The sequence below is a fragment of the Pelodiscus sinensis genome, unplaced genomic scaffold (genome assembly GCF_049634645.1).
Source record: "Pelodiscus sinensis isolate JC-2024 unplaced genomic scaffold, ASM4963464v1 ctg37, whole genome shotgun sequence".
Taxonomy (NCBI): Eukaryota; Metazoa; Chordata; order Testudines; family Trionychidae; genus Pelodiscus; species Pelodiscus sinensis.
Window position 1 is genome coordinate 1,469,968 of NW_027465869.1, and position 144,179 is coordinate 1,614,146.

Genomic DNA, 144,179 nt, shown 5'->3' on the forward strand with positions numbered 1-144,179 from the left:
ACGAGCCCTTTAAAAAGCTGTAGCCACGCTGGACAGCTGCCAGTAGTGGCAAAGCTGTGAGCTCTTTTCTATGCTTTTAATTGAAAGCCTCAGCCACGGAGAACTCTGAGGGTGGGCTAGTCCACAACACCGCCCCTTCTGCCTCAGGCTCCGCCCCTTCTGTGGGTGGAGCCGGCCTATGACCCCATACCAAAATCCATTAAGTGGCCCCCTTCTGAAAATTATCGCCCAGCCCTGTCACAGAATCATAGAAAAGTCTGAGTGGAAGGGACCATGATAGGTCCAGTGTTTCGCAAACTTTTTTTATAATGTACCCCCTTTAAAAAAAAATTTGTAAGTACCCCCAGTACCTACAGTTTTCAGACACACACAATTTATTTCTACCGTTGCAACACATTTGTTTAAACAACTGCATCGTAGCCGGGCGGGCGATGGCATTTTTGGGTGTAAAAGGTACAAAAAGAATAAAGCGCTGTCAAACTGAAAACAAAAATTCAGTTTTCTCCAAATTTCAGTTGTGTTGACGTGTCCCCCAGACATCTCTTGAGTACCTTTAAGGGGACTCGTACCACTGGTCGAGAAGCACTGATCTAGTCCACCCCTGCACCGAGACAGGACCAAGCATGTTTGTCTCACCTCTTGGCTCCTAGGACACGGCTTGAACTAACGCACTTGGAAAGACATTATCGTATATACGTCCAAAGTGCTTCGTCTCAGTGTATTACCATAAAATCTAACTGACCAAACTCTGACCTTTCATTTCCCTGTCACTTGGCCAGCTACAGCCTCACAAGCCTTCGGCATCGATCTCAAAGCCTTCGTCACGCTTTTACACAGCTGTGCTGACACGCTTGTGAGCCAGGCACACTTGTGCGACACGTCCCAAAGCACTTGCTCCAGGGCATTACATCGCACTTGCCTGCCTTTGATGGACAGGGAAAGGGAGACCTGAAAGGCCTCTCCAAGGTCACCAGTGCGAGAGTGAGCGCAGAATTGAGGAGCAAGGGTCTAACACACAACTCTGTGCCTTAGTCACTAGGTGGCATTAGATTAGAACCCGGGAGTTCTTACACCCAACCCCCTGCCCCCTCCACTAGGCCATGCTGCTGGCCTCCCGCCTCTCCCCCAGGGCTTGGAGACAGACGGGAGGCTGGAGCCAGCCTGCGCAGAAGGGGCTGTAACGCTTACAGCTCGTTCATGACACTGCCCCTGCGCAGCCCCTCTCAGATCCACACTCGGAACCCACAAGAAACACCCCAAGAGCGGAGATGAAACCGCCACTCACCTGCAGCCCAGCTTCCAGGAAGGGCAAAGCAAAAGCGGAGCTCGCGGATTCCAGCCCAGCCTGGCACCTGCTTCCTGAACTTTGGCCCCTTTCCTCCAAGATAGCAGGAGGCTGCTCTGGGCCTTTTGTGCCCACGACGGGGCAGAAAAGCAAACTCAGCTGTTGGTTCCATCTTGCGGGCAGAGCCCCGGCAGACAGTGGCAGGCGGGGGTATCGACTGACCCTCCAACCCAGGATATTCCCCCCACACCTGGATTCGCTTCCTAGTCATCCCCATCTCCCTGCACGATCCTTGTTTCTCATCCCGCCGGTCCGAGAAATTGTCAGAGCAGGTTGATCCCGACCTTGCCAAGGGCTTAGGTTACATCACAAGGCTTTGCCGCCACAGCTGGCTTGGCTTGGGTGTGTGGCAAAAGCCCCCCCCCCCGCCCCCCCCCCGCTGGCACAGCTATTCTTGCAAAGCCGCCAGGGCAAATGGCAACTCTGCCGAAAAGCATCTGCTGGCTTTAAGCTCCCTGCGAGCTGTTCTCATCGCTCAGCCATCACCACCACTGCCCTGCCTCTGTCCTGCTCCTCATCCCCGCCCCCACTCCTATCCCCTGCTCTCCTCCATCTCCTCCCCCTTCCCTTCTCCTGCCCCTCCCCATTTCCACCTGCCCTGCCCATCCCCGTCCTCTCCCTCCCCCCGTCTGTCCCCCTCTTATGTGAGGGCTTTGCTGGAAACGCCCCCCCCCCCAAGCCAGGGAGATCTCCCCTCCGGGAACAATTCAGCCCCCCCCATCTCGCTCCCTCCACTCCACAGTATTTCCTCCATTCCCCACAGTTGAAAATTGAGCTCCCCCGTCCCCTCAGGTGACAGTCAGGCTCCCCCATATGCAGCTGCCTAGGTAGGCACCTCCGCAGCCAGAGCCTGCCCCTGGCGCCCACGTCCCCTCCCCGACTGCCTGTCCCAGGCGACCACCTGAACCTGCGTCCCCCATTCCCTCAGATCACAGCTCCCTCCCTGACCCTGCACCCCCCGACACCCCTCCCCCAGGCCAGACTCCTCTCTGGCACCCGCACCCCCTCCCCCAAACCCTCTGCTCCCCCTTCACCCAGGTCACAGCTCCCTCCCTGACCCTGCACCCCCCCGACACCCCTCCCCCAGGCCAGACTCCTCTCTGGCACCCGCACCCCCTCCCCCAAACCTTCTGCTCCCCCTTCACCCAGGTCACAGCTCCCTCCCTGACCCTGCACCCCTCTAGAGCCCCTCCCCCAGGCCAGAGTCCTCTCCTGCGCCCATACCCCCTCCTGGACCCTGCACCCCTATCCACCGCCCCAGATCATACCCCCCCCCCTGCACCCAGGCTCCACCCCTAAGCTCCCTTCTGCACCCAACCGCCCCGTCCCAGACCCCAAAGCCCTCGGTAGAAATGTGGCCCTTGATCAGTTGCCAAAATGGCCCCCCCATTACAAATTATTGACCAAGCCTGATCCAAATGTTTTTTGAAACATTGTTTAATGAGAATGTAAATACAATTCAATACAATTGGGAGGGTTGGGGGGAGGGGGACGCAGCTGCTGGCTCCTCAGCTCTTGCTGCTCTCACTGGGTGTCTTCCTGCTGCAAGGGAAGCAGAATCCGTCACATTCATCCCTGGGGACTCAGGGGAACTGGCCCCCCAGCATTTCCACCCTCCTCCCCCCTGCTCTCTGGTCACCCCCCGTCAGGCCCGCAGGGTGAGCTCCTGACCCCCCCCCCCCCCCAAGAGCTCCTGACACCTCGGCCCCCTCCCGCCTCCTAGGACAGTTTCTGTGTTCAGAGCCTCCCCCACCCCCAGGGACGCTCGCAGGGGCAGGAGGGATTCTGCCAGCAGGGACGTGGGGTGGGGGCAGCCTGAGGAAAGGGGCGGGGGACTCCCTGAGGGGATGGGAAGGAGACCCTGGCCCTGCCCCACTCTCCTGATCTGCTCCGGCTGCTCACCATGTATTCCAGGAGCTGATGGGCCTGCCCATGCAGGGCGTGGGCCAGGACCAGCCCGGCCTGGCTGGGGCGCCGCAGGGGGGAGCGGGCAGCGAGCAGAGCCTTGTCCAAAAAGCAGTTCTCCTGCTCTGCTGTGAAGAGCTGCCCAAAGACCTGGAATCAAGAGCACAGGAGGTTTCAGCTGACGGCCCAGAGCCCGGCCCCAACTCCTGGGGCTAAAACAGCTTCCTCCTCCCCCAAACTCCCTTCCAGACCCTGCACCCAGACGCTCTCCTCACCCGGCACCCCAACCCCTGCCCCAGGTCACAGCTTCCTCCTGCCCCCAAGACCCTCCTACCCCCACGAGGGCCCCAGCCAGCCCCACCCCCGAGCCCTGCCCTGCCCTGGCAGCGCGTCCTTACCTCTCCCACCCGCACGCTGTTGCTGTGAGCCAGGACCCATCTTTCTTTGTAGTAGTGTCTGCACCACAGGTCCTCTGCCTGGTGGATGTTGAGGCCTGCAAGAGACACAACAGGGTCATTCTGCTGGCAGGTCTGAGCCCTTCCCCTCCCACGGGTCCCTGCAGGCATCCCTGGGCAAATGGAGGGGCACAGGGGGCAGAAGGGGAACACAGAGGGACGCATCCCCCCTTGGGCCAGTCTGGGGGAAAAGGGCTGGGTCCCCTCCCCCCGCCGCCGGCACCCTCAGGGTGTCCCTGGGGCCCAGGTCCCGGCTGGGTTCCTTACCCCTGTGGTGCAGGAGGAGTTGATACAGGCTGTGCACCCCCTCCCGGGCCAGCCGGCTGACGTCTTCGGATGGGTCCGAAATAAAAAGGCCCAGCTGGGCCACGTGGTGACCCATCCTCGGCCAGTCGGCGGAGTTCTGAGGGGAGAGAAGAGGGGGGGTCCCTCAGCATCCTGGGGCTGCACGTCCCATGCAAACGGCCGCCGAGGCGGGTCTGAGCTCGGGGGACGGACAGAGACACCTCCCGGGGCGGGGTGGGGCCGGCCTTGCGAGGAGACAACCCTGAGCAATGGCCCCGACTGAAGGGTCACTCCGGGGGTGGAACAAGGGGATCCACTGACGGCCACTCCCCAGTCCCCAGGCCCAGTCCCTCAAGAGCCCCCCTGAAGGGCCCAGGGTCGCCCCTCCCCGGGGAAAGGAGAACGCGGCCCATTCCCGGCCCATTCCCGGCCCTGCCTCTGCCTCCCGGGGACGCTCCCAGCCCCGCGCCCTGCAGCCCCAGACCCCCCGGCTCCGAGGTCACTTACGTCAAACCCCGGGAGGGTGGTGGCGACTCCCAGCAGGGCCGTGGTGCTGCCAAGGGCCCTGGCTCGCTCCTGGGGCAGGCGGGACTCCAGCCACGGGCTCAGGTGCTAGGGGGGAAAGAGGCAGGTCAGGACCCGTAGGGAGGTGCCGGTTCTGGGCAGAGCCTGGGGCTCCTCTCGGACTGTGCCCCCCCCAGCCACTGACACTGCTCCTCTCTCGGCCCCCCCCCCCCCGAGGAAGCAGGGACAATGGCCCCGTCCCCCCCACGGGGCTCACCTCCATTATGAGCTGCAGCCGGGCGGTGTCTGGGGACTCGGCGAGGAGGCTCGCCAGTAGGGCCTGGAGGTCGTAGGGAAGGGCCCGGATGAACTGCTGCAAGACAAGGGGGAGCCCTGGGTCAGAGGGGGGTTGGGGGATCCAGGCCACCCGCTGGCTCCGGGGTCCAGCCTAGAGCAGGGTCTGAGCCGCCTCGCAGAGCAGGGAGGAGCCCAGGCTGGGCATGGAAGGGACGGGCCCCCCGGGAGAGCAACGGGAACCCTGGAGGGAAGGATCCAAACCTGCAGCTTCTTCCCTCCCTCTGCCCCCCCCCCCCCCTCTCTGGAGCTCCAGCCCAGCCCGGGAGCAGGGCCCGGAGGGACGTACCTGTGTGTGGATGGGCTCCTGCTGCCAGTCCCCAGACACTGTCTGTCCCACGGCCGCCGTCAGCAGGGGGCTCAGGAGCTGGGCCTGTAGGGGAGGCTGCAAGGTGCTGGCAGGAGAGAGGGGCAGAGGCTGTTAATTCAGCAGCAGGAGACAGAGACTTTCCCACTCCCTGGCCAGGGGATCTGCTCTGGGGGGAGTCGGCGGGGGGGGGGGGGGGTCGGTACCTGAGGCTGCAGGCGGCGTTGAGGCAGTCGGCCAAGACCAGCGGGGGGGGCGAGTCCTCCATGATCTCCTGTGAGACCCAAGGAGACAAAGGGGCGTGTGAGGCTGGGCCCCCAAGAGACGCTCACGCGGCCAGCGCCCCCACCCAGCAGGATCCAACCCCACTGCCTCCCGCTGCCCTGTAGCCCCCCTGCCCGACACAGGGCCCCTCCCAGCACCCCCCTCCCAAACCGGGACCAGCTCAGTCCTTGTCCCCAGGCCGTCTCCTGCCCCTCCCTGCCCTGGTTACCAGCCTCTGAACCTCCTCATCCCTGCTCCCCAGGCGCATCCCCAGCAGCCCGCTCGGCTCCCTTCCAGCCCCCCATGGCCCGGGGAGACCCCTCCCTGTCCCGAATCCCCCTTCCTGTCCGGCACCCCACACCTGCCCCATTTCTGTGTCCCTCCCTCCTCCAGCATCCCCACCCACCCTCCCCATGTCCACCTCCAGCCCTCCTGGCTCCACCCATCCCGTTTCCAGCACCCCCACCCGCCGCCATGGCCCAGGCAGACCCCTGTCCACCCCACGTATCCCCTTCCCTTTTCCCGGCTGCCGCGACTCGCTTACAATGATCCTGGCCATCATGGTGTCCTTGCAGCAGCGCGGCGCCAGGGTGTCCTCGCCCCTTTGGAGGGCGGCGAGGCAGGCGAGGAGGATGGCCAAGAGGAACCGCTGCAGGGCGGCTGGGCTCTGCACCCCAGAGAGAGTCTGTGAGCCTGGGGCCTGCCTGCCCCCCACGGACAGCTGCAGGGCTCAGGTCTCCCAGGAGTGGAGGTGGGAGCTGCTGGTTGTCCAAGCACCCACACTCCCCCCCCAACTGCTGCCTCAGGCTTGTGGGGGCCCAGCTGGTGCATGACAAGAGCCCCCAGCTTGGGGGGTCCAGGTCATGCAGGAGAAGGGGCCCCAGGGGGATCCCCAGGGACAAGCCCCTCCCGGAGGGGGGGACGTGCTGGGAAGGGGCCGGACAATCTCGGGTCCCCCCCGTGTGGAGAAGGTTCCTACCGTGTCCCGGGTGTGGAGCTGCTCTTCGATGTCATAGATGGCCCCTTCCTCCACCCGGGAGTCCACCCGCTCCTGGCAGAGCTCCGCCGAGGCGCAGGGGGGCTCTGTGCGGGAGGGAAGGGACCAGGGTGACTCCAGCGGCCAGCAGGGGTCACGCGCCCCCATGTCAGGGACCCAGGGCAGGTTGGGCCCCACACGCCCCTCGCAGGGACCCATCCCCCTGCCACCCTCACATCTGCCAACGCCCTCAGCAGAGCCCCACCAGGAACAAGAGAGCCAAGCAGCCCCCGCCCCCATCCATTGCCCTGGCTGCGGGGCAGACACTGGGGCTGCCCCTCCCCGCCCCCCCCCCCCCCTCGGGTACTGGGTGAGCCCCTGGGCCCAGCGTGTTCACGGCCCCTCACCTGGGTCTGAGCGGCTGCAGGAGGTGGCCCGGCTGCAGCTGGAGGCCCAAGCGCTGCTGCTGACGGACCTGGACCCACAGCTGCAGGGGCTGGTGCGGGGAGCGACGGGCTGGGGGCTCCCGGAGACTGGCAGGTCCCCGGGGGCCGGGCAGGGCGATGCCCCCTGGTGGTAATGGGGGCTGGGCTCCCGGGGCAGGTGTTTCTCTCCACAGAGGAGGCCCCGGAGCCACCCTACCCGGCTCCCCCGCTGGGCTGGGTCCCGCCTGCCCAGCTGCCTCTGGAGCCAGGTCCGGGGGGGCCTGGCCGGTGGGCGAGTCGCCCCGAGCTGGTGGGATCCAGCTTCCCCGCCCGCGGGGACGGAGAAGCTGCTCCCCACCGGCCCTGGGGCCATCTTCAGGGCTTTCTTGAACCACAGCCGAAAACGTTTGGCCATGCTGGAAATGAGGGGAGCAAAGGGGAGCTTGGGGCGCAGCCTGATGAACGAAATCCAGGGGTTCCAGCTCCCCAGAGCGACTGCCCCCAGCCCCCAAATGGCCCCTTGCTTATCGGTTCGGTCTTGCACAGGCACTGCAAGGACCTGAGGGTATGTCTACACTACCCCGCTAGTTCGAACTAGGAGGGTAATGTAGGCATACCGCACTTGCAAATGAAGCCCGGGATTTGAATTTCCCGGGCTTCATTTGCATAAGCGGGGAGCCGCCATTTTTAAAACCCCGCTCGTTCGAACCCCGTGCAGCGCGGCTACGCGGGGCACGAACTAGGTAGTTCGAACTAGGCTTCCTAGTTCAAACTACCGTTACTCCTCATTCCACGAGTCTCCTGCCCATCAACAGCCCCTTCTTGGCCAATCAGGGGAGAATCTAAGGTGTGGGGGGTGGAGCGTTCTCCCCAAAGACACCGGCATAGACTTGTTCCAGCCCCACCTCCCCAGTCCCCACAATGGGGGCTGCATCCCCCACCCCACGGCTCCTGCAAACCACCCCCCGTCCTTCAGCTAGTCTGTTGGGTCCCAAGCTGGGGGAGGCAGCAAGGGAAGGTCACAGAGGAGGCAAGAACAGAGCAGAAATGTGGGGGGATGGAGGAAAAGGGAAACCAACCAGGAGAAAGCCCCAGTGGCGCTAAGGACGCAGCCCAGGTGAGGAATCACCTTCTGGCCCTTGACCGAGGGCTGGGCCTGCCTGGAACCCAGCCGGCCCCGGGCGGGATCCAACCCCTGGGGGCTCTTACCTTCGTCACAAAGGTGTCGGGATGTGGAACTCACAGAACGCGAAGGAACCGTGAGGAGGAGACGCACCAGAGCTAAAGCAACCGGGGGTCTCCAAAGTCCCCTGGGCCCGCCCCCCGCTTTTATCAGCCTGAGATGTGGGTCCCTCTGTGAGGTCACCACCTCCCCACCTGCCCTTTGCCTTATATGCTGAGGGCTGCCCAAAGCCCCTGTGAGGTCACCGCCCCCCCCTCACCCTGCCAGGCAAATGTCCTGCCTCTGGCCACCCCCCTGGGAAGTTTGAGCCATTACTAGGGGTCCCTCCCCCTCCCTCATAGGCTGCTCCCTGCCCTACACTGCAGGCTTCTTGCACGAGAGCTGTTTCACGCCGGAGTTCTTGCGCAAAAGGTCTCGTGCAAGAGTGCCTCCACCCTGCCATAGGCTTTTGCACAAGAGCGTCCATGGCAGTGTGAACGCTCTCTTGTGCAAGAAAGCTCTGATGGTCATTTTAGCCATAAAAGTGTCTTGCTCAAGAAGCCCCTGGTGCCCGTCCACGCTGCCTTCTTGCACAACAGCTCTTGCACAAAGGGGGCTTAGTCATCGTCGGGAGAGGAATAACTCCTGTGCAAGGAGCCCTGTTCTCTGATGCTTTACTGCAAATTTACTTCTGCAAGAACACACGTAGAGTGTAGACGCGCCACAAGTTTTTTCGCAAGAACACACAAAAACAAGCCATGTGGATGTTTTCTTTTTAGGCAAAAGCCCCTTTTTGCACAAGATCGGTCGGCCTTTTTGCAGGCATAGGGATCTTGTGGGAAAAGGGGGTTTTTTGCACAAAAAGTAAACATCCACATGGCTTGGTTTTGCGCACAAACCCCGAGCACAAAAACGGATCGGCAGAAAATATGCAAATGACATTGCGTGTCATAGAGTCCCTCGTTAGCATATTTGTTGCCAAAAAAACTCGTTGTGTAGACGTAGCCTAGGAGAGAAGCGATCTCAGACACAAAGCCCTTCAGTAAGAGGGCATAGCCCTGGGGCGTGGTAGGAGACGTACGGCAGACATGGGAGGTCACTCTCCTAGCTATTTGGCACGGAGGAGGCCTCAGCTGGAGCACTGTGTCCAGATCTCAGGGCCATGCTTTAGGAGAGAGAGTCCAGAGGGGAACTATGAAAAGGGATTAGGGACGTTAGATATTCACTGAGTAGTCAATTAACCTCATGATTTCTTATCGGTTACTTGACTTTTCGATAGTCCCCAGGGGCCAGCTGTCTCAGTCCTGGCTCGCGCTGGGTCCGGGACCTACCCCCTCTGTGGCTCTGCATTTACAGTGTGTTAGGAGCCAGGCAGGAGGCAGCCTCTGCACCAGGTCCAGAAGCTCAGACCCAGCCCCCAGGCAAGGGCTGCTGCCAGCTTGTGCTGCTGCCTCTGATACAGAGGCAGCAGTACGGAGTGCCAGGAGGGAACTGGTCTAAAAAGCACCTCCCCTTGCGACCTGGCTGCCTGTCATCCCACGCTGCTGCCTCCGTTTTTGGCGAGAGAGAGCCGCCTGTCTTGAGACACCGGTGGGGAGTCGGATTTTCAAAAGGCAGGTCTCTGTCCTTTGTGAGCCTTCCAAAGCGCTTCGGTGGGGGGAGGGGGCAGGAAGGCGGACGACACTCAGGAATTGTAGCACCCAAATCCACGGAGTGTTTCGCCAGCACCTCCTGCAACAGAGCCCAATCCCTGACAGGCTTTTAGGCAAGATAGATCATTTGAAAAAATGACAGACACAGGGTTTTCCGTCACCGCTCTCCCTTTCTTTTATTTCCCTGGGCTAACTGGCTTGTTCCTCTTTGGCTAAGGATGGAAGGGTATGTCTACACTACAATGTTAGTTCGAACTAACGGACGTTAGTTCGAACTAACATTCATAGCCGCTACACTAGCGCTCCGCTAGTTCGAATTTGAATCGAACTAGCGGAGCGCTTAGTTCGAACTAGGAAAACCTCATTTTACGAGGCTTAAGCCTAGTTCGAACTTACTAGTTCGAATTAAGGGCTGTGTAGCCCCTTAATTCGAACGAGTGGGAGGCTAGCCCTCCCCAGGTTTCCCTGGTGGCCACTCTGGCCAACACCAGGGAAACTCTATGCCCCCCTCCCGGCCCCGGCCCCCTTAAAGGGGCACGGGCTGGCTACGGTGCCCGTGCCAGGTGCAAGCCTGCTAGCACCCAGCCAGCAGACCCTGCACCTGGCACGGCACAGAGCCACCCACCCGATGTCCCCCAGCCCAGGCCCTCTTCCCGGGACCAGGCTGGCGGCTCCCGGAAGCTTGCCCTGGACCGCAAGAGGCGGGTACATTCCTGGGCTAGTGCGGACATCGTGGACCTCGTCCACGATCTTCGCACTAGGCACAGGAAAGTGGCCATCTAGGGCAGGAGAGCTGCCAGCCTGGCCACCCAGGAGCAGGTTTGCATGAAAATCAAGGGGGTCCACTGAGACCCCCGACCCTGAGCCCTGAGCTTACAATGGCCGTCCTGGGTCAGACCAAAGGTCCATCTAGCCCAGTAGCCTGTCTGCCGACAGCGGCCAACCCTAGGGACCGTGGAGGGGATGGACCGAAGACAGTGACCAAGCCATTTGTCTCGTGCCATCCCTCTCCAGCCTTGCACAAACTTTGGGCAGGGACACCACTCCTACCCCCTGGCTAAGACTACTCCATGGACCCAACCTCCATGACTTGATCTCACTTCCCTTTAAACTCTGTTCTAGTTGTAGCCTTCACAGCCTCCTGCAGCAAGGAGTTCCACTGGTTAACTATTTGCTTTGTGAAGAACAACTTTCTCTTACTAGTTTCAAGCCTGCTACCCAGTCCTTTCCTTTGGTGTCCTCTAGTCCTTCTTTATGGGAACTCATGAAGAACTTTTCTGAATGCACCCTCTCCACCCAACCCCTGCTTTTAGAGACCTCTAGCCTGTCCCCCCTCCGTCTCCTCTTTTCTAAGCTGAACAGTCCCAGTCTCTGTAGCCTCTCTTCATCTGGGACCTGTTCCCAACCCCTGATCATGTTAGTTGCCCTCCCCTCTCCCAGCCTTAATCTTCCCCTCTCCCACCTCCTTTTCCCAGTCTCCCCCAGTTTTGTTCAATAAAGACAGAGTCAATGTTGGAAGAAACGTTATCTTTATTTTGTACATCAATAAGAAGGGGGGCTAGGGAAGGGTAAGTGGAAGGAGGTGAGGGAGGAATGGGGTACAAGCCCCCGATGGGGAGGACTGGGCTGGCTCTGCAGGCTTCTGGGGGTGGAAGCTCTCCTGCAGCCCCCCGATTGCCCCCTCTCCCCAGATGGCAGCCTGCGGCAAGTGCAGCCGGGCTGATGGCTGAGTGGTGTGATGTGCCCAGTGTGGGTACTCCGGGCACTCCAAGCCAGGACTGGTTTTCAAGCGGGGCACCCCTTAGAACTGTCTGTCCGGGGTGGGGGTCGGGACCCTTTAAGCGCAGCCCTCGGCTAGCCTGAGACTGCATCTCCACGCTCTAAGTCCTCCTCTGATGCCCTGCTGGCACTGCTTCCGGCCATCCTTAAGCCCTGTTCAGAGTCCACTCAATGTGGACTTGCTAGTTCGAATTAGCAAAACTAGTTTTTAGTTCTAGACGCGTTAGTTCGAATTAGCTTAGTTCGAACTAGCGCTGTAGTGTAGACATACCCGAAGAGAGGAGCCAGCAGGGGTAGAATGAATTGTGTACCAGGTCCTGGAAACAAGAGCATCTCCTCCAGATCACCCATCCACACCTGAACTGTTTAAAAGCTTGGCTGCCAATAAAGACACCTTAGCTCAGCAAATGCCAAGCCAGGCACCTGTGTTTGGACACGAGGGGTGCACAGGGATGTGAGAACCAGGAAGGCTGATCTGTGAATTCACCCCCAACCGTCCCAGTACAAGACAGACGCCTGCGCCAACCAGCAGGGGTCACTGCTCCTCCGGTTTGGCTTGGACAAAGGTGCCCATCTGTTTGGTGTTCGCGTCTCGGAGCTGCGCCAGCTGCCTCTGGCCACGGCGGAGCAGATACTCGATGTGCATCACGTCGGCCCGGGGGATGCTGGCGTTCTTCCGGAACTCGGCCTGGATGCGAGGCAGGAATCCCGGCTTCTCCCGGCCGGTGCGCAGGAACTGCCTGTATAGGCTCAGGACGTGCTTCTGCAGCTTGCTCTGCCGGGCCATGGTGCGCCTGGGGAGCCCTCCCAGGCCACGGGGGGGCCAGCGCCACGAGGCAGGGGCTGGAAGTGAACAGAGGCGGAGATGTTAGAGCAGCATCTCATTCCCAGACGCGCCTGTGCAGGCATTTCCATGCACTTTTCACCCCCACCTGCTTGGGTTACCAGATGGTTTAAAAAAAATACCGAACAGCAGGGGCCGGGGGGGGGGGGGGGGGGCGGGACTGGCTGGAAGAGAGGGGGTGGGGGGGAACCGGCCGCCGGGAAGCAGGGCTGGCTGGGAGGGGGCTGGAGGGAGCGGGGCTGGCCGGGGGGCAACCAGCCGTCGGGAAGCGGGTCTAGTTGGGTTGAGGACCAAGAGGTGGGGGAACCGGCCGGCAGCGCTGCAGAGATGAACCAGAGCCTGGGTCGGATTCATCTTTGGTGGGCCCTGGCTCCTAGACCATAGACACACTCCCCCCCCCCCACCCCCCCGGAGGCCCTAGGGAAAATGGCACCCCGGCCCTGTGGACATGGTGCCCTCTCTGTTTCCCTTGCCCCGTAGGCACTAAGCTCCACTCCTGCCGCCCAACTCCTACAAGGCCCGACGGATTTCTCTGTGGCCCCCGACCCAAAAAAGGATCCCCCCAGCCCTGTGTTAGGGGATACGAGGGAGTCTGGCTGGGACGTAAGTGCAAATAACTCTGCTCTTAGCAGCTCTGAACCGATGGGCTCTGCCCTGTGCCCCAACCAAGAACCCTAACATAAGAACGGCAGTACTGGGTAGCCTGTCTGCTGACAGTGGCCAGCACCAGGTGCCCCAAAGAGGGTTGACCAAAGACAATGATCAAGCGATTTGTCTCCTGCCATCCTTCTCCAGCCTTCCACAAACAGAGGCCAGGGACACTATTTCTATCTCCTGGCTAATGGCCTTTTATGGACCTAACCTCCGTGAAATTATCTAGCTTCTCTTTAAATCCTGTTATAGTTCTAGCCTTCACAGTCTCCTCTGGCAAGGAGTTCCACAGGTTGACTACACCCTGTGTGAAGAAGAACTTTCTTTTATTAGTTTTAAACCTGCTACCCATTAACTTCATTTGGTGTCCTCTAGTTCTTCTATTATGGGAACTAATAAATCACTTTTCTTGATTCACCCTCTCCACACCACTCATGTTTTTATAGACCTCTATCATATCCCCCCTCAGTCTCCTCTTTTCTAAACTGAAAAGTCCCATCGCTTTAACCTCTCCTCATATGGGACTCGTTCCAAACCCCTAATCATGTTAGTTGCCCTTTTCTGAACCCTTTCCAAGGCCAAAATATCTTTTTTGAGGTGAGAAGACCACATCTGTACACAGTATTCAAGATGTGGGCGTACCATAGTTTTATACAGGGGCACCCTGAGTTACCAAACCACATGACACTGCCCATTAAAAACCCACCAGGACTTACCCAGCATTTATATGCAGAGGTCCCGCACCAGCAGCAATCTGCACTGGACAGGAAACCATCCGCCCAGCACGCGCGGGAAATCACAGGAACCCAGCCTGGACGGTCCGATGCCCCAGCCCTGACAGAAGAAAATCAAGGTGTGCTTGAAGTGCCACGCCCACCATCCCTTGGTCCTCTGGGGCATTCGGCACATCCTGCTGGGTGAAAGGGCCGGTCACAGCTCCAGGGTCTGTCACACTTCAGGGCCTTTGGCAGCTCCTATTCACCGGGGTCAGGCAGATAATCGCCCCGAGCTTTCCCAGCACTTTTCAGCATCAGCTCTCAAAGGGGGGCAGCGTGACCCCCATGGGAGCAGGGGAATGTCAAAGAAGGAATGGGGCGGGGCAGGGGAGGCAGCCAATGGCTTCTCCTAATGCAGTGGTCCCCAACCATTTGAGGTTGCCGGGCGCCAAGGGGCGTGGCCGTTTGCCCGCAGGGCGCCCTGGATCGGAGCCCCCCATTGCGCACCCGGGGGCGGGGCCCCCCCATAGACACATTCCCAGGGCCGCCCCCCCCCCCCACAAGTACCGCATGCCCAGGGCCGGGCCTCCCACCAAGCACCGCGTGCCCGGGGCCGGCGCACCCTGCAAGCGCCACGCGCCCGGGGCCGGCACTAGCGCTGGCACTCTCCCCCCCCCAAGCACCGCGCGCCCGGGGCCGGCGCTCTCCAAGCGCTGTGCGCCCAGGGCTGGCGCACCCTGCAAGTGCCGCACGCCCGGAGCCTGCGCTCCCCCCATGCGCCACGTGGCCATAGCGCGGGCAGCCAATCTGCGGCGCCCCCGGGGCCGGCGCTCACCGTGCACCATGCGCCCGGGGCCAGCTCCGGCACCGCACATGCGCCACGTGCCCGGGGCCAGGCCAGCCCTGAGCACTTGGCGGGTGCATACAAATGCGGGCACCGTGTTGGGGACCACTGTCCTAATGTTAGCAGTGGGGACACCAAGTTCGGAAGTGAATGGTTAACCAGTAAGCCGGTTATGGTTAACCAGAGGGGGCTGGAGCAGCCCTCCACCAGCCATAGGCAGAGGGCACTCTGGCACGCCACGGGTAGGGTTGCTCAGCAGTCACAGCAGTGTGCCAAGGGGGTAGGTGTGTGGGCTGCTCCAAGCCCATCTTTAACACGTCCTACGTGTCCCATTTAATCGGTTAACTGGTTCAACATATTGTTTAACTGGTTAGCTAATTAAATGAGATTTTACATCCCTGGCACCAAGGTGGCTAAAAGTAGGGTTGAATTGGGACTAGAAATTCCAGGATTTTGACTTTTTTTTCCTGATCACACACAGTTCTGCAAATAAATTCACGTTTTGTTTAGATTTTGACTTTTTTTAAATGTAGTACGGTGGATTACGGAAGATAAACCTTAAAGAGACCAAACAAAGAGTCATTTCAGGAATGGAAAACTACATTTTAATGTTCTGAAATGGTGGAGTTTTCCCCTTCCAAACAAAAGGTCACTAAAATCAGCATTTTCCAATGGAAAAACATCCCCTCAGAAAACTTCCTTCCAGCTCTAGTTAAAACGGACGTATTTTGAAGTGTATAATCAACCTCTGGAACTCACTGCAAAAGGATATTAATGATGGTGAAGGAAAGGGGAGGGAATCATAGAATCATAGAGCTGGAAGAGACCTCAGAAGGTCATCAAATCCAGCCCCCTGCTCTAGGCAGGACCAATCCCAACTAAATCAACCCGGCCAGGGCTTTGTCAAGCTGAGACTTAAACACCCGCTGTGTACAGCCTGTCTGATCCCTTCTGGGGAAGCATGGGTGGGAAGAAAGAATTAGACAGGGTAAAACAAACCCGTAGGTCTTGGTTGACTTCGTCCTGCTTCAGGGCAGGGCGCTAAACTTGGGGACTACTCTAGTCAGACCAACATTTCAATCAATCTTGTCAAGAAACAGGCAAAAAAAAACCCCCAACCCAAACCAGGGAGAAACACGTTCCTTGGTTTGTAAACACAGACACAGAGAACAGCTCCTTCCGTTAGGGGGGGTGGGAATAAAGAAAATAATCCCTCGCCCCCTCCCCTTCCTATTTGGTCCTAAAGGATTGTAGCCCTTCTGCTGGATAGGCCTGGCAGGAACCAGTGCTGGGTTCAATATCTTGGGGTCAATCTCACAAAGAACCGGCTCGAGCCCCCACCCAGTGATCTGGGAAATTCACGCACCCCTGGGCGCCTCTGAGAGGCAATGCTTCCCCACTCGCAAGCACTGAGTCTGAGTGTAGGAAAAGAACATTTAATGAAACAGAGGAAGACTTCATACGGCATTAGCTTGGGGAAAACACCACAAATAGAGTTCATAACCCAAACATGAGCCCCCACCCCGGCCAAGATTCGCCCCAAGTCCACCGACTCCCCAAAAGTCTCTGTCCCCACAAGTCTCTGTGCCACCCAGAGTCCCAAAGTTCACCCGCAGGGTTTCACCTCCCAACCTGGGTAGAGATGGGGGTGGGGAGATAGATAGGGGGCACCTTATACGAAACTCCGCTATGCTTCACCCGCTGTCTCGTCCCACACCTCTGGACGCTCCGCTGGGCACCTGTCGCCGCTTCTCGCCTGCTGCCGCTCCATACCACTGGTCGCCGCTCCTCGCCTGCCGCCGCTCCATGCCACACCGCTAATGGCTGCTCCTCGCCTGCCGCCGCGCCACGCCATGCCGCTAATGGCCGCTCCTCGTCCACCATCACACCACACCACACCGCTGATGGCTGCTCTTCGCCTGCCGCCGCGCCACGCCGCTAGTCGCCGCTCCTCGCCTGCTGCCACTCTACTGGCTGCAGTAGGTCTGGCTCTCAGCCAAACCAGTGATTTCAGCTCAGTGATTTCAACTCTCAGCCAAACCAGTGATTTCAGCTCTCAACTGAATCCAGCTTTCACTGGACTAGCAAACAAAAAGACTCCTCAGGGAGTCTGCTTTAGATCTGTCCTTAAAACAAAGGGGGAAAGGTGCAGGCTGGGCCAGTCTTACAGCTCACACCTGGTAGGTGTGAAGCAGGCTAACTCAAGTCCTTTAACCCTTTCCCCCAGCTCTGTTCACTCAACTCTGGAAGGGGGGAGGCTTGTTCTTCCGAGACCTCTTACCATGATGGTGGTGTCTCTCCTGCAAGCACTGGTGGCATGTTTGACAGTTCCCACATTTAGGGGTAGCATGATTAGTGACCCCCACAACAGTCCCAAATTATATACAATTCTCCACATTCCATTCCAACACTGACCCTCCATCAGCCCTGGCTGAATGGGATTTCCATAGCCACACCTTGGATTCTCTCCTGAGCAGTATTTACATGTCAACAGTTAACAGTTAATTACCTTGTAGAGCTAAACAACTGTAGTGGGCACACCCACCCCTCCTTTCAGCTGGCTGACAGCAAGCAGCAGTGCAGCCCCTGCTTACAGACAAAAGGTCCTAGAAAGTCTCCAGGAATGCTAGAGAAGCAGGAAGCGAGTTGACAAGAGGCCAGGAAAGAAAATGGAAACAGAATTTGGGGTTTTGAATTGGAAGCAGTGATGTGCCTGTTGTGTGATCATGCCTGGAAGATGTGAATTAAGCCAGGAACCTGGGCAAGCAGAATCCAGCGACTTTCTTGGCTAGGGAAAGACTAAATCTTGGAACAAGAGAGATGTGAGTAGAACAGGGAATTTTTAGTCAGACGCTACTAGGTTATTTTCTTTATTTTTTTAGTTTGTTGGACTTCTTTTTGCTAAGCACATGTAACTATCCCCCTTTACCCTAGAACTCTTCAAACTGAATCCCAGGGAAGCGATTTTCTGTGTTTTAATCTTTCTTTTTTCAGTTTCTTTGTAACACCTAGCAACCAAGTAGATACGCTGGAGGGCAGGGATAGGGTCCAGAGTGACCTAGACAGATTAGAGGATTGGGCCAAAAGAAATCTGATGAGGTTCAACAAGGACAAGTGCAGAGTCCTGCACTTGGGATGGAAGAATCCCGAGCATAGTTCAGGCTGGGGACCGACTGGCTAAGTAGCAGTTCAGCAGAAAAGGACCTGGGGGTTACAGTGGATGAGAAGCTGGATATGAGTCAACAGTGTGACCTTGTAGCCAAGAAACCTAATGGCATATTAGGGGGCATTAGGAGGAGCATTGCCAGCAGATCCAGAGAAGTGATTATTCCCCTTCATTCGGCTCTGGTGAGGCCACATCTGGCGTATTGTGTCCAGTTCTGGGGCCCCCACTATAGAAAGGATGTGGACGCATTGGAGAGGGTCCAGCGGAGGGCGACCAAAAGGATTAGGGGGCTGGAGCGCATGACCTATGAGGAGAGACTGAGGGATTTGGGTTTGTTTAGTCTGCAGAAGAGAAGAGCGAGGGGGGTTTGATAGCAGCCTTCAACTTCCTGAAGGGAGGTTCCAAAGAGGATGGAGAGAGGCTGTTCACAGTAGTGACGGATGGCAGAACAAGGAGAAATGGTCTCAAGTTACAATGGGGAAGGTCTAGGTTGGATATTAGGAAAAACTATTTCACTAGGAGGGTAGGGAAACACTGAGATGGGTTCCCTAGGGAGGTGGTGGAATCTGCATCCCTAGAGGTTTTTAAGTCTTGGCTTGACAAAGCCCTGGATGGGTTGATTTAGTTGGGATAGGTCCTGCCTTGGGCAGGGGCTGGACTTGATGACTCCTGAGGTCTCTTCCAGCTCTATGGTTCTATGATTCTAAGTAATGTTTCACCAAGTGTATTTGTTTTGTTAATAGACGTCACATTTTTAAAACCATGATCTGATTCCTGCATCCTAGAGGGCGGAAGGTTCTGTATGCACGTGCCTAAGACAGCAAGCCATACTTCTAGGAGAAATTACAGGTTTTCAAGCTCTCTCTGGAGGGAGTGTCAAGGACAAGGAAGGTACCCCACGGGAGGGAATTCTGAAATGCGCCTGTCTGGTTCTCAAAGGGGTTTGTGCATTTGGATGATGGCAGCAACACCAACACAAGCCTCCAGTGGCAGGGTATTTTAAAGTCTCTTGTGGGCCCCCACCTTCTGCACTTGGAGTGCCAGAGTGGGAAACAGCCTTGACATGACCTCTCTCCAATTTATCAACATCCATCTGGAATTCTGGTCACCAGAGCTGGGCACAGAACTCCAGCAGCAGAAGTTCAAGTGCCGAATAAAGAGGCTAAGTCGGTTCCCCACTCTGGCACTTGGAGTGCAGAAGGTGTGGGCCCAAAAGAGACCTTAAAATACCGTGTCTCTATGGGCTTCTGCTTCAAAACTCCCCAAGGTCACAGATTCCCTGAGCTTAGGAGGGTTGCTGCCTCTACCCAAGTGGAAAAAAACTTTTTCTTCTTGAACGCAGGAAGAAGTCACTTGGGAACGTATTCCAGAAGGGTACCCCAAACTCTTTTACACAAGAGCCAAAAGAAATCTGATGAGGTTCAACAAGGACAAGTGCGGAGTCCTGCACTTGGGACAGAAGAATCCCAAGCATTGTTACAGGCCTGGGACCAACCAGCTAAGTAGTAGTTCTGCAGAAAAGGACCTGGGGGTTACAGTGGATGAGAAGCTGGATATGAGTCAACAGTGTGCCCTTGTAGCCAAGAAGGCTAATGGCATATTAGGTTGCATTAGGAGGAGCATTGCCAGCAGATCCAGAGATGTCATTATTCCCTTTTATTTAGCACTTGGAAAGAAAAAAAGAAAAATGAAAACAAACTGTAATTTCTGATAGCTGTCCTCTTAGTCTTAGGCAGGTATACACAGACCTCCTATTACTTTCCAGGATACAAAATCAGATCATAGCCTTAAAATAGGTGATTATATTAAGAAAACAAAAAGGTATTCATTTGTAAAGCTGACTTGGCTGCTAGGAGTTATAGCGCAACTGAGAAAAGAACAGATTAAAACACAGACAATTGCATCCCTGGGATTCAGTTTAAAGTTATAGTGGGGAGAGGAGGGGATATGGATTTAGCACAGAGGAGTTTAACCAAACAACAAAACAAAAAAATAACCTGATCGCATCTAAATAAACATTCTCTATCTACTCAAGGATCCACACTTCCAAGGTCCAGTCCAATTCTAGGCCCAGGTATTCTTTTTTTTAGGCATGATGTCCCTGCCCAGTTCAATTCATCCCCCCCCCCTCATCCCCTTCCGCAGCTCCAGGATTAAACTCACAAAGAAAAACAGCAGACAGATTCCCTTTTAATGCAGATCTGAACTTTTTCTTCTCACTGGTGCTCCTGGCTCCCTGCCAACACTTTCTAGCTAGCTAGGTTTAACCCTTTAGTCACTGAATACTGGGATGTTCAGAAAAGAACAGTGGGCCTCCCATCCATCACAGAAGCGAGACAACCTCTTTACTCCTGCTCAAGCGTTTCCTGTTTATACATCCCAGAATTACAATAGCTTTTTAAGCCCCAACGCCACAATGGGAGCTCATGTTCTGCTGATTACCCACCATGACCTCTACATCTCTTTTCCCCGCCCTGCAAGTCTGGCCCACAGAACCATGGGAAGTGGCATAGGCTAGCCTGGGCCAGGGCAAAGGAACACGTGGGCCTTTCTCTTCTCCATCTCTCCCTCTGCATTGCACAGCAGGGCGCAGGAGTGCCAGGGGGCTCTGTGGACGCTGTTTGGCTTAATGCCAGCGAAAGCAGGGTCTACAGGAGTACTTACGGGCTCCTAGTGTTAAGAGCTGTGATGTGGTTGCCTCAGCAGCGTGGCTCAGTGCTTCTGTTCTTGGAGCTCTGGTGTTATCAGTGGTCAGTGCAGGTAACGCAGCCTGCTCCTGCTGCAGATCTCGCTGTTATGCACAAAGACCGACCACAGACACCGTCTGGTGACAGAGGCACTTGGCCAGGTTTATAGCCGTGTAGTCACAGATCTAGTGCCCTGGATTTGCGGTTACGCGTGCACCAACTCATGAGTGCCCCAGGACGAGGAGCAATTCAGTCAGTAAGTCTCTGTTGTCCCTTCGGCCATGCAAAGGGGGTAAGGCCAGGCACCCCAATATTTATAGCCTAAAATAAACTTGTCTGGTTTCGGACATTTGTTTGCTCCCTCCCCTTGTACCTAGTACCTTGAACCGAAAAATATTAGCGGAGACACTGTTGAGCATCCACTGCGGATGCGCTCGGTGAGGCTAATCTTCGTGTTTTACCTCATCCCCGTTGCAGGGTTCCAGACCAAGGAGGATATCTACTGCCTCGCTTTAGCGAAGGCCCTGTACACTGTGCCCACGCCAGTGACTGCTGGGTTTTATGCACCATGGGGACATTGCAAAAACCTGCTCTTACACAAAATCAAGGGTGAGTACTGCCCCGGGGAACGTAAGACGGGGAAGGAACCTTGTGGGGATGGGGATTAGTGGATGACAACCATCTCCAAAGAGCCAGAGCCACCCGTACTCATTTGCCGATTATGCAATCGCATAGGGGACCTGAAAATTTGGAGCAGCACTGGGTTTTCATGTCCACTCCACCCACCTGCCTCTTCCTATCCATGGTCTGTGGCTCTGCTTCCTCCAGCAGCAGAAGTTCTAGAAGATCTAGTTAATTTACAAGTGACAAAGTCTGCTCGAGCTACTGGCAGAACATCGACGACATAGTAATGAAGCCATTTAACAGGCATTTGCCAACCTCTGCTAAATGTTTGCTGAATTTACTGTGAGAGTCGACAGGACCTTAGTTTAAAATGTGTTTGTTTATTAGTGTGTGGATGAGGGTTATAAATCACATCGCTAAAAATTCAACATCCATCTGGGCTGCTGTTGGGCAGATGGGCACCAGTTTAATAGAACGGCGTAGGATCCCATCAATCCTAAGGATGGCTTTGCCAAGAGCTACCCATTCTTGATTGCTTCCCAGAAGGGAGGGATTGTGAAGCTGGAAGACCCTTCAGGAGGAGAGATTTAAGGCACTGCCAGGTACCTAACATATCTTCCTCTTTTATCTCAGAGAACATGGAAAACGAATCGAAGAAGAAAGACCAGGAGGAATTTCAGCGGACGCAGAAGATGCAGCGTGACAACACTGGCCGGGATCTACTCAAGCTCCTGTTACTCATGATCTTCTACCGCCCGGTCCTGACGGAGCAGCAGAAGTGGAGAAGGAACGTGAAACACGTCTTCATCCATTTCAGCGCCTGGGAGTATGCGGGCTGCGACCAGCTCTGGGCAGGCCTCATTACCACACTGTGTGACGGCATCGAAAGCCACTTTGGTCTCCTACCCATGAGCATTTACAGGACCATAGACAGGAAATGTAGCATCATCGAAAGACCAGGGGATCAGGAATGGGTTAGCAAGAAGTTCCTCTTCCTCCCGCTGTGGGTGGCTGTGATCCTTTTGATCATGGTAGCTATTGGGGTGGGTGGTCTCCTCCTAGTGTTTGGGATCCCCATCGGGGATGCCTCGGGAGACGCCATAGCTGTCGTGGAAGGCATTGGGGTGACGGCTGTCAGCGTCTCTGCAGCAGCTGCCATACGGCTCACTATCACAGTGGTACGAAACATTATCGTCACCCAGAAGAGCCAGCTGGAGAGACAGATGAACCAGACGGCTCTCAGCGCACAGCTGGGCTTCATGAGCTGCGTGAAAAGCGAAGTCAGGACAATCACTGGGGGTACGTCTACACTACAGCGCTAGTTCGAACTAACTTAGTTCGAATTAGTTAATTCGAACTAAGCTAGTTCGAACTAGCGCATCTAGAACTAAAAACTAGTTCGAACTAGCGTTTTGCTAGTTCGAACTAGCGCGTCCACACTGATTGGACGCAGGGGGGCATTTAAGGGCAGCTGAAACCGGTTCTGGCAGGGCATCAGGTCAGCAGTTGCTTTGTGTGGCTGCTGTCTGAGGCTATCTGAGGCTCGTGCTTAAAGGGACCCCCCTGGACAGCCGGTTCTCAGCTTTTCCTGCTTGCTTGCCAACCTCGCCGAGGGACAGGAAAGCGTCGGTCTCTGTGCCCGTCTGTGTCGGTGCTTCCCTTCGGGGGGGACCGCCGCAGGTGGCAACATGGAACCACGGCTCGCCCTGCACCTTCTGGTGCACTTTCTGGACTTGCTGCTGCAAGCCTGCCAGCAATGGCTCGAGGCTGCCTGGCACCACCTGGGGAACGTCAGCCCCCTGCCTCTCCGCCTGGCTGCCCTGGGGGCCGTGGAGGAGCCGTGGCGGCGCCCCGGCACCGGCGTGCCCCGCCGCATCTGGCGTCTGGACACCAGCAGCGACTGGTGGGACCGCATCGTCCTGGAGCGCTGGGACGACCGACAGTGGACCCAGAACTTTAGGATGAGGAGGGACACCTTCCTGGAGCTCTGCGAGTGGCTCGCCCCTGCCCTGCAAAGAAGGGACACTCGCATGAGGCCCGCCATCCCCCTCAAGAAGCGGGTGGCCATCGCCCTCTGGAAGCTCTCCACGCCGGACAGCTACCGATCCGTCGGGAACCAGTTCGGCGTGGGGAGATCCACTGTCGGAGCAGTGCTCATGCAGGTACGGCGCTCGTCGGCCACCGAGCCGGGGGGGAGGGGGGCTGCGAGGAGGGGATGGGCCGCCCCAGGTACAAAGGGGGGGGGCGGGAGGAGGCGAAAGCGCCCCGCACCGGAGGGGTCAGGCTGTCCCGGCCGTACTACACGCCGCCAGGGGGGTTGCTTCCGGGAGTGGGGCCCGGGGCACTGCCAGGGCACGCACGCTCCCAGCCACCCGGGCGCCCCACTGATTGACGCTTTGCTGTGTCTCTCTCCGCAGGTGGTCAAGGCCATCAACCGGGTGCTGCTCCGCAGGGTGGTCCGCCTCGCCGACCCGGATGCCGTCATCCGGGGATTCGGCGCCCTCGGCTTCCCCAACTGCGGGGGGGCCATCGACGGGACGCACATCCCCATCCGTGCCCCGGAACACCAGGCGTCCCGGTACGTGAACCGCAAGGGGTACTTCTCCGTCATCCTGCAGGCCGTGTGTGACCACCGGGGACAGTTCACGGACATAAATGTGGGCTGGTCCGGCAAAGCACACGACGCATGGGTGTACCGGAACTCCTCCGTGTGCCAGCGGCTGCAGGACGGGACCTTCTTCCCCGACCGCCACATCAGGGTCGGGGACGTGGACATGCCCGTCTGCCTGGTGGGGGATGCCGCCTACCCACTGCAGCCGTGGCTCATGAAGCCCTACACGGGGCACCTCAATCCCTCCCGCCAGGCCTTCAATAACAGGCTGAGCAGGGCCCGCATCGTGGTGGAGGGGGCCTTCGGGCGACTGAAAGCCCGCTTTCGATGCCTCCTCACCCGTCTGGACCTGGCCGAGCACAACATCCCTCCCGTGGTGGCGGCATGTTGTGTGCTCCACAATTTGTGTGAGCGGAAGGGGGAGGCTTTCCTGCCAGCCTGGATGGCTGAGGCTGACCGCATGGCTGGACACTACGGTCAGCCCCGCACCGCCGCCGTCCGGGAAGCCCAGCGGGGGGCCATCCGGATCCGGGAAGCCCTGCGGGAGAGCTTCCAGGTGGAGGAGGAGGAGGACTGACCTCTCCCTGCATGCCCCACCGGGGCCTTCTTCCACCCTACCCCCCCCTTCCCCTTTCCCCTCCCTACCTACTGTCAAATAAAGACACCTGTTTTTCCAACAAAAACGTCTGTTTATTTCACAGAACTGGGGTGGGGGAGGGAGGAATGAAGGTGGGAGAAGGGAGGGGGAAACCTGGGACGAGGGAGCTGGAAGGGGAGGGGAGGGAAGGGAGGAAGGGAAAGGAAAGCTCAGGGGTGGGAATCCGGCTGCCTCTCCCGTCTCGGCACACTGCGGGTCCGGGGGCGTCGGTGGGGAATGGTTGTGGAGGGGGGGGCAGAGAGGACAGGGGGTGTGGAGGAAGCAGGAGCGGAAGCAGGAGGAGCAGGGGGAGCAGGGGGAGCAAGAGGGGGAGAAAGAGGGGGAGCAGGGGGAGCAAGAGGGGGAGCAAGAGGGGGAGCAGGGGGAGGAGGAAACGGGAAGCGGTCCAGCAGGCTCTGGAGGTGGCCTCGCAGGGCACGGCCCTGCTCCTCCAGGGCCTCCAGACTCCTCTGGCGCAGCCTGAGGTCCTCCTGGACCCAGTGGTCCTGGAGACGGAGCTGTCGGTCCAGGAACCGGAGATGCCGCCTCTGGTAGTCCTCCTGGTTCCTGGCTGACCTGGTTGCCCGGGCGCGGGCGGCTGCTGCAGGCGGTGTGGTGCGCCCTGCAGGCCCCGGTGCTGCAGCTGTGGTGCAAGAAGACCAGCGGTCAATGACCCCAGGGGCCCAGGTGTGTGAAACCCAGCTCCCCTCTGCAAGGCCAGGGCCCCTGCAGGATCCCCAGCTGCTGCTCCGTGGTGGGCAAGGCCCAGGCGCACGGTCCCGGGGCTCCCTCTCGCCCCAGCCCCCCGTACACATAAGGGGAACACGAGGGTACTCACAGGTGGACGCCTCCCCGGCCTCTGATGATGCAGGCGAGCGGCTCTGTGGGGTGCCTCGGGGGTCCCGGGTCCTGGGAAGGCTGGCGGCAGGCTCCTGGCTCTCAGAGCCCTCTTCCTCCTCCTCGGTGTCCAGGAGCGGTCCCTCTGCCCCGGGGTCAATCACGTCCCGGGGGGCAGGGACGGCATGAGGCCCCAGGATGCGGTCCAGGGCATGGAAGTGGGGGCAGGCCTCCGGGTCAGCCCCTGGCAGGCAGGCCCGGGAGTAGGACTGCCGCAAGTCCTTAATTTTGCAGCGCACCTGCTCCCGGCTGCGCTGGTGGCCCCTGGCGGCCAGACTGGCAGCCATACATCCATAGACGGCCGCGTTCCGGTGGCTAGTGCGGAGATCGTGGACATTGGAGGCTTCCCCCCAAACCTCGATGAGGTCCACGATCTCCGCACTTGACCAGGCAGGCGCCCGCCTTTTGCGCCCCCGGGCAGGCTCCCGGGAGCCGCCAGGCTGGTCGTGGGGAGCAGTGGAGGGCTGGGAACCCTCGGATGGCTGGCTCATCCTGTGGCAGGTGCAGGCTGTGCAGGCACGGGTGCTTGCAGCCTTGCAACTGGCACAAGGTGAGTAGCCAGCCCGTGGCCCTTTAAGGGCTCCAGGGCCGGGAGGGGGGCAATAGAGTTTCCCTGGTGTTGGCCAGAGTGGCCACCAGGGAAACCTGGGAAGCCTTAGCCTCCCACTAGTTCGAACTAAAGGGCTACACAGCCCTTAGTTCGAACTAGCTAGTTTGAACTAGGCGTTAGTCCTCGTAAAATGAGGTTTACCTAGTTCGAACTAAGCGCTCCGTTAGTTCGAATTAAGTTCGAACTAACGGACCGCTAGTGTAGCGCCTAGGAAAGTTAGTTCGAACTAACGTCCGTTAGTTCGAACTAACTTTCTAGTGTAGACATACCCTGGGTTCCTGCAGTACATGGAGATCTTCCAGCGGCGGAAGCTGCGGGTAGTGCTGGAGATCACCCACTTGGATACATGCAGCCCTGACAAGGTGGTGGGCGTCCTTGATGCCATGAACATCCTCCTCTCAGACGATGACGCCCCTTTCATCTCCATCCTGGCTGTTGACTCCAGCATCATTGTCGACTGCGTGGAAAGCTCCAAGTATATGAGAGGTATGGCCAACAACGGCTACGAGTTCTTAAACCGCATCGTCACCCTGCCCTTCTCTGTCCCTCGGATGGACTGCGACACCAAGCGGAGGCTGATCAGGAATATCATCGCGCGCAAGGAGCAGCTAGAGGCAGAGGTCGGCTTCCGGCAGGATGGCAAGATGGAAGCCAGCTCTGACTTCCTCAACATCTCTCGCTACCATTCGGCCAACCACGATGCCCAGAATCCAGTTGCAGAGGACAGCCAGATACCTCTCATGGTTGGAACCCCAGCGCTGGGAACCGGCAGCTGCGGGAAAGGTATCCGAGCCAAAGACCTCATTCAAGATGCTTTCGACTACCTCCTGGATGACGCCTTGAAGGAATTCATGACAGACAACGTGGTGCAGATGCGGCGCATCGTGAACACCGTCACCATCACCATCAGGCTGCTGGCGAGTAACATCCCCAAGGATGAAGTGTGTCCGAAGAAGGTGGTGGAATGGGTGCTCCTTGCCAACCAGTGGCCGTGCCGTCTGAGCTGGCTCTTGCAGTGCATCGAGGATGAGGAGCAGAGGAGTCGAATGGGCAGCTGCCATGGAAGCCCGCTCCGCCCCGACATGTCTCTGTGGGAGGTCTACGAGAAGTACATGGAAGAGCTGGACATGCTGAAAGGCCAGATGGAAAAGCTGCTGGAACTGGACCAGGATCCCGAGCTGTTCCACACTTTCCTGTGCGGCAGGTTTCGGGTGGAGAAGGCCCTCTTCTACCTCCCCTTCACGGTCAATTTGGACCCATCCCTGAAAAGACAGATGGAGCTGCAACGTGGCAGCCACAGACTGAAACGGACAAAGAAATTCGACAAGCTCAGCGCCTGCACTCTGCTGGGTATGACGGTGGAGGATGTCTGCCGAGAGGTGGGTCACCCTTGGGTTTCCTTCCTTCGAGCAGGGCCAGCTGTCGATAGAATGTCCATGCCTCTTCATCGCAAGAAGCATGTCATTCATGTGACAGCAGCTGCCCACAGATGATGGCTACAGGCAGAGCCATCTTTGCAAATTGTGGGGCCCTGAATAATTGAGGGCCCTTCTGCAGGATTGCCTGGGCCTTTTCCCCTCATGCAGCTTCTGCTGGAGGTCTGGTCGTTCCTACTACCTCCCTACCCCAAGCAGGGCTCAGGAACTAGAGCAGAGTTGCAGATCCTCTCTGCTTGCTAGCTTGCTGCTGCTGCTGATTTGAACCCCGTAGCAGATTTGAACCTAGGCCCTCTAGGAGTGTGTCTAAACTACATGGCTCCGTCGACGGAGCCATGTAGATGAGGCTGATTGGCAGAGGGAAATGAAGCTGCGATTTAAATAATCGTGGCTTCATTTAAATTTAAATGGCTGCTGCGCTCTGCCGACCAGCTGATGATCAGCTGTTTGTCGGCAGATCGGGGCAGTCTGGACGCTTCCCCGTCGACGTGAAAGCCCTTTGTCCACCTCCCCGGTAAACCTCATCCCACGAGGCATCAGGGGGAGGTCGACAAAGGGCTTTCATGTCGACGGGAGCGTCCACACTGCCCCGATCTGCCGACAAACAGCTGATCATCAGCTGGTCGGCAGAGCGCGGCAGCCATTTAAATTTAAATGAAGCCGCGATTATTTAAATCGCGGCTTCATTTCCCTCTGCCGATCAGCCTCATCTACATGGCTCCATCGATGGAGCCATGTAGTTTAGACACACCCCTAGAGGCCTCGACAGCTGGAGCCATGAAGGCAGCTGGCTCCCAGCTTAGGATGTAGAGCTCCCTTGTTCTTATCTCTGGCTGTAAGAGGTCCAATTGCCACACGAAGGGACAGTGAACCACACACACTAGGCGTGTGGATTACACTGCCAGCTGAGAGGAGCACGTGGGGGAGGGCGAAGGGAAAAGCCCTGCAGCAGACAGGACAGAGCGTCCCCAGAGACGAACCGGCAGAGGCATATCCTCAGACATACAAGAACACATGGCTGCTGCATTGGGGAACTCAAAAATTTGGTGCCCAAATTTTCCGGTGCCCTATGCAGCTACATATTTCCCATGGGCCTAGGGACAGCCCTGACTACGGGCCCCAGAGCTGGGAGAAAACTGTCCCACATAACTGGTGCATAACTGGAGGGAGAGGAGCGAGAACTAGTGGGGGTAGGATGTTGAGGGGAACAGGCGGTGTGGGATGGGGGCTTTCGGGGAAGGCACAGTGTGGGTTTGAGGCCTCAGGAGTAGGGGGGGCACATGAGGGGGAATGGGCAGAGTGAGGATGAGGGGGAAAGGGTGATGTAGGGGGCAAGGCCACAGTCCGGGTTCTGCTAGTTCCCCCACTTTCTGCTGCTCCTGACTCTTGGTTTGCACAAAACATTTCTTCTTGGAACAACTCGGTTCCTTGGAGCTCTTTCCTCCAACCCCGAAGCCATTGGCTGGCTCTCCCCGCGTTCATCCTTTACGCTCTGAAGTGACTGGTCGGTTTTAAGACTGGGAGACCCGTAGCTGTCTGTTATGCACTCCAGAGAGAAGAGAGGCAAAAACATAAATACTCTTGCTGGAGGCCTGCAGCGTAATACCCCTTATCCAGAATAACACACAAGAACCCTGAGGCTATGTCTACACTGCTAGCATTTGCCTGCAGAGAGCATGCTAATGAGTGCCAAGAAGTTGCTAACGAGTGCTTCATTAGCATACTCTCTGCCTGCAAAGGCCCGCAGTGTAGATATAGCCTTAGGTCGAGAGGCCCAACTCCACCCCCGTCAGGCTGACTGCATGCTTCCCTCCAGCCTACAAGCAGGGTCAGGAAACCTTCCCTCTTCATTTCAACACACCCCTCCAGTGGTCCCTGCATTGCTAGCTTTTGCCTGCAGAGAGCATGCTATTTCCCCTGCCGTGCCAACTTGCTCAGCGGTGCCCCTAGCAGAATCCAAGCACACGGCAGTGGGGTGTGCCGGGTACCATACCTGGCCCCACAGCCGGCCGGCCCGCCTTGTTTGCTAGAATCTGAGCAAGCCCAGACAGGTTCCTCTCGGGAGCTATAGCGGACCCTTCCTAAAAACGTGTTTGGCGACCTGTTCAGTAGATGCACGGCACTAACGGGTGCTCCCACTTCTCTTCCAGATGGACACAATCGGCTTGAAGGAGGAAAACGTCCCGCTGTACAAACAGAGGCTCAGGGACCATAATCTCAACGGGCGCGCGCTGGTCTACAGTGACAGCACTGAAATCAAAGAGGCCCTGCACATGAGTCTTGGCGAATGGACCCTCTTTAGCATCCATTTCCTTGGAGTGTTTCCCCCGGCGAATTTGGCCTCTTCTGTGGTGTCCCCCGTCCCGTTCCACGTCAGGCCAGAGGCTCTGAAGAACATGGTTGCCTTAAGAGAGACTGTGGCGAGAGGGAGCAAGCTCTCTCTGAACAGCTCCAGGGAAGATCTTTGGGAAAAGAGATAACTCGTGTCTGTGAGAAACTGTAAAGTTACTTTCACGGCCGCCTGTACAAAACCAGAAGCAAGATCGGGGCTTTCGCCCACAGTGTACCTCCCTGCGTCTCCAGTGACATCGCACGGATGAATCATAGAATCCTAGAGTTGGAAAAGACCTCAGGAGTCATCAAGTCCAGCCCCCTGCCCAAGGCAGGACCAATCCCAACTCAATCATCCCAGCCAGGGCTTTGTCAAACGGAGACTTAAACACCTCTAGGGATGGAGATTCCACCACCTCCCTAGGGAACCCAGCCCAGTGCTTCCCCACCCTCCTAGGGAAATAGTTTTTCTTAATATCCAACCTAGACCTCCCCCGCTGTAACCTGAGACCACTGTTCCGTGTTCTGCCATCCCTCACTACTGAGAACAGCCTCTCTCCATCCTCTTTGGAACCTCCCTTCAGGAAGTTGAAGGCTGCTATCAAATCCCCCCTCACTCTTTGCTTCTGCAGGCTAAACAAACCCAAATCCCCCAGTTTCTCCTCATAGGTCATGTGCTCCATACCCCGAATCATTTTGGTCAAGCTCCCCTGGACCCCCTCCAATGCGTCCCCATCCTTCCTGTAGTTGGGGGCCCAGAACTGGACACAATACTCCAGATGTGGCCTCACCAGAGCCGAATAAAGGGGAATAATCACTTCTCTGGATCTGCAGGCAATGCTCCTCCTAATGCCCCCTAATATGCCATTAGCCTTCTTGGCTACAAGGCCACCCTGTTGACTCATCTCCGGCTTCTCATCCACTGGAATCCCCAGGTCCTTTTCTGCTGAACTGCTGCTTAGCCAGTCGGTCCCCAGCCTGTAACAATGCTTGAAGCAATCAGATGACAAGAGAAGAATTAAGGATCCGGGGGGGGGAGGAGGGGGAGACTGTACTGGGTCTGAGGGATTTGGGGCACATTCATGTCAACGGGGCTGGTGACAGACGTTGTCGGGCCCTGGGTAATGTATGGGAGGGGGTCGGCTCAAGACCCCCTCAAAGGGGCAAGGCTCTAGACCCCCTCAAAGGGGCAAAGCTAAAGGTAGGAGGGGCAAGGCGAGGGCCAATCAGGCCTTAGCGCCACCCACCTTGCACCAGACAGAGCTCTAGGATTGATTTCATTTGCCCGGGTCTCTGGCAGTGGCGGCTGCCATAATAGTCGATACAGTGACCCAGAGGCCTGGACCCTTTTAAATCATCAGCTCCCGAGACAACTGCCCCCTTTGCCTCTCCCCCTCCCCATCCGTGGCCCCTGTCTGTGGGGCTTCAGACCCTGGTGGTCAAAGTATTTTGGTCTGGTTAGTACAGCAGGGGACAGGGAGTTGGGACATACGGGTCCTATTCCTAGCGCTGCCACTGGCTTGCTGTGTTTTTGAACAAGCTGCTCCTCCTTTTTGGGACTCAGTTGCCTCTGTAGTAAGTTGCGGGTTGGTAACATAAAATCAGCAGGCCCGAATAAAGGCCGGTAACATAAAAACAGCAACAGGCCTGAAATCTAGGAAGCAAGACTTTGGCTCAGTGGAACCGCAGGCAGGAAAGAGAAATAGTATAAGCCAGATCAAGCATAAAGGTCCAGGCACAGGTACCAAGCACATTTATAGAATCCTATAAATGGAAGAGACCTCAGGAGTCAACAAAGAATCCTCATTAAAAAAAAAAATTGTTTGGTGTTCCTCGGTCTTAAAAAGTTTAAGAAACACTCGTCTAGACAGTACTGGGTCCTGCCATGAGGGCAGGGGACTGGACTCGACCTCTCGAGGTCCCTTCCTGCCGGCTACATGTGGCAATGAAACGGTAACTCGAACTAAGTCCTTAGTTCGAATTAACTGTTACATCTCATTCTATAGCCGCGCGGCAGTTACTTCGGGCTAGTGGAATTTCAAAATGGCGACCGGACGGGAACATGCAAATAAAGCCTGGGCTATTTAAATCCCGGGCTTCATTTACAACTCCGGTTGCCTGCTTTGCCTACCTAGCTCAAATTAACGAGCTAATGTAGACATACCCTTATTGACTAATTGAGTAGTCGATGGAAATTCCACCAACTACTGGATTAGCTGATTAAGCGCAATTTAACATCCCTCGGTTGAGCTACCACATATGTTTTAGAAAGACATCCAATCTTTATGGCTTGTGTGTAGTTCAACGCATTAAATTCCAAGCAGGTTGCTGAAGTTTCTTTTTTTCATCATGATTGGCAATTTGACCAGCCTTATACAGTAATGGATCTTTACCATTCCTCTGATTTCTTTTGTTCCCGATATATTTAAACATTTCCTAATTATCCTTTATGTTACTGGTTATAGATTTTTTCCCCCAATTTTAGCTTCTCCTATCAACTGTTTGCTTTTTCATAACTCGCATCCTCCCTTTTTTCCCATTTGCTTTATATTTTTTTCTTGTGGTGTTTATGACAAAAACTAAAACATAGGACATAAACTTTGAGTCCTATTTATAGTACTTTAGGTTGGTTTAATGGAAAAATGGGTTGATACAGAGTAAATTGGAGTTCAAAATAACCCTTTCTCGGGCAATTTTTCTCTCGAAAGCCTCACCTTTTTCAGCCTCCTTCCACTAACTTCTGATTTTAAATGTCTGGATTGTTAGACATGTGCTCAGGAAACCTTACCTGTCACTAAACATAGATTTTGTTTGTGTTCATTATAGATATGAATGGAGCTAGTTAATCCCTGTTGTAAGATTCCAGTGGAGCCAAAGAAAGTAAACAAGTAACTAATTTGGGTCAATCTTTCTACTTGACAGTCCCTAGGAATCTACCGTTTCAACATTTCCTGGGAACAGAAACACAAGTTAGAACAGTGATAGAAATGTAGCCGTGTTAGTCTGGTGTAGCTGAAACGAAATACAGGACTATGTAGCACTTTAAAGACTAACAAGATGGTTTATTAGATGATGAGCTTTCGTGGGCCAGACCCACTTCCTCAGATCAAATAGTGGATCTGAGGAAGTGGGTCTGGCCCACGAAAGCTCATCATCTAATAAATCATCTTGTTAGTCTTTAAAGTGCTACACAGTCCTGTATTTTGTTACAAGTTAAAACACTCATTAATTTTGGCTTCATTCAGCTTTCCCTTCGAACAAATTAAAAACATAGTTGATAAGTGGCAAAGTTGGTGCATGGGAGTGAAGGACACGTTAGCTCATTATGCCTACACAGGGGGATGTCACACTGGTCTGACCAGTTCCAAGGACAGTTGGGCTGCCATAGAAAGGGATGCAGAGCTGCTCTTCAGGAGCTCCATGGATTAGACCTATACTGCTGTTGAAGGAATTGGGGCTCTCAAATAAAAGAAGTCCCTTGCCTTAGAATCATAGAATCCCAGGGCTGGAAGAGACCTCAGGAGTCATCGAGTGCAGCCCCCTGCCCAAAAGCAGGACCAATCCCAACTCAATCATCCCAACCAGGTCTGTGTCAAACCAGGACTTAAAAACCTCTAGGGATGGAGATTCCACCATCTCCCTAGTTAGCCCATTCCAGTGCTTCCCCATTCTCTTAGGGAAAGAGTTTTTCCTAATATCCAACCTACACCTCCCCCACTGCACCTTGAGACCATCACTCCTCGTTCTGCCATCGTCACCACTGTGAACAGCCTCTCTCCATCCTCTTTGGAACCTCCCTTCAGATAGTTAAAGGCTGCTATCAAATCCCCCGTCATTCTTCTGCAGACTAAACAAGCCCAACTCCCTCAGCCTCTCCTAAGTCATGTGCTCCAGCCTCCTAATAATTTTTGTTGCCCTCCACTGGACCCTCTCCAATGCGTCCACATCCTTCCTGTAGTGGGGGGCCCAGAACTGGACACAATACTCCAGACGTGGCCTCACCACATCCCAATAAAGGGGAATAATCACTTCCCTAGATCTGCTGGCAATGTTCCTCCTAATGCACCCTAATATGCCATTAGCCTTCTTGGCTACAAGGGCACACTGTTGACTCATCTCCAGCTTCTCATCCACTGTAACCCCCAGGTCCTTTTCTGCAGAACTGCTACTTAGCCAGTCGGTCCCAGCCTATAACAATTCTTGGGATTCTTCCATTCAAGTGCAGGACTCTGCACTTGTCCTTGTTGAACCTCATCAGATTTCTTTTGGCCCAATCCTCCAATATGTCTTGGACACTCTGCACCATATACCCTACCGTCCAATGTATCTACCTTTCCCCCTAGCTTAGTGACATAGGCAAACTTGCTGAGGGTGCAATCCATCCCCTCATCCAGTCATTAATAAAGATGTTGAACAAAACCGACCGTAGAACCGGTCTTTGAGGTACTCTGCTTGAAACTGACCGCCAGGCCGACATCGAGCTGTTGATCACTACCCATTGAGCCCAACAGTCTAGCCCGATTTCTATCCATCTTACAGTCCATTAATCCAATCCATACTTCCTTAACTTGCTGGCAAGAATAAGTCCAGGTATATCACATCCACTGAATTCCCCATGTCCACAGAGCCAGTTACCTCGTCATAGAAAGCAATCAGGTTGGTCAAGCATGACTTGCCCTTGGTGAATCCATGCTGACTGCTCCTGATCCCTTTCCTTATTCTAAGTGCTTCAAAATGGATTCCTTGAGGATCCCCTCCCTGATTTTTCCGGGGAGTGATGTGAGGCTGACCGGTCTGTAGTTCTGTGGATTGTCCTAAGGAACATCTTGGTACCATTTACCTCCCACAAATAAAGTACATACCGACCTATGTTCAGGACCAGGTCAAAGTTGACAGCATAACAGATAGTAAGTTGACAGTATGAAGACTAGGAAGTAAGCCCCCTTCTGCAAGGTAAGGGACGGTAACCAGGTAACAGGGGGTAGCAACCTGATACATCAGGAATGTATAAAAGTTCACCTCAAATGGTGTTCACCAGCTGACTGTGTGGGGGCACTGGATGGTGCTCAGTGGGTGTTAGGACATTGCCACGGCTTCCATAAAGTGTAGCGGCGCAGCGCTGAGTCTGTTCGCTGGCAACTATTATTGCATGTTGTTACGCAAAAAATCTGCTTGGGCGATTTCGAATCTTATCTGGTTTGTGGTCTCTGGGGACTCTGGGCACGGAGACCACATCCAGCGATAGTGACTCGGCTCTGCAACTTTAGCGAAGAGCCAGGTGGCTTGTACCTCATGCAGTAGAGAAGGCTCCAGACTTACAAACCAGGTAACAGAACTTTTGCGTTCTCCTCCAGCAGCAGGCGCTCCGACACAGCTGGACTGAGTACAACACCTGCAAATAACCCAGTTAGTTAATGCAAGCATAAAGAGAGGCAGCCTGGCCAGATGTAACCATTCATTAACTTCCAGGCCAGAGAGGGCCATTGTGATCTTCAGTCTAGCCTGGCATCCTATGAGGTGCACACAGGCCCTTCTCTTCCACTTGTTTAAACAGAGGCACCCTGGGGCACCTTAAAGACTAACACGTGTATTTGGGCATCCGCTTCCAGGGGTAAAAAACACTTGCACCTGCTTTTCCTCCGCAACAGCTGATGCCCAAATAAATCTTCAAGGTGTCACAGGACTCCTTGTTAGTAATGACTGTTGGGGTTGCCCCCTAAGGCTATGTCTACACTGCAGGCTTTTTGCACAAGAACAGCTGTTCTTGCGCAAAAACTTGCAGAGTGTCTACACTGCGTGCGTGTTTTTGCACAAGTATTACAGTACAGCATCAGCAAACAGGGCTTCTTCCGGAAGAGTTATTCCTCTCCCCACGAGGAATAAGCCCTCTTGCACAAGAGCTCTTCCAGAAGGCGGCAGTGTAGACAGGCAACATGAATTATTGCGCAAAAAACCCCTACGGCTAAAATGGCCATCAGAGCTTTCTTGTGCAAGAGAGTGTCGACACTGCCATGGATGCTCTTGTGCAAAAGCACATCTCTTCTGCAAAAGCACATGGCAGTGTGGACGCGCTCGTATGGAAGACCTTTTGCACAAGAACTCTTCTGCAAAACAGTTCTTGTGCAAGAAGCCTGCAGTGTAGACAGAGCCCACGAGTTTCAGAGGGGTAGCTGAGTGAGTCTGTAACAGGAAAAACTTAAAACACAACATATAGTCACCTTAAAGATTAACAAACCGTGTCAATGGGATCATGAGCTTTCCTGGGCATAGCCCACTTCTTCAGACGACTGGAGTGTTGTATGTCCAGAACCAAAATGAACAGGGGAGGAAAAAATGGGAGGGGCGAAAAAAGGAGGCAGGGGGTATGTAAATATCAAAGGGAAAACCCAGCTGGTATGTAACAGGCAGCACTGATAAGAGTTGTTGGGAATTTCCCAGGAACCGATCGGGGTTTCTTAGGAACAAGTTTAAAAAGGGGTGAGAATCGGGGTGAACTGGGTGGATGCCTGGGTGAGGGTTGGGTCGAACAACGCAGGGAGGGAAAAGCAGGAGCGTGGGGCGTGAGGGCAGGTGAGCGCTGCGGTGAAAGCCACGTGCGCAGGCCGGGCCGGGCCCCTCTCTCCTCCAGCTGACTTGCAACTTCCACTGCCGGCCCACGTGGCCCTCGAAGGGCGGAGCTTCCCCTTTCCTGCGCCCGCCCCTGGGGCCCTCCAGCCAATGGGAAGCGAGGGCTAATGTTACTGGTGTTTCAACATTCGGAGCCGGCTGGCACAGCTGCTGCCGCGGGCCCTGGAGCTGCGAGCAGGCAGGAGGCGGAGGTGAGGGGCGGGGGGCGGTGACTCCTGGCCCCCCAGCGCAGGGGGGTCCAGGTCCAGGTCTGTCCGGGGTTACCAGGCCGCGCGCTCCCCTCGCTCTTGGAGGCGACGCTGGTGCCAGTGTCTGCTTCAATGCGACCCTACAATAACAAGCCCCAATCGGCCGAGTCGCTGCTTGTTTCACCTCGTGTCCCCCTGCGCTGCAGAAATCCTGCCTGTGCTGGGCCAGCCCCGAGACACGGGGTTCCCCCTGGATTGTAAGCAAGCTGCCCCCTTCTCCCCCATGCTCCCCATTCCCTGAGTATTAGTCCTGCCCCCGCAGCCTGCACAAATCTTCATCCTTTAGGACCAAATAGGAAGGGGAGGGGGCGAGGGATTATTTTCTTTATTCCCACCCCCCCTAACGGAAGGAGCTGTTCTCTGTGTCTGTGTTTACAAACCAAAGAACGTGTTTCTCCCTGCTTTGGGTTGGGGTTTTTTTTTTGCCTGTTTCTTGACAAGATTGATTGAAATGTTGGTCTGACTAGAGCAGTCCCCAAGTTTAGCGCCCTGCCCTGAAGCAGGACGAAGTCAACCAAGACCTACGGGTTTGTCTAACCCTGTCTAATTCTTTCTTCCCACCCATGCTTCCCCAGAAAGGATCAGACAGGCTGTACACAGCGGGTGTTTAAGTCTCAGCTTGACAAAGCCCTGGCCGGGTTGATTTAGTTGGGATTGGTCCTGCCTAGAGCAGGGGGCTGGATTTGATGACCTTCTGAGGTCTTTTCCAGCTCTATGATTCTCTGATTCCCTCCCCTTTCCTTCGCCATCATTAATATCCTTTTGCAGTGAGTTCCAGAGGTTGATTATACACTTCAAAATACGTCCGTTTTAACTAGAGCTGGAAGGAAGTTTTCAGAGGGGGTGTTTTTCCATTGGAAAACACTGATTTTAGTGACCTTTTGTTTGGAAGGGGAAAACTCCACCATTTCAGAACATTAAAATGTAGTTTTCCATTCCTGAAATGACTCTTTGTTCTCTTTAAAGTTTATCTTCCGTAATCCACCGTAATACATTTAAAAATAGTTAAAATCTAAACAAAATGTAAATTTATTTGCAGAACTGTGTGAGATCAGAAAAAAAAGTCAAAATCCTGGAATTTCTAGTCCCAGTTCAACCCTACTTTTAGCCACCTTGGTGCCAGGGATGTAAAATCTCATTTAATTAGCTAACCAGTTAAACAATATGTTGAACCAGTTAACCGATTAAATGGGACACGTAGAACGTGTTAAAGATGGACTTGGAGCAGCCCCAACACCTACCCCCGTGGCACACTGCTGTGACTGCTGAGCAACCCTACCCGTGGTGTGCCAGAGTGCCCTGTGCCTATGGCTGGTGGAGGGCTGCTCCAGCCCCCACTGGTTAACCATAACCGGCTTACTGGTTAACCATTCACTTCCGAACTTGGTGTCCCCACTGCTAACATTAGGACAGTGGTCCCCAACACGGTGCCCGCATTTGTATGCGCCCGCCAATTGCTCAGGGCTGGCCTGGTCCCAGGCACGTGGCGCATGTGCGGTGCCGGAGCTGGCCCCGGGCGCATGGTGCACGGTGAGCGCCGGCCCCGGGGGCGCCGCAGATTGGCTGCCCGCGCTTTGGCCACGTAGTGCATGGGGGGAGCGCAGGCCCCGGGCGCGCGGCACTTGCAGGGTGCGCCAGCCCTGGGCGCACAGCGCTTGGAGAGCGCCGGCCCTGGGCGCGCGGTGCTTGGGGGGGGGCCCGGCCCTGGGCGTGCGGTGCTTGTGGGGGGGGGGGCGGCCCTGGGAATGTGGCTATGGGGGGGCCCCGCCCGGCAATGTGGCTATGGGGGGGTCCCCGCCCCCAGGTGCACAATGGGGGTCCCCGCGCCAGGGCGCCCTGCGGGCAAACAGCCACACCCCTTGGCGCTGGGAAACCTCAAATGGTTGGGGACCACTGAATTAGGAGAAGCCATTAGCTGCCTCCCCTGCCCCGCCCCATTCCTTCTTTTACATTCCCCTGCTCCCATGGGGGTCACGCTGCCCCCCTTTGAGAGCTGATGCTGAAAAGTGCTGGGAAAGCTCGGGGCGATTATCTGCCTGACCCCGGTGAATAGGAGCTGCCAAAGGCCCTGAAGTGTGACAGACCCTGGAGCTGTGACCGGCCCTTTCACCCAGCAGGATGTGCCGAATGCCCCAGAGGTCCAAGGGATGGTGGGCGTGGCACTTCAAGCACACCTTGATTTTCTTCTGTCAGGGCTGGGGCATCGGACTAGGACTATAACAGGATTTAAAGAGAAGCTAGATAATTTCACGGAGGTTAGGTCCATAAAAGGCCATTAGCCAGGAGATAGAAATAGTGTCCCTGGCCTCTGTTTGTGGAAGGCTGGAGAAGGATGGCAGGAGACAAATCGCTTGATCATTGTCTTTGGTCAACCCTCTTTGGGGCACCTGGTGCTGGCCACTGTCAGCAGACAGGCTACCCAGTACTGCCGTTCTTATGTTAGGGTTCTTGGTTGGGGCACAGGGCAGAGCCCATCGGTTCAGAGCTGCTAAGAGCAGAGTTATTTGCACTTACGTCCCAGCCAGACTCCCTCGTATCCCCTAACACAGGGCTGGGGGGATCCTTTTTTGGGTCGGGGGCCACAGAGAAATCCGTCGGGCCTTGTAGGAGTTGGGCGGCAGGAGTGGAGCTTAGTGCCTACGGGGCCAAGGGAAACAGAGAGGGCACCATGTCCACAGGGCCGGGGTGCCATTTTCCCTAGGGCCTCCGGGGGGGTGGGGGGGGGAGTGTGTCTATGGTCTAGGAGCCAGGGCCCACCAAAGATGAATCCGACCCAGGCTCTGGTACATCTCTGCAGCGCTGCCGGCCAGTTCCCCCACCTGTTGGTCCTCAACCCAACTAGACCCGCTTCCTGACGGCTGGTTGCCCCCCGGCCAGCCCCGCTCCCTCCAGCCCCCTCCCAGCCAGCCCTGCTTCCCGGCGGCCGGTTCCCCCCCACCCCCTCTCTTCCAGCCAGTCCCGCCCCCCCCCCCCCCCCCCCGGCCCCTGCTGTTCGGTATTTTTTTTAAACCATCTGGTAACCCTAGCAGGTGGGGGTGAAAAGTGCATGGAAATGCCTGCACAGGCGCGTCTGGGAATGAGATGCTGCTCTAACATCTCCGCCTCTGTTCACTTCCAGCCCCTGCCTCGTGGCGCTGGCCCCCCCGTGGCCCGGGAGGGCTCCCCAGGCGCACCATGGCCCGGCATAGCAAGCTGCAGAAGCACGTCCTGAGCCTATACAGGCAGTTCCTGCGCACCGGCCAGGAGAAGCCGGGATTCCTGCCTCGCATCCAGGCTGAGTTCCGGAAGAACACCAGCATCCCCCGGGCCGACGTGATGCACATCGAGTATCTGCTCCGCCGTGGCCAGAGGCAGCTGGCGCAGCTCCGAGACGCGAACACCAAACAGATGGGCACCTTTGTCCAAGCCAAACCCGAGGAGCAGTGACCCCTGCTGGTTGGCGCAAGCGTCTGTCTTGTACTGGGACGGTTGGGGGGTGAATTCACAGATCAGCCTTCCTGGTTCTCACATCCCTGTGCACCCCTCGTGTCCAAACACAGGTGCCTGGCTTGGCATTTGCTGAGCTAAGGTGTCTTTATTGGCAGCCAAGCTTTTAAACAGTTCAGGTGTGGATGGGTGATCTGGAGGAGATGCTCTTGTTTCCAGGACCTGGTACACAATTCATTCTACCCCTGCTGGCTCCTCTCTTCGGGTATGTCTACACTACAGCGCTAGTTCGAACTAAGCTAATTCGAACTAACACGTCTAGAACTAAAAACTAGTTTTGCTAATTCGAACTAGCAAGTCCACATTGAGTGGACTCTGAACAGGGCTTAAGGATGGCCGGAAGCAGTGCCAGCAGAGCATCAGAGGAGGACTTAGAGCGTGGAGATGCAGTCTCAGGCTAGCCGAGGGCTGCGCTTAAAGGGTCCCGACCCCCACCCCGGACAGACAGTTCTAAGGGGTGCCCCGCTTGAAAACCAGTCCTGGCTTGGAGTGCCCGGAGTACCCACACTGGGCACATCACACCACTCAGCCATCAGCCCGGCTGCACTTGCCGCAGGCTGCCATCTGGGGAGAGGGGGCAATCGGGGGGCTGCAGGAGAGCTTCCACCCCCAGAAGCCTGCAGAGCCAGCCCAGTCCTCCCCATCGGGGGCTCGTACCCCATTCCTCCCTCACCTCCTTCCACTTACCCTTCCCTAGCCCCCCTTCTTATTGATGTACAAAATAAAGATAACGTTTCTTCCAACATTGACTCTGTCTTTATTGAACAAAACTGGGGGAGACTGGGAAAAGGAGGTGGGAGAGGGGAAGATTAAGGCTGGGAGAGGGGAGGGCAACTAACATGATAAGGGGTTGGGAACAGGTCCCAAATGAAGAGAGGCTACAGAGACTGGGACTGTTCAGCTTAGAAAAGAGGAGACGGAGGGGGGACAGGCTAGAGGTCTCTAAAAGCAGGGGTTGGGTGGAGAGGGTGCATTCAGAAAAGTTCTTCCTGAGTTCCCATAAAGAAGGACTAGAGGACACCAAAGGAAAGGACTGGGTAGGAGGCTTGAAACTAGTAAGAGAAAGTTGTTCTTCTTGACAAAGCAAATAGTTAACCGGTGGAACTCCTTGCTGCAGGAGGCTGTGAAGGCTACAACTAGAACAGAGTTGAAAGGGGAGTGAGATCAAGTCATGGAGGTTGGGTCCATGGAGTAGTCTTAGCCAGGGGGTAGGAATGGTGTCCCTGCCCAAAGTTTGTGCAAGGCTGGAGAGGGATGGCACGAGACAAATGGCTTGGTCACTGTCTTTGGTCCATCCCCTCCACGGTCCCTAGGGTTGGCCGCTGTCGGCAGACAGGCTACTGGGCTAGATGGACCTTTGGTCTGACCCAGGACGGCCATTGTAAGCTCAGGGCTCAGGGTCGGGGGTCTCAGTGGACCCCCTTGATTTTCATGCAAACCTGCTCCTGGGTGGCCAGGATGGCAGCTCTCCTGCCCTAGACGGCCACTTTCCTGTGCCTAGTGCGGAGATCGTGGACGAGGTCCACGATGTCCGCACTAGCCCAGGAATGTACCCGCCTCTTGCGGTCCCGGGCAAGCTTCCGGGAGCCGCCAGCCTGGTCCCGGGAAGAGGGGGTGGGCTGGGGGACATCGGGTGGGTGGCTCTGTGCCGTGCCAGGTGCAGGGTCTGCTGGCTGGGTGCTGGCAGGCTTGCACCTGGCACGGGCACCGTAGCCAGCCCGTGCCCCTTTAAGGGGTCCGGGGCCGGGAGGGGGGCATAGAGTTTCCCTGGTGTTGGCCAGAGTGGCCACCAGGGAAACTTGGGGAGGGCTAGCCTCCCACTCGTTCGAATTAAGGGGCTACACAGCCCTTAATTCGAACTAGTAAGTTCGAACTAGGCTTAAGCCTCGTAAAATGAGGTTTTACTAGTTCGAACTAAGCGCTCCGCTAGTTCGATTCAAATTCGAACTAGCGGAGCGCTAGTGTAGCGGCTATGAATGTTAGTTCGAACTAACGTCCGTTAGTTCGAACTAACATTGTAGTGTAGACATACCCTTCCATCCTTAGCCAAAGAGGAACAAGCCAGTTAGCCCAGGGAAATAAAAGAAAGGGAGAGCGGTGACGGAAAACCCTGTGTCTGTCATTTTTTCAAATGATCTATCTTGCCTAAAAGCCTGTCAGGGATTGGGCTCTGTTGCAGGAGGTGCTGGCGAAACACTCCGTGGATTTGGGTGCTACAATTCCTGAGTGTCGTCCGCCTTCCTGCCCCCTCCCCCCACCGAAGCGCTTTGGAAGGCTCACAAAGGACAGAGACCTGCCTTTTGAAAATCCGACTCCCCACCGGTGTCTCAAGACAGGCGGCTCTCTCTCGCCAAAAACGGAGGCAGCAGCGTGGGATGACAGGCAGCCAGGTCGCAAGGGGAGGTGCTTTTTAGACCAGTTCCCTCCTGGCACTCCGTACTGCTGCCTCTGTATCAGAGGCAGCAGCACAAGCTGGCAGCAGCCCTTGCCTGGGGGCTGGGTCTGAGCTTCTGGACCTGGTGCAAACTGGAACTGAGCGAGGCTGCCTGCCTGCCTGGCTCCTAACACACTGTAAATGCAGAGCCGCAGAGGGGGTAGGTCCCGGACCCAGCGCGAGCCAGGACTGAGACAGCTGGCCCCTGGGGACTATCGAAAAGTCAAGTAACCGATAAGAAATCATGAGGTTAATTGACTACTCAGTGAATATCTAACGTCCCTAATCCCTTTTCATAGTTCCCCTCTGGACTCTCTCTCCTAAAGCATGGCCCTGAGATCTGGACACAGTGCTCCAGCTGAGGCCTCCTCCGTGCCAAATAGCTAGGAGAGTGACCTCCCATGTCTGCCGTACGTCTCCTACCACGCCCCAGGGCTATGCCCTCTTACTGAAGGGCTTTGTGTCTGAGATCGCTTCTCTCCTAGGCTACGTCTACACAACGAGTTTTTTTGGCAACAAATATGCTAACGAGGGACTCTATGACACGCAATGTCATTTGCATATTTTCTGCCGATCCGTTTTTGTGCTCGGGGTTTGTGCGCAAAACCAAGCCGTGTGGATGTTTACTTTTTGTGCAAAAAACCCCCTTTTCCCACAAGATCCCTATGCCTGCAAAAAGGCCGACCGATCTTGTGCAAAAAGGGGCTTTTGCCTAAAAAGAAAACATCCACATGGCTTGTTTTTGCGTGTTCTTGCGAAAAAACTTGTGGCGCGTCTACACTCTACGTGTGTTCTTGCAGAAGTAAATTTGCAGTAAAGCATCAGAGAACAGGGCTCCTTGCACAGGAGTTATTCCTCTCCCGACGATGACTAAGCCCCCTTTGTGCAAGAGCTGTTGTGCAAGAAGGCAGCGTGGACGGGCACCAGGGGCTTCTTGAGCAAGACACTTTTATGGCTAAAATGACCATCAGAGCTTTCTTGCACAAGAGAGCGTTCACACTGCCATGGACGCTCTTCTGCAAAAGCCTATGGCAGGGTGGAGGCACTCTTGCATGAGACCTTTTGCGCAAGAACTCCGGCATGAAACAGCTCTCGTGCAAGAAGCCTGCAGTGTAGGGCAGGGAGCAGCCTATGAGGGAGGGGGAGGGACCCCTAGTAATGGCTCAAACTTCCCAGGGGGGTGGCCAGAGGCAGGACATTTGCCTGGCAGGGTGGGGGGGGGGGGGGCGGTGACCTCACAGGGGCTTTGGGCAGCCCTCAGCATATAAGGCAAAGGGCAGGTGGGGAGGTGATGACCTCACAGAGGGACCCACATCTCAGGCTGATAAAAGCGGGGGGCGGGCCCAGGGGACTTTGGAGACCCCCGGTTGCTTTAGCTCTGGTGCGTCTCCTCCTCACGGTTCCTTCGCGTTCTGTGAGTTCCACATCCCGACACCTTTGTGACGAAGGTAAGAGCCCCCAGGGGTTGGATCCCGCCCGGGGCCGGCTGGGTTCCAGGCAGGCCCAGCCCTCGGTCAAGGGCCAGAAGGTGATTCCTCACCTGGGCTGCGTCCTTAGCGCCACTGGGGCTTTCTCCTGGTTGGTTTCCCTTTTCCTCCATCCCCCCACATTTCTGCTCTGTTCTTGCCTCCTCTGTGACCTTCCCTTGCTGCCTCCCCCAGCTTGGGACCCAACAGACTAGCTGAAGGACGGGGGGTGGTTTGCAGGAGCCGTGGGGTGGGGGATGCAGCCCCCATTGTGGGGACTGGGGAGGTGGGGCTGGAACAAGTCTATGCCGGTGTCTTTGGGGAGAACGCTCCACCCCCCACACCTTAGATTCTCCCCTGATTGGCCAAGAAGGGGCTGTTGATGGGCAGGAGACTCGTGGAATGAGGAGTAACGGTAGTTTGAACTAGGAAGCCTAGTTCGAACTACCTAGTTCGTGCCCCGCGTAGCCGCGCTGCACGGGGTTCGAACGAGCGGGGTTTTAAAAATGGCGGCTCCCCGCTTATGCAAATGAAGCCCGGGAAATTCAAATCCCGGGCTTCATTTGCAAGTGCGGTATGCCTACATTACCCTCCTAGTTCGAACTAGCGGGGTAGTGTAGACATACCCTCAGGTCCTTGCAGTGCCTGTGCAAGACCGAACCGATAAGCAAGGGGCCATTTGGGGGCTGGGGGCAGTCGCTCTGGGGAGCTGGAACCCCTGGATTTCGCTCTGCAGGCTGCGCCCCAAGCTCCCCTTTGCTCCCCTCATTTGCAGCATGGCCAAACGTTTTCGGCTGTGGTTCAAGAAAGCCCTGAAGATGGCCCCAGGGCCGGTGGGGAGCAGCTTCTCCGTCCCCGCGGGCGGGGAAGCTGGATCCCACCAGCTCGGGGCGACTCGCCCACCGGCCAGGCCCCCCCGGACCTGGCTCCAGAGGCGGCTGGGCAGGCGGGACCCAGCCCAGCGGGGGAGCCGGGTAGGGTGGCTCCGGGGCCTCCTCTGTGGAGAGAAACACCTGCCCCGGGAGCCCAGCCCCCATTACCACCAGGGGGCATCGCCCTGCCCGGCCCCCGGGGACCTGCCAGTCTCCGGGAGCCCCCAGCCCGTCGCTCCCCGCACCAGCCCCTGCAGCTGTGGGTCCAGGTCCGTCAGCAGCAGCGCCTGGGCCTCCAGCTGCAGCCGGGCCACCTCCTGCAGCCGCTCAGACCCAGGTGAGGGGCCGTGAACACGCTGGGCCCAGGGGCTCACCCAGTACCCCGGGGGGGCAGCCCCAGTGTCTGCCCCGCAGCCAGGGTAATGGATGGGGGCGGGGGCTGCTTGGCTCTCTTGTTCCTGGTGGGGGCTCTGCTGAGGGCGTTGGCAGATGTGAGGGTGGAAGGGGGATGGGTCCCTGCGAGGGGTGTGTGGGGCCCAACCTGCCCTGGGTCCCTGACATGGGGGCGCGTGACCCCTGCTGGCCGCTGGAGTCACCCTGGTCCCTTCCCTCCCGCACAGAGCCCCCCTGCGCCTCGGCGGAGCTCTGCCAGGAGCGGGTGGACTCCCGGGTGGAGGAAGGGGCCATCTATGACATCGAAGAGCAGCTCCACACCCGGGACACGGTAGGAACCTTCTCCACACGGGGGGGACCCGAGATTGTCCGGCCCCTTCCCAGCACGTCCCCCCCCCCTCAGGGAGGGGCTTGTCCCTGGGGATCCCCCTGGGGCCCCTTCTCCTGCATGGCCTGGCCCCCCCAAGCTGGGGGCTCTTGTCATGCACCAGCTGGGCCCCCACAAGCCTGAGGCAGCAGTTGGGGGGGGAGTGCGGGTGCTTGGACAACCAGCAGCTCCCACCTCCACTCCTGGGAGACCTGAGCCCTGCAGCTGTCCGTGGGGGGCAGGCAGGCCCCAGGCTCACAGACTCTCTCTGGGGTGCAGAGCCCAGCCGCCCTGCAGCGGTTCCTCTTGGCCATCCCCCTCGCCTGCCTCGCCGCCCTCCAAAGGGGCGAGGACACCCTGGCGCCGCGCTGCTGCAAGGACACCATGATGGCCAGGATCGTTGTAAGCGAGTCGCGGCAGCCGGGAGGAGGGGAGGGGATACGTGGGGTGGACAGGGGTCTGCCTGGGCCATGGCGGCGGGTGGGGGTGCTGGAAACGGGATGGGTGGAGCCAGGAGGGCTGGAGGTGGACATGGGGAGGGTGGGTGGGGATGCTGGAGGAGGGAGGGACACAGAAATGGGGTAGGTCTGGGGTGCCGGACAGGAAGGGGGATTCGGGACAGGGAGGGGTCTCCCCGGGCCATGGGGGGCTGGAAGGGAGCCGAGCGGGCTGCTGGGGATGCGCCTGGGGAGCAGGGATGAGGAGGTTCAGAGGCTGGTAACCAGGGCAGGGAGGGGCAGGAGACGGCCTGGGGACAAGGATTGAGCTGGTCCCGGTTTGGGAGGGGGGTGCTGGGAGGGGCCCTGTGTCGGGCAGGGGGGCTACAGGGCAGCGGGAGGCAGTGGGGTTGGATCCTGCTGGGTGGGGGCGCTGGCCGCGTGAGCGTCTCTTGGGGGCCCAGCCTCACACGCCCCTTTTTCCCCTTGGGTCTCCCAGGAGATCATGGAGGACTCGCCCCCCCCGCTGGTCTTGGCCGACTGCCTCAACGCCGCCTGCAGCCTCAGGTACCGACCCCCCCCCCCCCCGCCGACTCCCCCCAGAGCAGATCCCCTGGCCAGGGAGTGGGAAAGTCTCTGTTTCCTGCTGCTGAATTAACAGTCTCGGCCCCTCTCTCCTGCCAGCACCTTGCAGCCTCCCCTGCGGGCCCAGCTCCTGAGCCCCCTGCTGACGGCGGCCGTGGGACAGACAGTGTCTGGGGACTGGCAGCAGGAGCCCATCCACACTCAGGTACGTCCCTCCGGGCCCTGCTCCCGGGCTGGGCTGGAGCTCCAGAGAGGAGGGGGGGGGCAGAGGGAGGGAAGAAGCTGCAGGTTTGGATCCTTCCCTCCAGGATTCCCGTTGCTCTCCCGGGGGGCCCGTCCCTTCCATGCCCAGCCTGGGCTCCTCCCTGCTCTGCGAGGCGGCTCAGACCCTGCTCAAGGCTGCACCCCGGAGCCAGCGGGTGGCCTGGATCCCCCAACCCCCCTCTGACCCAGGGCTCCCCCTTGTCTTGCAGCAGTTCATCCGGGCCCTTCCCTACGACCTCCAGGCCCTACTGGCGAGCCTCCTCGCCGAGTCCCCAGACACCGCCCGGCTGCAGCTCATAATGGAGGTGAGCCCCGTGGGGGGGACGGGGCCATTGTCCCTGCTTCCTCGGGGGGGGGCCGAGAGAGGAGCAGTGTCAGTGGCTCGGGGGGGCACAGTCCGAGAGGAGCCCCAGGCTCTGCCCAGAACCGGCGCCTCCCTACGGGTCCTGACCTGCCTCTTTCCCCCCCAGCACCTGAGCCCGTGGCTGGAGTCCCGCCTGCCCCAGGAGCGAGCCAGGGCCCTTGGCAGCACCACGGCCCTGCTGGGAGTCGCCACCACCCTCCCGGGGTTTGACGTAAGTGACCTCGGAGCCGGGGGGTCTGGGGCTGCAGGGCGCGGGGCTGGGAGCGTCCCCGGGAGGCAGAGGCAGGGCCGGGAATGGGCCGGGAATGGGCCGCGTTCTCCTTTCCCCGGGGAGGGGCGACCCTGGGCCCTTCAGGGGGGCTCTTGAGGGACTGGGCCTGGGGACTGGGGAGTGGCCATCAGTGGATCCCCTTGTTCCACCCCCGGAGTGACCCTTCAGTCGGGGCCATTGCTCTGGGTTGTCTCCTCGCAAGGCCGGCCCCGCCTCGCCCCGGGAGGTGTCTCTGTCCGTCCCCCGAGCTCAGACCCGCCTCGGCGGCCGTTTGCATGGGACGTGCAGCCCCAGGATGCTGAGGGACCCCCCCTCTTCTCTCCCCTCAGAACTCCGCCGACTGGCCGAGGATGGGTCACCACGTGGCCCAGCTGGGCCTTTTTATTTCGGACCCATCCGAAGACGTCAGCCGGCTGGCCCGGGAGGGGGTGCACAGCCTGTATCAACTCCTCCTGCACCACAGGGGTAAGGAACCCAGCCGGGACCTGGGCCCCAGGGACACCCTGAGGGTGCCGGCGGCGGGGGGAGGGGACCCAGCCCTTTTCCCCCAGACTGGCCCAAGGGGGGATGCGTCCCTCTGTGTTCCCCTTCTGCCCCCTGTGCCCCTCCATTTGCCCAGGGATGCCTGCAGGGACCCGTGGGAGGGGAAGGGCTCAGACCTGCCAGCAGAATGACCCTGTTGTGTCTCTTGCAGGCCTCAACATCCACCAGGCAGAGGACCTGTGGTGCAGACACTACTACAAAGAAAGATGGGTCCTGGCTCACAGCAACAGCGTGCGGGTGGGAGAGGTAAGGACGCGCTGCCAGGGCAGGGCAGGGCTCGGGGGTGGGGCTGGCTGGGGCCCTCGTGGGGGTAGGAGGGTCTTGGGGGCAGGAGGAAGCTGTGACCTGGGGCAGGGGTTGGGGTGCCGGGTGAGGAGAGCGTCTGGGTGCAGGGTCTGGAAGGGAGTTTGGGGGAGGAGGAAGCTGTTTTAGCCCCAGGAGTTGGGGCCGGGCTCTGGGCCGTCAGCTGAAACCTCCTGTGCTCTTGATTTCAGGTCTTTGGGCAGCTCTTCACAGCAGAGCAGGAGAACTGCTTTTTGGACAAGGCTCTGCTCGCTGCCCGCTCCCCCCTGCGGCGCCCCAGCCAGGCCGGGCTGGTCCTGGCCCACGCCCTGCATGGGCAGGCCCATCAGCTCCTGGAATACATGGTGAGCAGCCGGAGCAGATCAGGAGAGTGGGGCAGGGCCAGGGTCTCCTTCCCATCCCCTCAGGGAGTCCCCCGCCCCTTTCCTCAGGCTGCCCCCACCCCACGTCCCTGCTGGCAGAATCCCTCCTGCCCCTGCGAGCGTCCCTGGGGGTGGGGGAGGCTCTGAACACAGAAACTGTCCTAGGAGGCGGGAGGGGGCCGAGGTGTCAGGAGCTCTGGGGGGGGGGGTCAGGAGCTCACCCTGCGGGCCTGACGGGGGGTGACCAGAGAGCAGGGGGGAGGAGGGTGGAAATGCTGGGGGGCCAGTTCCCCTGAGTCCCCAGGGATGAATGTGACGGATTCTGCTTCCCTTGCAGCAGGAAGACACCCAGTGAGAGCAGCAAGAGCTGAGGAGCCAGCAGCTGCGTCCCCCTCCCCCCAACCCTCCCAATTGTATTGAATTGTATTTACATTCTCATTAAACAATGTTTCAAAAAACATTTGGATCAGGCTTGGTCAATAATTTGTAATGGGGGGGCCATTTTGGCAACTGATCAAGGGCCACATTTCTACCGACGGCTTTGGGGTCTGGGACGGGGTGGTTGGGTGCAGAAGGGAGCTTAGGGGTGGAGCCTGGGTGCAGGGGGGGGGTATGATCTGGGGCGGTGGATAGGGGTGCAGGGTCCAGGAGGGGGTATGGGCGCAGGAGAGGACTCTGGCCTGGGGGAGGGGCTCTAGAGGGGTGCAGGGTCAGGGAGGGAGCTGTGACCTGGGTGAAGGGGGAGCAGAAGGTTTGGGGGAGGGGGTGCGGGTGCCAGAGAGGAGTCTGGCCTGGGGGAGGGGTGTCGGGGGGGTGCAGGGTCAGGGAGGGAGCTGTGACCTGGGTGAAGGGGGAGCAGAGGGTTTGGGGGAGGGGGTGCGGGTGCCAGAGAGGAGTCTGGCCTGGGGGAGGGGTGTCGGGGGGTGCAGGGTCAGGGAGGGAGCTGTGATCTGAGGGAATGGGGGACGCAGGTTCAGGTGGTCGCCTGGGACAGGCAGTCGGGGAGGGGACGTGGGCGCCAGGGGCAGGCTCTGGCTGCGGAGGTGCCTACCTAGGCAGCTGCGTATGGGGGAGCCCGACTGTCACCTGAGGGGATGGGGGAGCTCAATTTTCAACTGTGGGGAATGGAGGAAATACTGTGGAGTGGAGGGAGCGAGATGGGGGGGGCTGAATTGTTCCCGGAGGGGAGATCTCCCTGGCTTGGGGGGGGGGGTGCGTTTCCAGCAAAGCCCTCACATAAGAGGGGGACAGACGGGGGGAGGGAGAGGACGGGGATGGGCAGGGCAGGTGGAAATGGGGAGGGGCAGGAGAAGGGAAGGGGGAGGAGATGGAGGAGAGCAGGGGATAGGAGTGGGGGCGGGGATGAGGAGCAGGACAGAGGCAGGGCAGTGGTGGTGATGGCTGGCGGCTTTGCCAGAATAGCTGTGCCGGGCGGGGGGGGGCTTTTGCTACACACCCAAGCCAAGCCAGCTGTGGCGGCAAAGCCTTGTGATGTAACCTAAGCCCTTGGCAAGGTCGGGATCAACCTGCTCTGACAATTTCTCGGACCGGCGGGATGAGAAACAAGGATCGTGCAGGGAGATGGGGATGACTAGGAAGCGAATCCAGGTGTGGGGGGAATATCCTGGGTTGGAGGGTCAGTCGATACCCCCGCCTGCCACTGTCTGCCGGGGCTCTGCCCGCAAGATGGAACCAACAGCTGAGTTTGCTTTTCTGCCCCGTCGTGGGCACAAAAGGCCCAGAGCAGCCTCCTGCTATCTTGGAGGAAAGGGGCCAAAGTTCAGGAAGCAGGAGCCAGGCTGGGCTGGAATCCGCGAGCGCCGCTTTTGCTTTGCCCTTCCTGGAAGCTGGGCTGCAGGTGAGTGGCGGTTTCATCTCTGCTCTTGGGGTGTTTCTTGTGGGTTCCGAGTGTGGATCTGAGAGGGGCTGCGCAGGGGCAGTGTCATGAACGTGCTGTAAGCGTTACAGCCCCTTCTGCGCAGGCTGGCTCCAGCCTCCCGTCTGTCTCCAAGCCCTGGGGGAGAGGCGGGAGGCCAGCAGCATGGCCTAGTGGAGGGGGCAGGGGGTTGGGTGTAAGAATTCCCGGGTTCTAATCTAATGCCACCTAGTGACTAAGGCACAGAGTTGTGTGTTAGACCCTTGCTCCTCAATTCTGCGCTCACTCTCGCGCTGGTGACCTTGGAGAGGCCTTTCAGGTCTCCCTTTCCCTGTCCATCAAAGGCAGGCAAGTGCGATGTAATGCCCTGGAGCAAGTGCTTTGGGACGTGTCGCACAAGTGTGCCTGGCTCACAAGCGTGTCAGCACAGGTGTGTAAAAGCGTGACGAAGGCTTTGAGATCGATGCCGAAGGCGTGTGAGGCTGTAGCTGGCCAAGTGACAGGGAAATGAAAGGTCAGAGTTTGGTCAGTTAGATTTTATGGTAATACACTGAGATGAAGCACTTTGGGCGTATAAACGATAATGTCTTTCCAAGTGCGTTAGTTCAAGCCGTGTCCTAGGAGCCAAGAGGTGAGACAAACATGCTTGGTCCTGTCTCGGTGCAGGGGTGGACTAGATCAGTGCTTCTCGACCAGTGGTACGAGTCCCCTTAAAGGTACTCAAGAGATGTCTGGGGGACACGTCAACACAACTGAAATTTGGAGAAAACTGAATTTTAGTTTTCAGTTTGACAGCGCTTTATTCTTTTTGTACCTTTTACACCCAAAAATGCCATCGCCCGCCCGGCTACGATGCAGTTGTTTAAACAAATGTGTTGCAACGGTAGAAAAAAATTGTGTGTGTCTGAAAACTGTAGGTACTGGGGGTACTTACACATTTTTTTTTAAAGGGGGTACATTATAAAAAAAGTTTGCGAAACACTGGACCTATCATGGTCCCTTCCACTCAGACTTTTCTATGATTCTGTGACAGGGCTGGGCGATAATTTTCAGAAGGGGGCCACTTAATGGATTTTGGTATGGGGTCATAGGCCGGCTCCACCCACAGAAGGGGCGGAGCCTGAGGCAGAAGGGGCGGTGTTGTGGACTAGCCCACCCTCAGAGTTCTCCGCGGCTGAGGCTTTCAATTAAAAGCACAGAAAAGAGCTCACAGCTTTGCCACTACTGGCAGCTGTCCAGCGTGGCTGCAGCTTTTTAAAGGGCTCGTGGCTCCTGCCCCTGCGGTAACCATGAGCCGTGAATCATTTAAAATCAGATCCTGCTGCCTGAGTCACCACTTAGAATTCGGCGGCATGGGCAGCAGGATCTAAACACAAAGTGGCCAGATCACAGTGTTAGGTGGGTTGCATCTTACCCAGCCCTGTTCTCTGAGCTGGTTTCGAAACCTCCGTGTCCTCCTTATGGTCTGACAGCTGCAGATTTACTGCCTGTCTCTCCTCTCATGGCCCAGCCTAGCCGCAGTTAATGGACTAACTCAGGTTAGCATCACCTGCCCTGTCTTGGTGACTCTTCACAGCTGAACGGCCTATAAGGCATCGTGCTGGTCTTCTGATCTCTTGGTGACTCCTCTGCCTTCTGTTTATTTCTTTCTCCCTAGCTGGCCGATCGAGTCAAACCCTGTCAGTGCGTGAAGGCCCCAGGAATTACGAGTGCGATGGTCTCCCATGCCCAAGGTAATCGGCTGGCTAGTAATGGATGGGCTGCTTGGTTATCAGGTTAGGCTGCACAAGCCAGGTCTATGGGACCCTATGGCCAGCTGGCACCTGGTTCACAGGGAGGCAGCTGTACTAATCTGAAAATGGCTGGAGGACACCACCATCATTAGGCTCCAGAGTTACAGCACTCACTCTTCTTGGAGCTACTTGTCCGAGGCAGGCAGCACAGCTTAGCAGCTCATTGGGACGTCTTCTTTTTAGTTGTGAGATCTGGGCACTTTAGAATGGCTATAGCAATTGAAAGCAAAGGCGCACAGCTATAGGCATGGGGGTTTCCAGCTTTATTCACCTAGGTGGCTGATTCCAGGAAGCAAGGGTGTGTGTGTGGAGGGGGAGGAGGGAGGCCTGAACAGAGGGTTCCCTGGCCCCTCTGCTTCCATGGCTGTGCAACTGCCACCAGGTGGATTAGAACCTGGGACTTTTGGAGCTTAGGGCAGGAGCTGCTATAGCTTGAGTTATAAGTCAGTTGCCTCTCAGCATAGGCTGAAGAGCTCCCTTGTAATAATTGCTTGCTGGACGTGGTCTCAGTGCCACTCCATAGGATAGTGACCCACATCAGGTGGGTGGGTTACAGCTGCAGGCCTGCTCCCAGCATGCGGATCTGCTCTCTGGGCGGCGTCTATAACTCTGTGGCTGCAGCCCTGCTCCCAGGACTGGATCTGCTCTCTGCCCATAGGCGTGCGCAGCACATTTCATTAGGGTGTGCACCCAAAGAATGTTTTTAAATGTACTCTTTGACCCCCTTGACCCCCGTTAGCCATGCCCCTGACCCCCATTAGCCACGCCCCCTGACCCCCATTACCAAGCCTCTGGAGGTAACACTTTCAGGGCAATATGGACACATGACCAGAAATAAAAGGTGTCATGTGACCTCCCCCCCCCCCCCAAGGACTTTTCCCACCATCCACTTACCAATAGGGATTAGTTTGGCCCTCACCAAACCCCCCTCATGCAACGATCCTGCAATTGCATTAACCCATGTGTGTGACATTAACTCGGGGGGTGGAGAGGCTGGGGGAAGTGTTCCCTCTAAGAGTTTCCTCCCATGAGCACAATACATTTTGTGTTGTGCACCAGTACTGAGTTTGTGGCTTGTTTGGATGTGTCAGTGTGGCACCCAAGTTATTCATAAATATCTTATGAACCACTTACCTTTCCCCTCTGCTGCCCTGTCTCCTTCCCTTCCTCCATCAGCTCCCCTGGTGCCTGCTGCCCCCCAATCCCTCACCCACCTCTGCTGTCCTGACTCCTGCCCTTCTCACTGCCCTCGGCCTTCCCGAGACCTGCCCCCTCCAGCAGCCTTTCTCTCCCCCCCCTGTGCCCACTCCTCCAGTAGCCCCACTCTGACCATGTGAGCTACCCCTCCTCATCCCCTTTCCTAACACCTCCCTCTACACACCTGCCCTGCGTCTCTCCTCTGCTGCTGGTCCCTCCCCTGCAGGTGTCTGCCCTTCTGCTTCACCCCCCGGACTCCCTGGCACCTGCACCTTCCCTTACCCTTGCACCCTCTTGGTGCCTCCCCCTTCCCTCACTGCCCCTACCCACTTTGCCCACCCCCTCACCACCCTCTGCCCCCATTCCCCTCATGCCCCTGTGCCTTTACACGTGCCTTGCTCCATCTCTGCCTTCCTCATGCCCTCCCCTTCTTTCAAGCCTTTTCCCAGCACCTCCTCTTCTCCCCTCTAGCCCCCAAAGCCCTTCCCCTCTCCTCTCCTAGCATCATCCTGTCCCCCCCCCCCCACTGACACCTCCCCTCCTGTCCTTTTCCTCATTGTCTCCACTTGGCCCCCTGGCATTTGTCTGTCTCCTACACCCTGTCCCTTAGTGCCTTCCCCTTTCATCTCCTGACCTGCCACAAACCCCCACCCCGCAGACTCAGGTTCCCAAAGTTCTGGCAGTCCCCATCACTTGGTGCCTGCGCTGGGTCTGACTCGTAGGGTTGCGAGGTAGACCCTCCCCCCAAAAAACGGACACACTTGATCCAGGGGAGGGAGGAAGAGGGACTGGCTGGCCTCCCCTTCTCCCTCCCCGAGGCCAGCCCTGCTCCCCAGCTCAGTGCGGGCCCCTGCTCTCTCCTTATCTCAGTCCCACTCTGCCAACCCTGGCTCCCTCCTGGCTCCCTGCTCTGCCAGTCAGGCTGAACTGGGACTTTAGCCTCTCCCCGTTGTTCCTGGGGACTGTCAGTCTCAGGATCTTGATCTCTCATTTCCCCTGCCTTTCACTGAGTTTCAGTAAGGAGCTAGCAGCAATAATGCCTCTACTTTTTCCCCCACTCCTGTGCGGAATACATTTTGTTATGTGCACCAAGGCATGCACGGATGTGCACTGTTACGTCACGTGGAGTTTCACAGCATGGGAAGAAATCAGTGGAAATACAGAGAGCTTGAGTAGTTGCAAGTGTCCATTTTATTGCATAGCACGGAGCTAGCTAGAAAAAACCCAAACCAGCTGGGCTGACCCTCAGTGACCTAACGCAGTTACTATAACAACAAGATCTATGTCTACACCCAGTACACCACATGCACCACCACTAGAAACACATGCTACCGGCTAGCAAACTGGGCAACATTTGAATGTCTCCTGGCTGGCCGCCCAAGAGCTCAGCTTGCAGGGAACACTGGCTAACCGTCCCCTTCCACCTGGAGAAGGGAGAGACAGGAAAGCAGCAACAGAGCATCTGCCTGGGGGAAGCCCGAATCCCATGCAGGAGTGGAGCCCTGTTCCTTGTTCCAGGCCCTTGCTAGAGTCCCCTCCCGTAGCTGCAGCTATGGCCGGCAGTTTTAAAAGCGGACTTACGCTGGCCCTGCAACCCGAGCGACTCTGTCAGTGGGTGCTTATCACTCCATCACCTCGAGCTGTTTAACCAGCTTGTTTAACCAAGGAGGGAGGGAAAGGGAAACCTTTGGCCATTTGAGGGTTGCGTGCCAATGGAGGGAAAGGGGATGGATAAAAAGGGGCTGAGCACACGGTACTGCCTCTTTTTAAACCCAGGCCCAAAGATGTCCTGGAATTCTGGGCCACTGGCCTGAAGGAGATGGTCAAACTGCCTGGCAGCTGGACTTTTGGAGTCTTGTTATTCCTGGGCTCCTGGTAGCGATGGCTCCCATTCCAGGGGATTCCTGCCAGGTAGTTTACCTCAGACAGCAGCTTTTATTCCCCCGTGTCACTTCTCCCAGTATCTGAGACTTTGGTCATGGGGATCAAGCATTTAACATGATTCCAAGAGGAACCGGATGGTTCATCTAGCGAGCCAGGCTCACCGATATTTGAGTAGTTAATAAAAATCCCTAGTTGCTGTGTGTAGGTCTAAAAAGGGAAGGTTAGTATCATTAGTCTTATTTTACAGACAGGGAATAACCTCTCCAACCTGTGGGAGAGGCAGGAATAGAACCCAGGTTTCCTGATACCACAGTCAGGGCTTTGTTACCAGGCTACATCCTGTACTAGAAAGGATGGGCCTGAAGCATGGGCCTGGTGTAAGGCCTGAGGCCTGAACCAAAGTAAGCAAGAGTTAGCTGAAGAGAAACAGGCAGGTCGTGTCAAAAGCAGACGGTTGCCTGAAAGTCTTGGGACTTAACCCTAACTGTCTTGCCTGGAAAGGTTGAAACCATAGACAAAAGGTCCTAGAAAGTCTCCAGGAATGCTAGAGAAGCAGGAAGCGAGTTGACAGGAGGCCAGGAAAGAAAATGGAAACAGAATTTGGGGTTTTGAATTGGAAGCAGTGATGTGCCTGTTGTGTGATCATGCCTGGAAGATGTGAATTAAGCCAGGAACCTGGGCAAGCAGAATCCAGCGACTTTCTTGGCTAGGGAAAGACTAAATCTTGGAACAAGAGAGATGTGAGTAGAACAGGGAATTTTTAGTCAGACGCTACTAGGTTATTTTCTTTATTTTTTTAGTTTGTTGGACTTCTTTTTGCTAAGCACATGTAACTATCCCCCTTTACCCTAGAACTCTTCAAACTGAATCCCAGGGAAGCGATTTTCTGTGTTTTAATCTTTCTTTTTTCAGTTTCTTTGTAACACCTAGCAACCAAGTAGATACGCTGGAGGGCAGTAGATATGCTGGAGGGCAGGGATAGGGTCCAGAGTGACCTAGACAGATTAGAGGATTGGGCCAAAAGAAATCTGATGAGGTTCAACAAGGACAAGTGCAGAGTCCTGCACTTGGGATGGAAGAATCCCGAGCATAGTTCAGGCTGGGGACCGACTGGCTAAGTAGCAGTTCAGCAGAAAAGGACCTGGGGGTTACAGTGGATGAGAAGCTGGATATGAGTCAACAGTGTGCCCTTGTAGCCAAGAAACCTAATGGCATATTAGGGTGCATTAGGAGGAGCATTGCCAGCAGATCCAGAGAAGTGATTATTCCCCTTCATTCGGCTCTGGTGAGGCCACATCTGGCGTATTGTGTCCAGTTCTGGGGCCCCCACTATAGAAAGGATGTGGATGCATTGGAGAGGGTCCAGCGGAGGGCGACCAAAATGATTAGGGGGCTGGAGCGCATGACCTATGAGGAGAGACTGAGGGATTTGGGTTTGTTTAGTCTGCAGAAGAGAAGAGCGAGGGGGGTTTGATAGCAGCCTTCAACTTCCTGAAGGGAGGTTCCAAAGAGGATGGAGAGAGGCTGTTCACAGTAGTGACGGATGGCAGAACAAGGAGCAATGGTCTCAAGTTACAATGGGGAAGGTCTAGGTTGGATATTAGGAAAAACTATTTCACTAGGAGGGTAGGGAAACACTGAGATGGGTTCCCTAGGGAGGTGGTGGAATCTGCATCCCTAGAGGTTTTTAAGTCTTGGCTTGACAAAGCCCTGGATGGGTTGATTTAGTTGGGATAGGTCCTGCCTTGGGCAGGGGCTGGACTTGATGACTCCTGAGGTCTCTTCCAGCTCTATGGTTCTATGATTCTAAGTAATGTTTCACCAAGTGTATTTGTTTTGTTAATAGACGTCACATTTTTAAAACCATGATCTGATTCCTGCATCCTAGAGGGCGGAAGGTTCTGTATGCACGTGCCTAAGACAGCAAGCCATACTTCTAGGAGAAATTACAGGTTTTCAAGCTCTCTCTGGAGGGAGTGTCAAGGACAAGGAAGGTACCCCACAGGAGGGAATTCTGAAATGCGCCTGTCTGGTTCTCAAAGGGGTTTGTGCATATGGATGATGGCAGCAACACCAACACAAGCCTCCAGTGGCAGGGTATTTTAAAGTCTCTTGTGGGCCCCCACCTTCTGCACTTGGAGTGCCAGAGTGGGAAACAGCCTTGACATGACCCCTCTCCAATTTATCAACATCCATCTGGAATTCTGGTCACCAGAGCTGGGCACAGAACTCCAGCAGCAGAAGTTCAAGTGCCGAATAAAGAGGCTAAGTCGGTTCCCCACTCTGGCACTTGGAGTGCAGAAGGTGTGGGCCCAAAAGAGACCTTAAAATACCGTGTCTCTATGGGCTTCTGCTTCAAAACTCCCCAAGGTCACAGATTCCCTGAGCTTAGGAGGGTTGCTGCCTCTACCCAAGTGGAAAAAATCTTTTTCTTCTTGAACGCAGGAAGAAGTCAATTGGGAACGTATTCCAGAAGGGTACCCCAAACTCTTTTACACAAGAGCCAAAAGAAATCTGATGAGGTTCAACAAGGACAAGTGCGGAGTCCTGCACTTGGGACAAAAGAATCCCAAGCATTGTTACAGGCCTGGGACCAACCAGCTAAGTAGTAGTTCTGCAGAAAAGGACCTGGGGGTTACAGTGGATGAGAAGCTGGATATGAGTCAACAGTGTGCCCTTGTAGCCAAGAAGGCTAATGGCATATTAGGGGGCATTAGGAGGAGCACTGCCAGCAGATCCAGAGATGTGATTATTCCCCTTTATTTAGCACTTGGAAAGAAAAAAAGAAAAATGAAAACAAACTGTAATTTCTGATAGCTGTCCTCTTAGTCTTAGGCAGGTATACACAGACCTCCTATTACTTTCCAGGATACAAAATCAGATCATAGCCTTAAAATAGGTGATTATATTAAGAAAACAAAAAGGTATTCATTTGTAAAGCTGACTTGGCTGCTAGGAGTTATAGCGCAACTGAGAAAAGAACAGATTAAAACACAGACAATTGCATCCCTGGGATTCAGTTTAAAGTTATAGTGGGGAGAGGAGGGGATATGGATTTAGCACAGAGGAGTTTAACCAAACAACAAAACAAAAAAATAACCTGATCGCATCTAAATAAACATTCTCTATCTACTCAAGTATCCACACTTCCAAGGTCCAGTCCAATTCTAGGCCCAGGTATTCTTTTTTTTAGGCATGATGTCCCTGCCCAGTTCAATTCATCCCCCCCCTCATCCCCTTCCGCAGCTCCAGGATTAAACTCACAAAGAAAAACAGCAGACAGATTCCCTTTTAATGCAGATCTGAACTCTTTCTTCTCACTGGTGCTCCTGGCTCCCTGCCAACACTTTCTAGCTAGCTAGGTTTAACCCTTTAGTCACTGAATACTGGGATGTTCAGAAAAGAACAGTGGGCCTCCCATCCATCACAGAAGCGAGACAACCTCTTTACTCCTGCTCAAGCGTTTCCTGTTTATACATCCCAGAATTACAATAGCTTTTTAAGCCCCAACGCCACAATGGGAGCTCATGTTCTGCTGATTACCCACCATGACCTCTACATCTCTTTTCCCCGCCCTGCAAGTCTGGCCCACAGAACCATGGGAAGTGGCATAGGCTAGCCTGGGCCAGGGCAAAGGAACACGTGGGCCTTTCTCTTCTCCATCTCTCCCTCTGCATTGCACAGCAGGGCGCAGGAGTGCCAGGGGGCTCTGTGGACGCTGTTTGGCTTAATGCCAGCGAAAGCAGGGTCTACAGGAGTACTTACGGGCTCCTAGTGTTAAGAGCTGTGATGTGGTTGCCTCAGCAGCGTGGCTCAGTGCTTCTGTTCTTGGAGCTCTGGTGTTATCAGTGGTCAGTGCAGGTAACGCAGCCTGCTCCTGCTGCAGATCTCGCTGTTATGCACAAAGACCGACCACAGACACCGTCTGGTGACAGAGGCACTTGGCCAGGTTTATAGCTGTGTAGTCACAGATCTAGTGCCCTGGATTTGCGGTTACGCGTGCACCAACTCAAGTGCTCCAGGATGAGGAGCAATTCAGTCAGTAAGTCTCTGTTGTCCCTTCGGCCATGCAAAGGGGGTAAGGCCAGGCACCCCAATATTTATAGCCTAAAATAAACTTGTCTGGTTTCGGACATTTGTTTGCTCCCTCCCCTTGTACCTAGTACCTTGAACCGAAAAATATTAGAGGAGACACTGTTGAGCATCCACTGCGGATGCGCTCGGTGAGGCTAATCTTCGTGTTTTACCTCATCCCCGTTGCAGGGTTCCAGACCAAGGAGGATATCTACTGCCTCGCTTTAGCGAAGGCCCTGTACACTGTGCCCACGCCAGTGACTGCTGGGTTTTATGCACCATGGGGACATTGCAAAAACCTGCTCTTACACAAAATCAAGGGTGAGTACTGCCCCGGGGAACGTAAGACGGGGAAGGAACCTTGTGGGGATGGGGATTAGTGGATGACAACCATCTCCAAAGAGCCAGAGCCACCCGTACTCATTTGCCGATTATGCAATCGCATAGGGGACCTGAAAATTTGGAGCAGCACTGGGTTTTCATGTCCACTCCACCCACCTGCCTCTTCCTATCCATGGTCTGTGGCTCTGCTTCCTCCAGCAGCAGAAGTTCTAGAAGATCTAGTTAATTTACAAGTGACAAAGTCTGCTCGAGCTACTGGCAGAACATCGACGACATAGTAATGAAGCCATTTAACAGGCATTTGCCAACCTCTGCTAAATGTTTGCTGAATTTACTGTGAGAGTCGACAGGACCTTAGTTTAAAATGTGTTTGTTTATTAGTGTGTGGATGAGGGTTATAAAATCACATCGCTAAAAATTCAACATCCATCTGGGCTGCTGTTGGGCAGATGGGCACCAGTTTAATAGAACGGTGTAGGATCCCATCAATCCTAAGGATGGCTTTGCCAAGAGCTACCCATTCTTGATTGCTTCCCAGAAGGGAGGGATTGTGAAGCTGGAAGACCCTTCAGGAGGAGAGATTTAAGGCACTGCCAGGTACCTAACATATCTTCCTCTTTTATCTCAGAGAACATGGAAAACGAATCGAAGAAGAAAGACCAGGAGGAATTTCAGCGGACGCAGAAGATGCAGCGTGACAACACTGGCCGGGATCTACTCAAGCTCCTGTTACTCATGATCTTCTACCGGCCGGTCCTGACGGAGCAGCAGAAGTGGAGAAGGAACGTGAAACACGTCTTCATCCATTTCAGCGCCTGGGAGTACGCGGGCTGCGACCAGCTCTGGGCAGGCCTCATTACCACACTGTGCGACGGCATCGAAAGCCACTTTGGTCTCCTACCCATGAGCATTTACAGGACCATAGACAGGAAATGTAGCATCATCGAAAGACCAGGGGATCAGGAATGGGTTAGCAAGAAGTTCCTCTTCCTCCCGCTGTGGGTGGCTGTGATCCTTTTGATCATGGTAGCTATTGGGGTGGGTGGTCTCCTCCTAGTGTTTGGGATCCCCATCGGGGATGCCTCGGGAGACGCCATAGCTGTCGTGGAAGGCATTGGGGTGACGGCTGTCAGCGTCTCTGCAGCAGCTGCCATACGGCTCACTATCACAGTGGTACGAAACATTATCATCACCCAGAAGAGCCAGCTGGAGAGACAGATGAACCAGACGGCTCTCAGCGTACAGCTGGGCTTCATGAGCTGCGTGAAAAGCGAAGTCAGGACAATCACTGGGTTCCTGCAGTACATGGAGATCTTCCAGCGGCGGAAGCTGCGGGTGGTGCTGGAGATCACCCACTTGGATACATGCAGCCCTGACAAGGTGGTGGGCGTCCTTGATGCCATGAACATCCTCCTCTCAGACAATGACGCCCCTTTCATCTCCATCCTGGCTGTTGACTCCAGCATCATTGTCGACTGCGTGGAAAGCTCCAAGTATATGAGAGGTATGGCCAACAACGGCTACGAGTTCTTAAACCGCATCGTCACCCTGCCCTTCTCTGTCCCTCGGATGGACTGCGACACCAAGCGGAGGCTGATCAGGAATATCATCGCGCGCCAGGAGCAGCTAGAGGCAGAGGTCGGCTTCCGGCAGGATGGCAAGATGGAAGCCAGCTCTGACTTCCTCAACATCTCTCGCTACCATTCGGCCAACCACGATGCCCAGAATCCAGTTGCAGAGGACAGCCAGATACCTCTCATGGTTGGAACCCCAGCGCTGGGAACCGGCAGCTGCGGGAAAGGTATCCGAGCCAAAGACCTCATTCAAGATGCTTTCGACTACCTCCTGGATGACGCCTTGAAGGAATTCATGACAGACAACGTGGTGCAGATGCGGCGCATCGTGAACACCGTCACCATCACCATCAGGCTGCTGGCGAGTAACATCCCCAAGGATGAAGTGTGTCCGAAGAAGGTGGTGGAATGGGTGCTCCTTGCCAACCAGTGGCCGTGCCGTCTGAGCTGGCTCTTGCAGTGCATCGAGAATGAGGAGCAGAGGAGCCGAATGGCCAGCTGCCATGGAAGCCCGCTCTGCCCCGACATGTCTCTGTGGGAGGTCTACGAGAAGTACATGGAAGAGCTGGACATGCTGAAAGGCCAGATGGAAAAGCTGCTGGAACTGGACCAGGATCCCGAGCTGTTCCACACTTTCCTGTGCGGCAGGTTTCGGGTGGAGGAGGCCCACTTCTACCTCCCCTTCACGGTCAATTTGGACCCATCCCTGAAAAGACAGATGGAGCTGCAACGTGGCAGCCACAGACTGAAACGGACAAAGAAATTCGACAAGCTCAGCGCCTGCACTCTGCTGGGTATGACGGTGGAGGATGTCTGCCGAGAGGTGGGTCACCCTTGGGTTTCCTTCCTTCGAGCAGGGCCAGCTGTCGATAGAATGTCCATGCCTCTTCATCGCAAGAAGCATGTCATTCATGTGACAGCAGCTGCCCACAGATGATGGCTACAGGCAGAGCCATCTTTGCAAATCGTGGGGCCCTGAATAATTGAGGGCCCTTCTGCAGGATTGCCTGGGCCTTTTCCCCTCATGCAGCTTCTGCTGGAGGTCTGGTCGTTCCTACTACCTCCCTACCCCAAGCAGGGCTCAGGAACTAGAGCAGAGTTGCAGATCCTCTCTGCTTGCTAGCTTGCTGCTGCTGCTGATTTGAACCCCGTAGCAGATTTGAACCTAGGCCCTCTAGGAGTGTGTCTAAACTACATGGCTCCGTCGACGGAGCCATGTAGATGAGGCTGATTGGCAGAGGGAAATGAAGCCGCGATTTAAATAATTGCGGCTTCATTTAAATTTAAATGGCTGCCGCGCTCTGCCGACCAGCTGATGATCAGCTGTTTGTCGGCAGATCGGGGCAGTCTGGACGCTTCCCCGTCGACGTGAAAGCCCTTTGTCGACCTCCCCGGTAAACCTCATCCCACGAGGCATCAGGGGGAGGTCGACAAAGGGCTTTCATGTCGACGGGAGCGTCCACACTGCCCCGATCTGCCGACAAACAGCTGATCATCAGCTGGTCGGCAGAGCGCGGCAGCCATTTAAATTTAAATGAAGCCGCGATTATTTAAATCGCGGCTTCATTTCCCTCTGCCGATCAGCCTCATCTACATGGCTCCATCGATGGAGCCATGTAGTTTAGACACACCCCTAGAGGCCTCGACAGCTGGAGCCATGAAGGCAGCTGGCTCCCAGCTTAGGATGTAGAGCTCCCTTGTTCTTATCTCTGGCTGTAAGAGGTCCAATTGCCACACGAAGGGACAGTGAACCACACACACTAGGTGTGTGGATTACACTGCCAGCTGAGAGGAGCACGTGGGGGAGGGCGAAGGGAAAAGCCCTGCAGCAGACAGGACACAGCGTCCCCAGAGACGAACCGGCAGAGGCATATCCTCAGACATACAAGAACACATGGCTGCTGCATTGGGGATCTCAAAAATTTGGTGCCCAAATTTTCCGGTGCCCTATGCAGCTACATATTTCCCATGGGCCTAGGGACAGCCCTGACTACGGGCCCCAGAGCTGAGAGAAAACTGTCCCACATAACTGGTGCATAACTGGAGGGAGAGGAGCGAGAACTAGTGGGGGTAGGATGTTGAGGGGAACAGGCGGTGTGGGATGGGGGCTTTCGGGGAAGGCACAGTGTGGGTTTGAGGCCTCAGGAGTAGGGGGGGCACATGAGGGGGAATGGGCAGAGTGAGGATGAGGGGGAAAGGGTGATGTAGGGGGCAAGGCCACAGTCCGGGCTCTGCTAGTTCCCCCACTTTCTGCTGCTCCTGACTCTTGGTTTGCACAAAAAATTTCTTCTTGGAACAACTCGGTTCCTTGGAGCTCTTTCCTCCAACCCCGAAGCCATTGGCTGGCTCTCCCCGGGTTCATCCTTTACGCTCTGAAATGACTTTGGTCGGTTTTAAGACTGGGAGACCCGTAGCTGTCTGTTATGCACTCCAGAGAGAAGAGAGGCAAAAACATAAATACTCTTGCTGGAGGCCTGCAGTGTAATACCCCTTATCCAGAATAACACACAAGAACCCTGAGGCTATGTCTACACTGCTAGCTTTTGCCTGCAGAGAGCATGCTAGGGTGTGTCTAGACTACATGCCTCCGTCGACGGAGCCATGTAGATTAGACAGATCGGCAGAGGGAAATGAAGCCGCGATTAAAATAATCGCGGCTTCATTTAAATTTAAATGGCTGCCCTGCTCTGCCGATCAGCTGTTTGTCGGCAGATCGGGGCAGTCTGGACGTTCCCCTGTCGACAGAAAACCCTTTTGTCGACCGCCCCGTTATGCCTCGTGGGATGAGGTTTACCGGGGCGGTCGACAAAAGGGTTTTCTGTCGACAGGGGAACATCCAGACTGCCCCGATCTGCCGACAAACAGCTGATCGGCAGAGCAGGGCAGCCATTTAAATTTAAATGAAGCCGCGATTATTTTAATCGTGGCTTCATTTCCCTCTGCTGATCTGTCTAATCTACATGCCTCCGTCGACGGAGGCATGTAGTCCAGACACACCCCTAATGAAGCACAAGAAGTTGTTAACGAGTGCTTCATTAGCATACTCTCTGCCTGCAAAGGCCCGCAGTGTAGATATAGCCTTAGGTCGAGAGGCCCAACTCCACCCCCGTCAGGCTGACTGCATGCTTCCCTCCAGCCTACAAGCAGGGTCAGGAAACCTTCCCTCTTCATTTCAACACACCCCTCCAGTGGTCCCTGCATTGCTAGCTTTTGCCTGCAGAGAGCATGCTATTTCCCCTGCCGTGCCAACTTGCTCAGCGGTGCCCCTAGCAGAATCCAAGCACACGGCAGTGGGGTGTGCAGGGTACCATACCTGGCCCCACAGCCGGCCGGCCCGCCTTGTTTGCTAGAATCTGAGCAAGCCCAGACAGGTTCCTCTCGGGAGCTATAGCGGACCCTTCCTAAAAACGTGTTTGGCGACCTGTTCAGTAGATGCACGGCACTAACGGGTGCTCCCACTTCTCTTCCAGATGGACACAATCGGCTTGAAGGAGGAAAACGTCCCGCTGTACAAACAGAGGCTCAGGGACCATAATCTCAACGGGCGCGCGCTGGTCTACAGTGACAACACTGAAATCAAAGAGGCCCTGCACATGAGTCTTGGCGAATGGACCCTCTTTAGCATCCATTTCCTTGGAGTGTTTCCCCCGGCGAATTTGGCCTCTTCTGTGGTGTCCCCCGTCCCGTTCCACGTCAGGCCAGAGGCTCTGAAGAACATGGTTGCCTTAAGAGAGACTGTGGCGAGAGGGAGCAAGCTCTCTCTGAACAGCTCCAGGGAAGATCTTTGGGAAAAGAGATAACTCTGAATCCTGAACACAGAGGTGAAAGTGCCCTGGTGCGCAGCTCCAGCAAGAACTGCAGAGACCTGGGCTGCAACAGGACAGTACCTGTGAGAAACTGTAAAGTTACTTTCACGGCCGCCTGTACAAAACCAGAAGCAAGATCGGGGCTTTCGCCCACAGTGTACCTCCCTGCGTCTCCAGTGACATCGCACGGATGAATCATAGAATCCTAGAGTTGGAAAAGACCTCAGGAGTCATCAAGTCCAGCCCCCTGCCCAAGGCAGGACCAATCCCAACTCAATCATCCCAGCCAGGGCTTTGTCAAACCGAGACTTAAAAACCTCTAGGGATGGAGATTCCACCACCTCCCTAGGGAACCCAGCCCAGCGCTTCCCCACCCTCCTAGGGAAATAGTTTTTCTTAATATCCAACCTAGACCTCCCCCGCTGTAACCTGAGACCACTGTTCCGTGTTCTGCCATCCCTCACTACTGAGAACAGCCTCTCTCCATCCTCTTTGGAACCTCCCTTCAGGAAGTTGAAGGCTGCTATCAAATCCCCCCTCACTCTTTGCTTCTGCAGGCTAAACAAACCCAAATCCCCCAGTTTCTCCTCATAGGTCATGTGCTCCAGACCCCGAATCATTTTGGTCAAGCTCCCCTGGACCCCCTCCAATTCGTCCCCATCCTTCCTGTAGTTGGGGGCCCAGAACTGGACACAATACTCCAGATGTGGCCTCACCAGAGCCGAATAAAGGGGAATAATCACTTCTTTGGATCTGCAGGCAATGCTCCTCCTAATGCCCCCTAATATGCCATTAGCCTTCTTGGCTACAAGGCCACCCTGTTGACTCATCTCCGGCTTCTCATCCACTGGAATCCCCAGGTCCTTTTCTGCTGAACTGCTGCTTAGCCAGTCGGTCCCCAGCCTGTAACAATGCTTGAAGCAATCAGATGACAAGAGAAGAATTAAGGATCCGGGGGGGGAAGGAGGGGGGGACTGTACTGGGTCTGAGGGATTTGGGGCACATTCATGTCAACGGGGCTGGTGACAGACGTTGTCGGGCCCTGGGTAATGTATGGGAGGGGGTCGGCTCAAGACCCCCTCAAAGGGGCAAGGCTCTAGACCCCCTCAAAGGGGCAAAGCTAAAGGTAGGAGGGGCAAGGCGAGGGCCAATCAGGCCTTAGCGCCACCCACCTTGCACCAGACAGAGCTCTAGGACTGATTTCATTTGCCCGGGTCTCTGGCAGTGGCGGCTGCCATAATAGTCGATACAGTGACCCAGAGGCCTGGACCCTTTTAAATCATCAGCTCCCGAGACAACTGCCCCCTTTGCCTCTCCCCCTCCCCATCCGTGGCCCCTGTCTGTGGGGCTTCAGACCCTGGTGGTCAAAGTTGTGAAAGTAGAAAGAATTATACTGTAAGAAAAAGATGAATTGTGCTGTAATAATTGAATAAGTTGAAGGAATTCTGTTTGTCTTTTTAAGAGAAAGAAGAAAAGTATGTTAATGTTGATTGTAGGTATGCAGATCAAGGTGCTAGCCAATTTGGGCCTGAGTTTAACAGGAAAAGGAACATTAAGTGTTAGACAGGAAACAATTCCAGATAATCAGGGAGATATAGCCAGGAGATTGCTGTGTGCTTAATATTGAAATGAAGATACTTAACCACACTAATAATGTGAAGTTTTGCCACATCCTTTGATCTTGTTAACTTGGCCTTTTGACTGTATAAAATCAAGGGGTTTGAACCTTGTATGGCACTCACATTTTCTCCATGCATTTTAGCAAAGCTTTGCTGAAATAAACAGAGCAGTCTGCCAAATCTGTGAGTCCTGTCTGACTTTGACAATTTGGAGGTTCCACCGAGATGGCAACCGTCTTCGCTGAGGCTGTGTGATCCCTGACTGTTTTGCAGGATGACCGTGGTAGCCGGCACCTGGGCATTTGGCCCGAGCGGTCCTCCACCAGAACGGAAAGGTGCACAACCACAGCGAAGTCTACGCCATCGAACCTGTTGGTTCCTGCTCTGTTCTGGTAGGGATCCCGGGATCTAACATCAGGACTCTGGTCAGGTAATTATTTTGTCCGGACTGAGGACTGTCTTGTCTCTGTGTCTATCCGTCTTCCCTGTGGTGTGAGTGAGTCTGGGAGCCATCCCTGTCCAGGGACTGGCCGACCAAGGGGCTCCTGTCCCCACGGTCTGTGTGACTGGAATCTGCACAATCGCAGCCGCACCGCACCTTGGATAAAATCCTTGGAGTGAACGCAAGGGCGATTGAGGCAGTAGCCTGTGGGCTTCTTTTGTGTGTTGCACTGGGCACCGCTCTGACGAACCCGAATTTCCTCCTTGTGTAATTGGTGTATGAAGTCCTCCTGTATGGGTAACTAGACGTCTAAGCAGGGATAGTTCCCTAAAGGGACCCTGGCTCAGTTTATATATTTTAGAAAGGGTCCGGACTCCTGTAAATTTCTGGAAAAATGATCTAGATTGACTCTGGGGGGATCCCAAAACTCAGTGGCCACTGTTAGGATCTTGGAACAAAGACCAAGTGGACGTCTTAAAAGACAAACTTGGCCTTCCCAAAAACTAAATTGGCTAGAGGAGAGGTAGATTGCTTCATGCAGTGGTGGGACGAGGCAAATCTTAAATGAACTGAATCGAAGCTCGCCTCCCTTAAAAATTCTAATTATAAGAAAAAGCTTTATTGGAAACCTCCTCTCCCACCACCAGATCGAGCGCTTCCCTTTACCCCGTCCTCCAAGAAGACTCAGACCGGTCCTACTTGAAGCTATAAACCCTTGGCCCACACGGAGCTCCACTCCATTTTAAAAGGTTTTCCAAAGCCCCAGGAAAACCCTACCAAATTTGCAGAGAAATTTTGCTAGTGTGCAATGCCTATGAACCCTCTGAAGCAGACCTCCTGCAACTGTGTAAGCTACTTATAACCCCGTAAACAGCAACAAAGAAAAAAAAAAAAAACCCGGGCAACTATCACACAGACTGACTGATGGTTTTTTTTGTTTGTTTGGTTTTTTGGGGGGGGGGTTTGGGGTACAGCAACCAGGTAAAAATGGACAGGGCGCCCTGGCGCATGCGTTTGTTAATAGCCTCTTATCTGCTATTAGCAGTATGTTAAAGCAAATAAGTGTTGGATGGGAGGCCAAGACCATGGACAAATTGCAAGCAGTGGCAGAGCATTGCCACTGCACTCTAAAAGGAAAGAGAAGCAGTCCTCACAAAAGTTGATAGCTCTGCAAATACAGCATTATTCAGGGCAGGGCAGACAGTACTGGGAACGGGGAGGGTACCAAGAATGGGGATAAGGTCGGAGAAGGGGTTGTGGCACCGGGTTTTTGGGATTTAGAGGTTTCAGCTCCGGTCATATCCACCCTGTGGGAACAAGGCATTATTGTCCCCTATTCCAGCCCCTGTAACACTCCTATCCTCCCAGTTCGAAAAGCTGATGGTAAATCATGGCGGTTTGTTCAGGATCGTCAAGCTATTAACTGCATTGTTGTACCCACCTTTCCTGTAATCCCTAACCCAGCAACCAATCTGGCTTCTATCCTGCCAGATGCAACTCATTTTACTGTTGTTGATTTGTGTTCTGCTTTCTTTTCTGTCCCGGTTCACCCTAAGTTCCAGTATCTTTTTGCCTTTTCTTACAAGGAGCAGCAGTATGCTTCCCAAGGGGTACACAGAAAGCCCGTCTTACTTTTCCCAAGCATTAGCCAAAGACCTTGTTGACCTGGTCTTCCCCTCTGGGTCCACATTGGTCCAATGTGTAAATGATCTTCTCCTCTGTTCCCCTTCATTATCTGCCTCAGAAACTGACTCTTTAGTGCTTCTCACTGCCCCCCCCCCCCCCACCTTAGGGTTACCTGACTACTGTAAGCCTTTACCCTTTTCTGCCACGAGCAATCTGGTTGTGCACTTGGGGTTCTTACTCAGGAGCATGGTGGCAAAAATCGTCCAGTAGCTTATTTCTCTGCCACCTTGGATCCTGTTGCCCAAGGTCTACCCCCCTGTCTGCGTGCTGTGGCTGCCGCGGCACGCCTAATTGAAATGTCTGAGTCCCTTGTCCTCCGCTCTCCTGTTTCTCTCATGGTCCCTCACTCTATAGATACTCTCCTGCTACAATGTAATACAGCTCACCTTTCCTCCGCCCGCCTCACTTTTACTGCTTTCGGCTTCGCATATCACCATAAAGTGCTGTTCTCAGTTGAACCCTGCCACTCTCCTTCCTCTGGCTAATGACGGTGAACCCCACGACTGCCTTGCAAGTGTCTCTGCTGTCACCGTCTCATGCCCCGACCTTTCTGATGTCCCTCTCTCTAACTCCGACCTTGTGTTATTCACTGACGGTTCCTGCTTTAGAGATAGCCAAGGTCGTCTCCTCGCAGGATACGCTGTGGTATCACTCTCTGAAACCCTAGAAGCTGCGCCTTTCCCTTCTGTCACCTCAGCACAAGTCGCTGAACTAGTTGCCCTAACCCGCACTTGCTTTCTGGCTGAGGGACGCTCCGCCACCATTTACACTGATTCTCGATATGCTTTTGGGGTTGTACATGACTTTGGCACCCTCTGGCAAGCTCGGGGTTTCCTTACCTCTGCTGGTACCCCTATCAAGAATGGCCCCTACATTGCTGCTCTCCTGTATGCACTCCCATCTGCATTAGCTATTGTTAAGTGCCCTGGTCACTCCACAGCAGATACTGATGTTGCTAAGGGTAATGCTGCCATAGAACCTTCCCCAGGTGCGTTTCTCGGTTCCCTTTCTGTTTCTGTACCACCGCAGTCCCTTTCTAAAGTCACCCTGCTCCAAGACTCTGCCTCAGAAACAGAAAAAGACTCCTGGGTCGCCCGGGGTTGCTCTCTACACCCTGATTCCCTTTGGCGCCCCCTTATTGGTGCCTTTGTGGCCCCCTTTTCGCTCTACCCAGCTCTGGCCGCCCTGCTACACGGCGTTTCGCATGTCGGAAAGGAGGGTATGATCTCTGCTGTAACTAAGGCAGAATGGTGGGCCCCCCATTTCAGCTCTTTTGCAGCTCACCACTGTGCCGCCTGTACCACTTGCCAAAGCTACAATGTTGGCAAACCTGTAAAGGTAGCTCAAGGGTTCTGGGGCCTGCCCCAAGCACTGTTCTTGCATTGGCAGCTTGATTTTGTACAAATGCCTGTGTGTCAACTATATGAATTTATTTGGGTTATGGTATGCTTATTTTCGGGTTGGATTGAAGTCTTTCCTTGTCGCAAAGCTGATTCGCTGTCTGTTGCCAAATGTTTGTTAAATCATATTATGCCTGCCAAAGAAACTCCTGCCACTCTGTCCAATGACCGGGGTACACGTTTTACTGAACAACTTGTTCAGCACCTGGATCGTGTGTTACATGTCACACACCTGCTGCACTGTCCCTACCATCCCAAAGACATAAACTAAGTCCTTTTGAAATTGTTTATGTGAACAATGGCTACCATTACTCCAGTCTCAGACTTGAACTTGACTCACAGTACACTCCTTCAGTACTGCAAGGGACTAATGCAAGCTGTAAGTCACTTCCATTCACAGGTTCGAGCCGCCTGGCCGACGGAACCCACCTCGGATGCCTGCCACACTCTCGAGACAGGTGATTGGGTCTACGTACGACACCACCAACGAAAACACGCCATGGAACCCCGGTGGAAGGGCCTGCATCAGGTGCTGCTCACTGCCCAGACGGCTGTTAAGTTATCCGGCATCGCAGCATGGATACAGGCTTCGCAGTGTAAGAAGGCACCATCCCCAGCGGACCAATCATCACCTCAGGACCATGCAGAGTCAATTTTGACTCCAGAAGAAGACGTAGAGGAACAGCCTGCAATACCTTACAACCTACGTTTGCGTAAGGATTGCCTGAAGCAGATGAGGACCAAAAGCAAGGCCCAAGAAGAAGCAGTAGTGAGCCTAGCGCCTGCTGCCTGGTGGACATAAAACCGTAACTGCGGTTCCCTCAGTGGAGGTTGTCAGAACCAAAAGGGTCTTGCCTCCAACATGTGCCTCTGGTGGGGCCTGTTCCTCGGCCACTGGTGTCTTAAGATCTGGGGAATCCACAATGACAATGACAATTCTTTTATCCACCAGCAAGTATGGATCGCTCAGACCCTTAATATCTCTAATTGCTGGGTCTGCAGCCACATTCCATCCCACTTACAAGCTGGTTCCTGTCTTGGCAATCCCACTTAATTCCCCAGGCCTCACCCGTTTAACAAGACATGGAACAGTAATGACACTTGGGAAGCAGTGGGAATAATTGTGGGAATAAATGTATCTAAACGGATAAGTGTGGAGGAGAAAAAAGGTCACTGGTGTTTGGTGTGTAATGGGACGGGGCTGAATCTGGGGAGGAGCAGTTGTCTCCAGCATATTGTAACATCAGTACAATCTTTAATGCCATGCAAATAACACCACTCCCCGTAAGGAGAATCACCGTGTGCCCTTCGGGGGATATTACTCCTCCTTTGTAGACACCTATATGGCAAAGGGGTGCAACCGACCCTTCCCGGCTTTGATAGGGCATCATTGGGTCTGTGGAACAAAGGCCTATACCACATTACCAGTTAACTGGTCAGGTATCTGTTATCCCGCCCAACTCTTCCCACAATTCCGAGTGTTAGAGTCCTTCCCATGAGAACGCCTCCGTAATTTTAGGCAAAAAAGAAGGGACTTGTCGGATGCCCAATGGTATGTGAATCACATAAGCCCTTTAACTTGGGAAGAGGCTATTGGTGGTTCCTTTGACCCACTTGGGGGAGTAATACATCATGCAAAAAGGCTTCTGAGGTTACAAACAGTAGTTAAAATCATGGAAAATGAAACTGGAAAAAGTTTAAGGGCCCTGGCCAAAGAAACAGGAGCGATCAGACAAGTGGTCCTCCAAAACCGTCAGGCATTGGATATAGTGCTGGCAGCAAAAGGAGGGACCTGTGCTCTCATTGGCAAAGAATGTTGTGTATATATACCAGACAACACCAATGATATAATAGATCGCGCTAGCTACTTAAAAAAGATTGCATACCTTTCCAACGAAGAGCCAAGTTCCCTGTGAAAATGGCTAAGTAACTTGTCCAATTTCTCTGGCATAGGAAACTGGTTGTTTCAGGAAGCCCTGACTATCCTATTTGGAATCTTAATAATTTTTGTATGTGTTCAGTTAATCTCCTGTTGTATCCAAAACTGTGCAAGACATGTCACAGACATGTCCCCTCACCAGAGTGCTAATCTGATGCTTTTAAATATCACTAATGAACAAAAAGACAAAGAACGGTTAATGCAAGGAACCCAGTAATTGTTGGTCATAGGCGAGGCTTGACCAAAAGGAGGGATTGTGAAAGTAGAAAGAATTATACTGTAGGAGAAAGATGAATTGTACTGTAATAATTGAATAAGTTGAAGGAATTCTGTTTGTCTTTTAAGAGGAAGAAGAAAAGTATGTTAATGTTGATTGTAGGTATGCAGATCAAGGTGCTAGCCAATTTGGGCCTGAGTTTAACAGGAAGAGAAACATTAGGTGTTAGACAGAAAGCAATTCTAGATAATCAGGGAGATATAGCCAGGAGATTGCTGTGTGCTTGATATTGAAATGAAGATACTTAACCACACTAATAATGTGAAGTTTTGCCACACCCTTTGATCTTGTTAACTTGGCCTTTTGACTGTATAAAATCAAGGGGTTTGAACCTTGTATGGTACTCACATTTTCTGAATGCATTTTAGCAAAGCTTTGCTGAAATAAACAGAGCAGTCTGCCAAATCTGTGAGTCCTGTCTGACTTTGACACTTCCCAGGGTGCCCTGGTGGCCACTCCAGCCTCAACCAAGATCACTCCTCTCCTTCCTCCCTCCCCGGAGCCTTTAGGGGTTGACTCTGGCCACAGTGTCTGTGCCAGTTCCAAGCCTGCCAGGCCAGAGCCAGCAGTCACTACCCCTGATCCAGTGGCCCCAAAACATGAGCCAGCAAAGACTGGCAGCCAGCCCTCCACCACTCGCCAGGAGCAGTCTGCCAGCTCCCAGGAGCCTGACAGGGGCTGGAGAAGGCGGGCACCTTCCTGGTCCAGGGTGGAGATCATGGACCTTATTCAGGTTTGGGGGGATTGCCCCCAATGTCCATGATCTCTGCACTAGAGAGAGGAATGCGGCCGTCAATGGCAGGATAGCTGCCAGCGTGGCACTAAAGGCCACATGTGAACCCAGGAGCAAGTTTGCATGAAAATCAAGTTGGTCTGGAGAGCCCCCCAACCCTGAGCCTTGACCTTCCCCTCCCCTTTCTTCCCCTTGCTTCCTCCCCCCAAGTTTTCCCCCTTCCCTCTCCCCCCCCCCTCTCTTCTCCTCTCTCCCGCCTCCTTTCCCCAGTCTCACCAGAGTTTCATTCTCCCCCCTCTCCCCCGGGGTTTTGTTAAATAAAGATAGTTTGTGTTCATGAAAATACGTGTATTTTATTTGACATCAGGAAGGGGGCTTAGGGAGAGGTAAGTGGAAGGACGTGAGGGAGGAATGAGGCACAAGCCCCCAGTGGGGCAGACCAGAGAGGCTCTGAGGGCTCCTCAGGATGGAAGCTCTCCCGCAGGGCCTCCTGGATACTGACAGCCCCCTGATGGACCTCTCAGATGGCAGCCTGCAGAAAGTTCAGACAGGTCCGCAGCAACGCGTCCACGAAAAGCACCAGAGTGCCCAGGGGCAGCTCTGGCTTCACGTTGCAGAGTGCTGTGATGTCCCGAGTGAAGGCAACCAGAGCACACAGAGACAAAATGGTTTCCTGTCCCTCATGGAGGTAGGCAAGCAAGCAGGGAAACCTGAGAACTGGCTGTCCAAGGGGGTGCCTTTAAGCACAGGCCTCAGACAGCCTCAGGCAGCAGCCACACAAAGTAACTCCTGACCTGATGCCCTGCCGGACCTGATTCTGTCCGGCCTTAAATGCGATTCACCGTCCACTCAGTGTGGACGCGCTATTTCGAAATAGCAAAACGCTATTTCAAAATGCATTTTGTGTGTAGACGCGCTATTTCGAAATAAGATATTTTGAAATAATGCTGTAGTGTAGACATACTCTGAAAGAAGAAATCAGGCCCCTGAGTAATTGAAACAGATACTTCAAAGAGTTTAATTGGAAACATGTGCACAGTAAATACAAACACTATATTATTTACAGGGGAGGGTTATTTACAGGTGACTGTTTGTGAGACACAGCATGGCCAGCACCTGAGAAATAAACTTAAAGAGTCATCAGCATTTGTACAATGCCCCTTAATAAATATAATAATATGGGTTGGGATTAAGCTGCTGGATATGGAATGGAAAACAATCTCCAAAACAGGAAACACCACAAGATTAGGGGAACTCCTATTACCTAATATAGTGAATGATCAGAAAGTGTCAATTCAACAGGGGAAAACACTGATCCCCTTCCCATATTCAGCCATCACAGGAAGATTCTCTCCCCATTGAGAACCACAGACAATGATATCCCAGACCCCCTCAGCCTTTTACCCTCCTTTGCTAACTGTTGTCTGGTGACTCCTCATAGGCCCAGAACCCAGGAGGGCAAGAGTAAAGTGCTGAGAGAGACTAGAAACCTAACTATTCAGGAAACTTTTTCTATGAGGTGGAGGATCATAGCCTCTAAATTTGGAGGACGAATGATATCTGCTGAGTACCTTCTTTGAAGGGCAGAGTGTTCTGAACTCCCAATATCATCAGAGGGAGTTTGAGGACACTCAGCAACTTATGAGACTGGACAATACAAGCACAGTTAAAGGCCCTGGATATCTAAAGGAAATCACCAAAATCCACAGTTAGATGCTTAAATGCCAATTAAAGCCACCCTTAGTGAATTCCCCCGGCATGTGGAATCCCCTAAGTAGTATAAGGGCCCTACCATCAATCAAACGTTAGCCCTGCCCCCTGATCCCGGAAGTCCCGCCCCCTGACCGCCAGAATTCCCTTCTCCCCTGTCACCAGAAGTCCGGCCACTGGATGGTAGTACATCCGGGTCAAGAGGGACAGCTGACCGGGTGTCATGTGACCCCCGTTAGGCCCGTCCCCTGTCACCGGAAGTCCTGCCTTTGGGGGTAATACATCCGGGGTCAAGAGGGGCAGGTGACCGGAAGTAAGGAGTGTCATGTGACCCCTCTAAGGACTCGCCCCGCCTCCCTCAACCAATCAGGAAGGGTTTTTCCCCTGTAGGACCGCCCCGCGAACCGCTTTAACCAAGCGGGGGGGCAGTTCTGGGACCGGATGACCCGCCCCGCAGTGGGTTGTGTGACCCCTCTAAGAACTTGCCCCGCCTCCCTCCACCAATCAGGAGGGGGTTTTTCCCTGTAGGACCGCCCCGCGAACCCCTTTGACCAATCGGGGGGCAGTTTTGGGACCGGATGACCCACCCAGCAGTGGGTTGTGACACCCCTCTAAGAACTCGCCCTGCCTCCCTCTACCAATCAGGAGGGGTTTTTTCCCTGTAGGACCACCCCACAAATCGCTTTGACCAATCCGGGGAGTGCAGTTCCGGGACCCGTTGACCAGACCGAAGACGGGTCGTGTGACCCCTCTAAGAGCTTCCCGTGACACCCTTTGCCAATCAGAGCATAGCACTTCCCCGTAAGTTCTAGCGCCACACAAAAGAGGCCATCTTGTTCCAAGAGCGCGTGTTTCAGAGAGCGTGCAAACGCTGAGCGGAAACATGGCTTCTTTCACCAACTTTGTTTTGGTGCCGAGAAGAAAGCGCTACATCAGCGACAGTTCCGAGGAGGAAGGAGAAGTTGAAGGGAGCCCTTTGACCCACCCGCTGATGGATACACCAATATCTGACACCGAAACCCAACCGCTCACGATGCAGCCAGACAAGCTAGATAGCCTGGAGGAAGAAGGTGCCCATGGCTCCCAGGAGTCGGACAAGACGCATGGAAAAGAAGCCAAATAGGTAAATGAAAGATCGAAGTTGGGGCATCATGGGGTTAGGAATCCGGGATTTTGTAAACTTTAAAAAAAAAATGACCAGAGCGTCTTACATTATTTCTTTCTGGCAATCTTTTGACAGCTTGACGATGCCTTTCTAGCTGACCGTCAGACCCAGGACAGCATTGCATCGGACGAGGAAGACGAACCGGGCCCACCTTGTTTTTGCTCAACACCGATACAAAGCATTGAAGAGAACGCCTAGGATGACGGCCATGAAGAATTCAGGAGGTGGCTGTGCATTGACCTAGTTGAGCCAGTGCCACATCATAAGCGTAAAAAAGTTATGCGCTCTATTGTACGCATTAGTGTTTATACCGTCCTTAGTCACTGTCTTAGGGAAAAGCTTTTTGAGGACTGTGAGGGTTGTGTCATAAATGCGCCAGCCCAGTGGTACCATGACTGTTTGACTTGGACTCCAGAGGGTATAAACTGCAAGCTCCAGGGCCTATGTGCTGAACTGTGTTTGGAAATCTTATTAAATACTGTTATTGCCGTAGGTCCGTGGTCCCCAACACGTTGCCCACGGGCGCTATGGCGCCCGCAGGGGCATTTGCATGCACCCGCCAGGTGCTCGGGGCTGACCTGGCCCTGGGCACATAGCGCGTGGCGCTTGCACGGGGGGGCGCGCCGGCCCCGGGCGCGCGGCGCTTGGCAGGGGGAGTGCCGGCCTCGGGCGCGCGGCGCTTGGCGGGGGGAGCGCCGGCTCCGGCTCCGGCCCCGGGCGCGTGGCGCTTGCGGGGGGAGCGCCGGCCCCGGGCGCGCGGCGCTTGGCGGAGATGAGCATTACTATGGGGTTCTGGATGTGAAAAAGTTGTTCGGAGCGAAAAATTATTGTGAGTTTTGCCACACAGTATACAGTCATGACCACTCTTGCAGGTATTGTTGCCGCCTCTGCTTGAGCGGAACGTGCTCAGACAGCGTGGGCGTGCCGCTGCGGTGTCCTAGCTGTATCTTGGAACAAGATGGCCTCTTTTGTGTGGCGCTAGAACTTATGGGGAAATGCTATGCTCTGATTGACAGAGGGTGTCACGGGAAGCTCTTAGAGGGGTCACACGACCAGCTTCCGGTCTGGTCAACGGGTCCCAGAACTGCACCCCCCGAATGGTCAAAGCGATTTGTGGGGCGGTCCTACAGGGAAAAAAACCCTCCTGATTGGTAGAGGGAGGCAGGGTGAGTTCTTAGAGGGGTCACACGACCCACTTCTGGGTGGGTCATCCGTTCCCGGAACTGCCCCCCGATTGGTCAAAGCAGTTCACGAGGCGGTCCTACAGGGAAAAAACTCCTCCTGATTGGTGGAGGGAGGCGGGTTGAGTTCTTAGAGGGGTCACACGACCCACTTCTGGGCGGGTCATCCGTTCCCGGAACTGCCCTCCGATTGGTCAAAGCGGTTCGCGGGGCGTTCCTACGGGGAAAGCCCTTCCTGATTGGTAGAGGGAGGAGGGGCAAGTCCTTAGAGGGGTCACATGACACCCCTTACTTCCGGTCACCTGCCCCTCTTTACCCCGGATGTATTACCCCCAAGGGCGGGACTTCCGGTGACAGGGGACGGGCCTAACCGGGGTCACATGACATCCTTTTTTACTTCCGGTCACCTGTCCCTCTCGACCCGGATGTACTACCCTCCAGGGGCGGGACTGCCAGTGACAAGGGAGAAGGGACTTCCGGGGAGTCGGGGGGGGGGGACTTCCAGGGTCAGGGGGCGGGGCTAATGTTTGATTGATGGTAGGGCCCTTATACTACTCCCCTACCCCATAGACAGCTAGCAGATATAGCGTTCAGTCTAGCTTCCCACCCAAGTATATGATGTGCAAGCTGGAAACAGAAGCAGGAGCTCTTTCTTCTATTTGTCTGTGCTTCATTCCCCGAGCACTCATCCAGGTCAGATGTCTCTTAGGACCTGAGTTGCCACCAGCTGGACAATGGGACTTGGGTCATTCTGTAGGACCTGGAGAGCTGGAATTACAGAGAATATGACTCACTTTTCATATAGTCACCTATGCCTGCAGTAGCTGGAGATTTAGTACCAGTGAGTACCAAGCTCCAGAAGCTCTCTGTACAAACAAAGCTTTAGGTTCCTCCATTGGGATCCTTCCAAGCTCCAAACTGAGATGGAGGAGGGGGGAGAGGGGAGACCCTGACCCTACCAGAAACTCATCCAATTGGAAGGTGCTCCATTGACTCAATAGCTTCTGATTTTAAGTTATTTTACATCTCCTGACAGAAATAAATCTGATGGTGTGGAGTTTGGGGTAGCAAAAAGTGGCTCCCAGGGAGCCGATGGAGCCCAAAGAGTGGATCACACAGGTTGGGAAGAGGCATTGCCAGGGTACCCAGGAGATGCACTGACTTATATCACACTGGCTGCAGTTTCCTCCAGGTACGTCTACACCGCAAAGTTAATTCAAAATAACAGCTGTTCTTTTGAATTCACTTTAATAGCATCTATACATGCAAACCGCTATTTCGAAATTAATTCGAAATAGCAGAGCGCTTAATTCAAATTTGGTAAACCTCATTCTACGAGGAGTAACACCAAATTTGAAATAGCTATTTCAAATTAAGTGCTGTGTAGACAATTAATTCAAAATAGGGGGCCTCCAGCCCGTCCCAGGGAGCCCTGGTGGCCACTCTGGGCACAACCAGGAAAACTTCCTCTCCTCTCCCCCTGGCCCCAGAGCCATTAAAGGGATAGACCCTGGCCCGTGCCAGATCCAAGCCTACCAGCCAAGAGCCAGCAGTGGCCACCGGGGCCCCTGAGCCAGTAGCCACAAAACGTGAGCCAGCAAGGCACTGGCAGCCAACCCTCCACTGCTCCTCAGGAGCAGTCTGCCAGCACCCAGGAGCCTGACAGGGGCTGGAGAAGGCGGGTGCCTTCCTGGTCCAGGGTGGAGATCATGGACCTTATTCAGGTTTGGGAGGGATGCCCCAGCATCCATGATCTCCGCACTAGACAGAGGAACACGGCCGTCAATGGCAGGATAGCTGCCAGCCTGGCCACCAAAGGCCACATGCGAACCCAGGAGCAGGTTTGCATGACAATCAAGTTGGTGCGGTGAGACCCCCAACCTTGGGCCCTGATCTTCCCTTCCCCCTTCTTCCCTTTGCTTCTCCCTTCCAACTTCTTCCTCCCAGGTTTCACCCTCCCCTCTCCCACCCACTCTATTCCTCTCTCCCACCTCCTTTTCCCAGTCTCCCCAGAGGTTCACCCTGTTGTTCAATAAACCCAGTTTCTATTTTTGAACATACATGTCTTTTATTTGACATCAGGAAGGGAGGCTAGGGAGGAGTAAGTAGATGGACGTGAGGGAGGAATGGGGCACGAGCCCCCGGTGGGGAGGACCGGGGTGGCTCTGAGGGCTCCTCGGGGTGGACACTCTCCTGCAGGGCCTCCTGGATCCTGACAGCCCCCTGATGGACTCCCCGGACGGTAGCCTGCAGCAAGTGCAGCTGGGCTGATGGCAACAACCCTACGAGACGCACCGGTGTGCCCAGGGGCAGCTCTGGCTCCATGTGGCCGAGTGCTGTGGTGTCCCGAGTGCAGGCACTCAGGGCACTCCAAGACAGGACTGCTTTGCTCTCCCTCATCGGGGTAGACAAGCGAGCGGGGAACCCTGAGAACTGTCTGTTCGGGGTGGGGGTAGGGTCCCGTGAAGCACCGAGCTCAGTTAGCCTGAGGCAGCAGCCCCACACACTATGTCCTAACCTGATGCCCTGCCAGCACTGGTTCCGGCCAGCCTGAACTTCGGTTCAGGGTCCACTCAGTGTGGACGCGCTATTTCAAAATAACAAAATGCTATTTTGAAATAGGTTTTGTGTATAGATGCATAATTCGAATTAGCTTAATTCAAATTAACTATTTCGAATTAAGTTAACTTGAATTAACGCTGTAGTGTAGACGTACCTCTTTCAGAGCAGACTAAAGCTGAATCTGTCCTTTGATGTGTGGCTGATGCACTTCACACCTGTGGTATCAGTTACTGCTTGCTTGTCAGCTAAATTTCTTTATAACTCACTAATGAATAGGATTTCACCTGTATTTGTTACTTACAGGTCAACAGATGTTCCATGTCCAGCCATTTCATATTCTTGGTGTCCGTATGTTCCAGGATGATGCCTAAATAAGCAGTGTAAAATAAACATCAATAAAAAACCTTCTCTTGTTAAGTGCAAGGTGATAACATTGGCCCTTTGGCTTCTATTGTGGGTCTAAGGTGAGCTGTAGGCAAGAAAATACTAGAAAAGTTTAGCGTCCACACTGAAGAGAAGAAGAGAAAAAAATTAAGAATGTTTACATAAAACCTCATTTGCTTTAAACAATCTATGTTCCTCTTGCCACTGCTGTCAGTTAGTGGAGATATACTAGGATAGTGTATTAATCTAGTGGTGTGAACAAAGGGCTGGGGCCAGGAATAAGTGCGTACTAAGCAAGGATCTCACATGGATAAATTAATTAGGCCACAATGCTTGCCTGGCTTGCATGGGTGTGCTAAGGAAAGGATGGCACAGGGCCAAAGGGGAGGAATCTAGTGCTTCCTGGGCAAGGCAATCAGGAACCTGCAACAGCAGGCACTGTGTGGCGGTGGCCTGCCTACCTCCCAGTGATGAAGCACCAGTAAGGAACAGTGAACAACACTGAGCTTAGGTCTATAGTTTGAGTCCACACTAACTCTGACTACTAAAAATAGAGTGCAGGTCAGATGACAGAAGCAGTCGGAGGAGCTAGCCACCTTGAGAACAGACTTTTGGGTTTGGATGGGATCATCCTTGGAATAGTTAACCCCTCCTGCTACTCCTGCCACAGCTACTCTATTTTTAGCACACTAGTTTGATCGGAGAATAAACATACCCTACGTGACAGTGTGCCAGCCTCTGCTACTAAATGACTGCGCCATCTCAAAGCATTCTATTGCAAATTACAAATTCCTCCTAACACCACACTGGAGAAGTAGGAGAACATTAACATCTCCATTTATGCATGAGAAGTCACAGCACGGAGAGATTAATAGTAGCTCAGTGCTGCACACAGGGACTTTTTCTGTCTACCTCAAAGGGAATACCAAAAGGGACACGGCACACTTTCTCTCACCAGCTAACTTGGCTGCAACTGCCCGGATCTCTTCCCAGCTGCTGCAGAAGTATGTGATGGTGCTTTTGTAAAAGTTCTCCAGTAGCTCAGCCTTCTCTTTGGCCTAGAGAAAATCAGGGACACATGAGCTCTCTCTGGCTAGAAATGCCCTTTGACTGCCAACACATGCCTTTACAAACCACAAGTAAACAGTCTGTGTTCCTCTTGCCACTGCTGTCAGTTATTGGACTCACTCAGACTTTTTTTTTAATTTAAACAAGTAAATAAAAGAAAGGACAGGAGGCTGTGTAGAAGTGGGGAAAGTGGGAATCTATGGCAGATTTACATTCCTCTCACCCTCAGTCCTGTATCCCACTCTAATAGGGTACGTCTACACTACAATGTTAATTCGAACTAATTTAGTTCGAATTACTTAATTCGAACTAAGCTAATTAAAACTAACGGATCTAGACTAAAAAACTAGTTCGAATTAGCGTTTTAATAATTCGAACTAGCATGTCCACATTAAGTGGACCCTGAACCGGGCTTAAGGATGGCCGGAAGCAGTGCCGGCAGGACATCAGAGGAGGACTAAGAGCGTGGAGATGCTGTCTCAGGCTAGCCGAGGGCTGTGCTTAAAGGGTCCCAACCCCCACGCCGGACAGACAGTTCTCAGGGGTGCCCCGCTTGCAAAGCAGTCTTGGCTTGGAGTGCCCGGAGTGCCCACACTGGGCACATCACAGCACTTGGCCATCAGACCGGCTGCACTTGCCGCAGCCTGCCATCTGGGGAGATGGGGCAATTGGGGGGCTGCAGGAGAGCTTCCACCACAAAAGCCCGCAGAGCCAGCCCAGTCCTCCCCATCGGGGGCGCGTACCCCATTCCGCCCTCAACTCCTTCCACTTACCCTTCCCTAGCCCCTCTTCTTGATGTACAAAATAAAGGACAATTGTGTTCAAAAATGGAATCTGTCTTTATTGAACAAAACTGGGGGAGACTGGGAAAAGGGGGTGGGAGAGGGGAAGAGAGAGGGTGGCAGAGAGGAGGGCAACTAAAATGATCAGGGGTTGGGAACAGGTCTCATATGAAGAGAGGCTAAAGAGACTGGGACTTTTCAGCTTAGAAAAGAGGAGACAGAGGGGGGACAGGATAGAGGTCTCTAAAACCAGGAGTTGGGTGGAGAGGGTGCATACAGAAAAGTTCTTCATTAGTTCCCATAAAGAAGGACTAGAGGACACCAAAGGAAAGGAATGGGTAACAGGCTTCAAACTAGTAACAGAAAGTTGTTCTTCACAAAGCACAGAGTCAACCTGTGGAACTCCTTGCTGCAGGAGGCTGTGAAGGCTACAACTAAAACAGAGTTTAAAGGGAAGTGAGATCAAGCCATGGAGGTTGGGTCCATGGAGAGGTATTAGCCAGGGGGTAGGAGTGGTGTCCCTGCCCAAAGTTTGTGGAAGGCTGGAGAGGGATGGCACGAGACAAATGGCTTGGTCACTGTCTTCGGTCCATCCCCTCCAGGGTCCCTAGGGTTGGCCGCTGTCGGCAGACAGGCTACTGGGATAGATGAACCTTTGTTCTGACCCAGGATGGCCATTGTAAGCTCAGGGCTCAGGGTCGGGGGTCTCAGTGGACCACCTTGATTTTCATGCACTCCTGCTCCTGGGTGGCCAGGCTGGCAGCTCTCCTGCCCTAGCCGGCCACCTTCCTGTGCCTAGTGCGGAGATTGTGGACGAGGTCCACGATGTCCGCACTAGCCCAGGAGGGAGCCCGCCTTTTGCGGTCCCGGGCAAGCTCCCAGGACCCGCCAGCCTGGTCCCGGGAAGAGGGGGAGGGCTGGGAGGCATCGGGTGGGTGGCTCGATCCGCACCAGGTGCAGGGTCTGCCTGCTGGGTGCTGGCAGGCTTGCACCTGGCATGGGCACCGTAGCCATCCCGTGCCCCTTTAAGGGGTCCGGGGCCGGGAGGGGGGCATATGAGTTTCCCTGGTGTTGGCCGGAGTGGCCACCAGGGAAACCTGGGGGGGGCTAGCCTCCCACTAGTTCGCATTAAGGGGCTACACAGCCCTTAATTCGAACTAGTAAGTTTGAACTAGGCTTAATCCTCGTGGAATGAGGATTACCTAGTTCGAACTAAGCGCTCCGTTAGTTCGAATTAAATTCAAACTAACGGAGCGCTAGTGTAGCGCCTATGAAAGTTAGTTCGAACTAACGTCCGTTAGTTCAAACTAACTTTGTAGCGTAGACATACCCATAGATACTTCCATTGCCCATCACACATTCCCCCTGCTTCTACACCACAAGCCTATGCTGTCAATAATCTCATATAATTCTATAAGTCACTCACAAGGTGTCTGCAGATATCCATCTGGAGCTCCTCAGGGTTCAGCTCGGTTCTCCAACTAAGATGCTCATTAAGTATAGTTTGGAGCCTCTTCAGTCCCAAAAATGGGGCACAGAGATGAAATGTAGCTCTGCACTCCTGAAAAAGAGGGTTGCACCATTGAATTATTCCATAACACGTATTGTGCTCATTCAAATGGAACTCATGTCCTTTACTGCTCATCTACCCGAAGAATAAAAGGGATTCCCCTGAAGTAATAGACAGAAAATATTCCAGCATGACTTTAATAGGGGGAAAGGGATTCTACTTCTGGAGTATTGCATCCAATTCTGGGCACCCCATTACTTAAAAAATGTTGATACATTGGAGAAAGTCCAACGGAGGGCAACAAAAATGATTAGGAGGCTGGAACACATGATTTACAAGGAGAGGCTGAGGGATTTGGGATTATTTAGTCTTCAGAAGAGAAGAGTGAGGGGAGCTTTGATAGAAGGCTTTAACTACCTGAAGGGGGATTTCAAAGAGGATGGAGAGAGGCTGTTCTCAGTGGTACTAGATGACTGAATGAGGAGCAATGGTCTCAAGTTACAGTGGGGGAGGTCTAGGTTGGATATTCAGAAAAACTATTTTACTAGGAAGGTGGTGAAGCACTGGAATGGGTTACCTAGGGAGGCAACGGAACCTCTAAATCTAGAGTTTTCAAGTCCTAGCTTGACAAAGCCCTGGCTGGGATTGTTTAGTTGAGGCTGGTCCTGTTTTGGGCAGGAGGTTGGACTCAGTGACCTCCTGAGGTCTCCTCCAAACCTATGGTTCTATGATTTTATAATACTGAAAACTGGAGATAGCAGCAATGTTTTTTCAGAACGGATGTAGCTATGAAAGCTGCTTCACTAGGCATAGCTGTGGCCTTTCCTCTGTTGTGGGGAGGCAGGAACGTGGGGTGCAGAGATAGGTAGGAATGAACTCTTGGGATCAGACCCATGACCTATCCTGAACTCCAGTGAGACAACCCTGGCTGCTAAGGACCAGCCTGTCTGGGATTGACTCAAAAGGAGGGCAATGAACTGAGGGAAGAATTTAGGTCTCCACTGCGGGAAGGAATAGCAGAGCTCCCCTGGCATCAGGAGGAAGATTCTTTTTGCTTAGTAATTAAGTCACTGTCATTCTTACCATTGAAACCTCAGGGCTTGGATCTTGCAGGTGCAGCAGAAGCGTGACCCAGCTCTGTCTAACCTGCTTGGCAAAATAGTCCTTCCATTTTCTCTTTGCAGAGCCGGCCAGGATACCAAAAAGGACAAAGGCCAATGCACGAAGAGTGTTGTCCTCCTATAGCCAAGAAAGCCACAGAGGTTGGTAACGAAGAGATAACCACATCATGTATCTAGCACAGCTGTCTCTTCTACATTAGAGTAGAGTGATTCCAACGACAGAAGTTTAGAAGAACTGGAATTAATCAAGTTTGGGCCAAATGTGTTGATTCATCAAAATACTTTGAAGACAGTTCAGTTTTGACAAAATTCTTCCAGAAGCCAAGTAGGGGTACTTGGTCAGCTTCTTGGTGACCCATCTAGCAGGCTGACTGGGATCTTGGGCTTCCTGGCCCTCACCTTCAGAACAGCCCGTCTGGCAGGCTGACAAGGAGCCAGGAAATGTGCACCCTGGCACCTCTAATTCCCAGTGTTTCCAGGTTCCCTGTCTCCAGCATAGTCTGCCAGTAGACTGCCCTCAGGCAAGGCTCCCAGTAGAGCTGGGTTGAGAATAGTATTACTGTTTCACAAAGAGTTTTGAAATTTGGGCTGGGGGGTGTGTCCCCCAAATAGGAATAAAACCAAAATTTGAAATCTCAAACTTCTCTGCAAAATGGAATAATTTCAACCATCTGACGTAAAAATCGTATGGAGCAGGCCCAAAACAGTCTATTACACCCTGTATGCTCATTTTCCTTGTTATGCAGCTACCTAATCTAGTATTCATACTTCCTTTGCCATTCTCATTGGAAATAAAGATGAACAGAAGGGTGAGACTGAAGGAGCAGGGATGGCATCCTCATTTTCTTAATTCTCTGCTCCTCCATAAAACACATCTCTTCCCTAAGGCCTAAAATCACTTCATTCTGACATGAACAATGCCCAGTGAGGACACATCATGCATTGTAAATGGAGCCTCATCAATGTCAGCTGAACTGGGGTTGAAGGCTTCTGTTCACGTACATTATCGAAGTACTTCCGGATCTGTGTGGTGAGGTCTCTGAAGGAAGAACCTATGTCCTTCCCTTTCAGCTCCTTTAGGACTTTGGCCAGTGCCTTCATGCTTTCGACGACTTCAGAACTGAAAGTGTCTTCTAAAGTCCTGATCAGTGCCTCCAGAAGAAACTTCTTGTACTTTTTCACCTGTTCAGACGTATGACATTAAAAAACACTTTCCACTAACCACATTTCTAATATGTTTTTTTAGCAATTATGAAGCAGTGGGAATTTCATCTGCCCCCTAGTGACCTATAGCTATATTTTACATCAGGTACTAGCTACAATAAGCCAAACTCTGTGCCATATTACACCTATGTAACCCTATTAGATTTCTAATTACTTAGATTTGAAGGCCAAAAGGGACCATTGTGATCATTCAGTCTGACCTCCTTCACAACACAGAACCTCCCCAAAATAATGTCTGTTTGACTAGAGCACCTCTTTTAGAAAAACAGCCCATCTTGTTTTTAAAGTTGCTACTGATAGAGACCCCACCACAACCCTTGGTAAATGGTTCCAATGATTAAAATTACCATTAAAATGTATGCCTTACTAGCAGTCTGAATTAGTTTAGCTTCATTCCCCGCCCCCCCCCCCCCCCCATTGAATCTAAAGGCACATTTTCTAGCCCTTTGAAAATTCTTGTGACTCTTCTCCAATTTATCAGCATCCTTCTTGAATTGCAGGCATGATCCTGACATAGTATTCTAGCAGTTCTCACACCAGTGCCATAAGCAGAGGTAAAATAACTTCTTTATTCTTATTCAGAATCCCTCTGTCTATGCCTCCGAGGATCACCTCAGCTCTTTTGGTCACAGCTTTGTACTGGGCGCTTACGTTCAGCTGATTATCTATCATGATTTGAGTTTTTTAGTGTCTCTGTTTCCTGGAATAGAATCTCTCATCTTGGAAATAAAGCCTACACTCTTCATTCCTGGGAGTATACATTTACATATGATCATATTAAGTCCATATTGTTTCCTTATGCCCAGCTTACCAAGGGAACAAACCTGCTGTGTATTGACTGCAAAGAGGTTACAGGGGTATGAGAGAGCAGAAGTTGGCCTAGTGCATTGTGCATGGCCTCTGTAAATCCTGAGCAATTGTTTCCTTTAGTTTCTCTAGTTATGCTGCATTGTATTCAGTATTCTATCTTACCTTCTCAGGTGCCCCATAGACTAAATTGCCTAGGCCTCTTACAGCCATTTGACGGACAATGCTGTTATTGTCCCGTGACCTTTCTTCTAATATATGTAAGGCAGACTTAAGGGTCTTCTTCTCCCTGAGTATGGGATCAGTCATTAGCTGAAATAAAATCAACATGTCCATTAGCTCTAATCTGTTCATTAAGATAGCGAATATAATTTGAGGAGACACGTAATACACTGTAATTTATTATTCTATATGAATGAGTACTGTGTTAAAAACATGGATTTTTTCCTTTTAGGCACTATAATGGGGGATTGCTCATCCCTTGAAAGCCTCTCAGTGACTGCATTTGATACCACAGTCCTTTTCTCGCCCAGGTGCATCCTGCCAGTCGATCTTAGTGAGTCTTCCATGGCTCAGCCCTCTGGCCAAGTCCCAAAGTCCAAACAAATGCCTTTTAGGTCCTGTTGCCCTCACTAGGGTCTTCAGCCCCAACTCTGGACCCTTTATATTCTGTTCTTTGTTCAACCTCTCCATAAGCCTTGTCCCCTTCATCGGGTTTATGCCACTGGGGAACCTGGGCCTGCCCACTACTCTTGGTTCCAACCTAGAAATAGCAGCGAGTCATTGCTTCATTTCAGTTTATTGCTACTTTTTCCTTGGGTTCTTCCTATGGGGCCACTTTCAGTTTCTCCCTCGAATTAGATGTTGAAGGCTCGTAAGGACTCTCTCTCTGCAAATTCAGCTTCAGAAAATGCTGCCTGAAATAAACCCCTGTGAATTGGTTTGGCCAGAGAATAGCATCCTTTCTTGGCCCTCCACTTCCTGAAAGGAACTGACCTAATAAAGCCCTGTAGCTCCATAGATCTGAGCCAGCTGGGCTCTGATTGGCAGCTTTCATGAGGCCTCTCTAGGCAGACCTTGAAAACCCACGTTTGTGACTCCTTTCCTAGGTGGGGTGTAGAAAGATTTGGGGGCACAAACAGATTCCTAGAACCACCAGATGAGCCTCTAAAATAGCGACTTAGCGTAAATGTGAAATATGACACAGACGTTATAGCAAGTCTGTGGAGAGGGAGGATGCTCCAGTGGTCAGCAGCCTAGGACTTAGGAGGTTCCAGTTCAATTTCCTGCACCCTCAAAGACTTCCTAGATGATGTTGGGCAAGTCACTTAGGCCTTCTGTGCATCAGTTTCCTGTTTGCAAAATGGGACTAATAGTGTTTCCCTGCCTCACAGGGGTGTTGTAGGGATACATACTTTTAAAGAGTTTTGAGGCACTCAGATACTACATTCTCATTTTGAAGTACTCAGATAATACAAGTTTCTAAAAGGATGTTTTAAGGAAGATGGAGAAAAATTGTTCTCCTTGGCCTCTAAGGATAGGATAAGAAGCAATGAGCTTAAATTACATCAGGGGAAGTTTAGGTTGGACAGCAGGAAAAACGTCCTGCCTGTCAGGGTGGTTAAACCCTGCAATAAATTGCCTCAGGAGGTTGTGGAATTTGCATCACTAGAAATATTTAAGAGCAGGTTAGACAAACACCTGTCAGGGATGATCTAGACTGTGCTTGGTCCTGCCGTGATGGCTGGGGATTGGACTCGAAGACCTCTCAAGATCCCTTCCAGTTCTAATGATCTATGAATCTATTATTCTACATTCATGAGAATCTAAGATAGATGTTAATGTATTTGTATGTTGCTTATTTTATAGTATTAGGACACTAGATTCATTTAGAAGATTTGCTGAGCTAGACCAAAATCAGGAGCTGTTGGTCAGTATTAGCCCTAGGAATTGTCAGAAAAGGTCTAGTAATTCAAATTCTATGGCTACATCTACATTGGCATGATTTTGCGCAAAAGCAGCTGCCTGTCTACACTGGTGGGGAGTTCTTGCACAAGAACACTGACATTCTAATGTCTAAAATCAGTGCTTCTTGCGCAAAACCTATGATGCTCCCGCTCAGGAAAAAGCCCTCCTGTGCAACTGTTCTTGCGCAAGAGGCCAGTGTAGACAGGCCACATTAATTTCTTGTGCAAGAAAGCCCAATGGCTAAAATGGCCATCGGAGCTTTCTTTCGCAAGAGAGCGTCTATTCTGGCACGGATGATTTTGCAGAAAAGCGCCTCTTAGCGCAACAGCACATGCCAGTGTAGACGCTCTCTTGCGCAAATATTCTAACGCAAAAACTCTTGCGTTAAAAGTATGGGTATGTCTACAGTACAAAGTTAATTCAAACTAACAGCCGTTAGTTCGAATGAACTTTAATAGCGGCTATACATACAAACTGCTAGTTCGAATTTAAATCGAACTAGCGGAGCGCTTAATTTGAACTAGGTAAACCTCATTCTACGAGGAGTAACGCCTCGTTCGAATTGTGTAGTTCAAATTAAGGGCTGTGTAGCCACTTAATTCGAACTAGTTGGAGGCTAACCCTAATCAGGTTGCCCTGATGGCCACTCTGGGCCAAACCAGGGAAACTTTTCTGCCCCTCTCCGAGCCCCAGAGCCCTTAAAGGGGCATGGTCTGGCTACAGTGCCTGTGCCAGTGGCAAGCCTGCCAGCACCCAGCCAGCAGACCCTGCACCTGGCATGGCATGAGCCAGCCACCTGCTGCCACCCAGCCCTCCGCCTCTTCCCAGGACCAGGCTGGCGGCTCCTAGGAGCCTGCCCAGGGCCACAAGAGGCAGGCGCCTGCCTGGTCTAGTGTAGAGATCGTGGACATTATCGAGGTTTGGGGGGAGGCCTCCAGCGTCCACGACCTCCACACTAGGCACAGGAATGCAGCCGTCTAGGGCAGGATAGCTGCCAGCCTGGCCACCAAAGGCCACATCCAAACCCAGGAGCAGGTTTGCATGAAAATCAAGTTGTTCCAGTGAGACCCCCGACCCTGAGCCCTGCGCTTAGTACATAAGAACATAAGAATGGCCGTACTGGGTCAGACCAAAGGTCCATCTAGTCCAGTAGCCTGTCTGCCGACAGCGGCCAACACCAGGTACCCCAGAGGGGATGGACCGAAGACAATGACCAAGCCATTTGTCTCGTGCCATCCATCTTCAGCCTTCCACAAACAGAGGCCAGGGACACCATTCCTACCCCCTGGCTAATAGCACTCCACGGACCCAACCTCCATGAATTTATCTAACTTCTCTTTAAACTCTGTTATAGTTCTAGGCTTCAAAGCCTCCTGTGGCAAGGAGTTCCACAGGTTGACTATAAGAAGAACTTTGTGTGAAGAAGAACTTTCTTTTATTAGTTTTAAACCTGATGTCCATTCATTTCATTTGGTGTCCTCTAGTCCTTCTATTATGGGAACTAATGAAGAACTTTTCTTTATGCACCCTCTCCACACCACTCATGATTTTATAGACCTCTATCATATCCCCCCTCAGTCTCCTCTTTTCTAAGCTGAAAAGTCGCAATCTCTGTAGCCTCTCTTCATATGGGACCTGTTCCAAACCCCTAATCATTGTACTTGCCCTTTTCTGAACCCTTTCCAAGGCCATATCGTTTTTGAGGTGAGAAGACCACATCTGTACACAGTTCTGAAGATATGGCGTACCATAGTTTTATACTTCCCCTCCTCCTTCTTCCCCTGGCTTCCCCCTTCCAGCTCCCTCCTCCCAGGTTTCCACCTCCCCTCTCCCACCCTCTTTCTTCCCCTCTCCCACCTCCTTTTCCCAGTCCCCCAGAGGTTAATCCCCTCCGCCCCCAGTTTTGTTAAATAAAGAGAGTTTCTATTTTTGAACACATGTCCTTTATTTTTTACATCAGGAAGAGGGGGCTCGGGAAGGGTAAGTGGAAGGAGGTGAGGGAGGAATGGGGCACGAGCCCCCGATGGGGAGGACTGGGGTGGCTCTGCAGGCTCCTCGGGGTGGAAGCTTTCCTGTAGGGCCTCCTGGATCCTGATAGCCCCCTGATTGACCTCCCCCAGATGGCAGCCTGCAGCAAGTGCAGCCGGGCTGATGGTCGAGTGCTGAAATGTGCCGAGTGTGGGCATTCAGGGCACTCCAAGACAGGACTGCTTTGATGTCCCCATCGAGTTAGACATGCAAGCGGGGAATCCTGAGAACTGTCTGTCCGGGGTGGGGGTCAGGTCTTTTTAAGCACAGCCCTCGGCTAGCCTGAGGAAGCAGCTCCACACCTTAAGTCCTAACCTGATGCCCTGACGGCACTGGTTCTGGCCAGCCTTAACTTCGGTTCAGGGTCCACTCAATGTGGACATGCTATTTCGAATTAGCAAAATGCTCATTCGAATTAGTTTTTAGGTCTAAATGCACTCATTCGAATTAGCTTATTTCAAATTAACTAATTTGAATTAAGTTAATTCGAATTAGTGCTGTAGTGTAGACATACCCTATTTGCGCAAAATCTTGCCAATGTAGACGTAGCCTATCTATATCTTGCTCACTCTCTCTTAACCAGCAACTAGAATAGGCAGCTAGGCTAGGCTAGTATAGGCCCCAAAAATAACAAAGAGAAAATGATTAAGAAAGGTGTAATGAAGTTCCTTATGAGATTTCCTTATAAAGGACACATTCTACTATCTAAAATGAATTCCTATGAACTGAACTGTACAATTCCTCAGAGAAAGGTAAACAACAGATAACAGCCTAATGGTGGAACTGCTCATACCTGAGCAAAGAAAGCTGTGCTGGTGACTCGCTGCTTTTCTGATGGGGAATTTACCCAGGGAAGGAGGCTCTGTATGATCTCCACTGTTATTAGTCCAGATCTTTGCAGAACCCTGGAAGACAAAAGGAACCACTTATGGGGCAGACTGTGCACTTCAAAAGCTTAGCTGCTATGACCATACAACTCTAAAACCTACGCATGGAAGCTCTGTGTTTCTCACCCAGGGCACCCCGCACAAAGCTATACCTGAAAGTTCCCTGTCAGTCACTCTATTTGTTGCCGATCCCTGAGGATGAAGTGCTGTCTCCTAGATCTCTTACCTCACCAGCAAACACACCCCCTCGTGGTGAGTCTGCGGATTTTCAAGAAGCATCCAAGTTTTCTGCTTCCAGAGAGTTCGTATCAGCTTCTCATTCATAGCCTTGAGAAGCACAGCCTCTAATGCTTCAATAGAAAGCCTGGGGGAAAAGAGGCACAGAACTGTAGTAACCAATAGAAAGGCACAGCCTAAGCAGTCAGGAAACCCCAGTTACTTGTCAGGTCTGTTGTTCATTGACAGTTCATCCATTGACAGTATCCTGGGGACCACTGTTTTTGGAAGGACTTAATTCCCAGGAGGTATTTCAGTCTCATACATCTCATATTACTAGTGTTGCTATGGACAACATTTTGCAGTCACTTTCTCCTATCTGCAAGGTGTATGGGCACTAGCACAGTACAGTAATATGGAAAAAATTCACAATCAGACCCCAAAAGCTGGGACACAGAGAGATTAGTGATCACTAATGGATATTTTGGGGCCCTATGTCCAGCGAGATGTGACAGGGTGCTGAGAGCTTGTACTTGGGGTCAGCACTCTGGTAACTACTAGTACTAATTAGCTTCCCCAGAGAAAGCCTAATTGGATAGAAATGTACCTGATTGCCTGGCTAGAGTGGGGCTATAGAATCAACAAACCTATTCTCCCATGAATAAGGAATCTGCCTAAAGGGACATCCACAGCAGTGTTTGAGGGAAACAGAGAGCAAAAGAGACAAAATGCTAGAGGCATCTAGATAGACTTATGTGTAGTGCTGGGGAGGAGCCGGTGGTCGTGGTACATGTAGGTCTCAATGACATAGGGAAGGGTAGGAGAGATGTCCTGGAGGCCAAATTTAGGTTGCTAGGAAAGAGACTGAAATCCAGGACCTCTATGGTGGCATTCTTGGAAATGCTTCCAGTTCCATGCGCAGGACCAGGTAGGCAGGCAAAGCTTCAGAGTCTCAATGCGTGGATGAGACGATGGTGTAGGGAAGAGGGGTTTGGATTTATCAAGAACTGGGGACACTTTTGGGAGAGGGGGAGCCTATACAGGAAGGATGGGCTCCACCTAAACCAGGGTGGAACCAGACTACTGGCACTAAACATTTAAAAGGCTGTAGAGCAGTTTTTAAACTAAGAGATGGGGGAAAGCCGATTGGTGGGGAGATGCACGTAAATCGCAGGGAGACTTCTCTTAGAGGAGAATCTGTTGATAGAGATTCTCTAAGCTGTAGTCAGAAAGAGAGGACAAAGAGACTGAGGCCTGAGGAGGCCTAGATAGTAGTGTTTGTGTTGCCAGAGCTTGGTGGTTTCAGGGAACTGACCTATAGCAAGCACAAACAAGACTTTCTCATATTAAAAGCAGGTGATGGTAAGGTGCCTCATAACCCTGAGAACTCCTGGGGAGTGTCACACAAATGGACTGGGATTCTCTTTGTTTTGCTCCCTTTCTTCTAATTACCTGCAAGGGTTGCCCTCACATAGTTGTTGTCCTTTTCTAAATAACCTCCTTCGGCGTCTCATCCTGGGCAAAGGCATCTTTTGTCCTAGGGTTTGGCTGATCTGCTGCAGAAGAACAGTGAACAACTCCGGGAACAGCTCCTGCACAGTTTTGCTCAACTGCAATGCTGACACCACTTCGAAGATGGCACATGTTGCCTGAAAGGAGAGCATGGTAAAAGAAGAGGTCTCTTCCTAACACTATCACACGCTCTCCCCTTCTGATACCTGCTGGACTAAATTCTCACTCCTGTCACTAACTTGATGAATGACCGAGAGCAATTCACTCCATGTGTGCCTTAGCGTCCCATAGCTGTAAAAATGTGTAGGACCTATCAAGGCATGTTATGAGTTGCACAAAACATTTGCAAAGCACTGTAAGAAATCTGATTCAAAGACTTTCTAATTGCCAGATATTATTAAGTGAATCAGCCACATACTCTAAATCTGCCACAGAAAGCACAGCTGGAATCCAGGAAACAGTACTTCAGAAAAGAAGTGCCCAGATGACAATATTATACCACTCATCTAGCTTTCCATCAGCATGTTTGTCACAAAGCAGAGAAATACATGTCTGTCGTCTAACTTACTGTGAGAGGTGCAGCAGCTGCTAAATGCAGGTCAGTTTCTGTCTCTGAGGTCATGCTTCCTTCTTGGCTTGTTGGAGTCTTTATTCTTTCTATTAGGACCTTCAGGACTTGAGGGGCGAGCAAGGGATCTGTCCCCAGAGATCTCCACAGCTCAGTGGTGTTACTGCAATTTAACATAGGTTATATGTGACCCCTGGAGACTTTTGTGGCTCTGACTATATGCATCATATTCAAGTAAAGAACACATTTTCTCCTTGACTATGATCAGGGCTCACCAGCCGCGCTGTCCGGCGATCTGCGCATGCACAGATCGCCCGAACCCGGCTCTTCCAGGTTACAATCTACACGCCATGGATGAGTAGATTGTATTATTTGTCAAGCCCTGCCTATGATGAGCAAGTTCAGAGTGCTGTCCTCCTTATATGGTCCTCATGTTTTACATATTGAGTTTCTAGTTACAGAACTAAGTTAAGTTACATTTCAGGTTACATTTCTACAGTGCATGACTATTTTGGGATCCTGGAGGTATCCCGAAATACCTACCCCACATTTACAGAAGCAGCCCGTTATTTTGAAATATTTTTCAAAATAATGGGCACACTATTTTGCCATCCCAATAAACTTTGTTGCATGAGGGATAAGGGATGGCTTGAAATAGCACATTATTTCGACATTTGGTGCTGTGTAGAAGCGCCACATTTCAAAATAGGCTATGCAAAATATGATACGCAATTTGCGGAGTGCAAATTGTGCATCTTATTTCAAGTTTAGGGTGCTGTATAGACACAACCCTAGCCTTACTGCACCATAACCATTAATGCTAGACTTCAGAAGGAAAGGACACAGAGCTCTAATCACAGTTCCTGTTTTCCTACTTCTCAGTAGATATGGAATCATGAGCATATGATGCCCAAAGATCTAGGGCCTGGGAGACAAGTTGAAGAAAGAAAAATGATCTTCCTACTAACTGGATGTACAACTATGAGAACAAATATTTGTGGCTAGCCCATGACCTCTTCACAAATGGCATTCCCTGGCCTCTATTTGCCAGAATGGGCATGTTCTGTTCACTCCCTATGGGGCACCTGGCATTGGCCACTGTCTGAAGACAGGATCCTGGGCTAGATGGACATTTGGTCTGACCCACTACAGCCGTTCTTATGTTCTTAGATTCCAGCACAGATGACTGATAATTCAGCTAGGGATGTTGGAATGAAATGATAGATATGCTTACCGCCCTGTCTTTAAGTACCAAGAATGACAACTCCATTCCAGCAGCCATACCCTTCCTGATACCAAAAGCCTGGTGCCCTATCCTTGCTAATCAGCCAGGAATTTGGATTTGAAGCTTTCATGCTACCAGAAAACGAACAGTCACTGGCAATTTCCAGGGTGATGTTAGTTCAGGGGTCTGGAGAGGCAAAAGTCCACTCCAGTGATGCCAGTAAAGGGAAGTCTTTAGGATGCCAAAGCAACTATTAATTAATGGAAACAGAATGAAACTTAATTTCTCCCTGCACCCACCTTGACATGGTCTTGGACCTTTCTGCAGAAAGACCCAAACTATTAACCTTTAGGAATTATCTCAACCTGTCTGTGGCTTAAATGAAGCCTTACATCTTCCAGTGAAGCTGTGGGATCCATGGTTACCAAAATGAACACTGTAAGGAGCACTATATACCTGTCCATCGGCAGACGTTTGGTGAGGAGGCTGAAGATCACTGCCTCTAGGTGATGGTGGGCTAGAATGGACACTGCCTCCACCAGGAACTGCCTCAAGCTACCCTGCTTGATGGTAGGCATATGAATGTATATTCTCCTCAGGATAGCTGGCACCTGGACAGAATAAAACCAGAAAAAATGTCCCTTTTCCATTCTCTGCATTCATTCTGCAGAGCCAAAACCTTTATTTAGTCGTTTAGCAATTTGCTGTTCTTGTAGAAATTCCTTCCTTCAAAAAACAAGTATTTAGACATGGCTGCATAGATTTAATCCACAAAAATTATGCATATCTCTGCCCATACCTGGCTGCAACACCGGGTTAAGACATGCTGAGGCCCTAAGCTATGTCAAGTTAAAGAGGCCTCATTGCATTTCCAAAAAAACATGTATTATTCTAACAGAAAGGACAATGAAAAGAGAAATAATAAAGTTATCTATCTATCTATCTATCTATCTATCTATCTATCTATCTATCTATCTATCTATCTATCTATACATAGGCAAAGAGGCAAGTAAAAACTAGTAATTTGGGGGTATTTTTAGAGACCCCTCATTATCTGAGGCCCGAAGATGTAGTTCACTTAGCTTGTCTCTTGGGGCCGGATATTCTCTTTTTGCATTTTACTCGGAGTCTAATTTTTCCAAGCCTTTCATGGCTGGAAACTGTGACAACAAGATAGACAACTAATCAAGCATCTTCCTTTTCCCTTGCGGTACGGCTACACTAGCTCGTTAGTTCGAGCTAGGTAGGGTAATGAGGGCAAGCAGAGTTGCAAATGAAGCCCAGGATTTAAATATCCCAGGCTTCATTTGCATGTTCCCGGGTGCTGCCATTTTAAAATCCTCCTTAATCTGAACTCCGTGCCCGCGGCTACACGCGGCACCGAGTAGGTAGTTCTAATTAAAGATCCTAATTCCATGAGGAGTAACGGTAGTTCGAATTAGGATCTTTAATTTGAACTACCTAGTCCATGCCGCATGTAGCCGCGGGCACGGGGTTTGGAGTAAGGGGGATTTAAAAATGGTGGCGCCAGGGAACATGCAAATGAAGCCCGGGATATTTAAATCTCGGGCTTCATTTGCAACTCCGCTTGCCCTCATTACCCTACCGAGCTCGAACTAACGAGCTAGTGCAGATGTACCGTTAGATTATCTCTGTCTTCTGCTGTTGATTCCCCCATTGCCTGACTCAGGATAGGAACACAGATGGAATTAACTTCCAATCCCAGGGGGAGAAACAGCAAGACTTGTGTTCACTGCAAATGATGGCAAAGACCTGAAAGCCTGCAGGTTAGCCAGAAAAACCTCTCCAGCTTCTATTTTACCTCATCCAGCATGGCACCTCCACACTCCTTCAGGATGATCTTCATCCACAGACCGGCTGCTGTGGCACAGGAGGGGCTAGCAGACCGCATACCATCCAGTATGGCCTCAATAAAATCTGTGGCTTGTTCAGAGGGAAAGTACTTACTAACCACCTGTGGACAGATCAAAAACAGGAAAGATTGCAATGATAGTCGGCTCCAGTACTTTTAAGAAAGGAGGCCTAAGAGCTGTATTGGAAAATAATGTATTCATCAGCAAATTGCTAATTGGGCTCCTATCTGGCAAGGCAGTTGCAATTAAAATTTTCTCTGTAATCTTTCTAGCTACCACATCTCTATTCTACACTAATAATATCAGGTTAGATCTTAGGTTGTACAGTTAGCACAACATTGTATGGGACAAACAGGATGTAAATTTCCAGTTTATATTCTATTATGTACATGACATCTTTTCACAAAATATAAAAATATGCAAAGAGATGCATGCACACAAATATAGGTTCAGGTAAACACACAAGGTGCCAAGACTGGTTTCTCAGCTTGATGTCCCGCTCACATATTTTCCCCCTGGATGGATGGATGGATGGATGGATGGATGGATGGATGTGCGCGCGCACATGCATGGGCATGTTCATGCAACTGTCTGGAATCTGTTTGTTTTTTACATGGCATTCATAGCATATACCTATGAAAAGCATGTTACTGATTACCCATGAATGCCTCACTCCCATAGCTCGCTCCAAGTGTGGAAAGACATCACAAAAGCATAAAACAATCATAGAATCATAGAATACTAGGACTGGAAGGGACCTTGAGAGTTCATCGAGTCCAATCCCCTGCCCTCATGGCAGGATCAAATACTGTCTAGACCATCCCTGATAGACATTTATCTAACCTACTCTTAAATATCTCCAGAAATGGAGATTCCACAACCTCCCTGGGCAATTTATTCCAGTGTTTGACTACCCTGACAATTAGGAACTTTTTCCTAATGTCCAACCTAAATCTCCCTTGCTGCAGTTTAAGCCCATTGCTTCTTGTTCTATCCCCATAGGCCAAGATGAACAAGTTTTCTCCCTCCTCCTTATGGCACCCTTTTAGATATCTGAAAACTGCTATCATGTTCCCCCTCGATCTTCTCTTTTCTAAACTAAACAAACCTAATTCCTTCAGCCTTCCCTCATAGGTCATGTTCTCTAGACCTTTCATCATTCTCGTTGCTCTTCTCTGGACCCTCTCCAATTTCTCCACATCTTTCTTGAAATGCGGTGCTCAGAACTGAACACAATACTCCAATTGAGGCCTAACCAGTGCAGAGTAGAGCGGAAGAATGACTTCTCGTGTCTTGCTCACAACACCCGTTAATGCATCTCAGAATTATGTTTGCTTTCTTTGCAACGGCATCACACTGCTGACTCATATTCAACTTGTGGTCCACTATAACCCCTAAATCCCTTTCTGCCGTACTCCTTCCCAGACAGTCGCTTCCCATTCTGTATGTATGAAACTGATTGTTCCTTCCTAAGTGGAGAACTTGGCATTTGTCTTAAACTTCATCCTATTTACCTCAGACCATTTCTCCAATTTGTCCAAGTCATTTTGAATTAGTGACCCTATCCTGCAGATTAGTCGCAACCCCTCCCAGCTTGGTATCATCTGCAAACTTAATAAGCGTACTTTCTATATCAATATCTAAATCGTTGATGAAGATATTGAACAAAGCCGGTTCCAAAACAGACCCCTGTGGAACCCCACTTGTTATGCCTTTCCAGCAGGATTGTGAACCATTAATAACTACTCTCTGAGTATGGTTATCCAGCCAGTTATGCACCCACCTTATAGTAGCCCCATCTAAGTTGTATTTACCTGGTTTATTGATAAGAATATCATGCGAGACTGTATCAAATGCCTTGCTAAAGTCTAGATATACCACATCCACCCCTTCTCCCTTATCCACAAGACTCGTTAGCCTATCAAAGAAAACTATCAGATTGGTTTGACATGATTTGTTCTTTACAAATCCAGGCTGGCTGTTCCCTATCACCTTGCCACTTTTCAAGTGTTTACAGACGATTTCCTTAATTACTTGCTCCATTATCTTCCCAGGCACAGAAGTTAAACTAACTGGTCTGTAGTTTCCTGGGTTGTTCTTATTTCCCTTTTTATAGATGGGCACTAGATTTGCCCTTTTCCAGTCCTCTGGACAAGGGGAAATGAATGGTGCACAGCCACTAGGACAGTCACCTAGTGTTTGTTACCTTAGCCATTTTGGAAGATGCTTGAAACAGAGCCTCAGGGTCTGGAGTTGTTAGTGCCTCACGGAGACAACTCAGCTCCTCCTCTGCTGACCCCAGGTTAGTGCACTGACCTAGGATAGAGAAAAGGAGAAAAAGTATGGCAACATTTAATAAAACTGAACCTCTGATCCATAGATAATCATACAGGAGGATCTATGGGGTATGTTATTACCAGCTGTGTGTGAAATTTTGGCCCCACTAAAGCCAATGACGAAATTCTTGTTGACTTTAACGGAGTCAGAATTTTACCGTCAGGCTATGTCTAGACTACATCCCTTTTTCGGAAAAGGGATGTAAATTAGACGTATCGCAATTGCTAATGAAGCGGGGATTTAAATCTCCCCTGCTTCATTAGCATAAAAATGGCTGCAGCTTTTTTCGGCACGGAGCTTTGCCGGAGAAAAGCGCCAGTCTAGATGCTGATCTTGCGGAAAATTAAGCCTTTTCCGAAAGATCCCTTATCCCTCCGAAAAAGGGATGTAGTCTAGACGTAGCCCCTATGTCTGAAAGTTAACGGTAATGGCATGTGATTCATTGTGATTCATACAGGATTAAACAGGCACTGTATTCTGTGTGGAGCATCTTTCTCTGTATATCTGGTTTCAGTAGCCACTCTGCTCTCAGTATTTAAATCTAATCTCATAGTCAAGCACAACTCATGTAGATTGATCTGAGGTTCTGATTTGGAGGAGAATCCCTCCACTGAACTCTCATTGTAAAAGAGATGGGGCTGACCAAAAGCTTAGGTAGGAAACCCAGGCTCTTCGCTCACTTCTAAATCATGAACTGTCTCTTTAAGGGAAAGCTGTCCTGCTCTGTCATCTCCCTCTCCCCACCCCACTCTGCAGAGCGGGGGCATATGGGCATATGGCGGGGGAGAGAGTGTGTGTGAGACAATGTGTGTGTGTGTGTGTGTGAGAGAGAGAGAGAGAGAGAGAGAGAGAGAGAGAGAGAGGGACATGCTGGCTGCCAGAGAAATCTTAGAAACAGTGCCTCTTTAGATAGGCACTCCGTTACTCACCATACTTCAGACTGGAGCAGCACTATTGTATGTGTCCCTCTCCCCAAACTCTGCTCTGCAGAGATGATGACAGGGGCAAAAGGGTCACCCTGATTTCTGCATGTCTCCCTGCTCACCTCCCCTCCACACACCACTAGCAGCAGATAGGATGGAGCAAGGTCGGAGAGGGGCAGCTGAACACATGCTGCTGGCATGCTTGCTAATCAGCTGAGCGCTCCAGACAGAAATTCTGGGGAGAAGGGCAGATCTGGCCTGTGTGCTATATTTTGTCCACCCTCTAATATTTGCAGATTATTTATTATTTGTGCAGTTCTCTTCCAGCAATGTACTTACAAGGCCCCAATCGTTCTGTTATATAAGTGTCGCTAACAAGACAGAAAGAATTACAGATGGAAAAAATGGTCATTACAACAATGAAAGAAAGTGAAGAGTTACTTACACCTGCTCATGGTCTCCTCACCTTGTATATTGAGAAGACAGTTGATACAGTCAACCACCCACTGACGCGATGTCGTAAGTGAAGCACAGGTATATGGTGCTAACAGCCCAATCAGCGATCCAAACTGATCAAAAGTTTCCTGAGGCTAATTTTAAAAGAATGAAGAATGAAAGTTCTCCGGCTATACTGGACATTATTTGCCTTCCTTATTGTGAACTCCATTACTGTACCTGGGTACGGCACATTGGAAAACATAATCCTTGTTGTACATGCAAATTGATGGGGTCTAACTTAGCTGTAGCACTCAAGAAAAATCTCAGAGTCATTGTGGATAGTCCTCTAAAAACATCTGTTCAACATGCAGCTGCAGTTAAAAATGCTAATGGTATGTTAGGAACCACTAGGAAAAGGGATGAATAATAATATGATAAATATCATCATGCCACTGTTTCAAATCCATGGTACACCCACACCTTGAATATTGCAAGCAATTGTAGTCCTCCAACTTAAATAAAGTTAGGTTATAATTGGAAAAAGTTCAGAGAAAAGCAACAAAAATGATATGGGATATGGGACAAGTCATACAAGGAGAAGTTAAAAGGACTGGGACCATTCATCTTAGAAAAGAGATGCTTACAGGGGGGTTTGATAGAGCCATATAAGATGATCAGAGATGCATGATATGGGTGTCCCTATATCTCTGACTGCCTGGGGCTGGGACTGGACAACAGGGGAGAGATCACTCAACAATTGCCTTGTTCTGTTTGTTCCCTCTGATGCATATAACACCCACCACTGTCAGAAGACAGGCTACATGAACCATTTGTCTGGGGGATCCAGAATGGCCATTCATGTTTTATGTTCTTATCCGATTAAATAGAAATAGAAATTCAACTTTAACAGCGATAGAAATGTAGCTGTGTTAGTCTGGAGTAGCTGAAGCAAATGCAGGACAATATAGCACTTTAAAGACTAACAAGATTTATTTATTTATTTATTTATTTATTTTTTAAGATGGTTTAGTAGATGATGAGCTTTCGTGGGCCAGACCCACGTCCTCAGATCAGGAAGTGGGTCTGGCCCACGAAAGCTCATCATCTAATAAACCATCTTGTTAGTCTTTAAAGTGCTACATTGTCCTGCATTTTGCTTCAACTTTAACAGCCTGAGAGTATAGGAATGCATCTATGACACTGACACAGCCAACCTATGTGTGACCACAATAACTTAACAAGCGGCACTGCAATTGTATCAAGACAAGTCACTTCTATGTTATTTCAAAGGGTGTGTCTAGACTACTGAGTTTTGTCGACAAAAGTGGACTTTTGTCGACAAAACTATACCTGCGTCTACACTACCGCTGAGTTCTGTCAACATAACGTCGACAGAAGTCAGCAGTTTTGTCGATGCTGGTAAACCTCATTTTACGAGGCATAACACCTTCTGTCGACAGAGTTCTGTCGACAGAAGGTGTTATTGCATGTAGGGTTGTGTCTAGACTACAGGGTTTTGTCGACAAAGCAGCTTGTTTAGTCGACAGAACTGAATGTGTCTAGACGCTCTTTGTCGACAGAAGTTTTGTCGACAGATACTGTCGACAAAACTTCTGTCGACAAAACCCTGTAGTCTAGACGTACCCAAAGAAAAGTCCTAGACTAGCGATCACCAACATTATGCATTTTGGTAATAGATATGAAAGGTAGATGTTATGTATTATTGTCTGTATTTATATCTTGCTAGAAGTTTAACATAACCAAATTAGCTTGTAGATTCCAATTCCTTTTCATGTCTTAATTGCCTTAATTATATGCAACTGTCTTCAGTTAACCTTAAGATCAAAGATAGAAGATAGTACAAGAAAATAGTTTGTACATTGCCTTCAGCTTAACTATCTGTGTTGTAATGGAAGACTACGATCGGCTAATTACTTTATGTGAATGACTATCACCCATTTACCAGTGTATGCGTAGGAAATAGAAAATTAACTTCAAAACAAAGTACGACAGGAGATCTGCATGACCTATTCTTTCTCAGGGAGAGATCCTGCTTCGACAATTTCTGTGAGGAGGCTTGCCAACCGGCTAGAATAGCTATAAAAGACAAGTTATGGGACTGATCTTCTCTCTCCAGTCTGCTTAAACTTTGAACAGGGGACGTGTAAGCCATAGGACATAGATCTTCCAAATAATTATTTGGAATAGTCTGGGAAATGCATGGAAAAACTAACAGCCTTTGCATCTAAACTGGCTTTGGATGTTGACCGGTTAGCATGATTCCAGAGAGACTTTTACAAGCCAGCCGTTTATTCCACCATGGTTGTGATCCTGAACTATGAAAAGTGAAAGTCATTTTAACAACTATCTATCACTTAACCATTTGTAACTCTCTTCTTTTTCCTTTTAACAACAAATCTGATATTCCGTTATTAAGGATTGGCTGATATTTAGGGAAGACCTGTGATTCATATGAACCTAAGGATAAGTGTCTAGTCCTTTGTGATTGGTGATTATATTAGACTTAGTTGTCTAGATGGGAACCAAGGTCTGGAATGCCTAAAGGGTACTATTGTTTGGTATTTTGTTAACCAGAGTAGAAGCTCTTTTCTTACTGGTTTGGTGAATCTAATTATAAAATCACTAGTCTGGGGAACTGCCTGCCCTGTTTCTTACAGTCTGGCCTGAGTGCTGTCACAGCACTATTATGGAAACCTTTCTCTTATGGAAGCAGAGGGATCTTACTCACTTTGAGGCCCCAGCTGCAGGCCTAGTAGAATTTCTCATGCATTCACGTTGAATGTCAGATTTGATAGAAGTTGGGAAGTCAGCTCAAGGAAGAGTAGAACTATACTCACTGTGCTATTAACTATCTCCTGATAGGCAGTTAGCAGCCAGACACTGGCCTGCAAGGCCCTTTCTCTCTCCCACTCCTGCCCTGAACTGAGCCAGGTCTCTAGTAGCTGTTGGCAAAGCAGGAGAATGGACAAAGTTAGTACCAGAAAATCCCTCCCAAACGTTTCTTTTAAATAGGTTTGATTGTCACTAAAATCCCTCTCCAAAGCATTTAACTTCCATATAGCAAAAGATTTATATGTCTCCAAAAAGAGACCCTTGTCTATACAAGTCCCAGGGACCAGATTCACCTCTGGTGTACGTAACTCCATCAAAGCCAAAGGAGTTACATGAGAGATGAGTCTGGCTCTGTGTATGTGAGGGCTTCTGTAGACTGTCTGATGGCAGCTGTCTAGCACATTGCATGCAGTTTGGGGTCCGGTGCTGTGTTCTCTTTCCTGGACAGCTTCTCCCATGCTGAGTGGCAAATGACAGAGAGGAGCATTTCTTTTTATTTAGAGCAGAGAAGTCTCCCCAGCCCAGCTCCTTTTATAACTTTATTTTCATACCAACGTTGCACCTAACTCCCCTCCCCTCAGCTCTTCAAACTATTCTGTTTATGTCTGAAGAGCAGGAAGTCTTTGGTGAATGAGTTTCCATACACAGAGCTTAACTCAATACTAATTCATTCCTTTTACGAGAGGTGATCAGTTCTCACTGGTCCTCTTGAATTTGGTTACTGCGCTGATGATTTTCTTTCCTGTCCATGTAGTGTTAACTATACTGGAAAAACTAGATCTCAGTCCACCACTGGCATAAAATGTCCCCTGCTATGAGATAGATACATAGAATTTACTAGCTAGTGGGAAAACACTGGCTGTAGAATCGGTGTCTATTTCTTACAAAGCCTTTCTGAATATTGACCTAGGAGAGCTTTTCCATTGCATTAGGAGTGCACAAATCATAAAATCATGGATTAAGGATGGAAGGGAGCTCAGGAGGTCATATAGTCCAACCCCCTGCTCAAAGCAGGGCCAGCCCCAACTAAATTATTCCAGCCATGGCTTTGCCAAGCCTGGCATTAAAAACCTCGAATGATGGAGATTCTTAAGGGAAGAGAATAACAGAAACACCTAACTGGTGGGTCAGAACCCAGGCTTAGGAAAACCCCAGCACAAGGGGACACAAAGAAGATGGAGAGAGGCTGTTCTCAGTAGTGACAGATGACAGAACAAGAAGCAGTGGTCTCAAGTTGTGTGTGGGGGGGTGGATCTTAGGAAAAACGATTTCACGAGGAGGGTGGTGAAGCACTGGAATGGGTTACTGAGGGAGGTGGTGAGATCTCCATCCCTAGAGGTTTTTCAGTCCCAGCTTGACAAAGCCCTGGCTGAGATGATTTAGTTGGAATTGGTTCTGCTTTTAGCAGGGGGTTGGACTCGATGACTTCCTGAATTCTCTTCAAGCCCTATCGTTCTATGATTCTATAAAAGAGTTCCCTGAACTCTTTTCAAAAAAATTTTCAAAAAAGAACATTTCTTCTTTTTATCTCTGAGGAGAGCCACTCAGACTCTGCCCAGTGGAAATAAATATGCAGAACCTAGAGGGAGCCATTCTGTTTGTTCTGATGCCCCAAGCAGCTTGATCATTCTGTGCATAGTGAATGTGAGTCTATCTATAGGCTAAATTCTGTTCTTCCTTACACCAAACTAAATATTGATCAGCTCTACTGATTTCAGTTTAAATAAGAGCAAATGTGGCCTGATGAGAAAGAGTTGCCTCCTACTTTCTTTGAGATGGGTAGGATGAAAAAGAGGCAGTTGGTGAGTACTGCCATAAGCTCCCACTTGGTAGCTAAAGGGCCAGGCAGAGCTAAGATCCTCAACAACTTACTGTAAAGTTAATGTATATCATGGATCCCATCATGGAACTCTGTGTCTGGAGTCCATGACTCTGCCCATATCTGGAAATACCCATTGAAAAGATTTTGAACTAGTACACATAGAACAGAGAATGACGTGTGCAGCAAACTTTTCCAGGTTCTAGACATCTTGATGTAGGCTGCATAACTTCAGTGTTTTGCTAATAGTTTATGTATGCTTCAGCAGCCACAGGATTGGGCACCATTGTGTTCTTTGGAGAGTCTATTTATAAAAAAGATGTGCTTCCTTATACAAGAGCATTTCACTGAAAGATTGTGTTGTCAGAATTTTCACTGACTTGCCCGAGGTCTAAGTAATGTAGGTCGCACTGTCAGATATAAATATCCAGAATCAGATTCTGGTCTCTGTTACACTTGTGTAAATCCAAAATAATGCCACTGAAGTCAGGGGCATTACCCTGGCTTTACACGAATATCACTGATCAGATTCTAGCTCTAATCCTTCAGTCCAGCTGCATCCTTGAGCATCCAAAGCTCCCACTGAAGTCAAGGGGAACAATCAGCATGCCAGAATGGCAGAACTGAGTCCTAAGTGTTAAGAACTCTCCTTACCAGATTTCTGGTGGACACATCGAACTCTCCGAATACATAGGCGACCATATCCCCTGCTGCACAATTGTCCACACTTCCTGAACTGAGCAGCTTCAGGACAAAATGGAGAGCTGCCATCCTCACCTGCAAGGGTAGAGATTATGCACGAGTTATTATTATCTCTTCTGCATGCAATATGAGACAGGATATGAGAGTCCTTTTGCTTTTTCTTTTATCTCTTTGGAATAGTGGCTGAAGTACAAATGATTAACACATCTGTTATGTAAATTCCTTGCAACACTGGCTACAGAAGTACCATGCAAATGCCAGTTTTCACTTTCAGGTGACACTGTAATTAGGAAAAAGGCAGCATTTTCTCCTATAAATGGAAACAAACTTGTTTGTCTTAGTGTCTGGCTGAACAAGAAGTAGGTCTGAATGGACTTGTAGACTCTAAAGTTTTACATTCTTTCATTACAGTTAACAAAAAATATCTACATTTGTAAGTTGCATTTTCACGCTAAAGAGATTGCTCTACATCACTTCTATGAGATGAATTGAAAAATATTATTTCTTTTGTCATTTTTACAATGCAAATGTTTGTTATAAAAATAATATAAAGTGCATAGTACACACTTGTCATTGTGTTGTAATTGAAATCAATATATTTGAAAATGTAAAAAACCACAAAAATATGTAATAAATTTCAATTTTTAATCGCATTAATTTTTAGTTAACTGTGATTAATTGAAACCCTATTAATAATCTCAGCCTAAAAATGTGTCTCGTTGCCAGACTCTCCACTGAGTGAAATACTTCCCAGATATTAACAGCAATACCACTATTCCACACACAATCTTACCTTAGCACTCTGATCACTGAGAGCAGATTTCACTGCCTTCACAATCAGAAACTTTCTAACTCTTGTCTCAGGCACTGAAAGATAAGGAGAAGTGTGCAATATAGTATATCTTTGTTCCAAACACTCATGCTCCACATTAGAATGTGTCCTGTGCCCTATTTAAGAGTACTACCAAGCTTCACTCATATACAGAATCAGCGGGGAAAATATAGGACCAGACTCTGATCTCAGTTACACCAGTCTAAGTCTGAAGTATTTCCACTTCTGTAAATAGCACCATCATACTATCCTGATGGAAATATTGTGAGAGAGTTAGACAAATGGAGGTCAGTGAAGTTAGTCTGTGTTTACCACCAGTATAGCAGAATTCGGAGTCTATTCTAGAGTGTCTAATACTTATTCAGTCAGGAGTACTATTTTGTTTTTATCTCATTATTATTAACATGCATCCACCACAAGATTACATTTGTATTTGTACCTTGAAAATATTTTAGGCTACATTCAGCACTTAATTAACCCTGTTGATTTCTGTGTGACCACATGGGAGTAACTTAGAGCAGCACTGGGTCCCTTTAGTGAATTTCCAACCCTCTGGTGAGCATGCATCTAAAAGGGTGTCGCAAGGAGAAGGGAGAAAAATTGTTCTCTTTGGCCTCTGATGATAGGACAAGAAACAATGGGCTTAAATTGCAGCAAGGGAGGTTTAGGTTGGACATTAGGAAAAACGTCCCAACTGTTAGGTTGGTTAAACACTGTGAAAAATTGCCCAGGGAAGTTGTGGAATCTCCACCACTGGAGATATTTAAGAGCAGATTGGATAGACACCTATCAGGGGTGATCTAGACAGTGCTTGGTCCTGCCATGAGGGCAGGGGACTGGACTTGATGACCTCTCAAGGTCCCTTCCAGTTCTAATAATCTATGACTATATGACTCTATGTGTTGCAGCAGGGGCAGATGACCGTTTTGCGGGGCCCCGGGCAGCATAATTCCGCGGGGCCCCCCCTTTGCCACGGCGCATGCACAGTGACGCCATGCTCATGCGCGGTGGCACCACGGCGCGTGCGCGGGGCTTTTTGAAGCGCGGGACCCGGGGCGGCCACCCCGCTCGCCCTGCCCTATATCCGCCCCTGTGTTACAGATCCTCTGTGCCCCATTTGCAGAGATGATGAGTATGTTATAGCCCTACCATGCCTGCAAAGCCTTGGTTCTTTAGATCAACCTATAGCAGCTCATGCTTTTAGCTCTGGATGTCCCCAACTCAACCCCCAGCACGATGGCGATGATCGCAGCAGTCACAGTTACTCCTGTGTTACTTACAGTCAGCACCAATAATAGCTGTGAGCAGATTCAGGGTTGCCACACGAACAGTCTCATTCTCAATCTTCAGCTGCGAGTGCAGAAATGCTATGAGGTCATCAGGAGAAGAACGGGCTGCAAAGGAAGAAATCACATCCTCACTAACAACTGAAAGCTCATTCTTACCACACCTACAAAAGAAGGAAGTTACAAGGAAACTACTGTGTAATTTGGAGTCTCTTCCCCTACCTAGCAGTAGGATACAATAGCACAGCTCCATTTGATTTTCCATGATGAGCTGCTGAGTTGGAGAACAGATCTGTGGGAAGAAGAGAAGTGATCAAAGGAAAACTAATCAGAACAAGCAACTGAAAAGAAGATGCTCAATTAATTTCTAAGCACTCACTTCCTACCTTTCCAAATAGAGCTCTGAAGCCAAAAGAAATGGTACTGACTGCACAACAAGAATCAGAAACAATGACCGATACACTGGATAACAGAAGTTCCTGCTTTCAAAGTGTTTTTAGCAGCAGAGCTAATTGAATCAAGACTTGACCCTTGGTAACTGGTTCAAATGGTTAATTATTCCACCATAAAAATGTAGGCCTTATTTGCAGTCTGAATTTGTCCAGCTTCATTTTCTAGTTATTGGCTCACGTTATGCCTTTCTCTGCTAGATTATTACATATGTTTCCCCACATAGATATTATAGACTGCAATTAAGTCACCCTGTCACAGGATAGGTCCTCCCCATTTGGATGGAATCAGTTTTTACTATCTAACTCTAACTCCCTCTAATAACTGGCTTATGCTAAAATTGCTTTACAAACTGAGCTGGATTTTAGCTAATAAAATGAGACCACTATCTGCTTATTCTTAAGCTAGCAGAAACCAATAAGGCATGAGAAGGTCTCCGGGCTCTTCACTAGCATTCAAAAGATGTTTATTCTTAATATGCTTCAGATCTGCTGTGCTTAAGCTCAAGTGATACAAGAACAAGTTCCCCTCACCCGGTCGTGCAGAGCACTGCAGATGGCTTGAAATTTCCCTTCAGGTAGAAGGATCTTATATTCACCAGAGACTTCCAAGAGCTGCCTCAGACTCTACAAGAGAGGGTGAAAGTTAGAAGGTGGGCATACAAAGGAGCAATATGCAATGACTGAAGCAGGTTCATGGAATTCATAGATTCCAAGGCCAAAAGGGATGATTGTCATCAACTAGTCAGGCCTTCTGTATGACACAGGCCTTAGAAATTGCCAAAATAATTCCTAAAGCAGAACTTTCAGAAAAAAATCCAATCTTGATTTTAAAATGATCCCCTTGACTCTTGGTAAATGGTTTGAATGGCTAATATCCCACCACTGAAAAGGTAGACCTTATTTCCCATCTGAATGTCTCCTGTTTCAGTTTGTAGCCACTGGATCATGTCATGCCTTTCTCTGCTAGGTCATTACATATATTTCCCCATGCAGATATTATAGACTGTAAGTAAGTCACCTGTCACAGGGTAGGTCCACCCTGTTTGGATGGTATCAGGTTGTGGAGGAGTTAAAGAACTAAGGCAGCCCAAGTGACCTAGTCTCCCCAACCACCATAGCAGGCCTGGTTCTTAGAGCAGCATTGCCTAATAGTCAGGGTCAGTGCAGCAGCCCTTTAATGAGGCTCTTCAGCTCAATGACCCAAGCCCTTCTAGGTACGACCGTGCAACCTAGTGCTCAACCACCCTTTGGGGCAAACCAGTGTTGCCTAGTGGCCAGCCCTTCTCCACCAGGCTCTACCTACTCCACAGGGTCCCAGCCCAGGGCCTTGTCTTGCAGCTCAATGGGGTTTCTTCCAAAACATGCAGAGTCAAAGACTAATACCTCAACTCAATAATGCTTAGTTCACATAGATTGCTTCCCACCATTCTTCTGCAGCAGGTCATCTCAGTAACTCCGTGGTCTCTCCTCCATCTGTGGCATTGGATGGTTGTGTGGGGGGGGGGGGTCAACTGGAACCACAGGCTGGCTGGTTTCTGCATCCTAGGGCACTGGCAGTCCCTCCACAAAAGCCTGCAAAGCACCTCTGCTCCCTTCAGCTGTCAGCCTAGACAGAACTGAGCTGCTCCCTTTTATATCCTGGTTCCAGTTGGAGCATTCCCAGCAAGTATGAAGGGGCATAGCCCACAGATCATGATTAGCCCCCGCTGAACCATGCATGGGGGGTATCCTCTGTCACAAACACTCCCCCTTAAGAGGGTGTCCATTGGTGGACCTTCCTCTTCATCGTCTCCTTCCACTTGGGAGAAGTCTGTGTTTGCATGAGCCTTCCCTGGCCCAGCGTAACATACAGAAGTCATAGGGTTGGAGCGGGAAGTACTACCTCATGATTCAGGCACTGGTGTCCTTCATGTTATTAATCCATCTGAGGGGTGCATGGTTGGTGACCAGTTGAAAGGGCTTCCCCAGTACAGAATATCCCAGGGTATGTCTACACTACAGCGCTAATTCGAACTAACTTAGTTCGAATTAGTTAATTCGAACTAAGCTAATTCGAACTAATGCATCCAGACTAAAAAAACTAGTTCGAATTAGCGTTTTGCTAATTCGAACTAGCATGTCCACATTAAGTGGACCCTGAACCGGGCTTAAGGATAGCCGGAAGCAGTGCCGGCAGGGCATCAGATGAGGACTTAGAGCGTGGAGCTGCTGCCTCAGGCTAGCCGAGGGCTGTGCTTAAAGGGACCCCACCCCCACCCCGGACAGACAGTTCTCAGGGGTGCCCCTCTTGCAAAGCAGTCCTGGCTTGGAGTGCTCTGAGTGCCCACACTGGGCACATCACAGCACTCGGCCATCAGCCTGGCTGTACTTGCCGCAGGCTGCCATCTGGGGAGAAGGAGCAATTGGAGGGCTGCAGGAGAGCTTCCACCCCCAGAAGCACGCAGAGCCAGCCCAGTCCTCCCCATCGGGGGCTCGTACCCCATTCCTCCCTCACCTCCTTCCACTTACCCTTCCCTAGCCCCCCTTCCTGATGTACAAAATAAAGAAAACGTGTGGTCAAAAATAGAATCTCTCTTTATTGAACAAAACTCGGGGAGACTGGGAAAAGGAGGTGGGAGAGGGGAAGAGAGAGGGTGGGAGAGGGGAGGGCAACTACAATGATCAGAGGTTTGGAACAGGTCCCATATAAAGAGAGGCTAAAGAGACTGGGACTTCTCAGCTTAGAAAAGAGGAGACTGAGGGGGGATAGGATAGAAGTCCATAAAAGCATGAGTGGGGTGGAGAGGGTGCATTAAGAAAAGTTCTCCATTAGTCCCCATAATAGAAGGACTAGAGGACACCAAAGGAAAAGGATGGGTAGCAGGCTTCAAACTACTAACAGAAAGGTGCTCTTCACAAAGCAAAGATTCAACCTGTGGAACTCCTTGCTGCAGGAGGTTGTGACGGCTAGAATTAGAACAGAGTTTAAAGAGAAGTGAGATAAAGTGATGGAAGTTGGGTCCATGGAGTGGTATTAGCCAGGGGGTAGGAGTGGTGTCCTTGCCCAAAGTTTGTGGAAGACTGGAGAGGGATGGCACGAGACAAATGGCTTGATCACTGTCTTCGGTCCACCCCCTCCAGGGTCCCTAGGGTTGGCCACTGTCGGCAGACAGGCTACTGGGCTAGATGGACCTTTGGTATGACCCAATACGCCCATTGTAAGCTCAGGGCTCAGGGTTGGGGGTCTCAGTGGACCACCTTCATTTTCATGCACACCTGCTCCTAGGTGGCCAGGCTGGCAGCTCTCCTGCCCTAGACGGCCACTTTCCTGTGCCTAGTGCGGAGGTCGTGGACGAGGTCCATGATGTCCGCACTAAACCAGGCGGGTGCGGTCCTGGGCAGGCTCCCGAGAGCCGCCAGCCTGGTCCCGGGAAGAGGGGGATGGCTGGGTGGCAGCGGGTGGCTGGCTCGAGCCGTGCCAGGTGCAGGGTCTGTTAGCTGGGTGCTGGCCAGCCTGTGCCCCTTTAAGAGGTCCGGGGCCGGAAGGGGGGCAGACGAGTTTCCCTGGTGTTGGCCAGAGTGGCCACCAGGGAAAGCTGGGGAGGGCTAGCCTCCCACTAGTTTGAATTAAGGGGCTACACACCCCTTAATTCGAACTAGTATGTTCGAACTAGGCTTAGTCCTCGTTCAATGAGGTTTACCTAGTTCGAACTAAGCACACCACTAGTTCGAATTAAGTTCGAACTAGCGGAGCGCTAGTGTAGCACCTATCAAAGTTAATTCGAACTAACATCCGTTAGTTCGAATTAACTTTGTAGTGTAGACATACCCCCAGGGTGTAGATCACCCACTTCATGGCCAGGGCCTCCCTTGCTATAGTAGGGCGGCAGGTCTCTCAGGAGAACAGCTTGCAGCTGAGATAAAGGATCTGGTGCTCCTTCCCACCTATTTCTTGAGATAGTACCACTCCTGGTCCTACCTCCGAGACCTCCATTTGAAGGATAGAAGGCTTTGTGAAGTTGGATGGGATAGGACCAGCTCTTGGTTCAGCTGTTTTCACAGGGCCTGGAAGGCTTCCTCACAGTCTTCTGATTACTGGACTTTCTGTGATTGGGTGTTCTTCATCAGGTCCAATAATAGGGTGCCCAGTGTGATGAAGTTGAGTACTAAGCAGCCACTGTGTCTGAAGTATTGTGGCACCTGTTTCTTTGTCAGGGAGGTGGGGCAGTCACACAAGCCTTAGACCTTATTTATCAAGGAGCTATAGTTTTCCCCTTCCTTCTGTGTTCACTAAGATGGCACTTGGCTGGATTCACAGTGAGTCCTGCATCTATTGGGGCTTACAATACCTTGCTAAGATGTCAGAGGTGTTTCCCCCAGCTGGTGCTGTGGATGACAATATTCTTAATGCACACGGCTGTATATTGCATATATGTTTGCAATATTTGGTTCATGAGCTGCTGAAAAGTGGCTGAGGCTCTGTGCAGCCCAAATGGCATCCTGCTGAATTGCTATAAGCCAAGCAGGGTGTGGAAGGCACTCTTCTCACAGGAAGCCGGTATCAGGGGTATCTACCAATATCTGTTGGTCAGTTCTAGTGTGGAAATGAACTTTGCATTTCCCACTGTATTCCTCCTTGAGATTTCCCCATGTATGCATCCCAGTATCACTTCAGCTTTTTTGGCCACAGCATCGCATTTGTAGGTCATGTTCAGCTGAGTATTCACCAAGTTTCCCAAAATATTTTTCAGAGTTACTGTTTCTCAGGAAGCATCCCTCAACATGTATGTATCACCTACATTGTTTTGTTCCTAGATGCATCTATTTACATTCAGCCATATTTAAATGCACATTTATTGTTAGCACCCAGTCTACCAAATGATCTATATCACTCTGAATCAGTGAGTTGTCCTTTCCATTATTTACCACTCCCCAATGTTTATTTCATCTGCCAATTTTATCAATGATGATTTTATGTTCTCTTCCAGGCTATTGATAATGAGATGACAGTCTAACTCCTTCCTGTACCTACACACTTTTCTTCTTTGCTGCTTGAAGCTTCCAGGATAGCTCTGATGAAATCTACATATTTTACTACATTTAGGCTCTTGTGTAGTCCTTTGATACTTTTAGTCAAGTCCATGAGACATTGATTCCCTCAAAGTCACGGGCATTCCAATCCCAAAAGCAACCACATATTCTGGACCAGAAAGCCAACATAGATTGGGAGTAAACCATGGAGGAAGTGGGGAGGGGGGAAGGGCAGCAGGGTTGTGGCCCTGGATTTGCTGCTTGGCTTGTACTGAGCCAGCTCACATAGACTGAGCATGCTCAATCATACTACTGAAGCCAACTGCCCTCACTCCATCCTCTCACTATCAGCAGACAAGAGTTACCTTGGTCATGTGATACTGAGGGTAGATGAAATAAGAGAGACAAGGTGGGTGAAATAATATCTTTAATTATATTATCTCACCCACCTTGTCTCTCTAATGTCCTTGAACCAACACAGCTACAACAGCCCTGTACACAACGGTAGATGAAATAGACAGTGATTTTATATCTATCTAGTTATAGAATCTAAAGCAATGCAATTCAGGCCTTCTTAGTATTAATTTTCAGCTACTGGCAGTTTACTTAATACTGCCCAGAGACAACACACAGCAGCCCCTGCTCTGAGGAGTTTATTTATAATCTAAAAGAGAGACACAGAGTTGATAGGATGTTCCAGTAAATCACAAGGAGGGAGTATCTTATGGGGGAGGGGGAAGGGAACAGGTGTTTTGTTTCTTACCTCCTTATCAACTCCAGAAACAGAAGATACTTTTCATGAGAGGCTTTTACCTACAAAACTTGTCACCTGGGTCACCATGTCTATAAAATCAAGACTTGTGTGTTTATCTATTATCTAACAAGTCACTATGTAGACCAGGAAACGCCACTGGTAGCAGCTAGTGCAGTTCACCTATGCGCACACATTGATAGTTATTTTAATAAGTATCTCACCTTGGTGACATGAAAAACATTAACATCCTCTTTATATTGCTCAAGGAGCCATGGGATCTGTTCGAACACCTTATCTTGATGCTCTTCTTTATGCAGGAGGAGGCTCATCATAGTACCAAGGGCTTTGATAATGGCCTGCATGAGCTACATAGAGACACAGAATTTAAGTTCCTACAAATTCATTCAATATCATGCAATGGGCCCATCTTTTCTACTTCTGACGAGTGCAATTTCCCTTTTCCACTGTTGAAACAGCCCTATCTCAATATTTCCTGGTAAAGAGTTAAGACTCATGGGCTTCGTCTACACTGGCATGATTTTCCGAAAATGCTTTTAACGGAAAAGTTTTCCATTAAAAGCATTTTCGGAAAAGCACGTCTAGATTGGCAGGATGCTTTTCCGCAAAAGCACTTTTTGCGGAAAAGCGTCCGTGGCCAATCTAGACACGCTTTTCCGCAAAAAAGCCCCAATTGCCATTTTCGCGATCGGGGCTTTTTTGCAGAAAACACTACTGTGCTGTCTACACTGGCCCTTTTGCGCAAAAGTCTTTCGGAAAAGGACTTTTGCCTGAACGGGAGCAGCATAGTATTTCCGGAAAAGCATTGACGATCTTACATGAGATCGTCAGTGCTTTTCCGGAAATTCAAGCAGCCAGTGTAGACAGCTGGCAAGTTTTTCCAGTCTAGACACAGCTATGGTGTTGGTTTCAGAATTATATTCTACTGCACCTCACAACTTTCCCAAGTGGGATATTTCCCCAGATTAGTATGCACACTAAACCAACTCATTCCTGCTGTAACTCTACTGGAACTGAATAGACATCTGCCAGGAATGAATTTAGCCCATTCTCCTATATTCATCTGCATGTCAGGTGACAAAACTGGAATCTATGTACACTATGTACAGACAGAATTTCCATGAGATTGTGACATTATAATCTTTTTTAAATGTTTTACATCATACTCCGTTCTATCCCAAAGAACCTGCCATTGAACTCCATCATCACAAAGAGTGCCATACACAGAGAATTTAACAATACAATTTCTCATAAAGGTTTAGAAAGCCTACAATTCTCACCTCCAAATCTTCACATGTGGTCCATTTGCTTGTCACATGACGATAGAGGGGAAGAATTTCATCACAGAATTGAGATTTACCCATTTTGGGAAATGGCCACCTTTCCCAGTTACTAAAATATACATTTACTGCCCTTGACCATTTTTCCAGAACTGCATGGAAGGAAAAAAGACAGGCAATATGAAAAGGATGCACTAGTAATAAGGATACGTTGTTTTATCAGTGAAGACACCCAGGCTTGTAGTTTATTACAATTCCATGCCCAATTCAGGAACAGCTGATGAAATCCAATAACAGTTTTGAATGATTTCTCTTCCCTCCTTTCCGTTTCTTGTTTCTCAAAAGGCTTTCTTCTCTTTTGTCTCTCTCCATCTCTTTTTAATTCCCATAATTTGAAAACATATTTTTTTCTCCCTTGTTACCTCTTAATTAGAGATGATTGTAAAGGTAGTTGAAATTAAATTAAAAGTGTTTACTCTTGTTTTTTTTCAAAATTTCAAATTACAAAGATCATTCACATGTTTCAAAAATCAACAAATTTCAGCCACCTTTTTAGCTGCACAAAAACACTGAACACATCCTGATTAAAACTGTCATTGACATTTTTTCAGTTTAATATTCCATCAACTTGGAAAAAAATATGAAAAATGTAATAAAAAAACAAAATATTTTGACCAGCTGTTTTCTGAATGATTCATGTCCTCTGCAGTTATTGCTTATTTAGCCCTAAAACTGTATGATTTCCTGTTGGGTTACAGTTTGTCTGAAAGATGTTCAGTGCCCCTAACTCCTATTAGCTATACTGAGATTTGACAGCATTTTGCCCTAAAATTAGATGCACCCGCTGCCCTTGAAAGGAAAATTAAGGCTCAATCCTATGTTCTATGAAGCTGATGGCAAAATTCCCATTGATCTCAAAGGTGCAGGATTAATCCCTTAGGCCTGATCTACACTAAAGGGGAAAGTTGACTTAAGGTACGCAACTCCAGCTATGTTAATTATGTAGCTGGAGTTGACGTATCTTAAATCGTGTTTTCAGACTGTCCACACAGTGGAAGGTTGACAGGAGTGTTATTCCTCATGAGAAGCAGGACTACCGGTGCCAACGGGAGCACCCACTCAGTTCGAATTAGTGGGTCTTCACTAGACCTGCTAATTTGGACCCTGGTGATCAACTACAGCAGCATTGATCTTCTGCATAGTGTAGACGTGGCCTTACTTGAGCATCAACTAAAAAGCAAAGGAAGAGAGAAGTGGAGAAGACCAGAGGACAGAGAAAGAGGGTGAAAGGAGATGATAATTAAGCAACTAAAGAGGAGGAATGGGTGGAGGGGTGGAAAACGGGAAATTTTTAAATGTAATTCAGTCTGTTGCCTGCACATTCTCCCCCAGGAGTTTCCTGGCACATGGGCAGCATCAGCTTTTGTTTATTTTTAAAATAGCCACAAGTCATAAAGGGCCTGAACTTACAAATGCTCAGCACCTCCAGCAAAGTAAGGAGCACTCTCAACTCCACTGAGTGCCACAGGAGCATGAGGACTCAGCCCCTGGTACAATCCAGTTCAGAGCCTGTTTGTAACGATCAGTCACTTAACTCTGTACCAAGGCCCCTAAATATCCATTTTGGACATCTGCAATAAGTGCTGGCACTTACCACCACAAAATGCTTGCCTCAGCCTGCTCTCGTCGTCTAACATCCGCATGGAGCTCATGCCGTACAGGGTCATTCCCACAAAAGGAATGCACTTGAGTGCTGAAAAGAAGGACCAGAAGAAAAGGAAGAGAGACAATTGACTGTTATCTGCCTTCTTACTATCGCATTTAGAAACACCGCTGGGTCGGATGCTATGGGCTCCTAGGTCATTTTGTGCTGCGTACACAAATGATAAGGCAGAAGTAAAAAATCAGTGGGGGATTTACCCTGAGGAGGAGCATTCTCCACCAATGTGCAGCTGTGCCAGATGCCCAATCCTCTCCCAGAGTAGGAGAGAGAGCACTGGGAAGGGATGAGAAATGGAATGGAGAAGAGCTCCACTAGACCTGATTTTCCTCAATCCTGTCCTTTAAGAACTTCAAATGGGGCATAAGAGCTTGCACCTTGGTGTGGATAGCTCATGGTCTAGCAACTGGAACCAGCCACAGCAGTTCATCTCATGCCCCCCAAATAGCACTCTGTGTAGCTGTACAGAGTGTGAACCTCTGTCCTTAAATGGAAGACAATAACTTTGAAACAAAAGATGGAAGTTGACATACGATAAGCTGATGATAGGTTGCCCAGCGTAATCAAAGTGAACACGTCAGACAGCTTCAGTGGATTCAGATGACATTGAAGCTCATACATCACCTCACTGAAATAGCAGCGTGCCAGAGCCACTAATGTGTTGCTCGCTGCCACTTTTAGTTCATTTGTTGCGTCCTTAAAAAATACAAAAAGAGAGAGACTGAAGTCATTAAAGCCAACTACACCAGCCAATGCTGCTCAAATGAATCAAGTTCTTATTTCTGTTTTCCACCCAACTTTCTGAGAACAGAATCATGAGTCATAAATAATCATTGAATCGTTTGCCTAAACACTTGTCAGCCTTTCAGTTGTTTGCAAGCTGCTTAGACTATTCGCTATTAGCTATTTGTGGTGGATGATTGGCTATCATAGTGACATGATATTTTTCCCTCAGAGGAGGTGGGCAGCTTCAAGATATTCAGAGAATTTTCCTGAATAAACTATACCCTAAATCCAAATACTGCTTCTTTTGGAAACAGCTCCGATTCTGTTTAAAGGTTTCATCCTGCTGCTTAACACCATAGTATCAGAGCACCTTCCACACAAAATCAGTATCAATAATGAAATCCCTAGTAGACTTCACAAAATACTTGCTTGTTAAGAAGCGGTAGGCCTCTCTGCATCTGATATATGTCACAATATCCTGACCTTACAAAGCACTTAAGTACATGTGTAACTTGAACAAGATGAAACTAGTCACATGCTGCTTAGGACCTGGGATTTCTGGAGGACGGTGTGGGGATCTGTGGGCCCCTAGCAGTCATTAATCCTGGAGTTTCAGTATATAGTTTACAAACAATGTTTTAATTAGTTTAAGCTTTCATTCCTGTCATTAGCATATAGGGAAAACTAACTTACCTGAGTATCAGAGGGGTAGCCGTGTTAGTCTGAATCTGCAAAAGCAGTGAAGTGGCTCTTTGACCACAAAAGCTTATGCTCCAACACTTCCGTTAATCTAACTTACCTGAGTCTCTCTCATGTGCTTTGAGGCAAGTGTTATTATTTTGCTCAGTAGCCTTCTCTTTAGGACCTGGGCATCCTGCTGTAATACTTTCTCCAGGATACAGTAAATGTCTACTCTGTTTTTCTGGGGACAAAACATAAAAGAACAATTGGGGAAAATGTTTCCTTGATGACAATATAGTAATGCTATAAGCTAATATAGTAACGCAATATAGTAACACTTACGCTAATAAGCTTCTGCCCAAAAGAGTTTACAATCTAAACATGAAACAACTAGCCCAGGCTAAAAGAGCAGATCAATAGCCAGGAAAATAATTCAGGTCTTCTGATTCACTATCTGGAGTCCTCTCCACTAGACCACACTGATTCCACAGCCTGCATACTCACTCAAGTAACCCCTAGTCTTCATTTGTATAAAACTTGCTATGCCCTCCACAATCACCCCAGCTAGCAGCATTTCAGAAGAAGCTGAGCAATTTACACATTTTTTAATCAGAATAAGGGCCCTGCACTGCCCCCTTATCCAATTTCGTTTATTATTATTATTGTTGTTATTATTATTATTATTGTTATTGTTGTTATTGTTATTATTAGCATCATGCCTTTTTTTATCCACTCCAGACAGAATTTGTAAATACAATGATAAAATACCCAACTCCTGCAGTAAATCTTCTGCAGCTTTTAGGGAAAATTAGCTCAGGAGTTACCTCTACATTGACAGTAGCACACTTGAAGGTCTCTTTTATGGGGTCCATCAAAGTTCAAATTCACAGATGATACTAAATATGGAGGAGTTGAAGGTATGAGTTGTGACAGAGAAATAATAAAGAGGGGCACAGAGAAATTAGAAACCTGAGCAGAGCAAGACTGATTTCAGAGAACTGCAAACTAGCGCACCTAGAGAGGGGGTCAATATAACTGACATAATGAGTGAGAGGGAGAAAAGTGGGAAACAACAAGTGACCTGGAGTGACAGTGAAAAAAAAAGTCAGCCATCTGGGTTGGGTTTGTTACATACAGGAATCTTGTCATAAAGCAGGAAGACAACAGTTTCTCATTGTTCATCTGAGGTGCGACTGCTTCTGGCTTATTTCACTTTTTTGGCACCACATTCCCCAGAAAAGATCAACAGCTTGGAAGTAATTCAGGAGAAAATTTTAAAAAGTGCAGGGAGGCCAGCAGAACTGACTTTTAAATAGAGACCTGCAACCTCTATGGGATCTGACCTCATGCATCAGGGTGAGGTTGGGTGGGTGTAGGGGAGCCTGCCTTGACAATAAATGGCCACGTCTCCCTTTAACACGTGCGGATCTCTAACAAGCAAAACCCAGGCCTGTCTCAAGTCTGGTGCACATAAGCATGCAGGCAAGGTCATGGGAGAAGCTGTGAGAGGAAGGAATGTTTTGCATAACAATGCAGATGAAGCATGGTACGTGAGACTATGTCAAGAACACATGGCAAGCAATCTTGTACAGGTACTTCTGTTTCTGATAACCACAAATTACAGATGCAGCCATACAACTGTCAACTATGCACATAGCAGCAACATCCTGAGTGACAGGATGTACTCCAGATAGGGTATTGGGCATGTTCCATATCCTACACAATACGTAATCAATTGGTAAATATTATTAGAACAACCAAGTCTCGCTTTGCTATAAAATGGGCTTAGTAAGAACAATCCGTGGGAGGGAATGAGCAGGATTGACCCACAGGTACTGCTCGATGTAACTAGAAGTAAATAGGCCCTTCACACCGGTGATCCAGTGCATGGTGTTCCAATGCATGGGAAGAAAAGGAACCCTGACCTCTTGCCTGCTACTGTAGGTAGCATACGGGTGAAGTGTAAGTGAACTAGTCTTTATTATTGTATTATAGTAGCTCTTTTATTAATTGCTTTTGCATTGCTTTGCACTATATTCTTGCTTTAGAATGTATGGCATTTAAGGTTTAAATTGTGTAGTAATTGTTTTTAAGGCTTGTAAAACTTAAACAACTGTCATAACTGCTTAAAGCTTGCAATAAATAAGAAAGTGGTTAAGTATCCCTGGAGTGTCCTGGTTTCTCTTGGATCTAAAATAAATCGTATCACATCACAGTGGGAAAACAACTGGACTCCCCTGGGCTCAGATCAGGTCAGCTCTCCTCCACAGAGTCAGCACAACCGTGACTGCCTACTCCAGCCAGCCACCACCTCCTTGCTGCATAGCATGCACTGTGGAGTGAGGATGCTTAGGAGTCAGTGTTTCTTACCCTGCAGCACGTACATTGCACAGCAGGGGGCAGTATCAGAGACCTAAAATTTAGACTTTAACATCAGGAAAAATGCCCCAGCTATAAGACATCTATCAGGTTATTACATCGTCTTCATTGGAAAGTGGTGGAAACCCAGTCACTAGGAGCTTTTAAAATTGGTTTGGCCCAAAAAAATGAAAAAGGCACTGCTGGGAAATTGGATGATCCAACAAGCCTTTCACATCTGTCTCCTGTGAGTCTATAACTCTGAATTCAGGCAGCTGAAGGTGTGAACTGCCTGCTAAGGTCATAAAGCACTTTGGAATGTTCAAAGCCAATGGTTGGCTACACATTCCAGTGGTTGTGCTTTTAAAGGATGCTGCTGCAAACTGCTATTATTACTGCTCTAGTGGGGAGAGGCTCTGCCTCTTTCCATTCATTTGTAAATGTAAGGAGGATTTTTAATTGAAAATCATAATTGATAACTTATGAATACAAGCGCCCCACACTATTCAAGCGAGCCAGAAATGAACTGCTTGTCTTGGCTTCCTGGTACTTGAAACTAAAATGCCTTCTGTGTTGACCCTTAATAGAGAAATGGACTTTGCTGGATGCGAGTATTAATAAAAGAAAAAGGGGTTTGGATTATTTAAGAACCCTTCAGAGCTATATCCCAATCATATGTCATTATAATTAAGAAGTGTTGTCTTGGGTTTAGAGCAGAGAGTCAGTTCACATGGGTTTTATTCACCATTCTTCTACTAACTCACTATGTGGTGTTGAGCAAGTTATTTAATTCCCCATGACACAGCCCATCAGTAAATGGGGATGTTTATCACTCTCCCAAAGGTGCTGTAAAACCTAATTCATGCGTAAGTAGGTAAGTGCTTTGAGGTTTTTGGATGAAGATGCTAAAGGAGGACAAAATACTGCTATAAGAGATTATAGATACCCGTACAGTGCACTTTTATAATCTACAGCCCATGTACTCCAGTGTGTACAAAAGGACAGTGCTCCTCTGAGTGTCTCTTTATTATATCATCCTGATCTGTAACAGAATTTTGCATGATGAGTTTTGCATGAAGACAGAAGGGTAAATACTGCTTACACTGAAGGTGGGCTGAGCCAAGTTCTGTATTGAATTACTTCCATGAAGTCAAACAGAATTTGGAGTGGAAACATGGAAAACAGATGTGATTTGATGAAACTGCCCTACCTCATCCTGCTGAAGTTTTTCTAGCAGAACAGTCACAACGACAGCCAGTTTGGTCTCAGCTATCTTGACAATCTGAAGGGCAATAGAGGCCTTATCTTGATCGTCCATATGGTCCAGGAGGAAAACAACCTCGCTGTAAACAGCTGAAATTAAAGGAAAGGATTCTGCTGGTTATCATTGATGTTGGGATTCAGGGCTTGTGTCTTTAATTCACTATCTAGTAAAGACTCTGTAGGAGACCAGACATGGTGATAAGTGGACCTGGGAATCATGCAAATCCTTTTCTTCCCTCATGGTGACCATGTCTGTTTGCAGAGCTATTGTGGGGGGACGGATTATAATAAGGAAAAGCTGCTCCTTTTAAATAAGATCCCCACATAAAATCATCTTTTCCACCTTTACTATTAATTTAGGCATTTTGATAGCACACAGAATAATTTAGAGCCAAGATTTTTAAAACTGGGTGCCTAAACTAAAACTCCTCAATCCATATTAACACGCCTACATCCTGATTCAACAAATTAATCACATGCCTAACTCAATGCCAACAAATAAATCTAAAGTTAAACACATGCTGAAGTGTTTTGCTTAGTCAGGGTGTCATTTCCAAAAGTGCTGAGCACCCAGAATTACCTATGGATGGTGCAAAGAACTTCTAGGGGTTCAGTATCTCTTGAAAATCAAGCCACTTTTTAAAGACCCCACTGTATGAATTTAGAAGTCAAACTTTATGCACTCTGTTTTGAAAAAAGGCTTCAGTTTTATTTTATGGTAATTTAAATACTTGCAGAGAAGACACATGGAATAGGTATTTGTCCAGTTGCCTCTAGAGACCCTAAAAGATTTTCCCCCAATGCACAACATAAGAACATAAGAACGGCCGTACTGGGTCAGACCAAAGGTCCATCTAGCCCAGTATCCTGTCTGCCGACAGTGGCCAGCACCAGGTGCCCCAGAGAGGGTGGACAGAAGACAATTATCAAGCGATTTATCTCCTGCCATCCTTCTCCAGCCTCTGACAAACACAGGCCAAGGACACCATTTTATCCCCTGGCTAATAGCCTTTTATGGACCTAACCTCCATGAAATTATCTAGCTAGGTGTTTTCCATGGGTAGGGTGATTGCCCCATACCTTTATGTGAAGCCTCAGAGATTAAGTCTTGGTAAGTCTTGCTCACATAGTCAGGATCAGTGTTACCCGTAAACTGAGCACTTGGGTGGCAGACATGTGTTTCTAATGGTTGTACACATCCGTACATGCCTCAATGCACATAAAATGTATTCTACACGTAGAATTGGAGAGAACATTGGTCAGGATGCAATTGATCTCCAGATTTGAGGGTGGGGAGGAATCTTCCCTGGGTCAGACTAGCAGGGATTATTGTTTGGGAGGTTGGGAATTTGTCTTCTTCGGGAGTATGGGGCACTGATCAACCACCAGGATCATCAGGGCATTTCTGACCTAATCATTTCTCTACCATTGCAAAGGCCTCAGGCATTGGTAGCATTTCAGTTTCTCCTATCCTCTGTCTGCAGCACACAGCATCTTGGTCTCCTAGGCCGTGGGCACATCTACACAGCAGGGCTAAAGCAGAAATAAGCTACACAACTTGAGCTATCAATTGTGCAGCTTAAGTTGAAATAGTTTATTTCGGCTTTTGGCGCTGTCTACACATAAAATGCGGGTTATAGGAGTCAGAGAAAGAAGTCCTCCAGCTTGACATTATTTGACATTATGTTGAAATAATGGCTTGCTGTGTAGATGCGGACTATGTTATTTTGCAATAACATCAGTTATTCCAAATTAACACTGCTGTGTTGACATACCCTTCAAGAGTGACAATTTTTAGTCCAAGACAAGTTTTGGTTTCAGCATAGGGTTGCTAGGTGAAACGTAATGGTTTTGTGACATACAGAAGATTAAAGTACATGATCTAATGACCTACCAGCCTTAAACTCAATGAAACTGTGAAATAGTTGATGTATTAATAAAATCAGGATTTTATCTCCCATGTGTCTCTCAGCAGAAATTCTCCTGGAGACTTAATATTTAACAAGAAATCTGAAATGCCATATTTATCTGTCTCCATTGTAACAGCATTCCAAGGCATGGAGGAGGAATTGATCAGAATTTACCCTTCCCATGAAAGATTGCTCAAGATTAGGCGATTACCCATCCTTACCCTTCGATTCCAACACCCAGATGCAGATGGAATCAGAACTGTAACTCACATTGCCCATACAGTTGCAATAGTAATGGTGAAGGATTAAGAGCACTAGTGTTGCTAAGAAACGCTTTGTTATCCTCCATTTAATATGCTAGCTATCCACTTAATATCTTAAGTAGACAGCAGGTACATCTAGACTGCAGAGTTTTTCCAGGATACCAGAGATATCCCAGAAAAGCTCTGCCACGTCCAAGGAATGCGTCTGCTTTTCCAAAAAAATATTGGAAAAGCAGACATGTTTTTTCAGCATCTCAGTAAACCTCGTTCTACGAGGAAGAAGGGATGTTCTGAAAGAGGCTTTTTTTTCTGACATTTGGCCCAGTGTAGACGGGCCAACTGTCAGAAAAGCCTCTTTCAAAAGAAAAGTGATAGAACTTTGTAGTCTAGACACAGTCAGCTAGAAGAGAAGTCCTTCTGTGTTTTCTCTTCTAATTTCTCCCATCTCTGATGCTTTGCACCACTGGATTTTGGCTCCAAGGATGCAGAAGTCATAAAATAAGGACCCATATTAACAACATAAAACAACTGGAGAAAGGAAAGAAGACCTTCCCCATAAGATCCAATAGTGACACAGGTTGTCAGGAAAGTTTCCAGGTTCAGAGGCTGTAGGCCAGTCCTTCAACTCAAGTCAATTAAAAGGGAAGTCAGTAGAGGCTCACTGGATTTACAGCAGCTAATGATCTGGTCATAGAAATGGAGAATATTACACGTTTCTATGCACCCATGCTCTTGAATGTGTATGTGTGGCTACAGGTTGGATATAAAAAATACAATAGTGACCCTTACCTCTATCAATTACCTCCTGTTCACTCACAAATGTATTCATGGTTTAGTCTTTCCTCAACACCTTCTCTCAATCCTTTCTCCAACTAGCTCCAGTACTGAGAGATAGATGGCCTCTCAGTCTGTCAACCAGAACTTCCAGTTAAACTTACACAAGCACTATTGTGACATCCTTGTGACCAAAGCAAATTCCATAAACTGTTGATGACCAGGTAGGCACACAGGGACTCTGTCACTTTGCTGGAGAGAACTATGGTTAAGATGACCTGTCACCTGTCTATGACTTTTACTAAAAATTGCCCTAAATAAATTTTAGGTGCTGGGGAAAGGCAGCACTCCAGCAGACTCCACCGCTCTGAGAGCAGGCTAGGGTGCCACTACTACTTCCACTCCCGGTGGGTGAACTGCCCAGGGTACCCTGACTGCTCTCCAACCAATGCTCCAGCACAGCATCTGGCCCCAGGGATGCCCTGAGATGTACCACGCCAACTACTGTGGAAGTCACAAAGGTCCCAGAAAGTCACAGAATCCATGATTTCTGTGATAGAAATGTAGCCGTGTTAGTCTCGTGTAGCTGAAACAAAAACCAGGACTATGTAGAACTTTAAAGACTAACAAGATGGTTTATTAGGTGATGAACTTTCGTGGGCCAGACCCACTTCCTCAGATCAAATAGTGGAAGAAAATTGGCACAACCGTATATACCAAAGGGATACAATCAAAAAAATGAACACATGAAATTTGATTTGTCCTTTTCATATGTGTTCATTTTTTTGATGGTATCCTTTGGTATATATGGTTGTGTCAATTTTCTTCCACTATTTGATCTGAGGAAGTGGGTCTGGCCCACGGAAGCTCATCACCTAATAAACCATCTTGTTAGTCTTTAAAGTGCTACATAGTCCTGTTTTTTGTTTCATGATTTCTGTGACCTCCATGAATGATTCACAGCCTTATTCATAATCACTTTCTCCCAAATAGGCCTCTACCTACAGGTTCACAACCATCTCCTCCCTGTTGGTCAGAATCAATTCTTAAATGCCTATGCCCTGGGTTACTTCCTTCAGTTTCTGAAACAAAGCATTGTCCCCATGACATTCCAAGAACTTAGTGGATATTTTGTGTTTTATCATATTACTTTTCCCACTGATTCCTAGGTAGGTAAAGTCCCTCATTACTATAAGGGTCTGGATATTTGTTTTATTTGTTCTAGAAATGCCTCATCTCCCTCCTCCTCCTGGTTTGGATGTGTTTTCCCCACTTCGTCTTTACCCAGAGACTTTCAGCTGGTCTGCCTCGTGCCTCTTTCTGGAACTCAGAACAAGTGTACAATACAACACCACCTCCCTTTTATTCCTACATGCTCTTCCTGAACAAGATGTACCCCTCTATGCCAATACTGCAGTTATGAGATTTATCCCATCAAGTATCTGAGATGCCACTTAAGCTCAGTTATGACTTGTCTATTAGTACTCCCAATTCTGACTGCTTATTCCTGTTATTCCTTGAATTTGTGAGTAGACGTCTAAAGCAGTGACACTCAAAATGGTCCATGAAACCACTTTGAGAAAACTGCTAACTGGCTACACTGGTGTGTTTATTTACTGGTGCCGCAGCCACAAAGCCTCGTGGCTCCCATTGGATCCGACTTGCTGTTTGCAGCCAAAGGGAGCCATGGGAAGCAGCAGCCACAGCTCCTTTTGCTATGACTGGCTAACCAGAGCCAAAGGGACCTGCAAGGCTCCGTGGCCTCAGTGCTGGTAAATTGTAGGGTAAACTGAGGCAGCCCTAAATGTGCTAGTAGGCCTCTAAACAGCATAACTCCATTCTAGGATTAAGGCCTGGGAACACCACAGTCAGGATAAGAACTGCAGACAGTGAAAGACCCTGGGCACCATAGCAACCACGTTCTAAAACACTCGAACTGGGTCTCAGTTGGTAACGTAACACATTTTGCTTGAGATAACATTCATAAAATTTGCTTAAACTGTCTTGCTTCACTCCTAGATAATAAGCCTGAGAACCAAGTGCTGCACCACATCAAGGCCATACCCGCCTCCTATAGCAACATCATCATCTATGGAGACTAAAATGTTATTACTGTTTTGCTGACATGTTTTGGCATTTGAACAATAACCACCTGTATATTAATTAACGAGCTGTTACTTTGCAATGGGCGGAGATATTATGTAATCTTGAGTAGTTCTATTGGCTTATGTGCTCATTTCGTCTTGCTGCTAGACCTATCAAATCATTTTTCCTCCGTCCTCCTGCTGACTATATAATCTATTGTATTGTGTTAATTAACCAGTGTTCACCAGGGTAACCCCTGCGTGTCACTCCATCAGCTGATGTATAATAAATCCTCTGCTTGTTTTCACCTGCATCCAGAGTGTCCTGGCTTATTTCCAACATAAATAAACACACCGGCGCGGCCAGTTAGCAACTTTCTCAAAGTGGTTTCACGGATCACTTTGAGAAACACTGATCTAAGGGATTGATCAAATTCCCCCCAGGGATTTCCCTCTTGTTGCTCCTGTAATTCTACTCTAATTTTCCATATCTGATTCTCCCCAAAGAACTAGTCCTCTATTAAAGATACCTTTTGAACCTAGTTGCCTTTTGTCACCTGCCCCTACTCAACTTAGTTTAAAGCCCTTCTAATAAGATTGGTGAGTCACTGCATTAAGATGTCCTTCCCTTTTGTGGTCAGATCGACCCCATCTCTTCCCAGCAAACCTCCTTCCTGCAACAGTACGCCATGACTAAGGAAGTCAAAACCTCCCATCCATCCATCTTCATCACACTATTATGTGGACATGCTTACCATTTAGTGTAAAAAGCAGAAAAAACACTCAGTGCAGGAAACAAGGGGACTGAAACTGAAGCTGTCAAGTTCACATGCTTCCATTTTCACTAACTGATACATCTGGATCTCTCAAGCTAGTGGGGATGTCCAAGGCAGACAAATATTTCTGTAGATCAGCATGTGATTATTTGTATTGCGGTACTGCCTCATAGTCCCAGTCATAGGCCAGAATCTCATTGCCTTACGACCTGTACAAACTTAGAATAAGATGGTCCTTAACTGTCATTAAGTAATATTTATTCACAGCACAACAGAGAAGATAATTAAGCAAGAAGATAAGCCTACTTTGACCAGGTACCAACATGAAACTAGTGTAATAATACTACATATTTAGGAAACTTTCACCCTGATTCAGGGTCTGTTGTGGCTAAGCCCCAGTTCCATACCATTGTGCAAACTGGGGTCTTATACAACTGCGCTAGATAGAAAGTGTACAGCAGTACAGTTCAAGAGTACTCCATATTTAATACATGCACAGGAGGTCACTTCCACAAGAAGCTAAGGGCATGGTCATCACAGAGACACTTCCTGTCTCTGCTAGTTTTATGCATCCCTCACTGTCTACGCCTGCTCCATAAGTTCAGGCCTTTCAAAAACACAGCATCATGTACAGGTAACTGTAACAATGCTTGTTCGTTGTATCTGTTCACATGAGAGCAAGGCATCCAATATCAGTCCACTATGGGTGGATCAGCAATAGGAATAATGTTTGTGCATGTGACAAATAACCCCAGGACCACAGAACAGATTAAGGACACCAATGTGTGTAGCAAAGTCATCACAAACACCGTGCAGACGTCAGGGAACTCATAAGTTAGCATATAACCTTCATTCCGATCTTGGTGCAATAGTATATCCTCAAAAGGAAACTTTACTTATTACTTGGTTGTATTTTACTTATCAGTTGGTTGTATTTTACAAGATAAAAAGCTGAATCGTTGGTTGAATGTTAGTTTATTTGCCCCAGGGCCAGATTTTTACAAAAACAAGTCATGTGCACATACACAACTAAGAGTTCTGCAGCAACGCACACTGTCCTGCAGCAATTAGTAGTGGGATCCTGCCCTTAGCAAGTCCTGGGCTTACAATTCACATGCTTATCTCACTAATAGGTATCAATTGATCAGCCTGTACTGAATATGGCTTGACAATTTGCCATCACTCAAAACACATTACAGTCAGAGAGGATGATAAATATACCATTTATTCACCATTATGTACAAAGTCCAACATGTCCAAGGAGGCAAGAAAACAAAACTGGTGAATACAGAAAAAACATTACAGCCTCTCTCCGACTTACAGACCAAACACTTGGCTGTAACTCGATCAGTTTGTAACTTGGACCCCATTGAGTTACACGTGACCGCGCTGTTTGTAAGCGCGGGTCACATTCGTAACACGGGGACAGCCTTTACGACTGCTCCATGGGAGCTTTGGTCGTAAGTGCGAACGGTCGTAACTCGACCATTTGCAACTCGGGGAGCAGCTGTACTGCAAAAAATAGACTGATAGCAAGAAGCTTTTGTACAATGTGCAGTAAGATGCACACCTTAATCCCGCTCAGTGTTTGACTGACTCTAATTCAACCTAAGTTTTGTCAGAGTAGGGTATGAGGCCCAGATCTTCAAAGGTATTTAGACTAATTTCCATTGAAACCAATGGGAGCCAGGAATCTCAATACCTGGGAGGATCTGAGCAAGGACGGCAGAATTTGATGCAACAACAATATGCATTTCTAGAGAGATTTTCCTTTTTAAATAATTTTACTAACTCTCTGATTCAAATATAAGCCATTATTAGCCAATAATTATATTTTTTCTATCCCTATTAGAGCACAGACAAATAGGAGAGTGGAAATAACCTGATTTATTTAAAAGATTTTAACCAGGTTCTTTCATGGAAAAAAATTAAAGATCCAGCATTGTACAGATCACTCTGCTGAGATGTGAGCCAAATGACTTAAAACAGAATTCCAATATTACTTTTCTTTTTTGAAAGTTTTCTCACAAACTCCTCAAAATATCTGCCTCCACCTAGTGGTGTGGGTTTGTTATTTATATTCCCTGTTGTAGAAATACATCAAATTATACTCCGCATGATTCTATGATTCTATCTGTAGGGACAGGGACAGGGATAATCCTGGGAAGAGGCTCTTTTTTCCTTCACTACTCTATAGAGGTTCTTATACTGCTTGTTGTCAGCAAGACATGAGAAGTCATTCTTCCACTCTACTCTGCGCTGGTTAGGCCTCAGTTGGAGTATTGTGTCCAGTTCTGGGCACCACATTTCAAGAAAGATGTGGAGAAACTGGAGAGGGTCCAGAGAAGAGCAACAAGACTCATTAAAGGTCTAGAGAACATGACCTATGAAGGAAAGCTGAAAGAATTGGGTTTGTTTAGTTTAGAAAAGAGAAGACTGAGGGGGAACATGATAGCCGTTTTCAGGTATCTAAAAGGGTGTCATAAGGAGGAGGGAGAAAACTTGTTCATCTTGGCCTCTGAGGATAGAACAAGAAGCAATGGGCTTAAACTGCAGCAAGGGAGATTTAGGTTGGACATTAGGAAAAAGTTCCTAACTATCAGGGTAGTCAAACACTAGGGCTGTGTCTAGAATGCATCCTTTTTCCGTAAAAGGGACGCAAATTAGACACATCGCAATTGCAAATGAGGTGGGGATTTAAATCCCCCCTGCTTCATTTGCATAAACACGGCTGCTGCTTTTTTCCGGCTCGGCGCTTTGCCGGAAAAAAGCGCCAGTCTAGACGCGGATCTTTCGGAAAATAAAGCCTTTTCCAAAAGATCCCTTATACCTCTTAAAAAAAGGAATAAGGGATCCTTCGGAAAAGGCTTTATTTTCCGAAAGATCCCTGTCTAGACTGGCGCTTTTTCCGGCAAAGCTCTGAGCCAGAAAAAAGCGGCAGCCATGTTTATGCAAATGAAGCGGGGGTATTTAAATCCTCGCTTCATTTGCAATTGCGATGTGTCTAATTTGCATCCCTTTTACAAAAAAAGGATGCAGTCTAGACACAGCCTGGAAGAAATTGCCCAGGGAGGTTGTGGAATCCCCATCTCTGGAGATATTTAAGAGTAGGTTAAATGAATGTCTATCAGGGATGGTCTAGACAGTATTTGGTCTTTCCAAGAGGGTAGGGGCCTGGATTCGATGACCTCTCGCGGTCCCTTCCAGTCCTAGTATTCTAGGATTTTATGATTCTTTTCATCCATAAACATTTTTACAGACAAAGGGAACGTGATGCAATTGACCTGGCCTTGGGATCCCCTCCTGGAGGCCCTATGGTCTGACCATACCCTAGAGACACAATAGAAAAGTCCTCCAGACAGACTGGAGTGGCTGTGGGAGAAGCAACCAATCAGGGCCAGGAAAGTCCTATAAAAGCAGCGGAAAGACCAGTATCAGTCAGTGTCTCTGGAGGCCACAAGGTATGCAGAACCAGGAGACAGGCTGCCTGAGAGAGTGGCAGCACTGCAGACAGCTCCTTGGCTATGTCTAGACTGCAGGCTTCTTTCGAAAGAGCCTCTTTCGAAAGAGCGCGTCTAGACTACAATACGCGGATCGAAAAATCGATCCGCTTTTTCGAAAAAGAGAATTCAGACTGCTGGACGCTCTTTCGAAATTGAAAGCCACCCGGAACTGCTTCTGCCAGGGCATGGGGGCAGCATTTCCTTCCGGGTGCTGCCTGCCTGCCCTTTGCAGAGACGCGTGGTGAGAGGGACACTCCTGAACACCCGTTGCTCTGCTCCTGCAGCTGCCTTTGCTGTCCCTCGAGGAAGTAAGCAAGGCATTGCAGTGCTGCTTTGGAGTGCTCAGCTTCCTGGGACACCCCAGCAGCTTTTTTCTTTTGAGGTTTTTCGCTTTGAGACCCTTTTTTTTGGCATGGAGCCAGAGCTGCCCCTGGGCAGGCGATGGCCCCACACCACCATACTGCAGCTGTTGCTGCATCTGCATGACACTGTCATGAGGCTACTTCCCGAGCTGGACCCAGACCAGAGGTACGAGGGGCTCCTCCGTCAAGCAGCCGCACTGCCCTTGCCTCCAAACTTTTTCGTGGACAGGCGTGTTTGGAGGTTTGACACCAGCTCTGACTGGTGGGACCGGCTCGTGATGGAGATCTGGGATGACCGAGACTGGCTACGCAATTTCCGGATGCGAAAGACCACTTTCCAGGAGCTGTGTACCTGGCTCGCCCCTGCTCTGCAACGGCAAGACACCCACCTGTGGCCCGCCATCCCCCTGGAAAAGAGGATCGCCATTGCCCTCTGGAAGCTGGCAACCCCCGACAGCTACCGCTCCGTGGGACACCAATTTGGCGTGGGCAGGTCTACCGTAGGATCCATCCTGATGGAGGTAAGTCATTGTCTGGGGACAGTCACAGTTTGGGGTGGGGGGAAGGGAGACTGTCAGGAAGGGCCAAGTGGAATGGGAGTGGGAGGGAGCTCCTCCACTCACCCTGAATTGTTGGGGGGGGGGGGTTCTGAGGAGGGGATTCCCGGGGTGTTTGAGAGGGAAGGTGGGCGGTGGGTTCTCCTCCTAAGAGATAAGGCACCCCTTCTAACATTTTGTTGTCTGTCTCGTTCTGCAGGTGGTGAGGGCCATCAATTCAGAGCTGCTCAACAGGCTCATCTGTCTACCAGATCTGGACAGCGTCATGGCCGGCTTTGCTGCCCTCGGCTTCCCGAATTGCGGAGGAGCGCTCGATGGGACACACATTGCAATCCGTGCACCGCCCCATCGAGCAGCCCAATTCATCAACAGAAAGGGCTACTTTTCTATGGTCCTCCAGGCCCTGGTCGACCATCGTGGCCAGTTTTCGGACATTTGTGTTGGGTGGTCAGGGCGGGCACACGATGCCCGCATCTTCAGGAACTCGTACCTCTACCGGAGGCTTCAGGCAGGAACATTTTTCCCGCATCGTGAGTTTGCAGTTGGGGATGTGCACATGCCGGTCATAGTGGCTGATGCCGCCTATCCCCTGATGCCGTGGCTGATGAAGCCCTACACCGGCCACCTGGATGCGAGCAAGGAGCAGTTTAATGCTCACCTTAACCGGGTTCGCAACCAGGTGGAATGTGCGTTCGGACGTTTAAAAGGCAGATTCCGGTGCTTGCTCACACACCTCGACATGGGGGAGAGCAACATCCCTGAGGTGGTGGCCGCGTGTTGCGTTCTCCATAACCTGGTGGAGAGGAAAGGGGATGCCTTCCTACCAGGGTGGGGTAGAGGTGCTGATGGCCAGGTGAGGCACTTTGCCCAGCCCCGGACAGCTGCCATCCGCCAGGCTCACCGGTCTGCTGTTGGCATCCGGGAGGCCCTCCGGGAGCAATTCTCCAGTGGAGGCAACTGACTCTACTTAGGGGCTTCTGCCTGGGGACTGGGCCCTGGCCCAATAGAAGCTTCCCTCCACAACCCATCTCCTGACCCTGTTTGGACACATCAGTAACACCAGGGTGTGTTGCAAAATAAAATGTTATGTTTAATGTTTGTACATATTCTCAAACAATAGTATAAATGTAGCAAACATAACACATTTTTTTTTCATTTTTGTTGTTGAAAACACTATTTACAATAAAGAAACATTTTGTTGAACCCTTTGTTTGTGCTTTAACTGGGGTGATGGGGGTGCTTGAAACCTGGAGGGGGGAAGGGGACTGGAAACCTGGAGGGGGGAAGGGGACTGGAAACCTGGAGGGGGGAAGGGGATCAGGTTGCACGGTGCTTGCCAGATTTCCCTCTCCTGCCTGGGCCTCGTGTTTGGGGTGCTCCACGGCTACGGGATCGGGTGGTGCACCTGTCGGTTGGCTGGCTGGGGTGCTCTTGGGACGTGGAAGCCTGGGGGAGAGGAGGGCCAGGGGGAGAGAGGGGCTGGGGAACTGGGGGGGCTGGGGGAGAGGGAGGTCCAAGGAGGGAAAGGGATTCTGTTGTGGAAGGGGGGTTTAGTGGGGTGGGGTCATGGGGTGCTGGAGGAGCAGGACCAGGCACAGGAGCAGGCAAGCCGCAGACCTCCCTGAGAGTGGCACACAGGGACGTGCGCTGCAGGACCAGCTCGTCCATGAGCCGGTCACGCCAGCGATCCTCTGCCTCCGCCCTCTCTCTGAGGATGGAGTTCAGCTCCTGCACGGCCTCCACGTGCTGCCTGAGGATGTCTGCATAGACACGCCTGTGTCTGCGGCTCCCATGTCCCCGAGATGGAGATGGAGGTGGGGCTGGGGTGCTCTTCCACGGCTGGTCCGGCTGTGGAGGAAAAGAAGAACACACAATCAGTCCTAAAAACTGGACTCTGTAGCACTTAAAATACTAACAGGATGGTTTATTAGGGGATGAGCTTTCGTGGGCCAGACCCACTTCCTCAGATCAGAGTAACACGGCTACATTTCTATCACAATCAGTCATGTGTGCAACAGCTGTCCAAAAGGGCATGCCCTCTCCCTTGAGACAGGGGAATCAGACATTCTGAAGGTTACACTGTGTGTGTGTGACCTGCGCATCAGCATGAGCATGACAGGTTTCCCTTGTGCATCACCCACTGTGCACCCACCTACCTCCCCCCCCCCGGGTGTTACACAACCTCACTGCACTCACCTGCTGCTTCCTCTCCTGCGCCAGATGATGCCTGGGAGGCCTCTGGGGTCTGGGTGACTGGCTCCAGGGTGAGGGTCGCCGTCTCCTCACTGTCCTCCTCCTCTGGGACCATGTCCCCGTCTCCAGACTGCTCTGGGTCCTGCTCGGGAGCGTCCACCATGGGGTCTGCCAATCCAGACTGTACGAACCGCCGTGGTGTGCGTGCTTCTCCACTGCCACCCAGGATCTGGTTCAGTTCGGGGTAGTAGGGGCAGTAGTGGGGGGCTGCCCCAGAACGGGAGCTCTCCTCCCTGGCTTTGACGTACCCCTGGCGCAGCTCTTTTACTTTGGAGCGCACCTGGTCCTGGGTGCGGGGGTAGTGGCCCTTCTGGGCCAGGGCTTCAGCCATGCGGCCATAAATATCTGCGTTTCGCCGCCGGCTTTTGAGGGCCTGTAAGGCCTCCTCCTCTCCCCAGAGCTCCAGCAGGCTCTTGATCTCTGCGCCAGACCAGGATGGTGCCCGGCGTTTGGAGCCCTTGGCTGGGTCCCCAGAAGGCTCTCTGGAAGGGCCAGGACGCTCTTGGGGCTGGGACATGCTGCAGCAAAGTAGCCGTGTGCTCTGGCTCCTTCTCTGCAACAAGTGGCTGTGAGGGTGCCTGTCTCTTTAAGGAATGGCTGCAGCCAGGAACCACAGACATGCAACCCATGGCCCAGATTGTCCACCAGGGCTTCTTCCTGGAGGCCAATACTTTCGAAAAAAAGGGCTCCCCCCGTCCACACTCACTTACTTTCGACGGATCTCCCTCGAAAAAGGCGTTCTTCCTCGTAGAATTAGGTGTACCGCCGTCGAAAGAAAAGCCGCATTCTTTCGATTTACTTTCGAAAGAACGCGGCTTGAGTCTGGACGCAGGGGAAGTTCTTTCAAAAAAAGGCTACTTTTTTCGAAAAAAACCCTGAGTCTGGACACAGCTCTTGTGAAGAGCTATTGGCGAGTGCTGGACTGTGATGGGACTTTGAAATAAAGCCCTGAGGTAAGGGCAAAAATGCTGTATTTTGGTGGGGTAGCTCTGGGGACACCACTCTCTTTGAGTGGGGAACAAACTTGAAAGGACATAAGAGAGCTAACCAAGATAGGCTCCGATTAGATGTGTACCCTGGAAGGGGTTTTGATGAGCACACACAATGAGTGAGACTCGGCCAGAGACTGTGTCACCGAAGTCAGACAAGAGAGTGCAGGCACGTGTGCTTAGCCAGAAGGGGTACTCAAGAGAGGTGAATGCTGCTCTGTTACAGAGAGCAGTCCAATATTGTCATTAATTCCTGTTCATGGCTTGTTCCTTCATTAAAACCAGTTGTGTCTCTGCATATGATGTCCTTTGTGGACCCCGGGTGAGGTGAAGGGACATGGCTTCGCGCATAAGGGGTGTGGCACTTCCTCCCTCCGAGCTACCCAAAGTGCGTGGTGCTCCAGCAGCAATTGATAGGGTCTTGGGCTCTGGCTGCTGCTGCATTAGCAGCAGCCCTTATTGGAAAACTTGAGAGCCCCAAGCCCTCTCTATCCCTTCCCCCAAATCCCACTCCTGCTTCACCCCACTGGGTACTGAGACTAGGGCCAGGACACTCTGCTTCCCGGCCACCACCATAGTGAAGTAGAGCAACCCAGCTGGGAGATGGTGGAGCACAGTAGGCTGTTGGTTGTTCCAGGTCCCACCACAGTGGTGTGTGCTTGGGGCATGACCCCCTCTGACTGCCCTGTGCTAGATTTTCCCAGATAATTACCTGGGCACCATGGGTCCCATCCATCTGATGGTTGAGGCATCCACTGTGGGGCCTGGACAGCTCGGAGAGGCCTATATAACCGTGTCTCTCATGGGCCAATACAAACTGCCTCCTGTGTTGCATCATTTAATGAAGCATCTCTTGTACACAGGCAAGACTAGGAAGAGCTGACAATTAGGCTTACCATTTTTCCCAACTGGATGGACTGGACGCCATTTACAGCAATGGTGTCCCATCCCTCTGGTCAGGAAAGATGATAACCCTAAGCTGACTCAATGCAATGGTAGCCACGTCAGGTGACAGAACAGTAGCACAAAAGAGTGGCAGGGGAAACTCAAAACAATATTTTTTTAAAAAAAAGAGAAAATTGAAAGTTTCAGCAACAAGACAAAAAACAGGAGAAAATGACTCAAGTGGAGAATTAGGCGGGAGTGAGGGAGTGTCATGTCTTTCTTAGTATACCTGCGGGGCAGGAAACCCTATTCAGACCTAAAGGGCAGACACCAAGTCTAAGGGCCTTATGCCCAGAACCTCAGAGGTATTTCGGCTCTTAGGGTATGTCTACACTGCAGTGTTTTTCCAGAATAACTGCCGTTAGTCCAGAAAAAAATACTTGCGTCCATACTGCTATTGCATTCTTTTGACAAAAAGTTGAAAGAACCAAGGGGTTCTTTCACGAGGAAGACGTCTTTGTCTGAAAGAGCAGAAGAGGGAGTTCTTTTGAAAGAAGAGGCCTCCAGGAAATAGCACAGGTGCCCTGGTGGCCACTCCGTCCAAACTAATCAGAACTCTATAGTCCCTGTCTCCGGCCAGCTCTTAAAGCTGCAGGCACCTGGGACAACACTTGTGGCAGGGGGCTGGCCCAGAGAGCTGCACCTCACTGCGTGGCTGTGACTGCCACACTAATTGGGACCCATGGCCCAGCCACAAGCCTCCTGAGACCTCTCTGGCCCTCACAGGGAGCATGACCAGGGCTCCCAGGACTCAGCCAGAGGCCCGAAGAGGTTTGTGCCATAGTGGTCCGGGGCAGAGATCCTGGCCTTCCTGTAGGTGTGGGGTGAGCAGGAGACCCTGCAGGATCTCGGCTCCCAGTGGCACAACGCCGACATATACGGTCGGATGGCCGAGGCTCGGGCCACAAGAGGCCACCACTTCCAGAACCTCATACAAGTATGGAGCAAAGTGAAGGAGCTCTGCCAGGGCTATGCGAGGGCAAGGGAGCACAGCTCTCTCTCTGGGGCAGGACCCCACTCCTAGCCCTACTACGCTGAGCTCCACCACATCCGGGGGGTGGTTCAGCCCCTTCCTCACCCCTGGTGGTGGACTTGGGGCTGGAGATGCTCATCTTTGCCAACCCAGGGCTCCCAGGCCAGGAGGAGGAAGAATCCGACGACGAGCTGGAGGAGGAGGAGGAGACAGCCAGCACAGTCACCCTCACCCTCAAGCCCGTACCCCAGGGCCTGGATGTCTTACACGCATTCTCTGAGGACGGGGAGGAATCATCAGGTGAGTGCTCTGTTTTTCACACACACAGGGCAGGGAAGGCGGGCGCAGAGGGGATGGGATGCAATCGTCGCTTGGTCATCTTGGCCTGGATATTGTGCTACACTCCGTGCACGTGGAACTACATGCAGTGCCAGTCTGCAACATGCAGCCCCAGGAGGCAGCCCCAAAGCACCTCCAGGCAGGGCCAGCCCGAGCCCTTTGGCACCCTGGGCCCAGGCATGCGGCGCCACCCCCAGGCCCTGCAGGGTGCATGCGTGGGCCTGCCCCCCAGGGCGCTCGGCGCATGCGCGAGCTGGTCACGGCCACTGGCGCGCAGCCCGGGGCCGCCCCCAGGGTGCACAGCACATGCGCTGCCCAGCCTGGTCCGGCCAGCGCTGCTGGCACGCACGCTGGGCCGTGCAGGGCCCCGCAGCCATGGGTGGAAGGGTGCTGTTGGCCAGCGCCGCGGGGCCGGTGCTGCGGGATCCGGGCACGTGGCTCCTGATGGCAGCTGTAAGGGACGCCATGCACCCCTTACAGCTGCCATTAGGCGCCCCTCATCGGCTGGCGCCTTGGGCAGCTGCCCGGCTCACCCATGCCTCCATCCGGCCCTGTCCCCAGGGTCCTGTTCACGGGCTCTGGGGAGGCCACACACACATCTGACCCCTGTGGGAGATGCCCTCCCACCACTAACCACTGCTGGAAGCAGGCTGGGGACAAGGGCACACACGTGGCTGCACACAGACTTAGGAGTGCCGCACACGACACACGGGAATGCCTGCACACTTGAGGCACCACCCACTTCCACGGACAGCGCTGGCAGGTGTGCGTGCAGCCCCCATGGAAGAGCAGACTGCTCCTGGCCCCTCTCCTGCCCATGGCATCCCACTGTGGCCGACCACTTCCCTTGCCCTGCCTGTCTGTGGGATGAGGATGGGGGGGAGCAAGAAGCATGGTCCCCTGGGCACCTCAGGGCCTCTGTGAGGCAGGGCCGATGTCCAGGCCACACATAGCCTTGCTCCTGGAACATCCCTGCCCTCTAGCCTGAGGACTCTTGTTCTCAGCTCACAGAGGAGGGCACGGACTCAGGGACAGTGTCTGCATGGATGACTGACCGCCTCTTCCTCTTTATTCTCCACAGCCGGACTAGCATCACTAATGGGCGATCACCGCCAGCTGAGGCAGCCGCCTGACCCTGGGGGAGCTACAAGTGCAGGAGGGTCCAGGGGGACCTGATGAGACAGCACGTGGTCATCCTCCAAGGCATGCAACGGATCCTGGCCCAGAAGGACCAGGAGGACGCTCAGGGGCCGTGTCTACATTTGCGAGATTTCGCGCAAAAACTTGCCGCCTGTCTACACTGGCCGCGAGTTCTTGCGCAAGAACTATGATGCGCCCGCTCAGGAATAAGCCCTCTTGAAGAAGTGTTCTTGCGCAAGAGGCCAGTGTAGACAGGCAACATGAATTTCTTGTGCAAGAAATCTCGATGGCTAAAATGGCCATCGGAGCTTTCTTGCGCAAGAGAGCGTCTACACCGGCACGGATGCTTTTGCGCAAAAGCACATCTCTTGCACAAAAGTACATGCCAGTGTAGACGCTCTCTTGCACAAATACTTTAATGCAAAAACTCTTGCGTTAAAAGTATTTGTGCAAAATCTTGCCAATGTAGATGTAGCCAGGGTGTGTCTAGACTATAGGGTTTTTTCCAAAAAAGTGGCCTTTTTTTGAAAAAACTTCCCCTGCATCTAAACTGCTGCCATGTTCTTTTGAAAGTAAATCGAAAGACCATGGCTGGTTTTTTAACTATGGAAAACCTCGTTGTACGAGGAATAACGCCTTTTTTCAAAAGTGCTCTTTCAAAAAAAGGCACTCTGTATTGCAAACTGTGCTTTTTCGAAAGCGAGCATCCAGACTGTCTCGGTGCTCTCTTTTGAAAAAGTGGCTTGCTTTTTCAAAAGTACCGGTTGTAGTCTAGATGCTCTTTCAAAAGAGGCTTGCAGTCTAGATGGGACCCAAATATGGGCTCAGATGGTGCAGCAGAGCCAAAACATGTGTGCTACCATATATGAAATGATGGCACACCCAGCTCCTGTCCCTGTCCCCGCTGCTCCCACTGCCCTCCCTGCTCCTGCTTCTCCTGTTGTCCCAGGCCCCACCCACCTCCTGAGGTTGCCGAGGTCCTGAGACCTGAGGTGGCACTTCCAGCTGCACCACGCACCACTCCCAGCCCTGAGTCCCCCTCCTCCTTGGCCCTATCCAGGGAAGAAAAGGAGGAGGAGTTGCACTATATGTAAGAGAGCACTATGACTGCTCTGAACTCCAGTATAAAGAGGGAGAAAAACCTGTTGAGAGTCTATGGGTTAAGTTTAGAGGAGCAAACAACAGCAGTGATGTTGTGGTTGGTGTCTGCTACAAGGCACCGAATCAGGTGGATGAGGTAGATGAGGCTTTCTTCGGACACCTGAGAGAAGCTTCCAGATCTCAGGCCCTGGTTCTTGTGGGGGACTTTAATCACCCTGACATCTGTTGGGAAACCAATATGGCAGTACACAGGCAATTCAGGAAGTTTTTGGACAATATTGGGGATAACTTCTTGACACAAGTGCTAAAGGATCCAACCAGGGGCCATGCGCAGCTTGACCGTCTGCTCACAAACAGGGAGGAACTAATAGGGGAAGTAGAGGTAGGCTGTTCAGTCTTACCTCGGTTCCTGGAAAAATCATGGAAGCGATCCTTAAGGAATCCATTTTGAGGTACTTGGAAGAGAGGAAACTGATTAGGAATAGTCAGCATGGATTCACAAAGGGCAAGTCATGCCTGACCAATCTGATTAGCTTCTGTGATGAGGTAACTGGCTCTGTGGACGTGGGAAAGTCAGTGGATGTGATATACTTGACTTTAGCAAGGCTTTTGATACCGTCTGCCACAATATTCTTGCCAGCAAGTTAAGGGAATGTGGATTGGATAAATGGACGGTAAGATGGATAGAAAGATGGCTAGAAGGCCGGGCCCAGCGGGTAGTGATCAATGGCTCAATGTCAGGATGGTGGTTGGTTTCTAGCGGAGTGCCCCAAGGTTTGGTTCTAGGACCGGTTTTGTTCAATATCTTTATTAATGACCTGGATGAGGGGATGGATTGCACCCTCAGCAAGTTTGCAGATGATACTAAGCTAGGGGGAGAAGTAGATACGCTTGAGGGCAGAGATAGCGTCCAGAGTGACTTAGACAAATTGGAGGATTGGGCCACAAGAAATCTGATGAGGTTCAACAAGACGGAAGAATCCAAAGCATAGTTACAAGCTGGGGACCAACCAGCTAAGTAGTAGTTCTGCAGAAAAGGACCTGGGGGTTACAGTGGATAAGAAGCTGGACATGAGTCAACAGTGTTCCCTTGTAGCCAAAAAGGCTAATGGCATATTAGGTTGCATTAAGAGGAGCATTGCCAGCAGATCCAGAGATGTCATTATTCCCCTTTATTCGGCTTTGGTGAGGCCACATCTGGAGTATTGTGTCCAATTCCGGGCCCCCCACTACAAAAAGGATGTGGAGAGAGTCCAGCAGAGGGCAACCAAAATGATTAGGGGGCTGGAGCATATGACTTATGAGGAGAGGCTGAGGGAGTTGGGTCTGTTTAGTCTGCAGAAGATAGGAGTGAGGGGGGATTTGATAGCAGCCTTCAACTTCCTGAAGGGAGGTTCCAAAGAGGCTGGAGAGAGGCTGTTCTCAGTAGTGACAGATGGCAGAACAAGGAGCAATGGTCTCAAGTTGTGGTGGGAGAGGTCCAGGTTGGATATTAGGAAAAACTAGTTCACTAGGAGGGCAGTGAAGCACTGGAATGGGTTATCTAGGGAAGTAGTGGAGTCTCCATCCCTAGAGGTGTTTAAGTCTTGGCTTGACAAAGCCCTGGCCGGGTTGATTTAGTTGGGATTGGTCCTGCCTAGAGCAGAGGGCTGGACTTGATGACCTCCTGAGGTCTTTTCCAGCTCTATGGTTCTATGATTCTATGATTCTAGGTTCTGAATCCTGCTCCTCCCTAGTTACTTTTATTATGGACAAAATACAAAGTTCGTGGTTTTCAACACAAAACTGGTATCTGTACTGATACCAAGGAAGGGGGGAAGGGAAAGATTGTTGTGGGAAAGGCAGAGAGGGGCAAGGCACAGGCCTCTAGTGTGTGTGTGGGGGGGGGGTCATGGGGAGAGTTGGTGGGGTCTTTCAAAGAAACTGTCCCTCAGAGCTTCCCAGATGTGCACCCTCATTTGATGGGCCTGATGGATGGCAGCTGTGCACGGCGCATTCCACATGGATACAGGCCCTGTTTAGGTGGGTATTAAATTGGTCCCTGCTGAGGTCCAGGTGGCAGGTGTATAGCTTCATCAGCCATGGCATGAGGAGTAGGCCACATCCCCCATGATGCACAGTGGCATCTATGTTATACCAAATAAAAGCAAGCAGGATCTTATGAGGGGGATAAGGCAAAAAGCCACGTTTATTGTAAAGATAATAATAAAAAATAAAGAAAAGATAGAAGCAAACAATGTTGTTTAACTACTTAACCCTTATACATATAAACATTCATTCATCCATTTATTCAGGTTCTGTGTATTTGTTATAGTTACCAGCCTGGAAGTTGCTTGTGACAGAAAAATGGCCAGGTATTCTGTACACAAGTGATGGTAGTGGGGAGCGAAGTCCTGATCAGATGTGCATCTGAAGCTCCTGGTAGGCTGGCAGCAGAACCTTGGACTCTGATTCCATAGTTTTTTAGTCCAGTTCTTATAGGAATGTTTTCCTATGCCAGTCTATGGAAATTGCTGCATCATGCTGATGTCTCCAGGGTGGCTGCCAGGTGCTTGACAGTGATCTCATCGGGTGGACCTTCAGTATTTGACACCTTTTGGTTGCACTGGCACCTGACGCCTTTTTCAGCCCTTTGTTGCTGTATTCTCAGGCTGGCACCTCTCAGAACCATTCACTCATCATCCAAGCACTCTCTCTCTTACATACATTCCTTAATTAATGTTTCCCACACAATATTTTTGTATAATAATAACTTTACATATCTCAGAGTTGTAGTTACAAAAAGTTTCTGGATGGTATTGCTTAAAACATTCTCTGAGTGCTGAATAAAGTTACAATGTTTTAAAGAGAACAGGCGTTAAGTAAGTAATAATGCCCTTAGTCAATTACAGGGCTTGGCTCCCATAGCAGAGTTAGTGGATTGACAGTGCATTGTTACAATGTATCTCGGCAATGTCAATTTCAAGCAGCCCCTTGCACAAGCTTGAGCATGCCCTGGAGCACAGAGGGGGGGCTGTTTCTGGCTACATAGGATTATATTCTTAACAGTTCTAAATTACATAACCTAATACATTATATTCTAAAGGGGCAATAATAATGATAAATCTAAACATTTAACAATCTTAACAAATAATAATAATAATAATAAGAAGAAGAATTAATAATAAATCTAAACACTTTAAGTTGTGGGGAACAAATTATGGGGAGTCACTTTCATTTGGGGGAATCATTTTCAATATATTAATATGTTATCCCTACATCTGCACATCCCCAACCTGACAGTCACGCTGGGGGAAGAATGTGCCAACCTCCAGCTAGTGGTAGAGGCTGGAATTCCTGAAAATGTGTGCATCGTGAGCTCTGCCCAACCACCCAACAAAAATGTCCATGAACTGTCCATGGTGGTAGACCAGGGCCTGCAGCACCATGCAGAAATAGCGCTTGCAGTTGATGTATTGGGCGGCTCGAAGCTGTGGTGCATGCATGGGAATATGGGTTCCATCTATGGCCCCACGGCAGGTGGGGAAGCCCAGGGTGGCAAATCTGGCCATGATGGGGTCCAGGTCTCCCAAGCAGATGACCCTGTATAGCAGGATGGAGTTAGGCCTTCACCACCTGCAGAAGGAGACAAAGAAATACAGAAAACAGAGAATGAGAGGGGGGGCCTGAGCCCTTGGGAGGTTCCGGAGTCCCTCTTCCTCCTTTCCCCCTCAAACACCGCAGGAGCCACCCCCTATGAGTCGTCCCCCACCCCCTGCAGGGCTGTGTGAGGGCGGGATGGCACATCCCCCCCAGGGATGGGACTTTCCCTCCACTCCCAGGCCACCCCCCACAG